Source organism: Oncorhynchus masou, chromosome 11 (genome assembly GCF_036934945.1).
Source record: "Oncorhynchus masou masou isolate Uvic2021 chromosome 11, UVic_Omas_1.1, whole genome shotgun sequence".
Lineage (NCBI taxonomy): Eukaryota > Metazoa > Chordata > Actinopteri > Salmoniformes > Salmonidae > Oncorhynchus > Oncorhynchus masou.
The window spans coordinates 60,127,972-60,239,258 of NC_088222.1; the positions used below are offsets into that span (position 1 = coordinate 60,127,972).

Genomic DNA, 111,287 nt, shown 5'->3' on the forward strand with positions numbered 1-111,287 from the left:
CATGATTCCACCTTGTTTATTAGTCCCCAATAGTCTTGAAAGAACCAACAGGGTCAGCGCTGTCCTCGCGGAACACGACTCGAGATAACGCAACCACAAAGTCAAAATCGAATATATAGTAAAAGTAATTGAAAGCAAAAATGAACTTTTTGGTGTAAATTTAAGGCTAACCGTTTGGTTAAGGTCAGGTTTAAAGAACATACATTGTAGAAATAGGCGGGGTTTATGACTTTGTGTCTGTGGTAACTCCTGACGACCGACTCGAGTGGATCCAATGAGATCACGCCGCGTTCTGGGCCCTATGGCAAGCAGGTGGGAGGGAAAGGCAAAAAATCAAGAAATCTTTATTAGAGTGCCTACGAAGAGGTGTTTAGTTAATAGATCAAGCCAACAGTAAGAAGTATCACCTAAAATAATACAGTTTAGCTTGCTGCAAGTAAAGGCGTGCGCTTTCATTTTGTTTATATTGTTGTTTAAAGAACTGAACTGCTGGAGTGGAGAAGGTAAGGTTCTGCTCTGTCAGCAAGGTGCCTAGCTAGTTAAGTAATTGTTTTTCCATTATATTCTAATGGCCAGCAAATACTGTTGCTCATGGGGTCCATTGACGCAGTCCTAGCTACCGGTTATTTGCTAACATAGTCTCTCATTTCAAATGAAATGGTTGAGGGATTTTAAAGGTGCATTTTTAGTTCACTGTGTTTCTAAAAAGCATTATTTGTATTGTAGGAAGCTACCTGACGGAACCCGTTTACAGAACCCAAGACTTCTCTTTGTTTTTGAATGAATGGTCAAGGCATCACCTGCGCTGGGCGTCCATGGCATTCATACTGTACGCCAGTGCTCCATGATGGGGCTAGAAGTTTCCACGATCATGTATTTGAATATGAATAACTACATGCTGTATAGCCATTGGCTTGCTGATTGCCTATTGTTTTCTACTTGATATAGACATTAGCTAGCCTAAATCTATTATTTCGCGAAACGTGCCCTAGTCCGTAGATAGAAAAATAATTGCCTCACGGTTTCATCATGCTTCCTGACTTGTCATCAGCACTTGAATTAAGTCACAGAACATCCACTTACCTGAACAGTGTTAGAAAAGTACCCCAAATCATACTTGAGTCATTTTCTATTAAGTTATCTTTACTTATACTCCAGTGAAAGTCACCCAGTGATATACTACTTGAGTGAAAGTCAAAGTATTTTGTTTAAAATATACTTTACTTGGAAAGTTAATGTAATTGCTGCAATGTACTTAAGTATCAAGTTAAAGTAGCAAAAATCGTTTCAAATTACTTATATTAAGCAAAGCAGATGGCCACTTAATATTTATTTACTGATAGCCAGAGGCAGGCTCTCACTCAGACCTAATTTACTTACGAAGCATGTGTTTTTTTGTGTGTCTGCCAGATCAGAGGCAGTAGGGATGACCAGGGACGTTCTCTTGACAAGTGTGTGAATTACACTATTTCTGTCCTGCTAAACATTCAAAATGTAACTAGTAGTTTTGGGTGTCAGGGAAAATTTATGGAGTAAAAATTACACTGTTCTTCAGGAATGTAGTGAAGTAAAAGTTGTCAAATATTAATAGTGAAGTACAGATATTTAAAAAAAAAACTACCTAAGTAGTACTTTAAGCATTTTTACTGAAGTTCTTTACACCACTGCCTGAATGCACCTGGACAGTGAAGGTGGCATATATAGATTTTTTTTTTTATCACCTTTATTTAACCAGGTAGTCTTGTTGAGAACAAGTTCTCATTTACAACTGCGACCTGGCCAAGATAAAGCATAGCAGTGTGAACAGACAACAGTTACACATGGAGTAAACAATAAACGAGTCAATAACGCTGTAGGAAAAAAATAGTCTATATACATTGTGTGCAAAAGGCATGAGGAGGTAGGCGAATAATACAATTTAGCAGATTAACACTGGAGTGATAAATGATCAGATGATCATGTGCAAGTAGAGATAATGGTGTGCAAAAGAGCAGAAAAGTAAATAAATAAAAGCAGTATGGGGATGAGGTAGGTAAATTGGGTGGGCAATTTACAGATGGACTACGTACAGCTGCAGCGATCGGTTAGCTGCTCAGATAGCAGATGTTTAAAGTTTGTGAGGGAAATAAATGTTGTCCCCAACTAGAGTTTGGAATTCTGAAGTCTGAATAATGGTTACAGGCTGACTACACAGCTCGTGTGAGTTGCAAAACATATTTGGACATTTATATTCAATTATTGCACCCTCACTGCTCGCGCACGCCAACGAGCGTCTGTATTGCCACGGTCTAAAATAGAAGTCGGTGCTATTTGTGATGAGGATCGCACTGCAAGTCCTGCCTCTCCCATCTCCTCATTGGTTTATAGATGCAGGTACTCACGTGCCAGCTCCTCATTGGTTATACCCACTTGGGTGACTGAAAGACGAACGAGGTCAGTGGCAGTAATGCACCTATTTTATGAAAGTTGCCAATCGCAATATAAAGTCCAGAGAAGAGAAGGCTTGGAAGGAGGAGAGATGACTAGAAATGATGCCTTTTGACCGTTTTATGTGTGGATTAATTAGAGGACCTTGTGCATTTCAGGTAAAATAACAACTCAATGTTTATATTCCCGGGACAAATTAGGAATTGCAATCTGGGAGACGGATTTACATAGGAACAATAGAGCCTGGGACCTAATTTTAAAAATTCAGCTTTTTTTTTTTGCCTGCCATATCAATTCTGTTATAGTCTGAGACATTATTTTAAGTTTTAGAAACTGGGCCTGAGTAACAGGCAGTTAACTTTGGGCACGTCAGTCAGGCGGAAATTCACGAAATTAGACCCTATCCCTAACAAGTTTTAATGCTTTTTGACCAGTTCCCAAATTAACGTAATTGGTTCAGTTTGTTTTGGTATTTTAACCTGCGTGTCGTGATCGCGTTTGGTGTGGGGGGGGACAAAATACATTTATGCGCGATGGCGCACGCATGCAGCCGGTTTGGTTTCGTGCTGAAGAAGAATGGCAGAGCATTATCTAAGTATTCTTGTGGACTTCCTACATCTTACATGGTATGAAAGGTTTTGTATAGGTGAAAGCAATGTGGTGTATGACCACCAGGCTTTGGCTTTCACCGCTCCTCCTGTTCAACAGTGCAGGTAACGGAATGGACACACAAGAACAGGAGCCATCTTTGAGATGTTCCTTTTACCTTACTTGCTGCTCTAGAGCAGTGGTTCCCAAACTGTGCGACACTAGGTTTTTTTTGGAGCTCAACACTGCTTTCAAGTTGTAATAGTAGAATTCACAAGGTGCTATTTTCAAAATTGGGTAGTGCATCAGTGTTCCTCTTCTCATGCCAGTCATTGCATACCGTAGAGCTATTTATTAGCTCAACTAGCCCATGTGAGTCAATGTTTTTTAGCAATGTTTTTTTGTTGGAATGTTTGAGTCACTCAAATATCACATAAATAAAGGCATGACAATGTGTAGAACTGCAGGGAATAAGCTTTAAACTTGCTAAATGTTCTCTCTGCCAACAAGAGGGGTGTGAACAATGTGTCACGTACAGGACTTGTGCCCATAGAAAGATATAAAGACATGGTGTGCAGTGGGGTGTTGTGTGATGTTCCCCAATTCTGGAAGGGGGGCCTGAGTGGAAACACTCTAGAGCAGGGTTTCCCCAAAATCAGTCTTAGGGCCCCCCTGGGTGCACTGATTCAAAGCTTGATGAGTTGGTTATTTAATCAGCTGTGTAGTGCAAAAACAAAATGTACTACCGGGGGATGTGTTCACTCTATTTCCTTTCTGAAACATTACTTTTTACTATTTGCTGATATGCATTGTATAGAGAAATTGATGTTCTTGTGCATTTGTTTTTTTTAAGCACCTGCCAAATTGATATTTGATCCCCCAAAAATACTTCTAAAACAAATGACAACATTTGTAGCTAATGGATTTGTACAGGATAACAAAACCGAGTCGAGGATAATGAATCTTTGAGGTCTCAAAATATTGAACCAATTATTTCTTCAGCACACTTACCATGTCACTAGGAAGGCTGCTGTTAGCATTTGAATATCTGTTTTTGTTCTGCTTTGTGTGTACAGGTCACCATGAGGAGGAAGCTGACTTTATGGGCTTGCTTCTGTCTCGTCTTGGCTCTGCTGCCTTCACAAACAGGTACTAACACCACGTGGTTATTCCATCCAAGACACCTGCCCGCATCAAGCACCGGCAGATTCGCTTAACACCAAATTCAAATTTCAACGTAAATCTGAATGCCTCCATTTTGAGTGCGAGAAGGAAATGGACACGTGCAAAGGTTATAGTTAATCTGTCACATTACTATGATGCATTGTCTTTATTTGTACCTATTTCCACATGAATTTACTGATGCACGGATGAACATTGACTAAGTTCGATGTCAACTGATGCAAAAGACTGATTAAGCACTCACATTGCCACCATACCACTGTAGCCAGTGAGAAATCATTGAAGCAAATCACCTTTAGTATTGTCTCACTTAGTCTGTAATAGAGGTCGACCGATTATGATTTTTAAATACCGATTAATTGGATGATTTTTTTTTTTTTTTTTGCAATGACAATTACAACAATATTGAATGAAAACTTAATTTAACTTAATATAATACATCAATAAAATCAATTTATCCTCAAATAAATAATGAAGCATGTTTAATTTGGTTTAAATCATGCAAAAACAGTGTTGGAGAAGAAAGTGGAATATGTGCCATGTAAGAAAGCTAACGTTTCAGTTCCTTGTTCAGAGTATGAGAACATATGAAAGCTGGTGGTTCCTTTTAACATGAGTCTTCAATATTCCCAGGTAAGAAGTTTCAGGTTGTAGTTATAGGAATTATAGGACTATTTCTCTCTATACCATTTGTATTTCATATACCTTTTGACTATTGGATGTTCTTATAGGCACTTAAGTATTTCCAGTGTAACAGTATCGCTTCCGTCCCTCTCCTCGCTCCTACCTGGGCTCGAACCAGGAACACATTGACAACAGCCACCCTCAAAGCAGCGTTACGCATGCAGAGCAAGGGGAACAACTACTAGAAGGCTCAGAGCGAGTGACGTTTGAAACGCTATTAGCGCGCACCCCGCTAGTTAGCCATTTCACATCACATCGTCACACCAGCCTAATCTCGGGAGTTGATAGGCTTGAATTCATAAACAGCAGAGCTGCTGGCAAAACACACAAAAGTGCTGTTTGAATGAATGCTTATGAGCCTGCTGGTGCCTACCACCACTCAGTCAGACTGCTCTATCAAATCATACACTTAATTATAACATAACACACAGAAATATGAGCCTTAGGTCATTCATATGGTAGAATCAGGAAACTATAATCTCAACAAAATATTATTTCAGTGAAATAGTTCGCAGCTCGGGAAATTAGTTCGCAATGAGCCAAGGGCCCAAACTGTTGCATATTCCTGACTCAGCGTGCAATGAACGCAAGAGAAGTGACACAATTTCATCTGGTTAATATTGCCAGCTAACCTGGATTTGTTTTTAGCTAAATATGCAGGTTTAAAAATATATACTTCAGTGTATTGATTTTAAGGCATTGATGTTTATGGTTAGGTACACGTTGGAGCAACGACAGTCCTTTTTCACGAATGCGCACTGCATCGATTATATGCAACGCAGGACACGCTAGATAAACTAGTAATATCATCAAAGATGTGTAGTTAACTAGTGATTATGATTAAGTTTAATGCTAGCTAGTAACTTACCTTGGCTTCTAACTGCATTCACGTAACAGGCGGGCTCCTCATGAGGCAGTTGGTTAGAGCGTTGGACTAGTTAACCTTAAGGTTGCAAGATTGAATCCCTGAGCTGACAAGGTAAAAAGCTGTCGTTCTGCCCCTGAACAAGGCAGTTAACCCACCGTTCCTAGGCCGTCGTTGAAAATAAGAATGTTTTCTTTAACTGACTTTCCTAGTTAAATAAAAATTAAATAAAGGTGTAAAAAATTGTTATGAGAACTTGAAATCGGCCCTAATTCCGATTAATCGGTCGACCTCTAGTCTGTACTCATCACTTTGTTATTACAAAAGTACAGGTAATGGAATAATCATACCCATTATTTTGTCCATACAGCCTCTGTTGCAGTCATGTCAGTTGACCTGGGCAGTGAGTGGATGAAGGTAGCGATAGTAAAACCTGGCGTGCCAATGGAGATTGCTCTAAACAAGTGAGTATTGCTATTTTCATTCTCTAGCCATGTCATCGCAATGGGTTTAGGACTTTGTGCTTTTAGACCAAAATCCCTCTTCTATTTCATGTTTGATAAGTATTCATGTGTGAGTACGCTAGCTGTTCTTTAGTGTTTACAATGCATGTTAACATGGCAATACCTAAATGGGCTCGTGTTGAATAGTGAACGAAAATTGGCTGAACTAAGGGTCAGTTTATGATAAAGATTATTTTTAAACATTCTCAAAGCTTTAACTTGTTTCAAATAGTCTGTCTTATCCTTTGTTGCACAGGGAGTCCAGGAGGAAAACACCAATAGCTGTGTGTTTAAAAGAAAACGAGAGACTTTTTGGAGACAGTGCATTGGGAGTGGTAAGGCACTTTGTCATAGATGACCTACCAGGTCACATGTTTTAAAATGTCTATCATACAGTTAGTGCTCTGTACTCCCCCATGTGAATCAATGACTTTCATGAATTAATATCTACACTGACATTGATTTGTTTTTCTTTCTCCCGCAGTCTGTGAAGAACCCCAAATTTGTCTATAGGCATCTTCAGAGCCTCCTTGGCAAGAAGCATGACAACCCACAGGTGGCGGTCTATCAGAAACGCTTCCCCGAGCACCATCTGGTGACAGATGAGAGTCGGGGCACAGTTCTCTTTAGCAACTCGGAGTAAGTCGTTTTTGATTTCATCTCATTGGTTCCCTTTTCCTTTGTTTAGCAGGAGATGATTGAGTGATTTGTTGACGAGTACTAATAATACGGACTTCTATGGACGATATGGGGAAAAATGCTGACCCATTAACTTATTGTTTGTCAGTGTACAATGTTCCTTTGTGTACTGCCCAAATAGCACATTTTAAACCGCCTGTGACAATGTCTTTGATCCAGTATGTCCTATGCTGTAGTTGTGGATAAGAGTGATTGGTTTTGGGGCCTCGTTTCTCTAAGGCATTGTGGCACAGCGGTCTAAGGCACTGCATTGCAGTGCTGGAGGCGTCACTACAGATCCAGGTTCGATCCCAGGCTGTGTCGCAGCCGGCCGCCATGAGGCGGCGCACAATTGGCCCAGCGTCCAGGTTAGGGGTGGGTTTGGCTGCCTGGGATGTCCTTGTCCCATCACGCTCTAGCGACGCCTTGTGGCGGCTTGGTAAATACATGCTGACTTCAGTCACCAGCTGTACGGCGCTTCCTCTGACACATTGGTGCGGCTGGCTTCCGGGTTAAGCAAGCAGTGTCAAGAAGCAGTGCCGCTTGGTTGGGTCGTGTTTGGGAGGATGCATGGCTCTCAACCTTCGCCTCTCCCGAGTCTGTACAGGAGTTGTGGTGATGGGACAAGACAAACTGGATATCATGAAATTGGGGTGGAGAAAGGGGTTACAAAAAGTAATATATATTTTATAAAAATATGAAAAGTGCTTGGCTGTAATGTCTACTGTTTTTCTGCAGAGAAATGCAGTACTCTCCAGAGGAGCTCCTGGGCATGGTTTTGAACTATTCACGTGGACTTGCTCAGGACTTTGCAGGTTTGTCTGTTCACTAGTAGTACGGGGGAAAGGTTTTCTCTCAACATTGTTGCGCAATTATTTTGAAGCCCCCGTTGAATTTATTTTACTCTCGCTTACAGAGCAGCCCATCAAAGATGCAGTGATCACCGTCCCAGTCTTTTTCAATCAGGCAGAGCGCAGAGCAGTCCTGCAGGCCGCACAGATGGCAGGTGTTAAAGTCCTTCGGCTCATCAACGACAACACGGCGGTGGCACTCAACTACGGCGTCTTCAGGAGAAAAGACATCAACAGCACAGCACAGGTGCGCTAACTAGGCTGCTTTTACAAGCGTTTTTTTAACTAGGTTCAGTCTTTTTGAGTTGTGCTTCATAAGTTGTTTCGTGGGTCAGAAAAGGTTGCTTTGTGTAACCCTAGACTTATATTCCCGTTGTCTCTCGCTACAGAACATAATGTTCTATGACATGGGTTCAGGCAGCACAACGGCAACCATCGTCACATACCAGACAGTCAAAACCGACGAGTCGGGTTCCCAGCCTCAGCTCCAGATACGAGGAGTGGGGTGAGACAAAAGGACCTGTATACACACACACACTGCAACACAGGATGTTGGGGAAAGCACACGCCTTGCACTCTGCTCTAATCATTATGAAATAAGGGCTAGTTTTGTTTTCATTCCATATACAGTGAGCGCCAAATGTATTGGGACAGTGATTAAAAAAATACGTTTTGGCTCTCTACTCATGCACTTTGGAACGATAGAATGAGTATGAGGTTAAGGTGCGGACTGTCCACTTGAATTTCAGGCTTTTCATCCATATCGGGTGAACTGTTTCGAAATCACAACACTTTTTGTACGTAGTCCCCCCTTTTTAGGGGACCAAAGGAATTGGGACTAATTCCGCTGTGTAGTTAAGTATTTGCTCTCATATTCATGGTACGCTATGACCACATCAAGTTTGACTCGACATTTGTTGGATGCATTTACTGTTTGTTTAGATTGTTTCAGATTATTTTGTGACCAATAGAAATTAATTGTAAATAATGTATTGTCATTTTATTGTAACTAAGAATGTTTCGAAACACTTCGACGTTCATGTGGATGCTACCATGATTACGGATAATACTGAATGCGTTGAATATTATTACAAAAATATTATTGCTGAATATACCCTCATATTAAAGCTTAGTCTGCACTTTAACTGCATAGTCATTGAATCTTTTCAAAACAATGTGTCACTGTCCCAATTCTTTCGGAGCTCACTAAGTATTTATATTTTCAATGTCTTATTGTGGATCGATGACAAGCACATTTCTCAAATGTTCCTAACCTAACAATGTTCTGTCTTTGACCAGGTTTGACCGCTCTCTGGGGGGCTTTGAGATGGAGCTGCGGCTGCAGGACCACCTGGCCAAGCTATTCAACGAGCAGAAGAAGACAAAGAAGGACGTGAGGGAGAACCACCGGGCCATGGCCAAGCTCCTCAAGGAGGCCCAGAGACTCAAGACTGTGCTGAGCGCTAATGCCGAATTCATGGCACAGGTGACGGGACCTTCGCTAACCCCAGTCTTACACCATTCTCCTTACCTTTGCTGCAGTTTAGAGTAGTTACCAGTTACTCCCATGTCACCCATAGTGTTCTACTGTAGATGTGTAACCTTGTAAATTAATTACACAGGTGAAGCTATCGCATTGCTTCTTTATCCCTCCATTCCCTGTCACTTCCAGTCTTGCACTGTTCTGCTTATTTAGAGAAATATGGTATTTCTTTGGTAACGTTTCTTGTGTATTGATGTTCTGTCAGGTGTGTGTTAGATCTGAAAGTAAGCACCCATTCATTTGGGGAAACGTTTTTAGCTGCACTTTTACAGTTACCCATATTGTTCTACTGTAGATGTGTATTACAGTACATGGAAACCAAATATACTCGCACTCTCTTTGTTGTTCAGGTGGAAGGGCTGCTGGATGACATCGATTTCAAGGCCAAGGTGACCCGTGTGGAGTTTGAGACCCTGTGTGCTGACCTTTTTGAGAGAGTGCCTGGCCCTGTACAGGATGCCCTCAGCTCTGCAGAGATGTCCCTGGTGAGTCACCGCAGCGTGTGTGCATTCATTAGGCACCAAATGGACTTAATCAGGAAGGGACTCCCTGGATTTGTCCAATAACTAGATTTTTGGTTTTCTATTGAAAACCTTAAAACATTTCCCATTGAGTGCCTTAATGAACATGACACTTGTTTGCCCATTGATATTTTAGTAAAGCAGTGGCCAACTTTATTTTACATTTTGGGGAGACTTGGGACTTTTTATGCACAAACGACAGACAAAAGCATCAAAAGTCACCGGGAAAACCAGCATTATCAAAAAGAAAACTAAAGGATATTTGTTCTGAAGTGTCTTTGATCTGAGATGACAGATTGGGAGACAGATTTTTTTTTTGCCCCTTAATTTTGGCACTGAAGTCTCTATATATACTTCCATTCATGTTTTTTCAACTGGTACCGGGGGACCTTCAGGCGAGTCTTGTGAGGCCTGTGGGCGTCCTAGAGCAAAACAACCAACGTGTTTGAGTCTCACCTTTGCAAAGAGGGCTCATATTAGTGTGTAGCCCAAACTGTTTTGACGCTACAGACCGAACTTGGCAGATCGGCTGTACTGACATCAGACGAGTCCCAAGATGCTTGTGGGGGTCGACGAGAAAGTCTTAACTTTCCATAGAGGGGTCATAATATACCGAACAAAAATATAAACGCAACTATTTAGTTAGTTCATATAAGGAAATCAGTCAATTGAAATAAATGTATTGGGCCCTATTCTGTGGATTTCTCATGACTATTTCTCATGACTAGGAATACAGATATGCATCTGTTTGTCAGACCCCCACCCCCCCCCAACAAAAGTCTGTACATGGTGTGACCATTTGCCTCATGCAGTGCGACACATCTCCTTCGTGTAGAGTTGATCAGGCTCTTGATTGTGGCCTGTAGATGCTGGATATTGGCGGGAACTGGATATAAACACATTTTTGCACCACATTTGAGAGAAATAAGCTTTGTGTGGCACAATTTTGGGATCTTTTTTATGTCAGCTCATGAAATATGCGACCAATGCTTTACATATTTTTCAGTAGTTTGTAGGCCAACCCGTTTGGACGCCACAGACTATTTTGTAAGACTGATTTGCAGGGTGTCTCGTGGTCTGACACACTGCAGAGGTGTAAATCCGACAGGCAGATGTGGTGGATTGAGACGCTTCCAATGCAAAACAAAAACATATCTTGCTTGGACATTGACCTTACGGGGTTAAACGTGACATGTTTGACCTTACGGGGTTAAACGTGACATGTTTGACCTTACGGGGTTAAACGTGACATGTTTCAGCATGTCAAGCCTTCAGAGCTACAGAGATTGAACCAACACATGTTTGTTTATTTGCAAGTACTGTAAGTATATCTTCCAACATTGTTTTCCAACAGGATGAGATCGAGCAGGTGATCCTTGTGGGTGGCTCCACCCGAGTGCCTAAGGTGCAAGAAGTGCTGCTCAAAGCCGTTGGGAAGTATGTCCACAGTTTCACTTGACACTGTCAATACTTGGGGCTCTACACTACATGATGGACATATTGTCCAGGGTTTTGGCTGCAAGATGTCATATTCACAACAAACCTCCCTAGACAATGGAACACAATAGAATAGAGTAGGTGCTTTACCTGAAAGTGTCAGGTAGTATCTACTAGAGTGATGGTATGTAACTCACATGTTGGAAATGCTCCATCTGGGATGAAATGGCTTAAAGGGATAGTTGGACCCAAAATCAAACTGTGCCAGGTGTTTTTGGACCTGAAAAATGGAAATTAGACTAAGGTGTACACCATTTGTTGTGAAGATCAGCTAGATATTAATATGAAATTGGCCAATCTTCCCTTAAATTTGGGCACTGAGCAAATTGCAGGTCTGAGCGTGAACTTGAAAGTTGTGAAAATTCTGTGCAACTTCCGGCTGTGCCTATTTTAAGTTGCCGAGTAGACTACGATGGCTTTTTGATCATAATGTATTAGGCATACAGGGCCTTGTAAAATGATTCAGTATTTCCTATGTTTGTTGCATTACAACCTGTAATTGATTTATTTGGATTTCATGGAATGGACATACACAAAATAGTCAAATGGTGAAGTGGGGGAAAAATTTTACTCGTTTACAAAAATTCTACAAAATGAAAAGAGTTGTGCATATGTATTCACCCCCTTTGCTATGAATCCCCCTAAATAAGAGCTGGTGAAACCAATTACCTTCAGAAGTCACATTAGTTTGCCCACAGGTGGACTTTAAGTGTCACATGATCTGAGTATGTGTATATATGCATGTATGCACCTGTTCTGAAAAGCCATAGAGTCTGGGGCACCATGAAGACCAAGGAGCTGTCCAAACCTTGTCAGGGACTAAGTAGTGAAGTACAGATCAAACTTTGAATGTCCCACATTAAATGAAAAGAAAATGGCACCGCAACAAACCTGCCAAGAGAGGGCCTACCACCAAACTCAGACCAGGCAAGGAGGGAATTACTCAGAGGCAACAAAGAGACCATGAAGGAGCTGCAAAGCTCCACAGCGGAGATTGGAGTATCTGTCCGTAGGACCACTTTAAGCCGTACACTCCACAGAGCTGGGCTTTATGGAAAAATGGCCAGAAAAAGCCGTTGCTTAAAGAAAATAATTAGCAAACACATTTGGTTTTGCCAAAAGGCATATAGGAGACTCCCCAAATATATGGAAGAAGGTACTCTGGTCAGATGAGACTAAAATGGAGCTTTTTTTGTTCAAGGAAATTAACACACCCTGAGAACACCATCTTTTTCATTGGCAGGGACTGGGAAACTGTTCAGAATTGAAGGAATGATGGATGTCGCTAAATACAGGGAAATTCTTGAGGGAAACCTGTTTCTGTCTCCCAGAGATTTGAGAATGGGACAGAGATTCTCCTTCCAGTAGGACAATGATCCTAAGCATACTGCTTAAGCAAAACGTGAGTGTGTTAAGGGGAAATGCATTTAAATGTCTTGGAATGGCCTAGTCAAAGCCCAGACCTCAATCCAATTGAATATATGTGGTATGACTTAACCATTGCTGTACACCAGCGGAACCCATCCAACTTGAAGGAGCTGTAGCAGTTTTGCCTTGAAGAACGGGCAAAATCCCAGTGGCTAGATGTGCCAAGCTTATAGACATACCCCAAGAGTCTTGCAGCGGTAATTGCTGCAAAAGGTGGCTCTACAAAGTATTTACTTGGGGGGGGGGGGGGGGTGAATTTTCTCTTTTTAATTTTTTTTTTTCTAGTTTGTTCGAAACTTGTTCGTTTCAGAAAATAAAATATTTATTTTATTTTTCAAAGTGGCAGGCATGATGTGTAAATCAAACGATACAAACTCCCCCACAATCCAGTTTAATGCCAGGTTATAAGGCAACAAAATAGGAAAAATGCCAAGGGGGGAGGGGGGGGGGTGAACTCTTTCACAAGCCACTGGACCAGAGGGGCCTGCCATAAAACAATGGTGAAAATGCATCCCATAACATTTTAACATGGAAATAGCTTATCTATCATTCAGCCTACAGTAGCAGCCAATGTGTAGTGGTCAATGTAGGTCTACATTCCATGAGACTTATGAAAGAAACATGCAGGGATTGACATTGACCTGTTATCTAGTCCTTCAAACAAGGTTACTGAATGTGTGGTTGCAAGAAACCACTTTACGTTATTGTTCCCGAACCATTTATTATAATGAATCAGACAAATGATGCTAACATCTGCCTATTGGCTACTTGGCTTAGTCAAGCCAACCTCAATACAACAGACCCTTTTTTTAAGCCCAAAAATAGCTCTATACCGGACTTGCTTTTCAACGATGTCTAGAAATGTACATGTTTTGTGCTCTTGTATGAAGCAATGACACCCCTATTGCTGACTAGAAATTAGCTTTTAACTGGGCTAATAATTCACTAACTAGCGAAGGATATTAATAAAATGTGCACACGTGGCTACATGCAGATCTTGCTTTGATCTCAAAACAAGCACATCTAAGCCTGTAAACAGTCCACTTCAAAAAAAATCACAGATCTGTATATGACAATGGTCTATTTGCATATAGGCCTACTGCAGCTCTGATTGGTTATGCTGCACCGGTCTGTGTAGAGTACGGGCGCAATAGCATCCTACTCCAACGCGGTCTGCCTACAGAAAAATCTCTTATAATTTTTGTTACATTATGTTGCATTGAAAGTGGCTATTGCTTTGATCAAAATTGCCACAGTAAAGGGAAATGATAGTTAACACCAACTGGTTAAACTCTAGAAAGTTGAGTGAAGTTGTCTCGTGCACCTCTCCGTTCTGCGGTCGTCCCGGGGAGCTGCACGGCCGTCTCACCGCAGCTTCAAGTGAACTTTGGTTGAGGCATGTAGTTTCATATACAAACCATTTGACTACTTTTGAGGTCTGAAAAAGTATCTGGCCAACCTTGTTTCTGAAGTGATATTTCACTTTGACCTGACTGTGTGTAGAGAGGAGCTAGGGAAGAACCTCAACGCAGATGAGGCTGCAGCCATGGGGGCTGTGTACCAGGCCGCTGCCCTCAGCAAGGCCTTCAAAGTCCAACCTTTCCTGGTTAGAGAGGCAACCGTTTTCCCCATTCAGGTAACACAGCCCATTCTTTAACATTGAAACCCACCCCTTAAAAAATAAATTAACAATTGAATTGCCTCAATCCAAAATGAAAGTAAAAGCTCAGCACCATACAACTGCATGTCATATGGTGCTCATCTTTTACATTTATTTTGGATTGTAGCATACAGCTGTGTTTGTTTCTCTCACTCTCCAGGTGGAGTTCACAAGTGAGATGGAGGAGGATGGTTCCAGGATCCTGAAGCACAGCACGCATATTCTGTTCCAGAGGATGGCCCCCTACCCCCAGAGCAAGGTCTTCACCTTCAACCACACTGACGACTTTGCCTTCAACATCAACTACGGCGATCTCAGTTTCCTGGGCCAGGAAGACCTCAGGTGAACACCACCCAAAATAAAGTTGGATTTAATTGGTCGGAATTTAGGTCCGGTTTCCTGGAGACAGATTAAGCCTAGGCATGGACTAAAGCATGCTGAATGGATGTTATTACGATCTCTTTTAGTCGGAATTTGGACTAATCTTCCACGAGTCCTCAAACATTAAAATACAACTTATAATAAGATCACATTTTCACATACAACACACTGTAACAGACATAACACTGACATATTGACCAGATAAAGTCTGAAATTATAGTTTGATTCCTTCATCTACCATAGTCCTGCACAACCTTCCAATTTAAGTGGTTCTAAAGTATTGTTTGAATTTATATTGGAAGGTTTCTGGTTTGCTCAGAAGTTATTCCATTTCTTTATGGCTCTAAATCATAATGTTCTTTTGTCTTCTGTCTGGACAAAACATAGCTGGTGGACAATCTATTCCTAGTATTTACTGAAAGTCTGTCTCTTACCAACTGAATACTGTTGTGAATAGAGTTTGGCTGTTTTTTAAATTGTGTACATTGTGAAATAAAATAAGCATGTTTTTTTAATCATCTTGATTGATGACCAACAACTCATTGAGCATGACTACAACAGAAGAACCATATCTCCACCTTTTAAACAATCCTTGTTGCTCTGTTCTGTGCGATCTGCAGCCTCCTAATGTCACTTGCTGATGCATGTCCCCAGACCACAGAACAGTAGGTCACCTGACTACCAATTAATGCTTGGGTTGTTTGCTAAAGAACATTTCCCGGTAAATATTTGGCTATACTTCTGATCATGCATGCAGTTTGAATATATTTTTTTACATGAGTTTGAAAACCATGATAAGCAGTTGTCCTGCTGCACCCGTAGTAGTTTGGTTTCTGACACTTCCTCAATTTGTGGTTCCCCCCAATACTTGTATCCCATGCTTTGTTGGCCTTTTGCTGGTGGAACAGACCAACATAACCTTGGTTTTCCTGGTGTTCAAAACAAGTTTGTTCTGGGAAACCCACTCCATTATTTCCTGGATCTACTTGTAGAGCCTGCTGTACCCGTTGAACCAGTTGTCTTGCTGTATAAATTGTAAGATCATCTGCAAATATAGTAGCTTGAGTTTCAGATAAGACAAAAGGAAAGTTATGTGTGTGTGTAAAGTGGCACAATGGAGAATACATTGTTTGTTTTGTTTTTAGCCTAGGATTTGATTGTCTGTGTCCAGGAAATCGGCCCATAGATTTACCCCACTCTGTGAGCCAACGCGGCTAAACGGCAAGGTCTGAAAAGGTTTTATGTAGACCCCCTGGAAAATTGAGGATATGCTATAGCGGCCATTTATTTTAGGGCTATAGACACCAGGGGGACAAATAAAGCTGTTTTGAATTTAATTTACATTTAAGTCATTTAGCAGACGCTCTTATCCAGAGCGACTTACAAATTGGTGAATTCACCTTCTGACATCCAGTGGAACAGCCACTTTACAATAGTGCATCTAAATCATTAAGGGGGGGGTGAGAAGGATTACTTATCCTATCCTAGGTATTCCTTGAAGAGGTGGGGTTTCAGGTGTCTCCGGAAGGTGGTGATTGACTCCGCTGTCCTGGCGTCGTGAGGGAGTTTGTTCCACCATTGGGGGGCCAGAGCAGCGAACAGTTTTGACTGGGCTGAGCGGGAACTGTACTTCCTCAATGGTAGGGAGGCGAGCAGGCCAGAGGTGGATGAACGCAGTGCCCTTGCTTGGGTGTAGGGCCTGATCAGAGCCTGGAGGTACTGCGGTGCCGTTCCCCTCACAGCTCCGTAGGCAAGCACCATGGTCTTGTAGCGGATGCGAGCTTCAACTGGTAGCCAGTGGAGAGAGCGGAGGAGCGGGGTGACGTGAGAGAACTTGGGAAGGTTGAACACCAGACGGGCTGCGGCGTTCTGGATGAGTTGTAGGGGTTTAATGGCACAGGCAGGGAGCCCAGCCAACAGCGAGTTGCAGTAATCCAGACGGGAGATGACAAGTGCCTGGATTAGGACCTGCGCCGCTTCCTGTGTGAGGCAGGGTCGTACTCTGCGGATGTTGTAGAGCATGAACCTACAGGAACGGGCCACCGCCATGATGTTGGTTGAGAACGACAGGGTGTTGTCCAGGATCACGCCAAGGTTCTTAGCGCTCTGGGAGGAGGACACAATGGAGTTGTCAACCGTGATGGCGAGATCATGGAACGGGCAGTCCTTCCCCGGGAGGAAGAGCAGCTCCGTCTTGCCGAGGTTCAGCTTGAGGTGGTGTTCCGTCATCCACACTGATATGTCTGCCAGACATGCAGAGATGCGATTCGCCACCTGGTCGTCAGAAGGGGAAAGGAGAAGATTAATTGTGTGTCGTCTGCATAGCAATGATAGGAGAGACCATGTGAGGTTATGACAGAGCCAAGTGACTTGGTGTATAGCGAGAATAGGAGAGGGCCTAGAACAGAGCCCTGGGGGACACCAGTGGTGAGAGCGCGTGGCGAGGAGACAGATTCTCGCCACGCCACCTGGTAGGAGCGACCTGTCAGGTAGGACGCAATCCAAGCGTGGGCCGCGCCGGAGATGCCCAACTCGGAGAGGGTGGAGAGGAGGATCTGATGGTTCACAGTATCGAAGGCAGCCGATAGGTCTAGAAGGATGAGAGCAGAGGAGAGTTAGCTTTAGCAGTGCGGAGCGCCTCCGTGATACAGAGAAGAGCAGTCTCAGTTGAATGACTAGTCTTGAAACCTGACTGATTTGGATCAAGAAGGTTATTCTGAGAGAGATAGCGGGAGAGCTGGCCAAGGACGGCACGTTCAAGAGTTTTGGAGAGAAAAGAAAGAAGGGATACTGGTCTGTAGTTGTTGACATCGGAGGGATCGAGTGTAGGTTTTTTCAGAAGGGGTGCAACTCTCGCTCTCTTGAAGACGGAAGGGACGTAGCCAGCGGTCAGGGATGAGTTGATGAGCGAGGTGAGGTAAGGGAGAAGGTCTCCGGAAATGGTCTGGAGAAGAGAGGAGGGGATAGGGTCAAGCGGGCAGGTTGTTGGGCGGCCAGCCGTCACAAGAAGCGAGATTTAATCTGGAGAGAGGGGAGAAAGAGGTCAGAGCACAGGGTAGGGCAGTGTGAGCAGAACCAGCGGTGTCGTTTGACTTAGCAAACGAGGATCGGATGTCGTCGACCTTCTTTTCAAAATGGTTGACGTAGTCATCTGCAGAGAGGGAGGAGGGGGGAGGGGGAGGAGGATTCAGGAGGGAGGAGAAGGTGGCAAAGAGCTTCCTAGGGTTAGAGGCAGATGCTTGGAATTTAGAGTGGTAGAAAGTGGCTTTAGCAGCAGAGACAGAGGAGGAAAATGTAGAGAGGAGGGAGTGAAAGGATGCCAGGTCCGCAGGGAGGCGAGTTTTCCTCCATTTCCGCTCGGCTGCCCGGAGCTCTGTTCTGTGAGCTCGCAATGAGTCATCGAGCCACGGAGCGGGAGGGGAGGACCGAGCCGGCCTGGAGGATAGGGGACATAGAGAGTCAAAGGATGCAGAAAGGGAAGAGAGGAGGGTTGAGGAGGCAGAATCAGGAGATAGGTTGGAGAAGGTATGAGCAGAGGGAAGAGATGATAGGATGGAAGAGGAGAGAGTAGCGGGGGGAGAGAGAGCGAAGGTTGGGACGGCGCGATACCATCCGAGTAGGGGCAGTGTGGGAAGTGTTGGATGAGAGCGAGAGGGAAAAGGATACAAGGTAGTGGTCGGAGACTTGGAGGGGAGTTGCAATGAGGTTAGTGGAAGAACAGCATCTAGTAAAGATGAGGTCGAGCGTATTGCCTGCCTTGTGAGTAGGGGGAAGGTGAGAGGGTGAGGTCAAAAGAGGAGAGGAGTGGAAAGAAGGAGGCAGAGAGGAATGAGTCAAAGGTAGACGTGGGGAGGTTAAAGTCGCCCAGGACTGTGAGAGGTGAGCCGTCCTCAGGAAAGGAGCTTATCAAGGCATCAAGCTCATTGATGAACTCTCCGAGGAAACCTGGAGGGCGATAAATGATAAGGATGTTAAGCTTGAAAGGGCTGGTAACTGTGACAGCATGGAATTCAAAGGAGGCGATAGACAGATGGGTAAGGGGAGAGAGAGAGAATGACCACTTGGGAGAGATGAGGATCCCGGTGCCACCACCCCGCTGACCAGAAGCTCTCGGGGTGTGCGAGAACACGTGGGCGGACGAAGAGAGAGCAGTAGGAGTAGCAGTGTTATCTGTGGTGATCCATGTTTCCGTCAGTGCCAAGAAGTCGAGGGACTGGAGGGAGGCATAGGCTGAGATGAACTCTGCCTTGTTGGCCGCAGATCGGCAGTTCCAGAGGCTACCGGAGACCTGGAACTCCACGTGGGTCGTGCGCGCTGGGACCACCAGATTAGGGTGGCCGCGGCCACGCGGTGTGGAGCGTTTGTATGGTCTGTGCAGAGAGGAGAGAACAGGGATAGATAGACACATAGTTGACAGGCTACAGAAGAGGCTACGCTAATGCAAAGGAGATTGGAATGACAAGTGGACTACACGTCTCGAATGTTCAGAAAGTTAAGCTTACGTAGCAAGAATCTTATTGACTAAAATGATTGAAATGATACAGTACTGCTGGAGTAGGCTAGCTGGTAGTGGCTGCGATGTTGACACTACACTAATCAAGTCGTTCCGTCGAGTGTAATAGTTTCTACAGTGCTGCTATTCGGGGCTAGCTGGCTAGCTACGTTAAAAGAACGACAATAGCTGGCCAGCTAACCTAGAAAATCGCTCTAGACTACACAATTGTCTTAGATACAAAGACGGCTATGTAGCTGGCTAGCTACGATCAAACAAATCAAACCGTTGTACTGTAATGAAGTGAAATGAAAATGTGATACTACCTGTGGAGCGAAGTGACTTACAGCTAACTTACCTGTTGCATTAACATTCAATTATCATCAGATGCATTAACTTGGAGGGGTCTGATTTTAATTGTAAATAAAGTGTCATTTCTTTCTTCCACCAGTGTCTTTGGCTCTCTCAACCTGACCACAGTGCAGCTGTCTGGGGTGGGCAGCAGCTTCCAGAAGCACACAGATGCTGAGTACAAAGGCATCAATGCCAGCTTCAACATGAACGAGAGTGGAGTGCTCCTCCTTGACCGGGTCAGTACCATGTAATTACTTATCGAATGTGAATTATATGAACTCTATGGTCAGTGCAATCCTCTGCTTATGGAGCTCCTCTCTGGAAGTACAACGAAACCTCAAATGCAAAACACATCAGGCTTTTTACACTTTCAAGATGGTTGCAAAATACATCCAAATAATATTTTATATTTACATTAAGATTTGATGCAAATTTTCTTTTTAAATGTAAATCTACATTCTCATCGCGTTTGCATCTGAGGTTTGTAAATGCCTTAATCTATCCACATAAACCCAATTAAAATTGGCTTGGTTTGAAGTTATTTTGAGTTGATTTCGACACTATTGAACTCTGTTTTGGGGTAATCGACATTGACCTATCGCTTGAACTAAGTTGCTTTCTTCAGGTGGTGTCTGTCTTTGAGACCGTTGTGGAGGAGGAGTCTACTCTGACAAGTAGGTTTTATGTTAACATCGTAATCATTTGACATCTGATCACTCCTTTAGTCAGAATCATAGTAGAGGTGGGCGACAGACAAAATTGCCTGAATTGATGCAAGAACTACGTTTATAATTTAAAAAGTGATGCACATTAATGTTATCTTTTAAAATATTGTTACTAGTTTGGTTGTATGAAAAAGGAAACCGCACACTGCTCTTGATAGTATCACTTTTTTTTTTTTTTTAAGCTTACGTATCGGCCTCAGTTCTGACGAAGGCCGTGCGACCGATATGTAAGCTTATTAAAGCTCAGTGATGCTATCAAGAGCAATGTGCGGTTTCCTTTTTCATTCATCAACTGTTGCCATGAACCTGCAAAAAGTTTGCTTAGATATGCGAGTGCCTTTTGCGTTACTAGTTTGGTTGTAGCCATCAATTGTCAAATTAACAATCTCCCATATTAGCATACTTATTTAATTTCAAGCTTCACATTTCTCTAGTATAGGCCATGAATTAATGAACTATATCAGCAAAATGCCTGCGATAAGGATCTGTATGGTAATGTCGATAATTTTCAGGTTATTGTCCCAGCTCTAAATCAGTCTCTTCCATGTCTTAATTCTGTCTCTTTTGACCTGTCAGAACTGGGAAATACAATTTCCAGCCTGTTTGGAGGGGGATCCTCAGAACCCAACACAAATGTGACTGAACCAGTTCAGGTAACCCTCTACTAAGTTACCGTTCTAATGTAACAAGCACCAGAGTTCCTCCTTAACACTAGTTCATGACTGTCTAACTCTCTCTGCCGCTCCCCTATTGTCTCAATCCAGGATGAGGAGAAGGTTCATCCGGAGTCTGTGAAGGATCAAGAGGAGGCTGCGCCCCAGGAAGAGAAGCAGGAGCCTGGGGAGGAACAGCAGCAGGAGGAGATGGCCCCAACCCACGAGAAGACTGAGGGAGTAGACAGTAAGGCTGACCTTCAGGTAAGAGCTTGGCTCAGTTGGCTCAGTTGGATTCCACATAAATGCCTGGGATGTCGCTGGGCCTAGCTCAGTTCTCCTAGTTCCACATTGTGGAATGTTTAGATGGAAATATGTAGAACAAAAATGCCTCTGGCATGTTTAAGGAATCCGGACAGCTCTATTTGTGACATTTATTTGTGACATTTCTAACCGCAACATTCCACAATGTTTGCCTTCTAAACGTGGCCCTGGTTTGTTTAGCTCAGCCCTGGGGTGTATTCAGTCATTTTGTGTTTAATGAACTTTCCAAAATGTTAACAATGTTGAATGGAATGTTTGGTAAGAGAATGTTGTCGAGTGGGGGGGGGGGGTATATACTAACCTCACATGAATGAGTTTTAACTCATTCTCTGTTTGAATTCAACATTAAATAACTCATTACTGTAATGTAAATGAGGCTCTCTTGAATAAACCAAGATTCCATGAACTATTAAATATTTTATTTTCCTGAACAGGATGAAAAGGAGGGAGCCAAATCTGGAGAAGAGGAGAAAACGACAGAGGAAGCGGCAAAGACTGAGGCCGAGAACACAGCCAAGCATCAGAAGAAAAACGAGATCTATGAGGATGTCACAGTGGAGCTCCAAGTGAAAGACATCCTTAACCCTCATTTAGAAGCCATCACCTCCTCAAACAAGAAGTGTGTTGCTCTTTCCTTATGACATTTTAGTTGGGCTCAAATGTGCAGGGTGGGGAAGTTGAAAATACATTTTTCAAACTGTAATAATGCTGATATTGATGTAGCGTTGTGACTTGTCAAACACCTAGTGACTTCAGAGGCTTTGAATCTGTTGGTGTAATGGCTAAGTTGTTTGACAGACTCATAGACCGAGGTTTGAGTCCCGGCTACCTCCAAATTCGCGGCGATAATGTTTGTTTTCTTCCCGTAAGGCTCCAAGACCTGACTGATAGAGACCTGAAGAAACAGGAGAGGGAGAAGACACTGAACAGCCTTGAGGCATTCCTTTTTGATACCCAGGTTTGAACAGTACCTTTACAACATCAGTATATTCTGTCTGGCGCTCTCACACGTGTGTGTGTAAAGCCTTCTCTCCCCCCCTCCATTAGGACAAAATGTACCAGGAGGAGTACCAGGCAGTGGTGTTGGAGGAAGAGAAGGAAACCATCTTGGCCAAGCTGAGTCAAGTGTCGACCTGGTTGGACGAGGATGGCTACTCTGCGTCCACCAAGGAGTTGCGGGAGAAGCTGCAGTATCTCAGAAAGCTGTGCAGGACCATGTTCTTCCGTGTGGAAGAGCGCAGGAAGTGGCCTGGCCACCTGGCCACCCTGGAGAGCAAGCTCAACCACTCCAGCTTCTTCCTCAGGTGGGTCAAAGCAGCTCTGTTAGAGCTCTAGGATCGGCTTCCCCTTCACCATTCATAACCTGGAATGGAAAATGGAAAAACTGACCCAAGATCTGTTTATTTACCCTTATTTTACCAGGTCATTTTTATTTATTTAACTAGGAAAGTCAGTTAAGAACATTCTTATTTTATATTGACGGCCTACCCTGGCCAAACCCTCCCCTTACCCGGACGATGCTGGGCAAATTGTGCTCTGCTCAATCACGGCCGGTTGTGATACAGCCCCGGATCGAACCAGGGTCTGTAGTGACGCCTCTAGCACTGTGGTGCAGTGCCATGCCTGAAAACAATCTTTTACAGCAATGACCTGGGGAGGAGATGAATTAACAAATTGGAAGCTGGGGTTGATTAGGTGGCCATAATGGTGTAAGGGCCAGATTGGGGAATTTGGGATCTCTTTCCTTTGACCAGAGGAAAGAGGGACCCCTACTGGTCCTGTAACACTACTTTCGGCAGCATCTGGTTTCCCATCCAGCGACCGGCCAGGACAGACCCTGATTAGCTTCAGAGTTTAACATTTTAGAGGTGAATCATGAGATGTACAATGCATCCATTTGACATGGGTCTTCTGTGGTTTTTCCTTAAGGAGCTCCAAACTTGTCCCAGAGGATGACCGAAGCTTCACTGACGTGGAGCTGAAGACGTTGGAAAAAATCATCAACGAGACCTCTGTGTGTAATAATGTTTAATAATGTCCTATTTGTTTTACTCAGCGCATTTGTCAATTATATTATTTGGATTGGCCATTATTACTCAAATTTGAGATGTGGTTCAAAACAATCTATATGGAAGAGATTCACTTTGAGTGCCATCGTTTGTAATCTTTGATTATTTTTCATTTTAACTGCCAATACCTCCCCTTCTTCCACAGACGTGGAAGAACAACACAGTAGCTGAACAGGAGAAGAGATCTCCCACGGAGTGGCCTGTGCTGCTGTCCAAAGACATAGAGTCCAAGTGTGCTTTGCTGGACCGCGAGGTCAACTACTTGCTGAACAAGCCCAAGGCTGCCAAGGCCGCCAAGCCCAATAACAACAACACCACAGAGAGCAGCAGCAGCAAGGCCAGCAGCAGCAAGGCCAGCAGCAGCAAAATGGAAGAGAAAGTCATACTTCCCAAGGAGGAGACCAAAGACGAAGGTGGGAAAGCGGGGAAAACCAACACATTTCTGTTATGGAACATGTGCTTTATATATAGAGGTCATGTTCAGTAGGGCACACCGTAGCAAAACATTTTGAAACTAATTTGAGTGTATGGACTGTAGGTAGTCCCTCCCTGTTTAAGTACATTTCCTTCCGTTAGCTACAGTGCCTTGCGAAAGTATTCGGCCCCCTTGAACTTTGCGACCTTTTGCCACATTTCAGGCTTCAAACATAAAGATATAAAACTGTATTTTTTTGTGAAGAATCAACAACAAGTGGGACACAATCTTGAAGTGGAACGGAATTTATTGGATATTTCAAACTTTTTTAACAAATCAAAAACTGAAAAATTGGGCGTGCAAAATTATTCAGCCCCTTTACTTTCAGTGCATCAAACTCTCTCCAGAAGTTCAGTGAGGATCTCTGAATGATCCAATGTTGACCTAAATGACTAATGATGATAAATGCAATCCACCTGTGTGTAATCAAGTCTCTGTATAAATGCACCTGCACTGTGATAGTCTCAGAGGTCCGTTAAAAGCGCAGAGAGCATCATGAAGAACAAGGAACACACCAGGCAGGTCCGAGATACTGTTGTGAAGAAGTTTAAAGCCGGATTTGGATACAAAAAGATTTCCCAAGCTTTAAACATCCCAAGGAGCACTGTGCAAGTGATTATATTGAAATGGAAGGAGTATCAGACCACTGCAAATCTACCAAGACCTGGCCGTCCCTCTAAACTTTCAGCTCATACAAGGAGAAGACTGATCAGAGATGCAGCCAAGAGGCCCATGATCACTCTGGATGAACTGCAGAGATCTACAGCTGAGGTGGGAGACTCTGTCCATAGGACAACAATCAGTCGTACATTGCACAAATCTGGCCTTAATGGAAGAGTTTCAAGAAGAAAGCCATTTCTTAAAGATATCCATAAAAAGTGTTGTTTAAAGTTTGCCACAAGCCACCTGGGAGACACACCAAACATGTGGAAGAAGGTGCTCTGGTCAGATGAAACCAAAATTGAACTTTTTGGCAACAATGCAAAACGTTATGTTTGGCGTAAAAGCAACACAGCTCATCACAATGAACACACCATCCCCACTGTCAAACATGGTGGTGGCAGCATCATGGTTTGGGCCTGCTTTTCTTCAGAAGGGACAGGGAAGATGGTTGGAGCCAAATACAGGACCATTCTGGAAGAAAACCTGATGGAGTCTGCAAAAGACCTGAGACTGGGACGGAGACAATGATCCAAAACATAAAGCAAAATCTACAATGGAATGGTTCAAAAATAAACATATCCAGGTGTTAGAATGGCCAAGTCAAAGCCCAGACCTGAATCCAATCGAGAATCTGTGGAAAGAACTGAAAACTGCTGTTCACAAATGCTCTCCATCCAACCTCACTGAGCTCGAGCTGTTTTGCAAGAAGGAATGGGAAAAAATTTCAGTCTCTCGATGTGCAAAACTGACAGACATACCCCAAGCGACTTACAGCTGTAATGGCAGCAAAAGGTGGCGCTACAAAGTATTAACTTAAGGGGGCTGAATAATTTTGCACGCCCAATTTTTCAGTTTTTGATTTGTTAAAGTTTGAAATATCCAATAAATGTCGTTCCACTTCATGATTGTGTCCCACTTGTTGTTGATTCTTCACAAAAAAATAGTTTTATATCTTTATGTTTGAAGCCTGAAATGTGGCAAAAGGTCTCAAAGTTTAAGGGGGCCGAATACTTTCGCAAGGCACTGTATGTAATGAAGGGGGTTCCTCAGCTGTAATTCATGTCATTTGTCATTTGCAAAGGAAGTGCTTTTGCAGACTTATTCATATGACGTGTGATATCTTATCAATGATCCCTTAGACAAATGTAATCATAGTCCACTTTTCATTGGCAACATTTGTTTTCATTCAAGAGGGCACTGAGGAGGTGCAGCAAGAGGAACCGCCCATCAAAGAGCCCACTGGACAGAACACAGACTCACTCAGCCAATCACAGCCTACAGATAAAACTGCAAGTACAGGTGCGTCTGTCATAGAATGTATGTAATATGGTCATGTTCAGTTTGGCACACCGTAGCAAAAGGATATGGAGCATTTATTGGACAAATCCAGGTAGTCCCTCCCTGTTTGACCATTTTTCTTCTGTTTGGTACGTAATTAAGGGGGTTCCTCAGCAATGAGTTTCATCTGTAATGAATGTCATTTCCAAAGGAAGTGTTTTTGCAGACTTGTTCACATGACATGGGAACTTGTCAATGATCCCTTTTAAACAATTCTAATCACCGATCAGTGTTCTTTTCATTGGCAACATTTGTTTTCATTCAAGAGGGCACTGAGGAGGTGCAGCAAGAGGAACCGCCCATCAAAGAGCCCACTGGACAGAACACAGACTCACTCAGCCAATCACAGCCTACAGATAAAACTACAAGAACAGGTACGTCTGTCATAGGAACAGTGTCTGCCATAGAAACTACCTTTTTGTGTGTGTGAATTGGCACCCAGTTGCCTTTACAATTTGTTGCTACATAAGTGGGCATCTAATGGAAAAGAATTGGACATAGCATTCAAGCTAGAGCAACTGTCTGCAACTATGAAAAGGAAGGGCATTTTAGTTGTCCTTTAGTCTTTATTTTGGTTTTATACCTGGTCATATTTGTAATACTGTGCTGCTATATATTTGAGTATAATATTGTATTCCTCCCATTTTTCAGAACCAACAGAGAAAAACCAGTTAGACCACAAAGGGGATGAGTTATAACAGCTGGAACAAGATTTCATTGTATTTGTTGACTGTTTAATTGTTTCCTACATATTTTGGGTTTTTTGTTTTTCCAGCCTTTTATTTTGAAAACCGTGAAGTCATTGGATCAGCTCAGACTTCTTGAACTGTCTTATTCCCACTACCTACCTCTCGTTCTCACTTTCTGTTCACCTTCATCCCCCTCTGCGGCCAAACATCTTTCCCCTCTTACTGACATGAGCATGGACCGCTGACTAAGCCTAGAATAACCAGCGAATGAACTGACACGACTTCACGTTTGTATTCTACCATCCTGCCCTACAGGTTTAGGCATACTTTCCCACATGCAAACAACTACACGGACAACTGTATATTTGCCCTGCATTGAACAAAGAAGTGTTTAGTTTTGGTAGGACGAATGATAACAGGACTCAATGTTTCCTCCACTGGAACTCTGTTGCATTGCATCGTTTGTCGCTTTCTGGGATCAGGAAGGGTAGTTGTGATTTGACCTCTCAAGCAGGCTTGTTTTCACGTAGCAAGTCTTGCTTTTATTTTATTTTTTGTGGGTTTGCACTGGTTGTTGAGAAATATATCAAATGGGCTGGAGCTAATGTATGCTCCTCTTGGGAAATAGAATGGGTTTTAGTTGTATTTGAATATTGAATGCCTTTACCTTGTCTTGTGGCACATAAACAATCTGTGATTGTGTGTGTATACAATATCCTACAAAAGGGGAATTGATTTGTCATCCAAATATTACTGATGACCAGTCGTTAAATGTGTTCATAAGTGTGTATCTATTTCATGCTTTTCAGAACCTTCTCGCCATGGTCTTCTGACAATTCATCAATGAATTAGCTTGAGGGAAACATTTTTTCACTGAAGTACATCTATCTTGATTTCTAGTTTCTCTAAATTGTACTCCAATACATAAAGTTAAATAAACTTCAATTACCAAGGTGTAATTTTGGGCTTGCCATTGGTTGTGTTCAGTAGGTGAAAAAATGAAATGGCATTGATTATCGTTTTGTTACGCTGTGCCCTACTGAACACAACCCTGGTCTTTGAATGGCTGCAAGTATGAATTTGAGGGCTGCTCAACTGTTGCACTGACTGAAGAAGAATAAGTAGATATTATTATATTATCCACGTCTCAAGCTGCTTGAATCTCTACCAGAGGAGTGTGGTTCCTGTTCTTTGCATTACCTCAGATGGTTTGAGGGGGAATAAACTAATTGGATTGGGGGATGCCAATGCTTTTGTTTCGAAACTGTTAATAGTATTTTTTTAAATATGGTGATGAACAGTGGAATTTTTTTTTTTCTCAATCCGTGTCTAAAAATAAGATGTGTATTTGAAGACTCGCGTCGTCTAACAAATACAATGTACCGTTGTAGCTCTGGGCTACTGGGCTAGGGTTGATTCTGTAACTCAAATGGTTTCATTGCGTTTCAATTCCAGATTGGTCTGTGTGAATGTGTGACTGACCGACTTGAAGAGCAGCAGGACAGATTATGAAGAAAAATTTACCATTTCTATTTGTATAAAAGATGTCATGCGTTTGAGTATGGTCTTATACACTTGTATCTGTAAAGACTGGGACATTTAAGGAAAAGACAACTATAACATTTAAATATGATTTGATGGACCGCATCAAAAAGGAGCCCTTGAGACCCTAAAACACGTCGTCATTTTGAATTGTGACATTTGGTTATATTGCATAGTATCCATTGACACTTGTCCCTAAACAAAGAGAACCCTTAATTCCAATAACAATACCAGACTTTCATTCCTTAAAGGAAATAAACTATTTTAAACATGCAGTGCTATATGTGTAGGTTACACAGATATATTCACATGGAAAAGTGTTTATTTCAGCCTGAAATTTGCCAGTCATCTTTTGGACTTAAACCTTCCTACCTCAAGGGCTAGTAGCCTAGATGTGTTGAGACCAGCCAGCCATGTCCCGAAACTGAAATCCTTGCCCATGTGCTATTTCCTTGAATAAGCTGTGTGGATGAAAGCAATATAGTCAACTGGTATGCTAATTTATTGCCAGATTGTACTGACCCACCTAGTCCTTTAGGTCAGTGAGCATAAAAACTAGGACTTAGGGAAAGAAACCACGTATCCAACAACTGTCACTTGTGTAGAGTGTCGTCTTCGACATGGTCCTTGGCTCAACGATCCAGTATGACATAAAGGCTACCATAGAGATACAGAGTGCACCAATGACCCCTGCTGCTATGGCAACCTCCTGCACAGATTCATGTTTTCCGCGACTGCAGGTTCAGATAAATTTGTTTTTCGACACAACTTCAGTAATATTATATCCGTTGAAATTAAAATATGAAGTACTCAATATTGGGAAAAGGTTGCAGTGTCTATTTACAGCATGCATTGCCATCAAAGTATTCATACACCTTGACTTAATCCACATTTTGTGTTACAGCCTGAATTAAAAATGGACCATCTACACTAGAAGGACCTTGGTCAGGGAGGTGGCCAAGAACAAAATGACCACTCTGGCAGAACTAAATTGTTCCTTGGCTGAGATGGGAGAACCAGTCAGAAGGACAACAGTCTCTACAGCACTTCACTAATCCAGGCTTTATGGGGGAGTGCCCAGAAGGAAGCCACTCCTGGGAAAAGGGCACATGACAGCAGGTGAAAGACTGATGCATAAGATTCTGTTGTCTGGTTAGACAAATTTAACTCCTTGGCCAGAATGCAAAGTGCTATGGAGAAAAAAAAACAGGTACAGCTCATCACCTGTCTAACACCATCCCTACCATGAGGCATGGGTGTGGGCAGCATGCTTTGGGGATGCTTTTCAGCAGCAGGGACTGGGAGACTGGTTAGGTTAGAGGGAACAATGAAGGGATGCAAACACAGGCAGATCCTTGATGAGAACCTGCTTCAGAGTGCAAACGACCTTAGACTAGAGCAAAGGTTTGCGTTCCAACTGGACAATGACCCGAAGCATACAGCCAAAGCAACGCTGGAATGGCTTCAGAACAAAAATATGAAAGTCCTTGACTTGAATCCCATTGAAAATCTGTGGAAAGACTTGAAGATTGCTGTCCACCACCGCTCCCTATCTAAATTAACAAAACTTGAGAAAATCTGCAAGGAAGAATGAGAGAAAATCCCCAAATCCAGATGTGCAAAGCTGATACAGACAACCAAGATGACTAAAAGCTGTAATCGCCGCCAAAGGTGTTTATACAAAGTATTGACTAGGGTGTAAATACGTATAAATGAGATGTCTGTATTTAATTTTCAATACATTTGAAAAAGCTTTCAAACATGTTTTTACTTTGTCGTTATGAGGTATTGTGTGTAGATGGGTGAGGGGGGAAAGATCTATTTAATTCATTTTGAATTCCGGCTGTAACACAACAAAATGTAGAGTGTCAAGGAGTGTGAATACTTTCTGAAGGCACTCAATTTAATGTATAATACTGTATGTGCATTTCATGTAGATATCAATGATTATGATTTAAAAAAAGATGATTACCTTCAGATAAGATTCTGACAGGATCACCTGCGTAAAAAAACAAGGAAATTCTGTGTTCATAACATCAAAACCCCCTTAACCAAAAAGGCTTTACTGGTATATGAACGTGCAGTAAGTAAAAGTGATCCATAAATTGTTACTGTGTCGGCAATATTTTGCTGATGGGCCATTGAATGCTGATGCGAATGATGATCATGAATGATCAGTGGTTTTTGCACTTGGGTGCGGATGGGTCCGAAGCTGACTGTGGCTGTGTTGGTCATAGCCGTGTACTGGACCTCCCGCCTCCTTCTTGAGCAGATGATGTTGTCTGTTCAGTTCTGGGAAGAATAGGGGTGGTTGGAACAGCTTCCTTACACAAGGTCATAGGCTGTAACTAGCATCATATACAGTGCCTTTGGAAAGTATTCAGACCCTTTGACCTTTTCCACATTTTCCACAAGTTAAAGCCCTTTCTAAAATGTTTTTATTTTAAATGTTCCTCATCAATCTACACACAATACCCGATAATGACAAAGCAAAAACAAGTTCTTATAAATGTTTGCAAATTTATTTTAAAAAATGTAACTTTTACATAAGTATTCAGACCCTTTGCTATAACACTTGAAATTGAGCTCAGGTGCATCCTGTGTCCATTGATCATCCTTGAGATGTTTCTTCAACTTGGTGTCCACCTGTGGTAAATTCAATTGATTGGACATGATTTGGAAAGGCAGACACCTGTCTATGTAAGGTCCCACAGTTGATGTCAGAGTAAAAATCAAGCCATGAGGTCGAAGGAATTGTCCATATAGCTCGAAGACAGGAATTTGTCGAGGAACAGATCTGGGGAAGGGTACCAAAACATTTCTGCCAAATCGAAGGTCCAGAAGAACATAATGGCCTCCATCATTCTTAAATGGAAGAACTTTGGAACCACCAAGACTCTTCCTAGAGCTGGCCGCCCGGCCAAACTGAGCAATCAAAACAGTTTTTGCTTTGTCATTGTGACGTATTGTGGGTAGATAGATGAGGAGAAAAAAAACAATTTAATCCATTTCAAAATAAGTCTGTGGAAAAGGTCAAGGAAGCAGCAACTGACATGGAGCAGGGAGGTGCAGACAGTCCTCTCGCAGATTCTGGTGGAGCAGTGCAGGTGGTAGGTGGACAGCGTCCTGTTCTTGTGCTTGACAAAGTGGAAGACCTCGAACGAGAAACGAGCTTCCTGCTGTTGCCCGTTCACACCCAACACTGTCTGGCCGTTCCGGTTACACCTGAGAGAAGCAATGCGGTAAGTAATGTCAAGTAAGAAACGATGTGATCAATAACTTGATAATGAATCAATAACTAATGTAGCTGCAGCTGAGCTTCTAATCTATTCCTCATCTTCAACGCAACAGGCAACAGTTTCCAATTACAGTTCATATAAGGAAATCTGTCAATTGAAATAAATTCATTAGGACTGAATCTATGGATGTGACAACTGGAAATACAGATCAATCAAATTTTATTGATAACATGCAGAATATGTACATTAAATATATGGATGAGCAATGGCCGTGCGGCATAGGCAAGATGCAGTAGATGGTATAAAATACAGTATATACATATGGGATGAGTAATGTATGCTATGTATAAAAGTGGCGTTATTTAAAGTGACTAGTGATACCATTATTAAATCCATGTATTAAATATATTAAAGTGGCCAGAGATTTGAGTATGTTGGCAGCAGCCGCTCTGTTAGTGAAGACTGTTTAACAGTCTGATGGCCTTGAGAGAGAAGCTTTTTTCAGTCTCTCGGTCCCTGATTTGATGCACCTGTACTGACCTCGCCTTCTGGGTGCTAGCGGGGTGAACAGGCAGTGGCTCGGGTGGTTGTTGTCCTTGATGATCTTTTTGGCCTTCCTGTGAAATCGGGTGGTGTAGGTGTCCTGGAGGGCAGCTCGTTTTCCCCCTGTGATGCATTGTGCAGACCGCACCACCCTCTGGAGAGCCTTGCGGTTGTGGGCGTAGCAATTGCTGTACCAGGCTGTGATACAGCCAGACCGGATGCTCTCGATTGTGCATTTGTAAAAGTTTGAGTGTTTTCGGTGACAGGCCAAATTTCTTCAGAATCAGAACAAGACGGGGAGGACTGTCATTTGAATAGAGTTTAATGAAATGATGAACATTCTTACCAGAAATACTTGAGGAAATCTGGATGTAAAGGGAGGGAATAATAAGTCAAATGTTGCATGCACCTGTTATTCCCTCCACATCTATTTGGAAACTGCTATAGTTGTGCTAAGGGGAGCAGTTGAAATTTACACAGTTGTTACCCGGAGGAAAATGGGGGAGGGCAATGTTTTTTTTTTAAATTTCAATCAGGGGTAGGGTATAGTTTTTAGTCGGTTTTTTTGTCCAGTGTAGGGTCATGTCCTTTGTAATTGATTAAATGTCATATCGCTTAGGGTTAGAGAATTAGTTGCTTATCATGATATCTCGGTGTGCTTGATGATGCCCCTCATCCCTGATTCTCTGATGGGCTCGCAATATCATGTACATCTAGTGTGGTCTCAATCAAATGACCCATAGCCTATTCTATAGGCTATAGGCCTAGGCTATACGAAGAGCATGCTCGGAGAAGCACAGGTCAAAGGTACAGTATACAGTGCCTTGCGAAAGTATTCGGCCCCCTTGAACTTTGCGACCTTTTGCCACATTTCAGGCTTCAAACATAAAGATATAAAACTGTATTTTTTTGTGAAGAATCAACAACAAGTGGGACACAATCTTGAAGTGGAACGGAATTTATTGGATATTTCAAACTTTTTTAACAAATCAAAAACTGAAAAATTGGGCGTGCAAAATTATTCAGCCCCTTTACTTTCAGTGCATCAAACTCTCTCCAGAAGTTCAGTGAGGATCTCTGAATGATCCAATGTTGACCTAAATGACTAATGATGATAAATGCAATCCACCTGTGTGTAATCAAGTCTCTGTATAAATGCACCTGCACTGTGATAGTCTCAGAGGTCCGTTAAAAGCGCAGAGAGCATCATGAAGAACAAGGAACACACCAGGCAGGTCCGAGATACTGTTGTGAAGAAGTTTAAAGCCGGATTTGGATACAAAAAGATTTCCCAAGCTTTAAACATCCCAAGGAGCACTGTGCAAGTGATTATATTGAAATGGAAGGAGTATCAGACCACTGCAAATCTACCAAGACCTGGCCGTCCCTCTAAACTTTCAGCTCATACAAGGAGAAGACTGATCAGAGATGCAGCCAAGAGGCCCATGATCACTCTGGATGAACTGCAGAGATCTACAGCTGAGGTGGGAGACTCTGTCCATAGGACAACAATCAGTCGTATATTGCACAAATCTGGCCTTTATGGAAGAGTGGCAAGAAGAAAGCCATTTCTTAAAGATATCCATAAAAAGTGTTGTTTAAAGTTTGCCACAAGCCACCTGGGAGACACACCAAACATGTGGAAGAAGGTGCTCTGGTCAGATGAAACCAAAATTGAACTTTTTGCCAACAATGCAAAATGTTATGTTTGGCGTAAAAGCAACACAGCTTATCACCCTGAACACAACATACCCACTGTCAAACATGGTGGTGGCAGCATCATGGTTTGTGCCTGCTTTTCTTCAGCAGGGACAGGGAATATGGTTAAAATTGATGGGAAGATGGATGGAGCCAAATACAGGACCATTCTGGAAGAAAACCAGATGGAGTCTGCAAAAGACCTGAGACTGGGACGGAGATTTGTCTTCCAACAAGACAATAATCCAAAACATAAAGCAAAATCTACAATGGAATGGTTCAAAAATGAACATATCCAGGTGTTAGAATGGCCAAGTCAAAGTCCAGACCTGAATCCAATCGAGAATCTGTGGAAAGAACTGAAAAATGCTATTCACAAATGCTCTCCATCCAACCTCACTGAGCTCGAGCTGTTTTGCAAGGAGGAATGGGAAAAAATTTCAGTCTCTCGATGTGCAAAACTGATAGAGACATACCCCAAGCGACTTACAGCTGTAATCGCAGCAAAAGGTGGCGCTACAAAGTATTAACTTAAGGGGGCTGAATAATTTTGCACGCCCAATTTTTCAGTTTTTGATTTGTTAAAAAAGTTTGAAATATCCAATAAATGTCGTTCCACTTCATGATTGTGTCCCACTTGTTGTTGAATCTTCACAAAAAAATACAGTTTTATATCTTTATGTTTGAAGCCTGAAATGTGGCAAAAGGTCGCAAAGTTCAAGGGGGCCGAATACTTTCGCAAGGCACTGTATTTCTAAGAAAATGTACTTCCTGAGTTTTTGTGTTGCTGGGATGGTTGATGTAAAACTAAGCTACACTGCATTACACACTGATGGGTAGGTGTTCCTAATCAGGAGCCCCTGCCTGCCCTGCTCTTGCTGACATAAACCCTTTTGTGCTGCCTAAATGTTTCCTTTCAAATGGTATCAAGAATATGCAGATCCTTGCTTCAGGTCCTGAGCTACAGGCAGTTAGATTTGGGTGTCATTTTAGGCCCAACATTTTTTAAAGGGGCGGATCCATGAGAGTTTGTACGTAAGCATTTTACGGTAAGGTCTACACCTGTTGTTTTCAGCACGTGACAAATACAGTTTGATTTTAAATGTAATAATTAATTGCAAAGTCCTTCTTTGCCATGCAAATGAACTGAGTCCCCCAAAAACAGTACCACTGCATTTCAGCCCTGCCACAAAGACCAGCTGACATGTCAGTGATTCTCTTGTTAACACAGGTGTGAGTGTTGATGAGGACAAATCTAGAGATCACTCTGTCATGCTGATTGAGTTTGAATAACTGACTGGAAGCTTCAAAGGGAGGGCGGTGCTTGGAATCATTGTTCTTCCTCTGTATACCATGGTTACCTGCAAGGAAAATCATGCCGTCATCATTACTTTGCACAAAAAGGGCTTCACAGGCAAGGATATTGCTGCCAGTAAGATTGCACCTAAATCAACCATTTATTGGATCATCAAGAACTTCAAGGAGAGCGGTTCAATTGTTGTGAAGAAGGCTGCAGGGTGCCCAAGAAAGTCCAGCAAGCGCCAGGACCGTCTCCTAAAGTTGATTCAGCTGCGGGATCGGTGCACCACCACTACAGAGCTTGCTCAGGAATTGCAGCAGGCAGATGTGAGTGCATCTGCATGCACAGTGAGGCGAAGACTTTTGGAGGATGGCCTGGTGTCAAGAAGGGCAGCAAAGAATCCACTTCTCTCCAGGAAAAACATCAGGGACAGACTGATATTCTGCAAAAGGTACAGGGATTGGACTGCTGAGGACTGTGGTAAAGTCATTTTTTCTGATGAATCCCCTTTCCGATTGTTTGGGGCATCCGGAAAAAATATTTTCCGGAGAAGACAAGGTGAGCGCTACCATCAGTCCTGTGTCATGCCAATAGTAAAGCATACTGAGACCATTCATGTGTGGGGTTGCTTCTCAGCCAAGGGAGTGGGCTCACTCACAATTTTGCCTAAGAACACAGCCATGAATAAAGAATGGTACCAACACATCCTCCGAATGTAACTTCTCCCAACCATCCAGGAACAGTTTGGTGACGAACAATGCCTTTTCCAGCATGATGGAGCACCTTGCCAGAAGGCAAAAGTGATAAGTGGCTCGGGAACAAAACATAGATATTTTGGGTTCATGGCTGGGAAACTCCCCAGACCTTAATCCCATTGAGAACTTGGGTGGACAAACAAAATCCCACAAATTCTGACAAACTGCAAGCATGGATTATGCAAGAATGGGATGCCATCAGTCAGGATGTGGCCCAGAAGTTAATTGACAGCATGCCAGGGTGGATTGCAAAAGTCTTGAAAAAGAAGGGTCAACACTGCAAATATAGACTCTTCGCATCAACTTCAGCAGACTTTGTGAAAAATTATTATTTGTGTCATTCTCAACTTTTGGCCATGACTGTATATATTTTTATATTTATATAGTTTTAAATGTTAGGATTATTTATTTGTGTTGTTCCAAATGTCTGAATAAAAATGACAGTTAGTGCAGAACGGTGCTTTTTTGTGTTGTTGGGGGGGGGGCTGAAAGGGGGGGTTCGCACAGGGAGCCATACAAGCTAGAACCGTCACTGCTCCAGCCTTTGGGAATCTCGCGCCACGCTCAAGTCAAATTGGGCACGCTCCGCTCCTCGCTCCACTCACTTACTGTGAATAGAACACGACACGTTATACGCCTCTCTTCTATATATAATATCGCAATGCAGAGCTATGTGGAGAGCGGCGCTCTTGCTATTGGACCCTTGAATGGTGTAGTTCATCACCATTGGTTAAACCGTTTCCATCCTATCCGTCCAATCATAGGGACACTTGAGGTATATTAGTACAATAATCCTCAACTGCATTACGTAAAGGCAGACAGAAAATTCGCTGTATAGCTGTGTTGGTATTTGGATTGATAGGTGACAATAGAATAATTAACATGTCTGGTAGAGGCAAAACTGGAGGAAAGGCCAGAGCGAAGGCAAAGTCCCGTTCATCCCGCGCCGGCCTTCAGTTCCCCGTAGGACGTGTCCACAGGTTACTGCGCAAAGGCAACTATGCCGAGCGTGTCGGTGCCGGAGCTCCTGTCTATTTGGCTGCTGTGCTGGAATACCTAACGGCTGAGATCCTCGAGTTGGCTGGCAACGCTGCAAGGGATAATAAGAAAACCAGGATCATCCCTCGCCACCTTCAGCTGGCTGTCCGCAACGACGAGGAACTCAACAAGCTTTTAGGTGGTGTCACCATCGCGCAAGGAGGAGTATTGCCTAACATTCAGGCGGTCCTCCTACCCAAGAAGACTGAAAAACCAGCAAAGAGCAAGTAACCAGCTCGATACAGATCACAAAACAAAACCCGAGCTCCGTTAAGAGACACCCACTTCTGTATAAAGAGCCTCATTTTCAAATTAATGACAGCGCAACCCGATACTGGATGCTTGCAGAAGGACAATGCTTCAGGTTATTGGTTTCCACGATGCGCAGGCACCGTCATTGGACTATTCATATACATGTATGGACATTTTCTTAGATCATAAACCACATTTGACACGGTCTCTTGGATATGAGCTATAAATGGTGGTTCATTTGAGGGTGGGGTGAATAACGCAGAGATCTCATTGTTTTTATTTAGTAGTGCTGTATCAACACATTTTGTGCTAAAACAAAGTGATGTCATGTCTATTTGACAGAAATTGTTGATTTCAATAAATGTTCTGTACTGATACTGGGAACGCGCACAAACGTCATCACCAGTCTGTTGTTTTCACAATCCGGGAACTTTCCATCAGGGAGCTCATGAACAAAGGACACAGCGCATTGAAATGAATTTAGAATTGGTTCTTTGAAGATCTATGGGCAATTATGCAGTGCAGTGTTTTATTATAGATAAGGTACACAAACAAAAGCCGACAATCATTTGTATACAGCAGCCAGTGTATATTCTTTATTTATTCCCATTGAACAGTACACATCAAGATAAATGAAGGCCAATTCAACCGGTCTATTCCACTGAATCAGAATCACATTAATTAACAACCAGATGCAAAAACACTTTCAATTGCATGATTATATTAGTGCATTTCTCAACAAAAAAATGCATACTTTACTCAAATTATAAACATTGATTGCTTTATTTGAAATAAGATCTCACTTTTCAACCATATTGTGCTCAAATATCAAAACTGCAAGACATCTGTCCTTGTGAACTTCAGTGAGGGCAAATGTCTCAAATTAATTTCCAAACAATGCATTGTTTATGTAAGATCAACCCTTCTGCTGCAGAAGTCCTTACTTCTGATAGCCCTCTGTCTTCATGTCATTCAGACCAAGGTCTTCGTTCTGCTCAAAGGTCCTGGTATACTTCTCAGTTGTCATCTCTGGGTCTGGGTCAGGCGCATAGATGTTCTGCAGACAAACATGAGACATACATTCTAATTCATTACTTTCAGACAGTACATCAATGAACAAATGTATCCAGTGGGAGGAGACTTCGTGTTTGAACCTTAAAGGGATAGTCCTGGATTTGGGCAATGAGGCCCTTTATCTACTTCCTTCGAAGCAGATGTGGATACCATCTGTCCAGTATGAAGACCGTTTCTAACTAGCATTAGCGCAATGACTGGAAGTCTATAGGCACAGCATGCTAGCTGTTCCTGTAGACATTCAGTGCTAACACAAGTCAGCATTGGATTGTGAAACATCTTACTTCCTTCATCCTGGATGCATTGCCAAAACCCCAAATTATCCCTTTAAAGGCCTGAGAAAGAGAAGTGCCCTAGTACCTGGAGATAGCTGTTCCCTGCAGGGTCATCGAGAACAATGTGAACATCCATGTCTCCCGCCATGATCTACAGTATTTTTCAAAAGAAGAGGCATTTTAAAGTCCCACTCCAGCCTCCATTTCACTTTTAGATACAGTTTCAGACTGTTCTGCATTTAACTACTTTATAGTCTAGCCAAACATACTTAGATACAGCATATATACCCTAATGAGCAGTTCACTCAAGTTTGATCAATCAAATGTGAAATTCTTGCATGAGATTTTTTGAAGTCGAAATAAAATATCTGCAGGGCAGGTAGCCTAGCGATTAAGAGCGTTGGTCTAGTAACTGAAAGGTCACTGGTTCAAATCCCGAGCTGACTAAATCTGTTGATATGCCCTTGAGCAAGGCACTTAACCCTAATTGCAGTATAAGTGTGTCTGCTAAATTACTCAAATGTACAAAAAATGTCAGTTATTTGATGATTGAGGGCCAGAATACACTTACTGTATAAAAGTGAATAAATGCCTCCTATTTACAAACTATAAAAACTAGTTTCCCAATCCATGAAATGTCCAAAAAGACCCATTTACATGGTAGTTACAATGCATTTACAGTGTAGATACACATTGTTTGTATTTACAACTGTTATGCCAATAGGTAACATTCCGTTTCAAAAAATTGCAATGATCTCAAAATGGAAAAAAATGGATGGAATGGATCTTAAACAACAATTACAGAGTGAGACAATACACCAATGAGTTCACCTGAGTAAGTTACGATAATCAAATGAAAATAAATGTAAAAACATTTAATTCCACACATCACTAACAGTTGTAAGTACACTCAAGCTATAGATGTAAAGTGTAACCAAAACTAGATCCAGACAAAACAGTAGTGATAGACTTATTCAATAATTTTATGCCTCTAACCTTGTCAATCTTCTGGCCAAAAAGCTTAAGTTTCTCTGTTCGATCTGAAGTGGAGCTGTCTCCACAAGTGAAGGGATTTTTAGAAACAATCTGGAGGAAAACAAAGTGGAGGAGAAACATGAATTAAAAATAACAAGTCCACAGTGAAAGAACGCAGACCAGGGGTGCACAACTCAAATCCTTGAAGCAGGCCTGCTGGTTTTGGTTTCTACATAGAAGTTAACTAATAAATGAATGTAAATGATTGGCCACACCTGGCTTCACAGGTCTAAATCAGTCACTAATTAAAAAGGTGAAGATGAAATCAGCAGACACAGCATCCCTCACAGACTGGAGTTGTGTACCAGTGCCTTAGAATTACAGCACAGAAGCCTTGGCAAAAGTATCCACCAAGCCAAAAGTGCACCTCGTGCAGAGCCAGTGGACTAGAGCGAACACAAGCAGCATTAAAACATATACAACTCTCCAGTGGAGACTGGAGTTCAATCCCTGTGATCACCGTTAATAATGCATCTTCCCTTCATCCAGTTCCCCCTCTAATTCTCAACCGATTGAATAAAGCATTAAAAGGGTTTACCAGATCTTTGATGTCTTTGAGGAGTCCCTCCAAGGTGGTGAATTTGCCACCGACAGCCGCCATCCCCAACTCAAATTCCAGCTCAGGTATGAGGATGCTACACGTCTCCGACTGCACAAACAACCCCAACATGACAAAACTGGCATGGTTGAGTCAACCCCAACATGAAAACTGGCATGGTTGAGTCAACCCCAACATGACAAAACTGGCATGGTTGAGTCAACCCCAACATGACAAAACTGGCATGGTTGAGTCAACCCCAACATGATTCAGGAATAGGATTGCTCTCCTGTGAAAAAGGTCCATGTTCCTCTTTGTATGCTTTACTCGAGGACCACAATGGAAACAAGTCCTTTGACTTTATGTTTATATCCTCCAGTTATGGGTGTATGTCAGGGTTCCCCAACTGGCGAGCCAAATTTGGGCCAAGGGGGTCTAAATAAAAAAAAACATGTTTTTTATTGTTGTAAATAAGACTGGAAAAACACCAGCAAATCAGCTCCAAGTGACTTACATTTTGAAATCTGTTCCAGAGTATTCCCCTGCATAATAGAGCGATACTGTATATGTGATCGTATACAAATGTAAAGCAAGGTTTGACATTGTTTTTTTTGTCAAATATATCTGTTTGGGTTTCTTACGGTTAATTTTTTGCCAACAAATTATTTCTAATTATGTTCTGTCCCCCTGACCATCCACTCAAGAAAAGAAGTGGCCAGTGGCTGAATCTAGTCGATAGTCCCTGGTGTATGTATTGTTGCTGAATCTAGTCGATAGTCCCTGGTGTATGTATTGTTGCTGAATCTAGTCGATAGTCCCTGGTGTATGTATTGTTGCTGAATCTAGTCGATAGTCCCTGGTGTGTATTGTTGCTGAATTGTCGATAGTCCCTGGTGTATGTATTGTTGCTGAATCTAGTCGATAGTCCCTGGTGTATGTATTGTTGCTGAATCTAGTCGATAGTCCCTGGTGTATGTATTGTTGCTGAATCTAGTCGATAGTCCCTGGTGTATGTATTGTTGCTGAATCTAGTCGATAGTCCCTGGTGTATGTATTGTTGCTGAATCTAGTCGATAGTCCCTGGTGTATGTATTGTTGCTGAATCTAGTCGATAGTCCCTGGTGTATGTATTGTTGCTGAATCTAGTCGATAGTCCCTGGTGTATGTATTGTTGCTGAATCTAGTCGATAGTCCCTGGTGTATGTATTGTTGCTGAATCTAGTCGATAGTCCCTGGTGTATGTATTGTTGCTGAATCTAGTCGATAGTCCCTGGTGTATGTATTGTTGCTGAATCTAGTCGATAGTCCCTGGTGTATGTATTGTTGCTGAATCTAGTCGATAGTCCCTGGTGTATGTATTGTTGCTGAATCTAGTCGATAGTCCCTGGTGTATGTATTGTTGCTGAATCTAGTCGATAGTCCCTGGTGTATGTATTGTTGCTGAATCTAGTCGATAGTCCCTGGTGTATGTATTGTTGCTGAATCTAGTCGATAGTCCCTGGTGTATGTATTGTTGCTGAATCTAGTCGATAGTCCCTGGTGTATGTATTGTTCTGAATCTAGTCGATAGTCCCTGGTGTATGTATTGTTGCTGAATCTAGTCGATAGTCCCTGGTGTATGTATTGTTGCTGAATCTAGTCGATAGTCCCTGGTGTATGTATTGTTGCTGAATCTAGTCGATAGTCCCTGGTGTATGTATTGTTGCTGAATCTAGTCGATAGTCCCTGGTGTATGTATTGTTGCTGAATCTAGTCGATAGTCCCTGGTGTATGTATTGTTGCTGAATCTAGTCGATAGTCCCTGGTGTATGTATTGTTGCTGAATCTAGTCGATAGTCCCTGGTGTATGTATTGTTGCTGAATCTAGTCGATAGTCCCTGGTGTATGTATTGTTGCTGAATCTAGTCGATAGTCCCTGGTGTATGTATTGTTGCTGAATCTAGTCGATAGTCCCTGGTGTATGTATTGTTGCTGAATCTAGTCGATAGTCCCTGGTGTATGTATTGTTGCTGAATCTAGTCGATAGTCCCTGGTGTATGTATTGTTGCTGAATCTAGTCGATAGTCCCTGGTGTATGTATTGTTGCTGAATCTAGTCGATAGTCCCTGGTGTATGTATTGTTGCTGAATCTAGTCGATAGTCCCTGGTGTATGTATTGTTGCTGAATCTCGATAGTCCCTGGTGTATGTATTGTTGCTGAATCTAGTCGATAGTCCCTGGTGTATGTATTGTTGCTGAATCTAGTCGATAGTCCCTGGTGTATGTATTGTTGCTGAATCTAGTCGATAGTCCCTGGTGTATGTATTGTTGCTGAATCTAGTCGATAGTCCCTGGTGTATGTATTGTTGCTGAATCTAGTCGATAGTCCCTGTATGTATTGTTGCTGAATCTAGTCGATAGTCCCTGGTGTATGTATTGTTGCTGAATCTAGTCGATAGTCCCTGGTGTATGTATTGTTGCTGAATCTAGTCGATAGTCCCTGGTGTATGTATTGTTGCTGAATCTAGTCGATAGTCCCTGGTGTATGTATTGTTGCTGAATCTAGTCGATAGTCCCTGGTGTATGTATTGTTGCTGAAATCTATAGACCCTGGTGTATGTATTGTTGCTGAATCTAGTCGATAGTCCCTGGTGTATGTATTGTTGCTGAATCTAGTCGATAGTCCCTGGTGTATGTATTGTTGCTGAATCTAGTCGATAGTCCCTGGTGTATGTATTGTTGCTGAATCTAGTCGATAGTCCCTGGTGTATGTATTGTTGCTGAATCTAGTCGATAGTCCCTGGTGTATGTATTGTTGCTGAATCTAGTCGATAGTCCCTGGTGTATGTATTGTTGCTGAATCTAGTCGATAGTCCCTGGTGTATGTATTGTTGCTGAAATCGATAGTCCCTGGTGTATGTATTGTTGCTGAATCTAGTCGATAGTCCCTGGTGTATGTATTGTTGCTGAATCTAGTCGATAGTCCCTGGTGTATGTATTGTTGCTGAATCTAGTCGATAGTCCCTGTGTATGTATGTGAATTGTTAGTCCCTGGTGTATGTATTGTTGCTGAATCTAGTCGATAGTCCCTGTATTGTGTATGTATTGTTGCTGAATCTAGTCGATAGTCCTGGTGTATGTATTGTTGCTGAATCTATGATAGTCCCTGGTGTATGTATTGTTGCTGAATCTAGTCGATAGTCCCTGGTGTATGTATTGTTGCTGAATCTAGTCGATAGTCCCTGGTGTATGTATTGTTGCTGAATCTAGTCGATAGTCCCTGGTGTATGTATTGTTGCTGAATCTAGTCGATAGTCCCTGGTGTATGTATTGTTGCTGAATCTAGTCGATAGTCCCTGGTGTATGTATTGTTGCTGAATCTAGTCGATAGTCCCTGGTGTATGTATTGTTGCTGAATCTAGTGTAGTCCCTGGTGTATGTTGCTGAATCTAGTCGATAGTCCCTGGTGTATGTATTGTTGCTGAATCTAGTCGATAGTCCCTGGTGTATGTATTGTTGCTGAATCTGTCGATAGTCCCTATGTATGTATTGTTGCTGAATCTAGTCGATAGTCCCTGGTGTATGTATTGTTGCTGAATCTAGTCGATAGTCCCTGGTGTATGTATTGTTGCTGAATCTAGTCGATAGTCCCTGGTGTATGTATTGTTGCTGAATATTGTTGCTGAATCGATCGATAGTCCCTGGTGTATGTATTGTTGCTGAATCTAGTCGATAGTCCCTGGTGTATGTATTGTTGCTGAATCTAGTCGATAGTCCCTGGTGTATGTATTGTTGCTGAATCTAGTCGATAGTCCCTGGTGTATGTATTGTTGCTGAATAGTCCCTGGTGTATGTATTGTTGCTGAATCTAGTCGATAGTCCCTGGTGTATGTATTGTTGCTGAATCTAGTCGATAGTCCCTGGTGTATGTATTGTTGCTGAATCTAGTCGATAGTCCCTGGTGTATGTATTGTTGCTGAATCTAGTCGATAGTCCCTGGTGTATGTATTGTTGCTGAATCTAGTCGATAGTCCCTGGTGTATGTATTGTTGCTGAATCTAGTCGATAGTCCCTGGTGTATGTATTGTTGCTGAATCTAGTCGATAGTCCCTGGTGTATGTATTGTTGCTGAATCTAGTCGATAGTCCCTGGTGTATGTATTGTTGCTGAAATCTAGTCCCTGGTGTATGTATTGTTCTGAATCCTGGTGTATGTATTGTTGCTGAATCTAGTCGATAGTCCCTGGTGTATGTATTGTTGCTGAATCTAGTCGATAGTCCCTGGTGTATGTATTGTTGCTGAATCTAGTCGATAGTCCCTGGTGTATGTATTGTTGCTGAATCTAGTCGATAGTCCCTGGTGTATGTATTGTTGCTGAATCTAGTCGATAGTCCCTGGTGTATGTATTGTTGCTGAATCTAGTCGATAGTCCCTGGTGTATGTATTGTTGCTGAATCTAGTCGATAGTCCCTGGTGTATGTATTGTTGCTGAATCTAGTCGATAGTCCCTGGTGTATGTATTGTTGCTGAAAGTCGATAGTCCCTGGTGTATGTATTGTTGCTGAATCTAGTCGATAGTCCCTGGTGTATGTATTGTTGCTGAATCTAGTCGATAGTCCCTGGTGTATGTATTGTTGCTGAATCTAGTCGATAGTCCCTGGTGTATGTATTGTTGCTGAATCTAGTCGATAGTCCCTGGTGTATGTATTGTTGCTGAATCTAGTCGATAGTCCCTGGTGTATGTATTGTTGCTGAATCTAGTCGATAGTCCCTGGTGTATGTATTGTTGCTGGTCGATAGTCCCTGGTGTATGTATTGTTGCTGAATCTAGTCGATAGTCCCTGGTGTATGTATTGTTGCTGAATCTAGTCGATAGTCCCTGGTGTATGTATTGTTGCTGAATCTAGTCGATAGTCCCTGGTGTATGTATTGTTGCTGAATCTAGTCGATAGTCCCTGGTGTATGTATTGTTGCTGAATCTAGTCGATAGTCCCTGGTGTATGTATTGTTGCTGAATCTAGTCGATAGTCCCTGGTGTATGTATTGTTGCTGAATCTAGTCGATAGTCCCTGGTGTATGTATTGTTGCTGAATCTAGTCGATAGTCCCTGGTGTATGTATTGTTGCTGAATCTGAAGTCCCTGGTGTATGTATTGTTGCTGAATCTAGTCGATAGTCCCTGGTGTATGTATTGTTGCTGAATCTAGTCGATAGTCCCTGGTGTATGTATTGTTGCTGAATCTGAATCGATAGTCCCTGGTGTATGTATTGTTGCTGAATCTAGTCGATAGTCCCTGGTGTATGTATTGTTGCTGAATCTAGTCGATAGTCCCTGTTGTGTATGTATTGTTGCTGCTGTATTGTTGAATCCCTGGTGTATGTATTGTTGCTGAATAGTCCCTGGTGTATGTATTGTTGCTGAATCTAGTCGATAGTCCCTGGTGTATGTATTGTTGCTGAATCTGATAGTCCCTGGTGTATGTATTGTTGCTGAATCTAGTCGATAGTCCCTGGTGTATGTATTGTTGCTGAATCTAGTCGATAGTCCCTGGTGTATGTATTGTTGCTGAATCTAGTCCCTGGTGTATGTATTGTTGCTGAATCCCTGGTGTATGTATTGTTGCTGAATCTAGTCGATAGTCCCTGGTGTATGTATTGTTGCTGAATCTAGTCGATAGTCCCTGGTGTATGTATTGTTGCTGAATCTGAATCTGGTGTATGTATTGTTGCTGAAGTCGATAGTCCCTGGTGTATGTATTGTTGCTGAATCTAGTCGATAGTCCCTGGTGTATGTATTGTTGCTGAATCTAGTCGATAGTCCCTGGTGTATGTATTGTTGCTGAATCTAGTCGATAGTCCCTGGTGTATGTATTGTTGCTGAATCTAGTCGATAGTCCCTGGTGTATGTATTGTTGCTGAATCTAGTCGATAGTCCCTGGTGTATGTATTGTTGCTGAATCTAGTCGATAGTCCCTGGTGTATGTATTGTTGCTGAATCTAGTCGATAGTCCCTGGTGTATGTATTGTTGCTGAATCTAGTCGATAGTCCCTGTTGCTGTATGTATTGTTGCTGAATCTAGTCGATAGTCCCTGGTGTATGTATTGTTGCTGAATCTAGTCGATAGTCCCTGGTGTATGTATTGTTGCTGAATCTAGTCGATAGTCCCTGGTGTATGTATTGTTGCTGAATCTAGTCGATATTGTTGCTGTCCCTGGTGTATGTATTGTTGCTGAATCTAGTCGATAGTCCCTGGTGTATGTATTGTTGCTGAATCTAGTCGATAGTCCCTGGTGTATGTATTGTTGCTGAATCTAGTCGATAGTCCCTGGTGTATGTATTGTTGCTGGTGTAGTCCCTGGTGTATGTATTGTTGCTGAATCTAGTCGATAGTCCCTGGTGTATGTATTGTTGCTGAATCTAGTCGATAGTCCCTGGTGTATGTATTGTTGCTGAATCTAGTCGATAGTCCCTGGTGTATGTATTGTTGCTGAATCTAGTCGATAGTCCCTGGTGTATGTATTGTTGCTGAATCTAGTCGATAGTCCCTGGTGTATGTATTGTTGCTGAATCTAGTCGATAGTCCCTGGTGTATGTATTGTTGCTGAATCTAGTCGATAGTCCCTGGTGTATGTATTGTTGCTGAATCGATAGTCCCTGGTGTATGTATTGTTGCTGAATCTAGTCGATAGTCCCTGGTGTATGTATTGTTGCTGAATCTAGTCGATAGTCCCTGGTGTATGTATTGTTGCTGAATCTAGTCGATAGTCCCCCTGGTGTATGTATTGTTGCTGAATCTAGTCGATAGTCCCTGGTGTATGTATTGTTGCTGAATCTAGTCGATAGTCCCTGGTGTATGTATTGTTGCTGAAATCTAGTCCCTGGTGTATGTATTGTTGCTGAATCCCTGGTGTATGTATTGTTGCTGAATCTAGTCGATAGTCCCTGGTGTATGTATTGTTGCTGAATCTAGATAGTCCCTGGTGTATGTATTGTTGCTGAAGTCCCTGGTGTATGTATTGTTGCTGAATCTAGTCGATAGTCCCTGGTGTATGTATTGTTGCTGAATCTAGTCGATAGTCCCTGGTGTATGTATTGTTGCTGAATCTGAAGTCTATTGTTGCTGAATCTAGTCCCTGGTGTATGTATTGTTGCTGAATCTAGTCGATAGTCCCTGGTGTATGTATTGTTGCTGAATCTAGTCGATAGTCCCTGGTGTATGTATTGTTGCTGAATCTAGTCGATAGTCCCTGGTGTATGTATTGTTGCTGAATCTAGTCGATAGTCCCTGGTGTATGTATTGTTGCTGAATCTAGTCGATAGTCCCTGGTGTATGTATTGTTGCTGAATCTAGTCGATAGTGGTGTATGTATTGTTGCTGAATCTAGTCGATAGTCCCTGGTGTATGTATTGTTGCTGAATCTAGTCGATAGTCCCTGGTGTATGTATTGTTGCTGAATCTAGTCGATAGTCCCTGGTGTATGTATTGTTGCTGAATCTAGTCGATAGTCCCTGGTGTATGTATTGTTGCTGAATCTGGTGTATGTATTGTTGCTGAATCTAGTCCCTGGTGTATGTATTGTTGCTGAATCTAGTCGATAGTCCCTGGTGTATGTATTGTTGCTGAATCTAGTCGATAGTCCCTGGTGTATGTATTGTTGCTGAATCTAGTCGATAGTCCCTGGTGTATGTATTGTTGCTGAATCTAGTCGATAGTCCCTGGTGTATGTATTGTTGCTGAATCTAGTCGATAGTCCCTGGTGTATGTATTGTTGCTGAATCTAGTCGATAGTCCCTGGTGTATGTATTGTTGCTGAATCTAGTCGATAGTCCCTGGTGTATGTATTGTTGCTGAATCTAGTCGATAGTCCCTGGTGTATGTATTGTTGCTGAATCTAGTCGATAGTCCCTGGTGTATGTATTGTTGCTGAATCTAGTCGATAGTCCCTGGTGTATGTATTGTTGCTGAATCTAGTCGATAGTCCCTGGTGTATGTATTGTTGCTGAATCTAGTCGATAGTCCCTGGTGTATGTATTGTTGCTGAATCTAGTCGATAGTCCCTGGTGTATGTATTGTTGCTGAATCTAGTCGATAGTCCCTGGTGTATGTATTGTTGCTGAATCTAGTCGATAGTCCCTGGTGTATGTATTGTTGCTGAATCTAGTCGATAGTCCCTGGTGTATGTATTGTTGCTGAATCTAGTCGATAGTCCCTGGTGTATGTATTGTTGCTGAATCTAGTCGATAGTCCCTGGTGTATGTATTGTTGCTGAATCTAGTCGATAGTCCCTGGTGTATGTATTGTTGCTGAATCTGTAGTCGATAGTCCCTGGTGTGTATTGTTGCTGAATCTAGTCGATAGTCCCTGGTGTATGTATTGTTGCTGAATCTGTCGATAGTCCCTGGTGTATGTATTGTTGCTGAATCTAGTCGATAGTCCCTGGTGTATGTATTGTTGCTGAATCTAGTCGATAGTCCCTGGTGTATGTATTGTTGCTGAATCTAGTCGATAGTCCCTGGTGTATGTATTGTTGCTGAATCTAGTCGATAGTCCCTGTCCCTGGTGTATGTATTGTTGCTGAATCTAGTCGATAGTCCCTGGTGTATGTATTGTTGCTGAATCTAGTCGATAGTCCCTGGTGTATGTATTGTTGTTGAATCTGAATCTGTAGTCGATAGTCCCTGGTGTATGTATTGTTGCTGAATCTAGTCGATAGTCCCTGGTGTATGTATTGTTGCTGAATCTAGTCGATAGTCCCTGGTGTATGTATTGTTGCTGAATCTAGTCGATAGTCCCTGGTGTATGTATTGTTGCTGAATCTAGTCGATAGTCCCTGGTGTATGTATTGTTGCTGAATCTAGTCGATAGTCCCTGGTGTATGTATTGTTGCTGAATCTAGTCGATAGTCCCTGGTGTATGTATTGTTGCTGAATCTAGTCGATAGTCCCTGGTGTATGTATTGTTGCTGAATCTAGTCGATAGTCCCTGGTGTATGTATTGTTGCTGAATCTAGTCGATAGTCCCTGGTGTATGTATTGTTGCTGAATCTAGTCGATAGTCCCTGGTGTATGTATTGTTGCTGAATCTAGTCGATAGTCCCTGGTGTATGTATTGTTGCTGAATCTAGTCGATAGTCCCTGGTGTATGTATTGTTGCTGAATCTAGTCGATAGTCCCTGGTGTATGTATTGTTGCTGAATCTAGTCGATAGTCCCTGGTGTATGTATTGTTGCTGAATCTAGTCGATAGTCCCTGAATCTAGTCGATAGTCCCTGGTGTATGTATTGTTGCTGAATCTAGTCGATAGTCCCTGGTGTATGTATTGTTGCTGAATCTAGTCGATAGTCCCTGGTGTATGTATTGTTGCTGAATCTAGTCGATAGTCCCTGGTGTATGTATTGTTGCTGAATCTAGTCGATAGTCCCTGGTGTATGTATTGTTGCTGAATCTAGTCGATAGTCCCTGGTGTATGTATTGTTGCTGAATCTAGTCGATAGTCCCTGGTGTATGTATTGTTGCTGAATCTAGTCGATAGTCCCTGGTGTATGTATTGTTGCTGAATCTAGTCGATAGTCCCTGGTGTATGTATTGTTGCTGAATCTAGTCGATAGTCCCTGGTGTATGTATTGTTGCTGAATCTAGTCGATAGTCCCTGGTGTATGTATTGTTGCTGAATCTAGTCGATAGTCCCTGGTGTATGTATTGTTGCTGAATCTAGTCGATAGTCCCTGGTGTATGTATTGTTGCTGAATCTAGTCGATAGTCCCTGGTGTATGTATTGTTGCTGAATCTAGTCGATAGTCCCTGGTGTATGTATTGTTGCTGAATCTAGTCGATAGTCCCTGGTGTATGTATTGTTGCTGAATCTCTAGTCCCTGGTGTATGTATTGTTGCTGAATCCTCGGTAGTCCCTGGTGTATGTATTGTTGCTGAATCTAGTCGATAGTCCCTGGTGTATGTATTGTTGCTGAATCTAGTCGATAGTCCCTGGTGTATGTATTGTTGCTGAATCTAGTCGATAGTCCCTGGTGTATGTATTGTTGCTGAATCTAGTCGATAGTCCCTGGTGTATGTATTGTTGCTGAATCTAGTCGATAGTCCCTGGTGTATGTATTGTTGCTGAATCTAGTCGATAGTCCCTGGTGTATGTATTGTTGCTGAATCTAGTCGATAGTCCCTGGTGTATGTATTGTTGCTGAATCTAGTCGATAGTCCCTGGTGTATGTATTGTTGCTGAATCTAGTCGATAGTCCCTGGTGTATGTATTGTTGCTGAATCTGAATCTAGTCGATAGTCCCTGGTGTATGTATTGTTGCTGAATCTAGTCGATAGTCCCTGGTGTATGTATTGTTGCTGAATCTAGTCGATAGTCCCTGGTGTATGTATTGTTGCTGAATCTAGTCGATAGTCCCTGGTGTATGTATTGTTGCTGAATCTAGTCGATAGTCCCTGGTGTATGTATTGTTGCTGAAATCGATAGTCTGGTGTATGTAGTCCCTCGATAGTCCCTGGTGTATGTATTGTTGCTGAATCTAGTCGATAGTCCCTGGTGTATGTATTGTTGCTGAATCTAGTCGATAGTCCCTGGTGTATGTATTGTTGCTGAATCTAGTCGATAGTCCGTGGTGTATGTATTGTTGCTGAATGTAGTCGATAGTCCCTGGTGTATGTATTGTTGCTGAATCTAGTCGATAGTCCCTGGTGTATGTATTGTTGCTGAATCTAGTCGATAGTCCCTGGTGTATGTATTGTTGCTGAATCTAGTCGATAGTCCCTGGTGTATGTATTGTTGCTGAATCTAGTCGATAGTCCCTGGTGTATGTATTGTTGCTGAATCTAGTCGATAGTCCCTGGTGTATGTATTGTTGCTGAATCTATTGTTGCTGTCGATAGTCCCTGGTGTATGTATTGTTGCTGAATCTAGTCGATAGTCCCTGGTGTATGTATTGTTGCTGAATCTAGTCGATAGTCCCTGGTGTATGTATTGTTGCTGAATCTAGTCGATAGTCCCTGGTGTATGTATTGTTGCTGAATCTAGTCGATAGTCCCTGGTGTATGTATTGTTGCTGAATCTAGTCGATAGTCCCTGGTGTATGTATTGTTGCTGAATCTCGATAGTCCCTGGTGATGTATTGTCCCTGGTGTAGTCCCTGGTGTATTGTTGCTGAATCTAGTCGATAGTCCCTGGTGTATGTATTGTTGCTGAATCTAGTCGATAGTCCCTGGTGTATGTATTGTTGCTGAATCTAGTCGATAGTCCCTGGTGTATGTATTGTTGCTGAATCTAGTCGATAGTCCCTGGTGTATGTATTGTTGCTGAATCTAGTCGATAGTCCCTGGTGTATGTATTGTTGCTGAATCTAGTCGATAGTCCCTGGTGTATGTATTGTTGCTGAATCTAGTCGATAGTCCCTGGTGTATGTATTGTTGCTGAATCTAGTCGATAGTCCCTGGTGTATGTATTGTTGCTGAATCTAGTCGATAGTCCCTGGTGTATGTATTGTTGCTGAATCTAGTCGATAGTCCCTGGTGTATGTATTGTTGCTGAATCTAGTCGATAGTCCCTGGTGTATGTATTGTTGCTGAATCTAGTCGATAGTCCCTGGTGTATGTATTGTTGCTGAATCTAGTCGATAGTCCCTGGTGTATGTATTGTTGCTGAATCTAGTCGATAGTCCCTGGTGTATGTATTGTTGCTGAATCTAGTGCTGAATCTAGTCGATAGTCCCTAGTCCCTGGTGTATGTATTGTTGCTGAATCTAGTCGATAGTCCCTGGTGTATGTATTGTTGCTGAATCTAGTCGATAGTCCCTGGTGTATGTATTGTTGCTGAATCTAGTCGATAGTCCCTGGTGTATGTATTGTTGCTGAATCTAGTCGATAGTCCCCTGAATCTCGATAGTCCCTGGTGTATGTATTGTTGCTGAATCTAGTCGATAGTCCCTGGTGTATGTATTGTTGCTGAATCTAGTCGATAGTCCCTGGTGTATGTATTGTTGCTGAATCTAGTCGATAGTCCCTGGTGTATGTATTGTATTTGCTGAATCTAGTCGATAGTCCCTGGTGTATGTATTGTTGCTGAATCTAGTCGATAGTCCCTGGTGTATGTATTGTTGCTGAATCTAGTCGATAGTCCCTGGTGTATGTATTGTTGCTGAATCTAGTCGATAGTCCCTGGTGTATGTATTGTTGCTGAATCTAGTCGATAGTCCCTGGTGTATGTATTGTTGCTGAATCTAGTCGATAGTCCCTGGTGTATGTATTGTTGCTGAATCTAGTCGATAGTCCCTGGTGTATGTATTGTTGCTGAATCTAGTCGATAGTCCCTGGTGTATGTATTGTTGCTGAATCTGGTGTATGTATTGTTGCTGAATCTAGTCGATAGTCCCTGGTGTATGTATTGTTGCTGAATCTAGTCGATAGTCCCTGGTGTATGTATTGTTGCTGAATCTAGTCGATAGTCCCTGGTGTATGTATTGTTGCTGAATCTAGTCGATAGTCCCTGGTGTATGTATTGTTGCTGAATCTAGTCGATAGTCCCTGGTGTATGTATTGTTGCTGAATCTAGTCGATAGTCCCTGGTGTATGTATTGTTGCTGAATCTAGTCGATAGTCCCTGGTGTATGTATTGTTGCTGAATCTAGTCGATAGTCCCTGGTGTATGTATTGTTGCTGAATCTAGTCGATAGTCCCTGGTGTATGTATTGTTGTTGAATCTAGTGAATCTGTTGCTGAATCGATAGTCCCTGGTGTATGTATTGTTGCTGAATCTAGTCGATAGTCCCTGGTGTATGTATTGTTGCTGAATCTAGTCGATAGTCCCTGGTGTATGTATTGTTGCTGAATCTAGTCGATAGTCCCTGGTGTATGTATTGTTGCTGAATCTAGTCGATAGTCCCTGGTGTATGTATTGTTGCTGAAATCGATAGTCCCTGGTGTATGTATTGTTGCTGAATCTAGTCGATAGTCCCTGGTGTATGTATTGTTGCTGAATCTAGTCGATAGTCCCTGGTGTATGTATTGTTGCTGAATCTAGTCGATAGTCCCTGGTGTATGTATTGTTGCTGAATCTAGTCGATAGTCCCTGGTGTATGTATTGTTGCTGAATCTAGTCGATAGTCCCTGGTGTATGTATTGTTGCTGAATCTAGTCGATAGTCCCTGGTGTATGTATTGTTGCTGAATCTAGTCGATAGTCCCTGGTGTATGTATTGTTGCTGAATCTGTATGTATATGTATTGTTGCTGAATCTAGTCGATAGTCCCTGGTGTATGTATTGTTGCTGAATCTAGTCGATAGTCCCTGGTGTATGTATTGTTTGCTGAATCTATTGTTGCTGAATCTAGTCGATAGTCCCTGGTGTATGTATTGTTGCTGAATCTAGTCGATAGTCCCTGGTGTATGTATTGTTGCTGAAATCGATAGTCCCTGGTGTATGTATTGTTCTGAATCCTGGTGTATGTATTGTTGCTGAATCTAGTCGATAGTCCCTGTATGTATTGTTGCTGAATCTAGTCGATAGTCCCTGGTGTATGTATTGTTGCTGAATCTAGTCGATAGTCCCTGGTGTATGTATTGTTGCTGAATCTAGTCGATAGTCCCTGGTATGTATGTATTGTTGCTGAATCTAGTCGATAGTCCCTGGTGTATGTATTGTTGCTGAATCTAGTCGATAGTCCCTGGTGTATGTATTGTTGCTGAATCTAGTCGATAGTCCCTGGTGTATGTATTGTTGCTGAATCTAGTCCCTGGTGTATGTATTGTTGCTGAATCCGATAGTCCCTGGTGTATGTATTGTTGCTGAATCTAGTCGATAGTCCCTGGTGTATGTATTGTTGCTGAATCTAGTCGATAGTCCCTGGTGTATGTATTGTTGCTGAATCTAGTCGATAGTCCTGGTGTATGTATTGTTGCTGAATCTAGTCGATAGTCCCTGGTGTATGTATTGTTGCTGAATCTAGTCGATAGTCCCTGGTGTATGTATTGTTGCTGAATCTAGTCGATAGTCCCTGGTGTATGTATTGTTGCTGAATCTAGTCGATAGTCCCTGGTGTATGTATTGTTGCTGAATCTAGTCGATAGTCCCTGGTGTATGTATTGTTGCTGAATCTAGTCGATAGTCCCTGGTGTATGTATTGTTGCTGAATCTAGTCGATAGTCCCTGGTGCCATGTATTGTTGCTGAATCTAGTCGATAGTCCCTGGTGTATGTATTGTTGCTGAATCTAGTCGATAGTCCCTGGTGTATGTATTGTTGCTGAATCTAGTCGATAGTCCCTGGTGTATGTATTGTTGCTGAATCTAGTCGATAGTCCCTGGTGTATGTATTGTTGCTGAATCTAGTCGATAGTCCCTGGTGTATGTATTGTTGCTGAATCTAGTCGATAGTCCCTGGTGTATGTATTGTTGCTGAATCTGATAGTCCCTGGTGTATGTATTGTTGCTGAATCTAGTCGATAGTCCCTGGTGTATGTATTGTTGCTGAATCTAGTCGATAGTCCCTGGTGTATGTATTGTTGCTGAATCTAGTCGATAGTCCCTGGTGTATGTATTGTTGCTGAATCTAGTGAAGTCCCTGGTGTATGTATTGTCTGCTGAATCTAGTCGATAGTCCCTGGTGTATGTATTGTTGCTGAATCTAGTCGATAGTCCCTGGTGTATGTATTGTTGCTGAATCTGTCGATAGTCCCTGGTGTATGTATTGTTGCTGAATCTAGTCGATAGTCCCTGGTGTATGTATTGTTGCTGAATCTAGTCGATAGTCCCTGGTGTATGCTGAATCTGTCGATAGTCCCTGAATTGTTCTGAAGTCGATAGTCCCTGGTGTATGTATTGTTGCTGAATCTAGTCGATAGTCCCTGGTGTATGTATTGTTTGAATTGCTGTCCCTGGTGTATGTATCTGAATCTAGTCGATAGTCCCTGGTGTATGTATTGTTGCTGAAATAGTCCCTGGTGTATGTATTGTTGCTGAATCTAGTCGATAGTCCCTGGTGTATGTATTGTTGCTGAATCTAGTCGATAGTCCCTGGTGTATGTATTGTTGCTGAATCTAGTCGATAGTCCCTGGTGTATGTATTGTTGCTGAATCTAGTCGATAGTCCCTGGTGTATGTATTGTTGCTGAATCTAGTCGATAGTCCCTGGTGTATGTATTGTTGCTGAATCTAGTCGATAGTCCCTGGTGTATGTATTGTTGCTGAATCTAGTCGATAGTCCCTGGTGTATGTATTGTTGCTGAAGTCCCTGGTGTATGTATTGTTGCTGAGTCGATAGTCCCTGGTGTATGTATTGTTGCTGAATCTAGTCGATAGTCCCTGGTGTATGTATTGTTGCTGAATCTAGTCGATAGTCCCTGGTGTATGTATTGTTGCTGAATCTAGTCGATAGTCCCTGGTGTATGTATTGTTGCTGAATCTAGTCGATAGTCCCTGGTGTATGTATTGTTGCTGAATCTAGTCGATAGTCCCTGGTGTATGTATTGTTGCTGAATCCCTGATAGTCCCTGGTGTATGTATTGTTGCTGAATCTAGTCGATAGTCCCTGGTGTATGTATTGTTGCTGAATCTAGTCGATAGTCCCTGGTGTATGTATTGTTGCTGAATCTAGTCGATAGTCCCTGGTGTATGTATTGTTGCTGAATCTAGTCGATAGTCCCTGGTGTATGTATTGTTGCTGAATCTAGTCGATAGTCCCTGGTGTATGTATTGTTGCTGAATCTAGTCGATAGTCCCTGGTGTATGTATTGTTGCTGAATCTAGTCGATAGTCCCTGGTGTATGTATTGTTGCTGAATCTAGTCGATAGTCCCTGGTGTATGTATTGTTGCTGAATCTAGTCGATAGTCCCTGGTGTATGTATTGTTGCTGAATCTAGTCGATAGTCCCTGGTGTATGTATTGTTGCTGAATCTAGTCGATAGTCCCTGGTGTATGTATTGTTGCTGAATCTAGTCGATAGTCCCTGGTGTATGTATTGTTGCTGAATCTAGTCGATAGTCCCTGGTGTATGTGAATCTGTTGTCCCTGGTGAATCTGAATCGATAGTCCCTGGTGTATGTATTGTTGCTGAATCTAGTCGATAGTCCCTGGTGTATGTATTGTTGCTGAATCTAGTCGATAGTCCCTGGTGTATGTATTGTTGCTGAATCTAGTCGATAGTCCCTGGTGTATGTATTGTTGCTGAATCTAGTCGATAGTCCCTGGTGTATGTATTGTTGCTGAATCTAGTCGATAGTCCCTGGTGTATGTATTGTTGCTGAATCTAGTCGATAGTCCCTGGTGTATGTATTGTTGCTGAATCTAGTCGATAGTCCCTGGTGTATGTATTGTTGCTGAATCTAGTCGATAGTCCCTGGTGTATGTATTGTTGCTGAATCTAGTCGATAGTCCCTGGTGTATGTATTGTTGCTGAATCTAGTCGATAGTCCCTGGTGTATGTATTGTTGCTGAATCTTAGTCCCTGAATTGTTGCTGAATCTAGTCGATAGTCCCTGGTGTATGTATTGTTGCTGAATCTAGTCGATAGTCCCTGGTGTATGTATTGTTGCTGAATCTAGTCGATAGTCCCTGTATTGTTGCTGTATGTATTGTTGCTGAATCTAGTCGATAGTCCCTGGTGTATGTATTGTTGCTGAATCTAGTCGATAGTCCCTGTGTGTATGTATTGTTGCTGAATCTAGTCGATAGTCCCTGGTGTATGTATTGTTGCTGAATCTAGTCGATAGTCCCTGGTGTATGTATTGTTGCTGAATCTGATAGTCCCTATTGTTGCTGAATCTAGTCGATAGTCCCTGGTGTATGTATTGTTGCTGAATCTAGTCGATAGTCCCTGGTGTATGTATTGTTGCTGAATCTAGTCGATAGTCCCTGGTGTATGTATTGTTGCTGAATCTAGTCGATAGTCCCTGGTGTATGTATTGTTGCTGAATCTAGTCGATAGTCCCTGGTGTATGTATTGTTGCTGAATCTAGTCGATAGTCCCTGGTGTATGTATTGTTGCTGAATCTAGTCGATAGTCCCTGGTGTATGTATTGTTGCTGAATCTAGTCGATAGTCCCGTATGTATTGTTGCTGAATCTAGTCCCTGGTGTATGTATTGTTGCTGAATCTAGTCGATAGTCCCTGGTGTATGTATTGTTGCTGAATCTAGTCGATAGTCCCTGGTGTATGTATTGTTGCTGAATCTAGTCGATAGTCCCTGGTGTATGTATTGTTGCTGAATCTAGTCGATAGTCCCTGGTGTATGTATTGTTGCTGAATCTAGTCGATAGTCCCTGGTGTATGTATTGTTGCTGAATCTAGTCGATAGTCCCTGGTGTATGTATTGTTGCTGAATCTAGTCGATAGTCCCTGGTGTATGTATTGTTGCTGAATCTATAGTCCCTGGTGTATGTATTGTTGCTGAATCTAGTCGATAGTCCCTGGTGTATGTATTGTTGCTGAATCTAGTCGATAGTCCCTGGTGTATGTATTGTTGCTGAATCTAGTCGATAGTCCCTGGTGTATGTATTGTTGCTGAATCTAGTCCCTGGTGTATGTATTGTTGCTGAATCTAGTCGATAGTCCCTGGTGTATGTATTGTTGCTGAATCTAGTCGATAGTCCCTGGTGTATGTATTGTTGCTGAATCTAGTCGATAGTCCCTGGTGTATGTATTGTTGCTGAATCTAGTCGATAGTCCCTGGTGTATGTATTGTTGCTGAATCTAGTCGATAGTCCCTGGTGTATGTATTGTTGCTGAATCTAGTCGATAGTCCCTGGTGTATGTATTGTTGCTGAATCTAGTCGATAGTCCCTGGTGTATGTATTGTTGCTGAATCTAGTCGATAGTCCCTGGTGTATGTATTGTTGCTGAATCTAGTCGATAGTCCCTGGTGTATGTATTGTTGCTGAATCTAGTCGATAGTCCCTGGTGTATGTATCCCTGGTGTATGTATTGTTGCTGAATCTAGTCGATAGTCCCTGGTGTATGTATTGTTGCTGAATCTAGTCGATAGTCCCTGGTGTATGTATTGTTGCTGAATCTAGTCGATAGTCCCTGGTGTATGTATTGTTGCTGAATCTAGTCGATAGTCCCTGGTGTATGTATTGTTGCTGAATCTAGTCGATAGTCCCTGGTGTATGTATTGTTGCTGAATCTAGTCGATAGTCCCTGGTGTATGTATTGTTGCTGAATCTAGTCGATAGTCCCTGGTGTATGTATTGTTGCTGAATCTAGTCGATAGTCCCTGGTGTATGTATTGTTGCTGAATCTAGTCGATAGTCCCTGGTGTATGTATTGTTGCTGAATCTAGTCGATAGTCCCTGGTGTATGTATTGTTGCTGAATCTAGTCGATAGTCCCTGGTGTATGTATTGTTGCTGAATCTAGTCGATAGTCCCTGGTGTATGTATTGTTGCTGAATCTAGTCGATAGTCCCTGGTGTATGTATTGTTGCTGAAATCTAGTCTGGTGTATGTAGAATCCCTGGTGTATGTATTGTTGCTGAATCGATAGTCCCTGGTGTATGTATTGTTGCTGAAGTCGATAGTCCCTGGTGTATGTATTGTTGCTGAATCTAGTCGATAGTCCCTGGTGTATGTATTGTTGCTGAATCTAGTCGATAGTCCCTGGTGTATGTATTGTTGCTGAATCTAGTCGATAGTCCCTGGTGTATGTATTGTTGCTGAATCTAGTCGATAGTCCCTGGTGTATGTATTGTTGCTGAATCTAGTCGATAGTCCCTGGTGTATGTATTGTTGCTGAATCTAGTCGATAGTCCCTGGTGTATGTATTGTTGCTGAATCTAGTCGATAGTCCCTGGTGTATGTATTGTTGCTGAATCTAGTCGATAGTCCCTGGTGTATGTATTGTTGCTGAATCTAGTCGATAGTCCCTGGTGTATGTATTGTTGCTGAATCTAGTCGATAGTCCCTGGTGTATGTATTGTTGCTGAATCTAGTCGATAGTCCCTGGTGTATGTATTGTTGCTGAATCTAGTCGATAGTCCCTGGTGTATGTATTGTTGCTGAATCTAGTCGATAGTCCCTGGTGTATGTATTGTTGCTGAATCTAGTCGATAGTCCCTGGTGTATGTATTGTTGCTGAATCTAGTCGATAGTCCCTGGTGTATGTATTGTTGCTGAATCTAGTCGATAGTCCCTGGTGTATGTATTGTTGCTGAATCTAGTCGATAGTCCCTGGTGATGTATTGTTGCTGAATCTAGTCGATAGTCCCTGGTGTATGTATTGTTGCTGAATCTAGTCGATAGTCCCTGGTGTATGTATTGTTGCTGAATCTAGTCGATAGTCCTGGTGTATGTATTGTTGCTGGTGTATGTATTGTTGCTGAATCTAGTCGATAGTCCCTGGTGTATGTATTGTTGCTGAATCTAGTCGATAGTCCCTGGTGTATGTATTGTTGCTGAATCTAGTCGATAGTCCCTGGTGTATATTGTTGCTGAATCTAGTCGATAGTCCCTGGTGTATGTATTGTTGCTGAATCTAGTCGATAGTCCCTGGTGTATGTATTGTTGCTGAATCTAGTCGATAGTCCCTGGTGTATGTATTGTTGCTGAATCTAGTCGATAGTCCCTGGTGTATGTATTGTTTGAATCTGAAGTCCCTGGTGTATGTATTGTTGCTGAATAGTCCCTGGTGTATGTATTGTTGCTGAATCTAGTCGATAGTCCCTGGTGTATGTATTGTTGCTGAATCTAGTCGATAGTCCCTGGTGTATGTATTGTTGCTGAATCTAGTCGATAGTCCCTGGTGTATGTATTGTTGCTGAATCTAGTCGATAGTCCCTGGTGTATGTATTGTTGCTGAATCTAGTCGATCTGGTGTATGTCCCTAGTCGATAGTCCCTGGTGTATGTATTGTTGCTGAATCTAGTCGATAGTCCCTGGTGTATGTATTGTTGCTGAATCTAGTCGATAGTCCCTGGTGTATGTATTGTTGCTGAATCTAGTCGATAGTCCCTGGTGTATGTATTGTTGCTGAATCTAGTCGATAGTCCCTGGTGTATGTATTGTTGCTGAATCTAGTCGATAGTCCCTGGTGTATGTATTGTTGCTGAATCTAGTCGATAGTCCCTGGTGTATGTATTGTTGCTGAATCTAGTCGATAGTCCCTGGTGTATGTATTGTTGCTGAATCTGTCGATAGTCCCTATGTATTGTTGCTGAATCTAGTCGATAGTCCCTGGTGTATGTATTGTTGCTGAATCTCGAAGTCCCTGGTGTATGTATTGTTGCTGTCGATAGTCCCTGGTGTATGTATTGTTGCTGAATCTAGTCGATAGTCCCTGGTGTATGTATTGTTGCTGAATCTAGTCGATAGTCCCTGGTGTATGTATTGTTGCTGAATCTAGTCGATAGTCCCTGGTGTATGTATTGTTGCTGAATCTAGTCGATAGTCCCTGGTGTATGTATTGTTGCTGGTGATAGTCCCTGGTGTATGTATTGTTGCTGAATCTAGTCGATAGTCCCTGGTGTATGTATTGTTGCTGAATCTAGTCGATAGTCCCTGGTGTATGTATTGTTGCTGAATCTAGTCGATAGTCCCTGGTGTATGTATTGTTGCTGAATCTAGTCGATAGTCCCTGGTGTATGTATTGTTGCTGAATCTAGTCGATAGTCCCTGGTGTATGTATTGTTGTGTATGTATTGTTGCTGAATCTAGTCGATAGTCCCTGGTGTATGTATTGTTGCTGAATCTAGTCGATAGTCCCTGGTGTATGTATTGTTGCTGAATCTAGTCGATAGTCCCTGGTGTATGTATTGTTGCTGAATCTAGTCGATAGTCCCTGGTGTATGTATTGTTGCTGAATCTAGTCGAAGTCCCTATTGTATGTATTGTTGCTGAATCTAGTCGATAGTCCCTGGTGTATGTATTGTTGCTGAATCTAGTCGATAGTCCCTGGTGTATGTATTGTTGCTGAATCTAGTCGATAGTCCCTGGTGTATGTATTGTTGCTGAATCTAGTCGATAGTCCCTGGTGTATGTATTGTTGCTGAATCTAGTCGATAGTCCCTGGTGTATGTATTGTTGCTGAATCTAGTCGATAGTCCCTGGTGTATGTATTGTTGCTGAATCTAGTCGATAGTCCCTGGTGTATGTATTGTTGCTGAATCTAGTCGATAGTCCCTGGTGTATGTATTGTTGCTGAATCTAGTCGATAGTCCCTGGTGTATGTATTGTTGCTGAATCTAGTCGATAGTCCCTGGTGTATGTATTGTTGCTGAATCTAGTCCCTGGTGTATGTATTGTTGCTGAATCTAGTCGATAGTCCCTGGTGTATGTATTGTTGCTGAATCTAGTCGATAGTCCCTGGTGTATGTATTGTTGCTGAATCTAGTCGATAGTCCCTGGTGTATGTATTGTTGCTGAATCTAGTCGATAGTCCCTGGTGTATGTATTGTTGCTGAATCTAGTCGTATGTATTGTGCTGAATCTAGTCGATAGTCCCCTGGTGTATGTATTGTTGCTGAATCTAGTCGATAGTCCCTGGTGTATGTATTGTTGCTGAATCTAGTCGATAGTCCCTGGTGTATGTATTGTTGCTGAATCTAGTCGATAGTCCCTGGTGTATGTATTGTTGCTGAATCTAGTCGATAGTCCCTGGTGTATGTATTGTTGCTGAATCTAGTCGATAGTCCCTGGTGTATTGTTGCTGAATCTAGTCGATGTGTATGTGTTGTTGCTGAATCTAGTCGATAGTCCCTGGTGTATGTATTGTTGCTGAATCTAGTCGATAGTCCCTGGTGTATGTATTGTTGCTGAATCTAGTCGATAGTCCCTGGTGTATGTATTGTTGCTGAATCTAGTCGATAGTCCCTGGTGTATGTATTGTTGCTGAATCTAGTCGATAGTCCCTGGTGTATGTATTGTTGCTGAATCTATTGTTGCTGTCGATAGTCCCTGGTGTATGTATTGTTGCTGAATCTAGTCGATAGTCCCTGGTGTATGTATTGTTGCTGAATCTAGTCGATAGTCCCTGGTGTATGTATTGTTGCTGAATCTAGTCGATAGTCCCTGGTGTATGTATTGTTGCTGAATCTAGTCGATAGTCCCTGGTGTATGTATTGTTGCTGAATCTAGTCGATAGTCCCTGGTGTATGTATTGTTGCTGAATCTAGTCGATAGTCCCTGGTGTATGTATTGTTGCTGAATCTAGTCGATAGTCCCTGGTGTATGTATTGTTGCTGAATCTAGTCGATAGTCCCTGGTGTATGTATTGTTGCTGAATCTAGTCGATAGTCCCTGGTGTATGTATTGTTGCTGAATCTAGTCGATAGTCCCTGGTGTATGTATTGTTGCTGAATCTAGTCGATAGTCCCTGGTGTATGTATTGTTGCTGAATCTAGTCGATAGTCCCTGGTGTATGTATTGTTGCTGAATCTAGTCGATAGTCCCTGGTGTATGTATTGTTGCTGAATCTAGTCGATAGTCCCTGGTGTATGTATTGTTGCTGAATCTAGTCGATAGTCCCTGGTGTATGTATTGTTGCTGAATCTAGTCGATAGTCCCTGGTGTATGTATTGTTGCTGAATCTAGTCGATAGTCCCTGGTGTATGTATTGTTGCTGAATCTAGTCGATAGTCCCTGGTGTATGTATTGTTGCTGAATCTAGTCGATAGTCCCTGGTGTATGTATTGTTGCTGAATCTAGTCCCTGGTGTATGTATTGTTGCTGAATCTAGTCGATAGTCCCTGGTGTATGTATTGTTGCTGAATCTAGTCGATAGTCCCTGGTGTATGTATTGTTGCTGAATCTAGTCGATAGTCCCTGGTGTATGTATTGTTGCTGAATCTAGTCGATAGTCCCTGGTGTATGTATTGTTGCTGAATCTAGTCGATAGTCCCTGGTGTATGTATTGTTGCTGAATCTAGTCGATAGTCCCTGGTGTATGTATTGTTGCTGAATCTAGTCGATAGTCCCTGGTGTATGTATTGTTGCTGAATCTAGTCGATAGTCCCTGGTGTATGTATTGTTGCTGAATCTAGTCGATAGTCCCTGGTGTATGTATTGTTGCTGAATCTAGTCGATAGTCCCTGGTGTATGTATTGTTGCTGAATCTAGTCGATAGTCCCTGGTGTATGTATTGTTGCTGAATCTAGTCGATAGTCCCTGGTGTATGTATTGTTGCTGAATCTAGTCGATAGTCCCTGGTGTATGTATTGTTGCTGAATCTAGTCGATAGTCCCTGGTGTATGTATTGTTGCTGAATCTAGTCGATAGTCCCTGGTGTATGTATTGTTGCTGAATCTAGTCGATAGTCCCTGGTGTATGTATTGTTGCTGAATCTAGTCGATAGTCCCTGGTGTATGTATTGTTGCTGAATCTAGTCTGATAGTCCCTGGTGTATGTATTGCTGAATCTGAAGTCTGGTGATAGTCCCTGGTGTATGTATTGTTGCTGAATCTAGATAGTCCCTGGTGTATGTATTGTTGCTGAATCTAGTCGATAGTCCCTGGTGTATGTATTGTTGCTGAATCTGGTGTATGTATTGTTGCTGAATCTAGTCGATAGTCCCTGGTGTATGTATTGTTGCTGAATCTAGTCGATAGTGTATGTATTGTTGCCTGGTGTATGTATTGTTGCTGAATCTAGTCGATAGTCCCTGGTGTATGTATTGTTGCTGAATCTGAAGTCTGGTGTATGTATTGTTGCTGAATCTAGTCGATAGTCCCTGGTGTATGTATTGTTGCTGAATCTAGTCGATAGTCCCTGGTGTATGTATTGTTGCTGAATCTAGTCGATAGTCCCTGGTGTATGTATTGTTGCTGAATCTAGTCGATAGTCCCTGGTGTATGTATTGTTGCTGAATCTAGTCGATAGTCCCTGGTGTATGTATTGTTGCTGAATCTAGTCGATAGTCCCTGGTGTATGTATTGTTGCTGAATCTAGTCGATAGTCCCTGGTGTATGTATTGTTGCTGAATCTAGTCGATAGTCCCTGGTGTATGTATTGTTGCTGAATCTAGTCGATAGTCCCTGGTGTATGTATTGTTGCTGAATCTAGTCGATAGTGTATGTATTGTTGCTGAATCCGATAGTCCCTGGTGTATGTATTGTTGCTGAATCTAGTCGTATAGTCCTGGTGTATGTATTGTTGCTGAATCTAGTCGATAGTCCCTGGTGTATGTATTGTTGCTGAATCTAGTCGATAGTCCCTGGTGTATGTATTGTTGCTGAATCTGTCGATGTCCCTGGTGAATTGTTGCTGAATCTAGTCGATAGTCCCTGGTGTATGTATTGTTGCTGAATCTAGTCGATAGTCCCTGGTGTATGTATTGTTGCTGAAATCTAGTCCCTGGTGTATGTATTGTTGCTGAATCCGATAGTCCCTGGTGTATGTATTGTTGCTGAATCTAGTCGATAGTCCCTGGTGTATGTATTGTTGCTGAATCTAGTCGATAGTCCCTGGTGTATGTATTGTTGCTGAATCTAGTCGATAGTCCCTGGTGTATGTATTGTTGCTGAATCTAGTCGATAGTCCCTGGTGTATGTATTGTTGCTGAATTGTCGATAGTCCCTGAATCTAGTCCCTGGTGTATAGAATCCCTGGTGTATGTATTGTTGCTGAATCTAGTCGATAGTCCCTGGTGTATGTATTGTTGCTGAATCTAGTCGATAGTCCCTGGTGTATGTATTGTTGCTGAATCTAGTCGATAGTCCCTGGTGTATGTATTGTTGCTGAATCTAGTCGATAGTCCCTGGTGTATGTATGTTTGCTGAATCTAGTCGATAGTCCCTGGTGTATGTATTGTTGCTGAATCTAGTCGATAGTCCCTGGTGTATGTATTGTTGCTGAATCTAGTCGATAGTCCCTGGTGTATGTATTGTTGCTGAATCTAGTCGATAGTCCCTGGTGTATGTATTGTTGCTGAATCTAGTCGATAGTCCCTGGTGTATGTATTGTTGCTGAATCTAGTCGATAGTCCCTGGTGTATGTATTGTTGCTGAATCTAGTCGATAGTCCCTGGTGTATGTATTGTTGCTGAATCTAGTCGATAGTCCCTGGTGTATGTATTGTTGCTGAATCTAGTCGATAGTCCCTGGTGTATGTATTGTTGCTGAATCTAGTCGATAGTCCCTGGTGTATGTATTGTTGCTGAATCTAGTCGATAGTCCCTGGTGTATGTATTGTTGCTGAATCTAGTCGATAGTCCCTGGTGTATGTATTGTTGCTGAATCTAGTCGATAGTCCCTGGTGTATGTATTGTTGCTGAATCTAGTCGATAGTCCCTGGTGTATGTATTGTTGCTGAATCTAGTCGATAGTCCCTGTGTATGTATTGTTGTGAATTGTTAGTCCCTGGTGTATGTATTGTTGCTGAATCTAGTCGATAGTCCCTGGTGTATGTATTGTTGCTGAATCTAGTCGATAGTCCCTGGTGTATGTATTGTTGCTGAATCTAGTCGATAGTCCCTGGTATGTATTGTTGCTGAATCTGTCGATGTCCCTGGTGTATGTATTGTTGCTGAATCTAGTCGATAGTCCCTGGTGTATGTATTGTTGCTGAATCTAGTCGATAGTCCCTGGTGTATGTATTGTTGCTGAATCTAGTCGATAGTCCCTGGTGTATGTATTGTTGCTGAATCTAGTCGATAGTCCCTGGTGTATGTATTGTTGCTGAATCTAGTCGATAGTCCCTGGTGTATGTATTGTTGCTGCTGAATCTATGTATTGTTGCTGAATCTAGTCCCTGGTGTATGTATTGTTGCTGAATCTAGTCGATAGTCCCTGGTGTATGTATTGTTGCTGAATCTAGTCGATAGTCCCTGGTGTATGTATTGTTGCTGAATCTAGTCGATAGTCCCTGGTGTATGTATTGTTGCTGAATCTAGTCGATAGTCCCTGGTGTATGTATTGTTGCTGAATCTAGTCGATAGTCCCTGGTGTATGTATTGTTGCTGAATCTAGTCGATAGTCCCTGGTGTATGTATTGTTGCTGAATCTAGTCGATAGTCCCTGGTGTATGTATTGTTGCTGAATCTAGTCGATAGTCCCTGGTGTATGTATTGTTGCTGAATCTAGTCGATAGTCCCTGGTGTATGTATTGTTGCTGAATCTAGTCGATAGTCCCTGGTGTATGTATTGTTGCTGAAATCTAGTCTGGTGTATAGTCCCTGGTGTATGTATTGTTGCTGAATCTAGTCGATAGTCCCTGGTGTATGTATTGTTGCTGAATCTAGTCGATAGTCCCTGGTGTATGTATTGTTGCTGAATCTAGTCGATAGTCCCTGGTGTATGTATTGTTGCTGAATCTAGTCGATAGTCCCTGGTGTATGTATTGTTGCTGAATCTAGTCGATAGTCCCTGGTGTATGTATTGTTGCTGAATCTAGTCGATAGTCCCTGGTGTATGTATTGTTGCTGAATCTAGTCGATAGTCCCTGGTGTATGTATTGTTGCTGAATCTAGTCGATAGTCCCTGGTGTATGTATTGTTGCTGGTGAATCTGAAGTCGATAGTCCCTGGTGTATGTATTGTTGCTGAATCTAGTCGATAGTCCCTGGTGTATGTATTGTTGCTGAATCTAGTCGATAGTCCCTGGTGTATGTATTGTTGCTGAATCTAGTCCGATAGTCCCTGGTGTATGTATTGTTGCTGAATCTAGTCGATAGTCCCTGGTGTATGTATTGTTGCTGAATCTAGTCGATAGTCCCTGGTGTATGTATTGTTGCTGAATCTAGTCGATAGTCCCTGGTGTATGTATTGTTGCTGAATCTAGTCGATAGTCCCTGGTGTATGTATTGTTGCTGAATCTAGTCGATAGTCCCTGGTGTATGTATTGTTGCTGAATCTAGTCGATAGTCCCTGGTGTATGTATTGTTGCTGAATCTAGTCGATAGTCCCTGGTGTATGTATTGTTGCTGAATCTAGTCGATAGTCCCTGGTGTATGTATTGTTGCTGAATCTAGTCGATAGTCCCTGGTGTATGTATTGTATTGTTGCTGAATCTAGTCGATAGTCCCTGGTGTATGTATTGTTGCTGAATCTAGTCGATAGTCCCTGGTGTATGTATTGTTGCTGTGTATGTATTGTTGCTGAATCTAGTCGATAGTCCCTGGTGTATGTATTGTTGCTGAATCTAGTCGATAGTCCCTGGTGTATGTATTGTTGCTGAATCTAGTCGATAGTCCCTGGTGTATGTATTGTTGCTGAATCTAGTCGATAGTCCCTGGTGTATGTATTGTTGCTGTATCTAGTCGATAGTCCCTGGTGTATGTATTGTTGCTGAATCTAGTCGATAGTCCCTGGTGTATGTATTGTTGCTGTATCTAGTCGATAGTCCCTGGTGTATGTATTGTTGCTGAATCTAGTCGATAGTCCCTGGTGTATGTATTGTTGCTGAATCTAGTTGATAATCCCTGGTGTATGTATTGTTTGGCATGACAATGGCAGCAACGGAGTTGGAAAAAACACAAACAGACCTGAGACCAAGTTAATGCAATGACACAAAAGGAAACTAGTGAATGCCAGATAAACAGGCAGTACAATGGAGGGGGCTACCTTGAGAAGATCTCTGGACATGTCAGACACATCAGTGAGGTGAAGGGTTATCTTTGTGCCCAGCTCTTCTGTGGCTCCACCAGATTTCACCTTAACCACAGAATAGATAGTCATGCATTCATATTAGCAAATTTGCAATCTATGAATATGCCTTGAAAATAAAAATGTGCCTGACAATGAATTAATGATTTAAAAAAAAAAAAAAAAAAAGAGGAAATTTACTTCGTTGGTTCGATGTCCACAGTCATCACAGTTTGTTGCCATGATAATGACTTCTTTGAAATGGGGGATTTCTGAGTTATTGTAAAGGAGGATACCTACACCTTACAAATTGAAACTTTATACTGGGGACCAGTGGTGTAGTGGTAAAAATAGATGGTAAACACTGATCACCATTCGCATTGATTAAAGTAACGGTCCCTATACTTTCAATGTATTTTTCTACAAAAGGAGAAGAACACTTGCGCAAAATGAAAAAGGTGTGTAAATGGCTTTTGAGTGAACTAGAGTTGTCACGATACCTACATTTTGACTTCAATACCGCTACCAGGTTAAGCATCATGATACTCAATACCGAAATGATACCACATTAAAAAAAGGGTATTAGCTAGTCACAAAATAAACATTGAACCAAAATATTGATAAACAGTAGAAAGCCAAAATATATTCTATATTTAATTTCCTTAAAAAAATCATATTAAATAACAGAAGAATATCTTGCATTTTCATTATGCAAAACCATATTAGATTCTGAGCATACAAAATATTAAATGTGTAAAATAGTTTTGATATGTCATTTGGGACCGAAACCTCCCTTTTTCTGCACTGCTTTTATAACACCGTTTGCTTAGTTGTTTCAGTGTGCTGGCCCTCATCTGCTTTATAAGCAAAGAATTCCCCTAGTTCGCTTCTGGAGCCAGTTTTGTAAGCGAGCTGTGGACACAGAGGTATGATTTTATTGAGTTAGTAGCCATGCTGTCGGCATGGTCACTCGCCTCTTGTTTGCTTCTCAAAAGTGGCTTGCGCTCTGGCAGCTGCATTCGCAAGCACAGGTAGCCTGGCTAGCTTGGAAAGACGGCGCCGGAAGAAATGGTAGACGTTTTACGGGCGCCCAACCAATTGTGCTAATTGCGGGTTTTTCTTCTTCACGTTATTTGTAACTTATTTTGTACATAATGTTTCTGCCACCGTATCTTATGGCAAAAAAATGCTTCTGAATATCAGGACAGCAATCACTCACCTCGGATTAGACTAAGAGCTTCTGGATATCAGGACAGCGATCACTCACCTCGGATTAGACTAAGAGCTTCTGGACATCAGGACAGCGATCACTCACCTCGGATTAGACAAAGAGCTTCTGGACATCAGGACAGCGATCACTCACCTCGGATTAGACTAAGAGCTTCTGGATATAAGGACAGCGATCACTCACCTCGGATTAGACAAAGAGCTTCTGGACATCAGGACAGCGATCACTCACCTCGGATTAGACTAAGAGCTTCTGGATATCAGGACAGCGATCACTCACCTCGGATTAGACTAAGACCTTCTGGATATCAGGACAGCGATCACTCACCTCGGATTAGACTAAGAGCTTCTGGATATCAGGACAGCGATCACTCACCTCGGATTAGACTAAGAGCTTCTGGATATCAGGACAGCGATCACTCACCTCGGATTAGACTAAGAGCTTCTGGATATCAGGACAGCGATCACTCACCTCGGATTAGACTAAGAGCTTCTGGACATCAGGACAGCGATCACTCACCTCGGATTAGACTAAGACCTTCTGGATATCAGGACAGCGATCACTCACCTCGGATTAGACTAAGATTTTTTCTTCAACAAGCAGGACGCACAGAATTTGCTTCAGACACCCAACAAAGCCAAAATCCATATCATTGGCAAGAGAAAGACGCAGGTCGAGGACACAGGGCGGGGTGCCTCGTAAGGATCCGCTGACGGTCAGGGCAGATTTCCAACAATATTATTTGCCAACGTACAATCATTGGACAATAAATTAGACATGGTAGGATATTCGTGATCGTACCAACGGGACATCAAAAACGAATATCTTCTGTTTCACCGAATCAGGGCTGAATGACGACATAGAAAACATTCAGCTGGCGGGATATACGCTGCATCAGCTCGATAGAACAGCACACTCCGGTAAGACAAGGGGGGGGGGGTCTGTGTATACTTGCAAACAGGAAACCACTCACCCTGAGGTGGTGCGCCTACTGGCCGGGGATTTAATGCAAACATAAATCAGTTTCACTTAATTTCTATCAGCATGTTAAATGCGCAACCAAAGGGGAAAAAAACAATTCTAGATCACATTTACTCCACACAGACGTGTACAAAGCTCTCCCTCGCCCTCCATTTGGCAAATCTGGCCATAATTCTATCCTCCTGATTCCTGCTTACAAGCAAAAATTAAAAGCAGGAAGCACCAGTGACTCGGTCTATTAAAAAAGTGGTCAGATGAAGCAGATGCTAAACTACAGGACTGTTTTGCTAGCACATACTGGAATAAGTTCATGGATTCTTCCGATGGCATTGAGTACACCACATCAGTCACTGGCTTTATCAATAAGTGGACGAGGACGTCGTCCCCACAGTGACTGTTTGTACATACACCAAACAGAAGCCATGGATTACAGGCAACAGTCTAACTGAGCTAAAGAGTAGAGCTGCCGCTTTTAAGGTGCGGTACTCGAACCTCAGAAGCTTATAAGAAATCCTGCTATCACCGCCAACAAACCATCAAATAGGCAAAGCGTCAATACAGGACTAAGATTGAAATCGTACTACACCGGCTCCGACGCTCGTCAGATGTGACAGGGCCTACAAACTATTACTGACTACAAAGGGAAGCACAGCCGCGAGCTGCCCAGTGACAAGCTAAATCACTTCTATGCTCGCTTCAAGGTAAGCAACACTGAGGCATGCATGAGAGCATCAGCTGTTCCGAACGACTGTGTGATCAAGCTGTCCGTAGTCTTCGTGAGTAAGACCTTTAAACATTCACAAGGTCGCTGGGCCAGACGGATTACCAGGACGTGTACTCCGGGCATGTGCTGACCAACTGGCAACTTTTCACTGACATTTTCAACATGCCCCTGATAGTCTGTAATACCAACATATTTCAAGCAGACCACCATAGTCCCTGTGCCCAAGAACACAAAGGTAACTTGCCTAAATAACTACAGACCCGTAGTGCTCACGTCCGTAGCAAGGAAGTACTTTGAAAAAGGCTGGTAATGGCTCACATTAACACCATTATCACAGAAACCCAAGACCCTCTCCAATTTGCATTCCGCCCAAACAGATGATGCAATCTCTATTGCACTCCACACTGCCCTTTCCCACATGGACAAAAGGAACCCCTACGTGAGAACACTATTCATTCTATGGGGGTGCCACAGGGTTCAATTCTCAGGCTGACTCTTCTCTGTATACATCAACGATGTCGCTCCTGCGGCTGGTGATTCTCTGATCCACCTCTACGCAGACGAAAGGTGAAATAAAAAGCTCAGCATTCAACACCATAGTGCCCTCAAAGCTCATCACTAAGATAAGGATCATGGGACTAAACACCTCCCTCTGCAATTGGAACCCGGACTTCCTGACAGGCCGCCCCCAGGTGGTGAGGGTAGGCAGCAACATCTGCCATGCTGATCCTCAACACCGAAGCCCCTCAGGGGTGCGTGCCCAGTCCCCTTCTGTACTCCCTGTTTACCCACGACTCCAACACCATCATTAAGTTTGCAACAGTGGTAGGCCTGATCACCGACAAGACAGCCTATAGGGAGGAGGTCAGAGACCTGGCTGGGTGGTGCCAGAAGAACAACTTATCCCTCAACAGAATCAAGACAAAGGAGATGATTGTGGACTACAGGAAAAGGAGGACTGAGCAAGCCCCCATTCTCATCAACGGGGCTGTAGTGGAGCAGGTTGAGAGGTGCAAGTTCCTTGGTGTCCACATTAACAAACTATCATTGTCCAAACACACCAAGACAATCATGAAGGCATGACAAAACCTATTCCCCCTCAGGAGAGAAAAGATTTGGCATGGGTCCTTAGATCCTCAAAAGGTTCAACAGCTGCACCACCTCCTGACTGATTGCATCACTGCATGGTATGGCAACTGCTCGGCCTCAAGGCACTACAGAGGGTAGTGCGTATGGCCCAGTACATCACTGGGGCCTAAGCTACCTGCCATTCAGGACCTCTATACCAGGCAGTGTCAGCGGAAGGCCCTGAAAAGTGTCAAAGACTCCAGCCACCCCAGTCAGACTGTTCTCTCTGCTACTGCATGGCAAGTAGTACCGGAGCGCCAAGTCTAGGACCAAAAGGCTTTTCAACAGCTTTTACCCCCAAGCCATAAGACTCCTGAACAGGTGATCAAAACGGCTACCTGGACTATTTGCATTGTGTCCCGCCACCCCCTCTTTTAAGCTGCTGCTACTCTCCTTTTATAATCTATGCATAGTCACCTTAACTACATGTACATATTACCTCAATTAGCCTGACTAACCGGTGCCCCGCACATTGACTCTGTGCCGGTACCACCTGTATATAGCCTCGCTACTGTCATTTTCAATAATTAATTGATTTGACTACTGTCCCCTTGAAGATTCACACAAATTACTAGACAGACTCGATCCTCTCAATCCGTATAAGACGTGAGGCACATTTGACAGAAGTACCGAAAGAAACAATTCTCATACCAAACAGTTTTTCATGTTCTAGTAGTCAAAGGTACAGAAGTTTCAGTGTAGCGTGCAACACTAGCGTTAACCCTCCACTACACCACTGCTAGGGACAACCAAAGAGACTGGAAAGGATACGGACAAGCTTCATGTTTGTCGAGGCTGGAGCATTGCACTCTGGACAGTTCGTATTAAATGTCAACACCTGAGGGAGAAATTAGATATATTAAATTAAATTGAGGAAATTGAGGAAAAACTCAACCTAAATTGAGGCATAAAGTCTGGAAATCACACCTCATTTCTCATACTGTCAATGTCATTAATGGGCTTTTCCTCTTCTTCCTCGTCTTCAGCCTGAATCAAAAAACAAAACAAAAAATGTAAGTCGCATTATTCTTATGCTCGATTAAAGTTTATTGGTGAACATGGGCCAAATTACAAAATGGCATCTGCAGTCTTGTTTTCTTCTACCCTGTGAGGATTCCTCACGCATTGGCACAAGACATGAGGACAGCAACCGAGGCACTGCCTTTCTAACACATATGTCCCCTTACAGGAGTAGTGATGTGTCAAGTCAAACTACTCGCCTTTATTCCTAACTGGGCGTCCTGTTGCAGAGTTCTTGTGTAGTTGCAGACTGAGAGAGCCTCATCCTTCTGCGGAGCAAAGGGGTTCTCCACAAAACTGTTCCCAGATGGATCATCAATGACCTACAATAACACACATACTCATGTATCTTAAACAGAAGATCATTCTATAAGAAATCCAGAGTAAAGAAAGAACATTGTACTTTTATTAAACCTGTGCCTTGATTGTATTGCTAGAAATGTTTAATTGCATGTAACTTCAATCTTGTACACAGATGAGAGGCTTGAGCGATTGGACATACCAGTGTGAATCCACTTTCACCTTCTTTCAACTTCTTCAATTTATCAATGAATTCACTGATTTTCACAGCAACTTCTGGTGCAGTTTCCTTCAAGCAGAAACATGATTTAGTCAACAACACGCAGTAAAGTACACTACTGTTCAAAAGTTCGGGGTCACTTAGAAATGTCCTCGTCTTTGAAAAGCAATTTTTGTCCATTAAAATAACATCAAATTATTAGACATTGTTAATGTTGTAAAATACTATTGTAGCTGGAAACAGTTGATTTTTTAAAATGGAATATCTACATAGGTGTACAGAGGCCCATTATTATTATCAGCCACCATCACTCCTGTGTTCCAATGGCATGTTGTTTTAGCTAATTGATCATTGGAAAACCCTTTTGCAATTATGTTAGCATAGAAAACTGTTGTTCTGATTAAAGAAACAAAAACGGGCCTTTGGACTAGTTGAGTATCTGGAGGATCTCAGCATTTTTTGGGTTCGATTACAGGCTCAAAATGGCCAGAAACAAATAACTTTCTTCTGAAACTCGTCAGTCTATTCTTGTTCTGAGAAATGAAGGCTATTCCATGTGAGAAATTGCCAAGAAACTGAAGATCTCGTACAACGCTGTGTACTTCTCCCTTCACAGAACAGCGCAAACTGGCTCTAACCAGAATAGAAAGAGTGGGAGGCCCCGGTGTAAGAGGACAAGTACATTAGAGTGTCTAGTTTGAGAAACAGACGGATATAGTCCTCAACTGGCAGCTTCCTTAAATAGTACCCGCAAAACACCAGTCTCAACAGTGAAGGCGGCACTCAGGGATCCTTGCCTTCTAGGCATAGTTGCAAAGAAAGACCCATCTTAGACTGGCCAATAAAAAGAAAAAAGATTGGAAAAAGAACAGACACTCAGAGGAACTCTGCCTAGAAGGCCAGCATCCCAGAGTCACCTCTTCACTGTTGACATTGAGAATTATGTTTTGCGGGTACTATTTAATGAAGCTGCCAGTTGAGGACTTGAGGCGTCCGTTTCTCAAACCAGACCCTAATGTACCTTTCCTCTTGCTCAGTTGTGCACCGGGGCCTCCCACTCTGTCTTTTCTGGTTTAAGCCAGTTTGCACTGTTAGCCTTTTAAAATGATACACTTGGATTAGCTAACACAACGTGCCATTGGAACACAGGAGTGATAGTTGCTGATAATGGGCCTCTGTACGCCCATGTAGATATTCCATTAAAAATATGCTGTTTCCAGCTACAATAGTCATTTTCAACATTAACAATGTCTACACTGTATTTCTGATCATATTGATGTTATTTTAATGGACAGACGTGCTTTTCTTTCAAAAACAAGGATATTTCTAAGTGACCCCAAACTCATGAACGGTAGTGTACGTATGGCATTTAGTAAAATCAAAGTAAACAAAGCTTATACATTTCTTAGTGGCTGGTCTTGCTCCAACCCTGCAACTGCACGGTCTAAGAGGCCTTCGATGGTAGAGAGTGCTAGGGAGCAAGAGGAAAAGTTAATGGCTACTGTACAACTGTTCTTCATCTCCTAAGCGCATGAAGATTCATTTACTACAACAGTTGGATTAATTAAGTCAAGTTTAGCCTACAACACTGTGCTGCCTTCGGAAAATACCTGTATAATAGGGATATGCAACTTTCTCTTTCCAGACAAGATGGGTTTTTAGTTTGAAACGATTCAGTGGAATTTGGTTTGATTAGAGGAACGAACCGATGCAAATTTTGTTGCATAAACACATTCATTTTCCAATTTTAAAATCCGATGCTGATGGAGCTCAGCTCTGTGCTGGATCTGTGTGTGTGTGTGTGTGTGTGTGTGTGTGTGTGTGTGTGTGTATTATGTACTGTCTAGGTCTTTGGTTTATGTAGGCACCTGAGAGAAGCCATTAGGGAACCTGGGCAACTACCAGAAAAATTGTTAGCGCTAATAGTCTTATCAATATTTATCTTAGCTAGTTTTCTATGACATAGCCAATGAATATATAGCACAACTTTGGATTTCACCCCCCTCTCAAATGGTTTAGACCGTTTGGAAGTTGACAGACTTCGAGTGACCTTTTCTTCTCAGATTAGACCATGCAGCGTGCAATGTTCCCTCTCCCCCTGGGACTGCAAGGGGAGCGCCGTACTCAGATTGCATGGTGTGCTTTTTCCGTAAAGTTCTTTTGAAATCTGACACAACGGTTGCATTAAGGAGAAGTGGATCTGTAATTCCATGTATAACACTTGTATCTTATCAATGTTTATTAGGAGTATTTCTGTAAATTGATGTGGCCCTCTGCAAAATCACCGGATGTTTTGGAAGCAAAACATTACTGAACATAACGCACTAATGTAAACAGATTTTTAGATATAAATATGAACTTCATCGAACCAAACATACAGTACATCACAAAAGTGAGTACACCCCTCACATTTTTGTAAAGATTTGAGTATATATATTTTCATGTGACAACACTGAAGAAAGGACATTTTCACTTCAGGGTGTACTCACTTTTGTTGCCAGCGGTTTACACATTAATGGCTGTGTTGAGTTAGAGGGGACAGCAAATTTACACTGTTATACAAGCTGTACACACTACTTTACATTGTAGCAAAGTGTCATTTCTTCAGTGTTGTCACTTGTGATATACTGTATATGTATTGCTTAACATGAAGTCCTATAAGTGTCACCTGATGAAGATCAAAGGTTAGTGATTCTCTCTGCTTTGTGACTCCTCTCTTTGCCTGGAAAAATTACTGTTTTTCTGTGACTAGGTACTGACCTAAATCGTTTGGTGTGCTTTTGTCGTAAAGCCTTTTAGAAAATCAGACACTGTGGTGGGATTAACAACAAGTATATCTTTAAAATGGTGTAAAATACTTGTGTGTTTGAGGAACTTTAATTATGAGATTTGTTTGAATTTGGCGCCCTGCATTTTTACTGGCTGTCATATCGATCGTGTTAGTGGGATTTCAGCCCTACAAAGTTAACCAATCAGAGCTGCAGTATCCCTATACGCAAATAAACCATTGTTTTTTGGACTTCTTATGAATGTAGGCCTACATTGAACACCACACATTGAAATAGAACCGCTATCATTCAGCCAATGTTCAAATTTGATGGGATGCATTTTGTCCTTTAAAAAAAATAAAAAGTATTAAATGGTAGGCCACTGATCAATTGGCGACTGTTACAACAATCTTAAACGGGTACAGCCTCAGTGTTCACAGTAGAATTTTGACAACATTGAAGTGTGCGCAACTGACCTGAAATTTGCTCAGTGCCGAAAAAATGGAGGCAACATTGAATGCCGGTAGCAAAAGTGATTGCTGTCCTCATGAAATTGCTTACATAAAAATGACCATATATACTGATTGCTTCAAGCAAAACTACCAAAACAATTGCTTATGGTGAACCGGAACAATCAAAATAAAATACAATGTAAGCCCCGATCAGCATGTAGGCTACAGTATAGCCAGATGAGTTGTCTCTCCAGGGGTAGCATAGGCTACTTTTATTCCGGTAAAACACAATTTTTACAGTACATTTGATTTAAAAAATGACATAGCAAATGACATTGGTTGTCGGCAAATGACGTTGGCTGTCACTCAACTAATTAAGCACAAGCCATATAACATATATTTGAATGGTGAAGGTGATGCACACATGTGCCAGATCAGAAAAAAACCTACCCTTCGTTGGTCAGCACACAAAGCTGCGCAGTTTGACTAGGCTACTGATATTGCCTGGGGTTGTTATGCGTGCAAAATTACTTGGAGATCAATGACTATCAACATGATTACATGCTTAGTTCCACACTGAAGGAGAGGATGCAGTTGTCACAAAATTAGGTATTTTCGGAAGGTAGAAAGTAATTGGAGCCAATTGTTTTAGTGAATCAGATTTTGAACCGACTTTGCCCGATGCATGCTACAATTGGATCGTTTTGGATGCCCAGACTGACGCACTCATATCTTAAACATTTGAACAGCGGACCAATACATATTGGTGAATTGTTACATTCCTATTGTATAAACAAAAAGGATAAATGATTCTAGTAATATAGCTAAGAGGAATCTCAACAGTAAAATACAGTTATTGGATGAACAGACAAGGAAATTCTCTAGATCTCAGACCAAGCTAGCAATTCTAAGGCCGACAACAGGTGACCCTAATTTCTGGAATCAGTGGTAACCTGACAGTGGTACGCATGTATGCCTGAAAAGTGAAAATTGTTATCCAAATCAACAAAAAGTTGAGGGAGTACTTACAGCCCTTTTGTGTGTATGGGGGTATTTCAAAATCCAGTTCAGGGATTCTGGTGGTTGCACTGTCTGCTTTGACAACTTCTCGATTCATATCCTACAAAACACGATAACAAAACAGACTAAATATACAATAAAAGATCAAATAAAGTTAGCCAACTAAGAAAACAGTATGAATCTATATAAAATCAACAGTGTGCTGCATCTAGCCTGGTTCTAAGTGAACCCTCTTGGGTTCTCATGGGAAACATTGACGACGGCACAAACAATATGTACAACAGTCCCGACAATCTGTCTAAACGTTAACAATTTTCACTTGTGATAGTTTTAGATATAACATTCCAAAGTCTTCCTATCATCAATAAATAATTGTCGAAAAACAAAGGTAAAATTAATCTAAACCTTATTTTCTTTTTTTACACGAAACCCACACAGCCATACTGTTGAACGTTTTTTCCATTACAGCACCAGTGATTATGTTAATATTGGCTCTAGTGTTATTTTTGGAGGAATTGTGTGTGTCACAGAGTGACAATACTTGTGATGAACAGAATCAACCACCTCTGCATTATCACCATCGTTGCTTTGTGAGGTGTTAACAGTGGAAGGGGTTAACTTCTTTGGGACAGGGGGGGCAGTATTGAGTAGCTTGGATAAAAAGATTCCCAGAGTAAACTGCCCGCTAATCAGGCCTAAAAGCTAGAATATGCATATAATTAGTAGATTTGGATAAACACTTTGAAGTTTCTAAAACTGTTTGAATGATGTCTAACAGAACTCATATGGCAGGCAAAAACCTGAGAAAAAAAATCCAACCAGGAAGTGGGAAATCTGAGGTTTGTAGTTTTAAGTCATTGCCAATCAAATAGTGTCTATGGGGTCATATTGCACTTCCTAAGGCTTCCACTAGATGTCAAGTCTTTAGAACCTTGTTTGAAGGGCGAGAAAATGAGAGCTGTTTCAACCAGGTGTCTGGCATGAGCTGATCACGCATGCTCCCGTGAGAGGTAGCAGCATTCCATTGTATTTCTTTTTTTTCAATTTAAAGTTAAGTTCTCTTGTTTTTCTATCAACCAACAAAACACATTCCACATTCACAGATGTGACAGGCTTAAAAAAAAATGTTTAAAGTCAAAATATAATAGTACATTTGAAAAAATTAAAATAAAATTAAAATTAAAGATAGTCAAATAAAAACACTTTCTTAATCTATTTTCCTTCCTCTATCTATATATCTATCTTTCTATATATATCTATCTATCTATCCAGGTCGCAATTGTAAATGAGAACTTGTTCTCAACTTGCCGACCTGGTTAAATAAAGGTGAAATAGATTTTTATTTATCTATACACACACACACACACACACACACACACGTACTCAAAAAGAAATTTAAAAAAAACAAAAAAACATAACACTTGCAGCAGCACTATCAAGGTTCTTATCAGCTATTTCTAGCATTCGCTGAGACGACGGGCCAATAATTCGTTTTTAGGTTTTACAGTACCTTACACAACATGTATCTGCGCATTTCCCTAGTCACCCTGTTCACTCTGTCCAGTTTGAAATATAGTTGAGTAGTGGAGACCAGAGTCTATCAAACTTGGGCTGTCTCTTAAGTGAGCTTTTCAAGAGGGAGAAAGTCAACAATCTGGTCAATCCACATTTTAAATGTAGGAGGGGTATTAGAGGCCCACAATAGAAGAATTACATTTCTTAGCAAAGTATGTAATAGTCATAAGCTAATTTTCTGTCAGGATCAAGAACAAAGTCCTGCTGGGCATTAAGATAGATACACGGGGTCATATCAAACTGTACCTCTAGTATTTTCTGTGCAGCAGTATGTATAGATTTGCCAGATTCTGGCATCTCCCTACAGCCCCAACAAGTAGAGCAGGGGGGACAGCGAGCACCCTTGTCTTGTGCCCCGTTCCAGAGGGAATCTGTCAGAGTTCAGTCCATTAGTAGTCACCATGGCATTTGGATGAGAGTATAGTGATTTGATCCATTTAATAACATTTGGGCCCATATTGAACTTTTCTAAGACTGAAAACAGAAAGCTCCACTCCATCCTGTCAAACGCCTTCTCAGCATCCAGTGAAGCCAGCAGGACAGGGGTCTTCTGTGCGTTGACTTGATCAATAATATCAAAAAGACAGTGAATGTTATCAGAAGAGCATATCTCTAATAAATCCAGTTTGGTCCGGTTTTATTATTTTGGGAAGAAGAGTTTAGTCTTTTGGCGAGCAATTTGGTAATTATTTTATAGTCGAAATCCAACAAGCTTATGGGCCGGAAGGACGAGCAGGATAGGGTGTTCTTGTCCTTTTTTAGCAACACTGTAATGCGGGCTATGTGCATTGAGTCTGAGGACTCCGTTTTTGCAAAAATCCTCCAGCATTGGCATGAAGATAGGGCGGAGCTGGGGCCAAAAAGCTTTGTAGAACTCTCTGGTGACTCCATCTGGGCCTGGGGACTTATTAGGTGGCATGGAGGTAATTGCCTCCAGGATCTCCTCAGGAGTGAAGGGGGAGTTGAGATCTTCTTGGTCGGTCTCTGATAGTTTAGGTAGCAAGATTCTCTCTAGGAAAGAGTGGAGTTCTGCCTCCGTGTGTTCTCTCAGAGGTGTATAGTTTGCAGTAAAAATCATGAAAAGTTAAGTTTATCTTTTTTGGGTCATATGTGACCTCGTCCTCTGCTGTTCGGATAGCCATGATTGTACGCTCTGACTGCTCCTTTTTTAATTGGTAAGCAAGCAGTCTACTGGGCCTATTGCTATACTCAAGGCATTTGTTTAGTAAAAAAATACCCCTTTTTTAATCTCCCAAGTGTAGTCCAAATTCAGTTTGGCTTTGGCTGCTTTAAGATGACTCCAGGAGGTGCTGTCTGGGGATTGTTTATGTATTCTTTCACAGCATTCCAGCTCCCTCTCAAGATCTAGCCTGGGTGCTTCCATTGCTTTTTTCTTAGAGGAAGCATATGCAATTAGATGGCCTCTTAGCGTGGCTTTAGCAGCGTCCCACATTGTGACCAGAGAAACAAGAGAATCTTTGTTGTCTTGTGTGTAGTTGTCTATCCATGTAGTTACCAATGTATGGAACACTTCATTTGATAGCATGGAGGTGTTGAATTTCCAGCTCTTTGACCTCGGGATGTTTTTGCAGAGGTCAAAGCGGAGGTGGACAAAGGCATGATCTGAAAGTGCTATGGGTCCGATTGTACATGTAGCTGAATTTATGAAACTCTTTGGGATAAAAATGTAATCTATCCTGGAGTAGGTGTTATGGACATTAGAGTAGTAAGTATAGTCCATAGATGAGCTATTAGACTCTCTCCAGATATCTATCAGTCCCATCTCTTTAGTAAGAGAGTTCAACATCTTTGCAGATCTAGGATTTGTGGTGGGGACTTGAGATGATTTGTCTAGGGTTGGGTTAAGGGTACAATTAAAGTCTCCGGCCACCACGCCAAAGGAGACAATGCTCATTGAACAGGGTTATCATTTTTGACGTGAAGGCAGGAGTATGTGTTAGGGGCATATATGTTTAATATAGTAATTGGTTGACAATATAGTGACCCAGTTATCAAAATAAATCTCCCCTCCGGATCAGATATGTTTTTGTCAATTATGAATGGAACATTTTTTATGGATAAGTATGGCTGTGCCTCTACTGTTTGATTTGAAAGATGAGAAATACACCTGTCCCACCCAAGCTCTGCGGAGTTTGGCATGTTCAGCATCACAGAGGTGTGTCTCTTGTAATAGCGCGATGTCTGCTTTTTCCTTTTTTTAGAGCACATAGTATCTTTTTCCGTTTTATTGCATGCCCTAGACCATGGCAGTTCCATGTCAATAGATTTAAGGTACTAGTCATCGAACAGTAATCGAACTTTAGTGCAAGTCATCGCTGGGTAAAAGTGGATAGTAGTTACAGCTGCGTTCACACAAAAGGAAAATAAATGGTGTACATAAAATAATAATCTCTGAACACCCCAGCCGAGTTCCCAAACAACTCGACACATCCCGTTGGATCTATTACCCCCCCGCTCAGTCTCAATTCTGTGTTCTGAAAAAAAAAAAAAAAACTGGGAACAGTTAGCAACGCACAAGTCTCCCTCTCCCCACCAAAGAAATGCCTCATCCTTTCCACCCCGCATTGAGTAAATGACACAGTTGCCATCGTCCAGACCACAGTAAAAGAGGGGAGAAAAATAAAATCAATTGCCCAGCCTACAAATACCTCCTCCAAGGGACATAGGGAACCCCAAGTAGCAACAATAGCAACAAATAAAACAGGGAAATAAAAGTAGGTTGAAATATTAGTAGGCCAAGGTTAGGCTATACAGCCCATCCCTCTCAGTTAAAGGAAAATAAATATAAATTGGACGGGCTATAATGACATTTAGGGGGTGGGTCTCTGGATATCGGCTATATGTTGTCTTACCTCCTTTAGTAATGGCATTAATCGCATTTAGTCATTGGTCTGTTTCTCATTGACCAGGATTGTCTTTCAAAAAATGTTTTGCCTCTTCGGGAGTTTTGAAGTGTCGCAAGGCTCCTTGGTGAAGAATCCTGAGCTCGTTTGGGTATTTGAATCCCCTGAAGATGCCTCGGTCAATTGAGTATTTCTTCACTTCGTCAAACTCTCGGCGCATTCCAGCTGACAGGTCCTGGTGTAAAGCGAGTTTGGCGTTTCCCACTGTGATGGCGTTGTTTTTCGCCGCCTGTAGGACTCGTTCCTTGTCGGTGAATCTCAGGAAACGTATGGTGATTGGGCGTGGTGGTTGTCTGGCTGCTGGTGTGGGCCTCAGTGCTCGGGAAGCTCTCTCTCTCTCTCTCGAGTTCTATGGGCCTGTCGGTGGACAGGTGGAGCCACTCGGGAAGTTTGTCTTGCAGGTAGCGGATCAGTGGCATGTTTCCCGCTTCTTTTTCGCCCAGATTGAATAGAACACAATTATTCCTTCATCCCCGTTTTCCAGGTCCTCCGTTTTCTCTTCCAGATGCTCAATTTTCTTTTTAGCATATGCTATTGTTTCCATGGCATCGGTCAATAAGTTTTCCATGGATAGGATTCGCTCCTCTGCCTCGTCCAGGCGCCCCGCGTTTATGGTTCTCTTGTTGTTATCAGGCAAAGCATTTTCCAGGATTGTCACCTTGCCCCCTATCGCACTGAGCTGAGAGTTAATGGCATCTAATTTGGTGTTTAGTTCTGTACATTGGGATCTCAACTCAGAAAGGATGTCTTCGACAGAGTGCGAGGTTGGCATTCGTTGTGCCTTGGGGGGGGGGGGCTCTCTTGCTCCTGGCTAATGGCGCTAGTTTTTTCTGAAGCTAGCTTCTTCTTGGAGGCTTTTTCCATCGCTTTTTCCATCCATACTCGAGTCCGGGTAAAAATGTCACCTGTAGTGTCGCCTTTTGTAGCCGCCATGACTTTTTCTTACTAAAGCTAAATGAGTTTGAACTTGGAGTGGAGGTAAGATTAGGAATTGGAAACTACTTGTGCAGAGCTCCTAGTTCATGCGGCCATCTCGTTCAAGGCTCACGTGATCCCCCCCCATTGCATTTCTAAAGACAAAGGAATTCTCCAGTTGGAACATTATTGAAGATTTATGTTATAAACATAAAGACCGATTCTACACATTGACATGTTTCTACGGACTAACGGAAATGTTTGACTTTTCGTCTGGACCTACTGATCGCGACTCATGCCATGTGGATTTGTGAACTAAATGCGAACAACAAGGAGGTATGACAAATTATGGACTTTATCAAACAAAAACTATTGTGGAACTGGGATTCATGGGAGTGCATTCTGATGAAGATCAAAGGTAAAAGTGAATATTTATATTGCTATTTCTGACTTCACAACATGGCGGGTATCTGTACGGCTTGTTTTTGTGTCTCAGCACTGTACTCATTATTGCATGGTGTGCTTTTTCTGTAAAGTTTTGGAAATCTGACACAGCAGTTGCATTATGGAGAAATGGATCTAAAATTCCATGCATAACACTTATCTTTTATCAATGTTTTGAGTATTTCTGTAAATTGATGTGGCTCTCTGCAAAATCACCGGATGTTTTGGAACTACTGAACATAACGCGGCAATGTAAACAGAATTTTGGATATAAATATGAACTTTATCAAACAAAACACACATGTAGTGTGTAACATGAAGTCCTATGAGTGTCATCTGATGAAGGTCAAAGGTTAGTGATTAATTCTCTCTGCTTTTTGACTCCTCTTTGGCTGGAAAAATGGCTGTTTTTCCATGACTAGGTGCAGACCTAACAATCGTTTGGTGTGCTTTCGTAGTAAAGCCTTATTGAAATCGGACACTGTGGCTGGATTTACAACAAGTTTATCTTAAATGGTGTAAAATACTTGTGTGTGAGGAATTATGGGATTTCTGGTGTTTTGAATTGGGCGCCCTGCAATTTCACTGGCTGTTTGTGAGGTGGGACGCTACTGTCCCACATATCCCAGAGAAGTTTTAAGAGTTAGCCATTGTTATGTAAATACAAGCTGAAAAGTACCAGTGGCCTCACCTTGGCCCCAAGTCAGAGCAGGTCCAGAGGACATCGCCCAGTAAGAGGAGGTGAAAACAAAAAAGCCTCAGACTTGTGTTAAAACACTTGAGTAGGCCTAAATCCTCAATTTTTCTAGCATCTCTAAACACCTGTGTGTAAAGGAAGGAGGAAGCCAGAAAAAAATACTAAATCAACTGCAACTGTGTGTAACAGTGTATGTATATTTTGTATTTGTAAAATTATTTTGATGTGATATTAAAAGTGAAGCCGTTCTAGAAGCACGTCTATGAACAAAATTGTATATCTATTTGAGGTTAGATTGAGTATCAGGCTGTTTCAGCTGCCAGAGCCAGTTTACCTCTGAACATAATGGTTTATTTCTCATGTTTTTCTTATTATTATTTAACTCTACAACATTGGGAAAGAGCTTGTAAGTATTTCACTGTATGGGCTACCTCCACCTGTTGTATTTGGTGCATTTGATCTTGGACAGTAAAGGAATAGGCTAGCCCACACTCCTTAACAGCTCATCTTGAGCTAGCCTAGTCGCAGATCTGTTTCTCCTCTTGCCAATGCCAACTCCATTAAATGTTTGGCATGACAATGAGTGACATGACAGCTAGCACAGACAGGCAATCAGGTTAGCTAGTATTCCCAATTGTTGCTAGCCACCCACATATTCATAGAAAAAAAACGTCCCTTGTTGGTCACAAATGTCAAATAAAATTGTGAATTTACTCTGCGGGTTGCGTTGGCCCTAGAGGGTCAAAATTCTTGCCAATATATCAACAGGAAAGTATTAAACAGACTTCAAAAAAAGGGTCTCTGTGTGGCAAATAAGATTTCTTTGCTCGTGACCAAAAGCATATGCACAAGACGCAAGTACATGCACACATACTAACAGAAATCTTGCAGGTGTTTATGGTTTTGCACAAGTGCCAAGTGATTGACATTTCAACAGCAGTACCAGTGCTCTAAAATGTTGGGTAATAATACTTTCCTATAGATATTGTCTCAAATTATTTCTACTTACTGAAGGACCAACCTCACAGACAACCAGTAGAGTAAATTGGTGTAATTTTAAACATTCTGGCTTGTAAGGAAACTTACCAAGTTTTGTTTCAGACTGTATACCAAGAATTGGTATCACAGGCTGATTTTAGGCAAGCCGACAAGCCACATCTTAAAGCCTACCACATGTCAGTGGTTAAGCATATGCCTGGGAAAGGAACTGCATCCTAGCTAGATTACACAGGACAAAGTTGTTTTAAACGATTTTTGGTATATTATCAAAATAAATCCCAGCACATTTTTTAGACTCATTCAGCAGATTTTCACTGATTAATTAGAAAACTACTTTTAAACATTCCATTTTTATTCCTAAAACAACTTAAACGATGCTGTCGCTGTTTCCTCTTGACAAGTGAAAATAAGGAATCCGGTACAGAATACAAATATTCCAAAACATGCATCCTGTTTGCAACACAGAACTAAAGTAATATTGCCAAAAATGTGTCAAAGCAATTCATTTTTTGTCCTGAATAAAAAGTGTTATATTTGGGCAAAATCCAAAACACATTACTGAGTACCACTCTCCATATTTTCAAGCATAGTGGTGGCTGCATCATGTTAAGGGTACGCTTGTCATCGTTAATGACTGGGGAGTTTTTCCAGGATAAAAATAAACCGAATAGAGCTAAGCAGTCATATTCCTAGAGGAAAACCTTGTTCAGTTTGCTTTCCACCAGACTCTATATGAATTCACCTTTCAGAAGGACAATAACCTAAAACAAGGCCAAATCTACACTGGAGTTGTTTACCAAGACAACAATGATTGTTCCTGAGTGGCCCAGTTTTGACTTAAATGTGTCATTATGGGGTATTGTGTGTAGATGGCTGAGAAATTATTCAATCAATTTTGAATTCAGGTTGTAACAACAAAATGTGGAATAAGCCAAGAGGTATGAATACTTTGAAGGCATTGTATATTTCACTAGTTTAACCATTTTTTTTTTTGTATGTTTTAATGCAAAATGTTACTGGCCCTAGAAAGAGTTTCCATACATAACTAGCTGATTGTAACGGGCTAATGTAATGCTCCATTAGCTGTTACAAGATAGACAAATTCTGTTCTACACCAAACAGTACCGATCATGTAACGGCTAAAATGGAGCATCACTGTAGCCCATTACAATCTGCTCGCTACTTCCCATATATAGTGAGTGACCGTGTAGCTAGTTCGTTAATTTCCCCTCCCTAGTTAGATAGGCTACCTGTTTTGACTTGACATTGAGTGTGTAGGTGATGCCTTGATCCTGTATGCGACCAGCTGATTGGATTTCAGTGTTTGACCAACTGCAGTTGGGGCAGGTGAAAGAACTGACGATAATTTCTTTGAAGAAAGGAATCTTCGTAAGAAGAATACGTGTCATTCCCTACAAAGAGTGAGAGAAAACATGTTGGATGACAGTCAATCATACAGAATTAGACAATTCAATGTTTACTTAACTGGTCTGTGTTAGCTAGCTCGTTAACGTTACCTAGCTAGCTACTTACATTTTGGTAACAATTCATGCACAGACTCTCGATTTCGGTGGGTTGACTGTCTTCATCATCCGCATTGATCTCCTTGAAAACACTACCGCCACGGACATTTTCCTCTGCGATGACGGACATTATTTCACTTCACGAGAGTTGTCGATAACAAATTAACTGTTATTTTGTATAGGCCGTCCACTGTTTCTGGAACTTTCTATTACAACCGAAGGTGCGGTTCAAAACGCACGTTTCAACTCTGCGTTTCTCCTTGTCCCAGAAATAAACGTGAAATACATCTACTTCTTTGGTGGAAAATGTCACATGTTATGCGCGCATGCGTCAATGAATGTTTCGTCATTTTGCAGGAAGTGGCCTTGTTAGTTATTTAAAGTGTCTAAACGGGATCCTTAGAACGTCCCATTTTTTTAATGTTATTTACTTATTTAACCTTTCTTTAACTAGGCAAGTCAGTTGACATCAAATTCTTATTTACAATTGACACCCTACCCAGTCAAATTTGCGCTGCCCTATGGCAGCGCAAAAAACTCACGAGTTTGGGGAGTTTCTCCCATTCTTCTCTGCAGATCTGCTCAGGCTCTGTCGGGTTGGATGGACGCCTTGCACTGAGATGCAGTGCCTTAGCCCGCTGCACCACTCGGGATCCCATACTGTAATGGTCAGGGATTGTTCAGAAAGTCGTTTTATTCATTGAATTGTTTGTGTCAATTTAAGAAGAATATGAATAATGAGCAAAAATGTAGCGCAATGGTCATCAAGCCAAAAACGCCATAAAAGGCCCCAGACAGAAGTAAATTAATTCACAAATATAATTTTATATATATCTTGAATGACCACTTTTTTTCACGAATGTAATGATATAATCGTCAAGCACGTTCAAAAGATTAGGGGACATGACCCGGAAGTGAAGATGTCATCACGAAAGATGGGGATTCAATTAAGACGTTTCACTCAGGCTGTTAACCCTTTTTTTTTTTTTTACTTCTGTCTGCTTAACGGGGTGGCTGTCCCATAGGCACCAATGTGATAGCAGCTGGGTCTGGTCTGCTTAGTTAATTGATTCGATATGAACCAGTAAGAATAATCGAGTAGGATGTCTCACTTGCTTCTGACGTCTCTTTCACAGAGAATATCCCATATAAATAGTTAGAGGACACATTGTATCTGTCCCATGATGGTGTCTGTGAGAACATGGACAGTGCCATTGAGGCCATCTCAATTTTGAACAGAACCCTTGGATGGAATTAGGAGATCCTTAACCCATAGGGAGTTCCACCCAGTTGACTACTTAACAATTGTGAAAGTCCTCAATTGTGCTGCCCATGCGAAAGTAAACTTTTTGGCACTAGAGTCCTCTAGCTCTATGGTATATCAAGAACTAGGGAAAATACGTTTTGCGTAACCTGATACCCCAGGTCGGCAGATTATACACATTTTAGGCCTTTTGAAGGCCCTCGGATCAAATCTCCCACTTAGTCTTAAATTAGCTGACCACTATCTAAACGTGTTACCAAAATCAAACTACTGGCCCCATTGATTCTGTTAGGCAGTCTCACTCAGATATATTCAAAACATTTCTCTCCAACCTATGGCAAAATGTGTAGAATGCAGGTAATTAGTAATACAATTGCAAAATCCTCTGCCCCTTGGCAAAATTGAAGCAAATTTGCTTTAAAACTGAAACATTCTCTCCACCCCATGACAAAATGTGGAGAATTGCACGACATTACCTCTAAAAATGTCTCTCCAGTAGCAAGAGGAAGTCCACTAAAATGTTTTGCTTGCAATATGGGGGAGAGTGAGGTATGGAAGTGGGTCTGTGGCATGGAGGTTTGGTCTGTACCAAACCTCCATGCCAAAACTTGACTTATTTCTGGCAGACCTCAAACAAGAATATAACGAAATGGTCTACTCACTGCATCTTTATTTAATGGAAACTGTTCATATGGTAAACTAAACAAAGCAGTTATTTTGTGAGAGTTGGGCCTCAAAACATTGTCAGTGGGTCAGAGTGTTAGCTACGATATATGAGACTTCGATGAGTCACCGGATTCCATTATCAGGCACTAGTAGGAATGTGCCTTGCACAAATTTGACTTATGCGCACTCTTATTTAGATAATTCCCCTCACAAAAAATAAAATAACTGTCCTTCTCAATCTGTGTATAAGGGAAGCCTGCTTAATTTCCCTTCATTGAATTGAGGAATTGGGTGTGAAAACACATTTTTAAAAAAAGTCAAGGCCAATGGCAAATAATTTATTCTCCAGGACTCAAAATGTAGACAAACTTTTGTTCCTTAAAATCTCAGTCTTGGACAGTGTACATCTTCAAGTATCTAAAACATACATAGCAGCTATTATCAGTTCAAATTACTGACCAGCCTTGGCTTTACAGATTGGGCCACTGGGGTTATGTGCTTTGTGTATACAGGGTAATGACATTGGGTTTAATCGACTTCCTCAATGGTGGGGCCTGAGGATCCACCACCTCCAGGAGCAGCACCGGCACCGCCAGCACCTGGGAAGCCTCCAGGCATTCCTCCGGGCATACCGCCTGTCATCCCACCGGCACTCTGGTACAGCTTGGTGATGATGGGGTTGCACACCTTCTCCAGCTCCTGTTGCTGGTGCTCATACTCTTCCTTCTCCGCAGTCTGAAACAAAGACACAGGTTAAGATTAATTGATTTCCCTTCTTGACACGTTATGGTAATAACTTGGTTTTAAAATAATGGGCACATCAATATACTGTACCTGGTTCTTATCCAGCCAGGCAATGATCTCGTTGCACTTGTCCAGAATCTTGGTCTTGTCCTCGTCGCTGATCTTGCCCTGCAGTTTCTCATCCTCCACGGTGGATTTCATGTTGAAAGAGTATGACTCTAGTGAGTTCTTAGACGAGACCTTGTCACGCTGCACATCATCCTCACACTTGTACTTCTCAGCCTCCTGGACCATGCGCTCAATGTCCTCCTTACTCAGGCGACCTGGTTAGACATTTTTTGAAGGGTTAAGTATCATACACTATCCAAGTGTGCATATTGTAATCAAATTTCACTTTGGTCACATATGCTGTTGTTTACCTTTGTCGTTGGTGATGGTGATCTTATTCTCCTTGCCGGTGCTCTTATCAACGGCAGAGACATTGAGGATGCCATTAGCGTCAATGTCAAAGGTGACCTCAATCTGAGGAACACCGCGAGGTGCAGGAGGGATTCCAGTCAGCTCAAACTTGCCCAACAGGTTGTTGTCCTTGGTCATGGCCCTCTCACCCTCATACACCTGGAGGATACAGTCAATATTAGCAAAACATACATGTCTTCAAATGAGAAGTACATTTCACTAAAAGCCGCTCAAGACATCCAAGGAATGTAGTGGGCAATCTGTCTGTCAACCGCTGGTGGAAACTACAAATAGCTGAGTGAATGAGGAAACATTGCCCTGAAATGGACATTTCTTGCAGGCCCCCGCTGACCTGAATGAGCACACCAGGCTGGTTGTCTGAGTAGGTGGTGAAGGTCTGGGTCTGCTTGGTTGGGATGGTGGTATTACGTTTGATCAGGACGGTCATGACACCTCCGGCGGTCTCAATACCCAGGGACAGGGGTGTGACGTCCAGCAAAAGCAGGTCCTGGACATTCTCAGACTTGTCACCTGAGAGTATGGCTGCCTGGACAGCTGAAAATGAGAATGGGAGGTTAGACACATGGAAAAACATGACTGTAGACGCACTGTGCCATTGTCGCTCAGACATCCAAGGAAGGATTTGGGCCATCTTTGGTCTTTCAACCTCTGGTGGAAACTACGAATGGCAGGAGTAAACTTCATCACAGCGAAACTATTGATTTAAGGCTCATTATAGAAGCCCATTGGCCACAGAGCAAACAAGATGATCAGTGATTCACCTGCGCCATAGGCCACAGCTTCGTCGGGGTTGATGCTTTTGTTGAGCTCTTTGCCGTTGAAGAAATCTTGGAGCAGTTTCTGGATCTTGGGGATACGAGTGGAGCCTCCGACCAGGACGATGTCGTGTACCTGGGCTTTGTCCATCTTGGCGTCGCGGAGGGATTTCTCCACTGGGTCAAGGGTGCCACGGAAAAGGTCTGCATTGAGCTCCTCAAAGCGAGCCCTGGTGATGGAGGTGTAGAAGTCGATTCCCTCGTACAAAGAGTCGATCTCGATGCTGGCCTGGGTGCTGGAGGACAGGGTGCGCTTTGCCCTCTCACATGCGGTGCGGAGACGGCGAACAGCCCTCTTGTTGTCGCTGATGTCTTTCTTGTACTTGCGCTTGAACTCCGCGATGAAGTGGTTGACCATGCGGTTGTCAAAGTCTTCTCCACCCAGATGAGTGTCTCCAGCAGTGGACTTTACCTCAAAGATGCCATCCTCGATGGTCAGGATGGACACGTCAAAGGTCCCGCCACCCAGATCAAAGATAAGGACATTCCTTTCAGCACCGACCTGAAACAGAAGAGAAAATTCAGTATTTGCACACAAACTACAAACCAAATGACAAATGGCTATGCATTCCAGGGCTAGGGTCAATTAAAACTGAAATTTAACACAAAAAAAGGAATCTATTTTCATTGATTTCTCAAAAAAACTGAGTAGAATCTATTTATTTCAAAAGTTATTCAATTGAGTTTAAAACATTTTTTTTTAAGTGGTAATTGTTTAAATCACTTCCTGAATTAACCGCCATCAAAATCGACCCTAGCTGGTGTATTCACTCCGACATCCAGGAAGGTGTTGGGCCATCTTTGGTTTTACAACCTCTGGTGGAAACTATGAATGGCAGGCATAAACTTAACCATAGGGACAAACTAGATTTAATGTGCTATCAACTAATTGAAATGAACAAATGATCTTTAAAGGATCATTACAATTTCAATAAAACACAACTAGACCTTAACCTCTAAAAGAAATGAGTCTCACCTTCTTGTCCAAGCCATAAGCAATAGCGGCAGCAGTTGGCTCATTGATGATTCGCAAAACGTTCAGACCAGAGATTGTTCCAGCATCTTTGGTTGCTTGGCGCTGAGAGTCATTGAAGTAAGCTGGAACTGTTACAACCGCGTTTGATACAGTCTACAAAGAAAGATGGGTGGGAATGAATAGACTGTCAATAATACCCTGAAATAGACTGAACCCACCACAATTTCAAAGTGGAACATTTTTGGATGAGATCAATTTGACGTCAACCTTTTCACCCACTCAAAAAGGACAGCCAGAAGTTTGAATTCCAAATGTGTTATCACTATGCTTTCAACCATCTAACCATGTGTAAGGTCTTAAAGCCTAACCAAATTGCAACAAAAACAGTGTCTAATTTCTGGTTAAGTTGTCTTCCAAATGTGTCATCACTGCACATTCAACCATTTAAAAAGTTCAAATGGGAATAAAATGTGCTTCATATAATGGCACTGGCAGGACACTGACATTCCGCGTCTTGCAGGAAATCAGGCAAAGCGAGCAGTATGGCTGGTGGCATTGTCATGCTGGAGGGTCTGGTCAGGATGAGCCTGCAGGAAGGGTACCACATGAAGGAGGATGTCTTCCCTGTAATGCACAGCATTGGGATTGCCTGCAATGACAAGCTCAGCCCGGGTGATGCCGTGACACACCGCCCCAGACTATGACGGACCCTCCACCTCAATCTATCCCGCTCCAGAGTACAGGCATCAGTGTAACGCTCATTCTTTCAATGATAACCGCGAATCCGACCATCACCCCTGGTGAGACAAAACCGCGGCTCGTCAGTGAAGAGCACTTTTTGCCAGTCCGGTCTGATCCAGCAACGGTGGATTTGTGCCCATAGGTGACGTTGTTGCCGGTGATGTCTGGTGAGGTCCAGCCTCTCTCAGCCTATTGCGGACAGTCTGAGCACTGATGAGGGATTGTGCGTTCCAGGTGTAACTCGGGCAGTTGCCATCCTGTACCTGTCCCGCAGGTGTGATGTTCGGATGTACCGGTCCTGTGCAGATGTTACGTGGTCTGCCACTGCGAGGATGATCAGCTGTCCATCCTGTAGCGCCGTCGTCTCACAGAACGGACATTGCCATTTATTGCCCTGGCCACATATGCAGTCCTCATGCCTCCTTGCGGCATGCCTAAAGGACTTTCACGCAGATGAGCAGGGACCCTGGGCATCTCCCTCCCCAGCGTCAGTAGAAAGGCCTCTCAGTTTTCATAACTGTGACCTTAATTGCCTACTGTCTGTACGCTGATAGTGTCTTAAACGATTAATAAACATGCACCTGTGGAATGGTCATTATGGTTCATTGACCAAGCATGGGAAACAGTGTTTAAACCCTTTACAATGAAGTTATGATTTTTAATAATTATCTTTGAAAGGCAGAGTCCTGAAAAAGGGACATTTATTTTTTTGCTGAGATATATACACACACATACACAGTTACATATCAGCATATTCTTTAAGAGATATCATTAGCACAATACTACGCTAGGGTTGGCTAGACAAACTTCAGTAGTTCCCTTCATAACTTGTTCTCAATCAAGGTTAACTGGGAGCATGATTTCAGCACTTATTTCCATCAAAACTCATGACGCGCTCGTCCTTCTGCAGAAGACACATGGTGAGCAATATGTTCAGAACGTCGAATTGCAATAAAATCAGTATCGAATCGCAATGCATATAGAACTGAGAGTCAATACATATTGTATCAGCACTTACGCATTGTGATAATATTGTAATGCGAGGTCCCTGGCAATTGCCAGCCCTAATATGTATTGTCTATTTTTTTGTTGAACCCTGGGTTGAATTTAAAATCAGTAGCAGTTGATGACTTTGCAAATGCTATATAGGCCTAAATAGTACACATATTATTAATGAAAGTATGGTTACGTTACATTTCATTTGCTTTGTTAAATCTACCGTTTAGAATGACTTGGACAGCAACAGTACATCCATTTAGTTAAGGGATCTCCAAAACTCACGATAGCACATTAGTAGTAATTGTCTGTGACAATTATCAAAGTGTTGCTTGGTTAAAACCCTAGATGGGAGACCAAATGGATAGCTGTAGATAGATTAACTCGCCAGTAGGAGGTGCTGCCCAGCCTGTTTTTTTTCTGATTGTGAATAAAATGTAGAAAATCTGAGATTGTTTCAAATCCAATTTTATTGATCACATACATGTTATTGTAGCGTAAAATGCCAGAGTTAAAAATAATAATCCTGGCTGTATGTAATAACAATTCTGGTCTAACGTAAGAAATAAACAAATTATACTGCAAAGTTGCCTAGGGGCTAGAAGCATGGCTGCCCTCTCTACCGGCGCCATTTTCTCAAAGGTACAAATGCAACATATTTTATACAAGGTTTGTCTATTTGAAAATTGGTTACCATAATCCTGTGGTTGAAATTTCACCATCAAAACAGTTGATGACTTAAAACATTGGATTTGAAGTTTCCACATCACAATACATTGACAAATTACATCGAAACAATGTTGATTCAACCAGTTTGTGCCCAGTGGGAAACGCATTTTTAAACTCACCTTCCCGAGGTAGGCCTCTGCAATCTCCTTCATCTTGACCAACACCATGGAGGAGATTTCCTCAGGGTAGAAGCTCTTGGTCTCGCCTTTGTATTCAACCTCCACTTTGGGGCGTCCGCTGTCACTGATGACGTTGAAAGGCCAGTGCTTCATGTCGGATTGAACCACGGTATCCTCAAACCTTCTGCCAATCAAACGCTTAGCATCTGGAATACACAAATAAAAGTCTTAATGATTGCATTATAGACATACTCCAATCATACCAACTGACCTTTGGTTTCTCACTCAGACATCCAAGGAAGATACTAGAACCATGTTTGGTTATAAAACCTCTAGTGGAAACAACAAATGTCAAGAATCAACTGAATCTAAGTGAACCAAGTTATATCGTCAAATTTAACCATCATTAAAAACGCACACCTTCAATGACATCTAGCAGAATAAACTTACCAAAAACTGTGTTGCAGGGGTTCATGGCAACCTGATTCTTGGCAGCATCACCGATGAGCCTCTCAGAGTCAGTGAAAGCAACGTAGCTTGGCGTGGTCCTGTTGCCCTGGTCGTTGGCAATGATTTCAACCTTGCCATGCTGGAACACACCCACGCAGGAGTAGGTGGTCCCGAGATCGATGCCAACCGCTGTTCCCTTAGACATGGTTACTGTGACAAGAGATAAATAAATATGTAATGCTGAGAAGTCTAATCAATAGGTGGCAGTCATGATCACTCAAGGTAAAATATGAGACTTGGACTGTGGATTATGAGTCAAAGATCATAGAGCAACTTCCTATGTGGGGAAATACGCTGACTCATTCAATTCCTAAGAATGGTGACTAATCCTGTTCGAGGAAAAGTAATAGGCATTCAGTGTCATACCTGCCCTGGCATTGGATGGGCCAGACAGACATCTTAGGCAGGGCAAAAGGCATATGCATGGTGCCCTGCTATGCTGAATCCCAATTCACCCACTTCGCCTCCCCATCTGCGCGTTCACCGCCGCCATTTGCACAAGCGTCCCAAAGTTGAGGGAGTGAAAATTATCGAGGGTGTAGGGGCTAATTAGACACTCAGTTGGCCAATTCGAGCAGAGGCAGCAAGGCTGCGTGCCTCAGTGCTATCCCGACAGGCACTGCAATATATTTGGAGTTTCATAAAAAAGAACTGAGAGACGTGCCTAATTATGTCGCGTGCATTTGTTCATGTCTGATCTCGAGACATGACACATGTAACTGATGAATGATGCTCCCGAGTGGCGCAGTGGTCTAAGACACTGCATCTCAGTGCATGTAGTATCACTGCAGTACCTGGTTTGAATCCAGGCTGCATCACATCCAGCCGTGATTGGGAGTCCCATAGGGCGGTGCACAATTGGCCCAGCGTCGTTCGGGTTTGGCCGGGTAGGTCGTCATTGTAAATAAGGATTTGTAATTAACTGATTTATCTAGTTAAATAAAATATTAAATACTTCCCAAATTAAATGTTCCTGGGGTTTATAGCTTGTAAAATGACGGCAGGATTTGTTCATTTGAATTTCATGCTGGTTTTATTATTGAAAAGTGGAACATTAACTGTATCATTCAAGTCAGGATTGTGTGGGTTTCTTGATCCAATCGCCACTCGTTGGAAGTCACCCTCAGTTTCATCAGCCACACCTTCCGAGCGAGGGGGTGGTTTGGGATTCCCAACGGACCATTGTAAAGGCTAGGCAACCGTTAGCCTATTCATAGATACTAACTACCGTTAGCGCCGATTGGTGAAGGCATCTTCTACCTGGAGGACTTTTGTTAAGAGTCCTGACGCTTGCTCTAAACATGAACATACGTCAATTGCGGAAAATATATTTCATATCAGCAATAATTTTCATAAAACAAATGACTTCCATATTGTTTTTGTAATTACTACAACTTCATAGGCTGTGTTCCCACACAGCCAGATCTCCATGGTACAGCGATTGTTTACGGAAGACAGACGACACACAGCTATTTAACCACCTAGCATGCTCAAACACCTGTGTATATGGGTAACTGGGAGGAAGTGTAGCGGAAGTGTAGTTCGTCTGCTGGAGGATATATTATTTTTCGCTGATATGAAAGGAGGACCATCCGTTTAAAAAAAATAACTTTCACAAGCGATGATTGACTTTCCTAAACGTTAAAACACAGCATCGGCATTGTACTTCACAAGTGGCCAGTAGCTGGCGCCGAAAACCCTATGGAGAGAAAGGTTTGCGAGAGCTCCACTACTGCAGTTCCATGGAGGAATTCTCCATGTAGCATGAGGTTCATATAATTGTGATGGATATTACTCTTCCAACTGCCAATGGCGTACAAGCCCGAAGGTAAAGACTGTGTGTAATGGCGCACGTATAGGGCTCCATTTAATAGAAAAACTTCACAATACCGGTGAACACAACACCATTCAGCCTACTATTATTATCTGTTACCCAGGTTGGCATAGTTCGTCAACGCGATTAATCTAGGATGATCCCTGACCATCTGGGAAGGGGGAGGCAAGTACTTTACACCCTCCCCAACCCGGCTCCTGAAGGACAACGCTGAGTGCTGCAGTACAGCTGGCTCCGCAGCCAAGCGCATTAAAATTGCGGCCATTTCACTGGTAGGCTATGACATTGTCTACAGACTAATCTGGCATCAAAGGCTGTCGTCTCGTAGAATTGTTGAATAGACCTACAGTGAACATAACATTAACATAAATGACCTTAATCGACAAATAAGTATATTACATCTAATAAGGACACACTGATACCGAAGCGAATATATAAACAATTGTAGGAAAAATACATCACGTTACATATGCCTATAACTGGCAATGACGTAGGCTATAACAGATTAAAATATGTTTCCTTTTATTACCTGAATGTGATGAAGGCAATTCTGTATGAAAACTGTTCAGTCTCCGCTACCCGATGAATGAGAAAAGAAGATGCCGGCGAAAGCGTTCATGTATCTTCAGGATAACTTGTGAACCAATCAGCTTCCAAGAACTCCTCTCTCACCTGTCTGTAAAATTCTGCACTTCTAGTACGTTCTAGCAGTCAAAATGATCTACAATCAGAATTTAACCACTATTGTTCAATGCGGAATGCGTTATATGGCCACATGTAAGGAATCAACCAGCACTAGGATCAGTTGTAAAAAAAAATATGCCCCTCAACGCATTGATTGGTTGAAATCTAGCTCGTGTGTTGCATAAATCACTTGAAAAAAGACGAAGGTCGGTTGAGGATGATAGAATCCCGGAAATAGCAAGAGAATATTCCAGAGCTGTCCTAATCAATTTACTGGCACGGTGTCAAAATAGTCTGACCCACTGAACTGTAGGCCTATATATAAATAGCAAATTTGAGTCCCTGAAATTGAGTTTGAACTGTGCATTTATTGAATAAAATCAAAATAACATCAATACTAAAATGTTTGAGGAAGGAAATATAACAATATGCAGGTTACCACTGACCCAGGTTTATTCCACAAAAGCAATGTATTAAAAAAATGAACAAATATAATGTAAATGGCAGATATAGGATACATTTTTGAAAGATCAACAACATATTTCTTTGTTTTACATGGGTGGATTTTTCGTTTGTCAAATTTTGGAAACTTTTTAATAATAAATTACGTTTCCCAGTTAGCAAAATTACGCATTTTAGGCATATTTTCCAGACATGGACATCCTATGCATTTTTGGTGCTGAATCATAGGTGCCTTTTCCACATGTCAAAATATGTATTTTGAGGACGTTGAAATATAAGTGCATTTTAGAGTTAGTCCGGACCGAATCAAAAATCTACGTCCTTGGACGTTGAAACCAAGGCCAGTCCAGACTGCACCAAAAAAAGACAGCTGGTCTGGACAGCACCAAAAAAAAGATGTCCAAAAGACGTCGCCATCGGCAAACGCTTAATGGGATGTCACAGCCCCAGTTTCTGTAAGAAATCCATAACCTAATATGTAAACATAGGGCGATAGTGAGCAATTGACAGTGAGCTGTGAGCAAAATAACTAGGCGGGAAGTTGACAAAGGCTTATTAATAGGCATAAATAAATTATGTTTCTATGGTTGCAGTCCTCAAAGAATGAATTGCATTGAATCAAAATAATTAGATCCAATGATTTACCGCCTGTAGGAAGGAGTTCAGACATTTTAATTCTAAATGCCTACTGCTTACAATATCAACATTTTCCTAAAAAAAATGTCTCTGCAGGACAAAGTTTGTCCCGACTTTCAAGAATGCCGGAATTGCTTTGCCTTGCTTTTCTGGTTGGCTGAATGTAAGTTTCACAATCCAATTATTTTAGGAGTGCAAATTTCATCATGGCATGGACTTTGCTGATACGTTGGCACGTGAATTATTAGAATATGGCAAATATTAGTAAATTCTTGCATTCTACCAATGCTGGTTTTCGTGGGCTACCCGATACATGAAAGATAGGTGGAAAGGCATACCGGCTTTTTTTGCCTAAATGGGTAATGGAAACACTTTTAAAATTGTATTTAACCTTTATTTAACTAGGCAAGTCAGTTAAGAAAAAAATATTATTTTACAATGACGATCAACCCAGACCAAACCCTCCCCTAACCAGAGACTCTGGGTTCGCGCCCAGGCACTGTCGTAACCAGCCGCGACCGGGAGGTCCGTGGGGCGATGCACAATTGGCCTAGCGTCGTCCGGGTTAGGGACGGTTTGGCCGGTAGGGATATCCATGTCTCATTGCGCACCAGCAACTCCTGTGGCGGGCTGGGCACAGTGCACGCTAACCAAGGTTGCCAGGTGCACGGTGTTTCCTCCGACACATTGGTGCAGCTGGCTTCCGGGTTGGATGCGCGCTGTGTTAAGAAGCAGTGCGGCTTGTTTGGGTTGTGTATCGGAGGACGCATGACTTTCAACCTTCTTCTCTCCTGAGCCCGTATGGGAGTTGTAGCGATGAGACAAGATGGTAGCTACTAACAATTGGATACCACAAAATTGGGGAGAAAATAAGAAATAAAAAATAAAAACAATATAGTTTATTATAAAATGGGTTGTTTGGATCCTGGATGCTAGCTAATTGGTTGATAGCAGGGAGTTATAGTGCCACAATCCCCACATTCTCAGGGTAATGCTCGTTAACAGTTCCATTAGATGTATCAATGCGCATCCACTGTCCCACAGCCCAGCCTGTCAATTTATGAACTTAATCCCCCCTGGAAAAAAAATGTCTAGACAATATTTCCCCATGCTAATAGACTGGTTGGTTGTTTAGCAACAAAACTGAAGTGTACACAACTATGGGGTAGATGGGGTTGGCTTAGACTGTGGACAACATGTGAACTATAATTAGTCTCCAAATGTTTATTGAAAACATAAATACATTTGCAAAAAGAGCACATGTTGTCTCTCAAATACATCGTTACAGTTGTTAATGAGCTGGCTAGCGAATTTGAGCCATAATAGTATAGACATGACATCAGTCAAAACACCTCAAAACAAGACCTGGTATTAATAAGAAGCTACAATGAAACGAGCCACCTACGATTCCCCACAAGGCTGCTTCTTGTCATTGTTGCTAGCTATCTGACCAGAATCATAACAATGCACACCTTCCGGCCAAGTCGATGCTTGCACATCATTTTCGTAACATTTACAGCCAACCCATCTATAGAATAGCATTTGGTTTGCAACAGTTGGGGTTTGTCTAAAACAGGTGTAGGCAACTACACTGAACAAAAGTGCATTCGGAAAATATTCAGACCCCTTGACTTTTTCCTAATTTTATTACATTACAGCCTTATTCTAAAATGGATCAAATGAAGTAAAACAGAAATACCTTATTTACATAAGTATTCAGACCCTTTGCTATACAACTTGATTGGAGTCACCTGTGATAAATTCAATTGATTGGACATTATTTGGAAAGGCACACACCTGTCCCACAGTTGACAGTGCATGTCAGAGCAAAAACCAAGCCATTAGGTCAAAGGAATTGTCCATAGAGCTCCGAGACAGGATTGTGTCGAGGAACAGATCTGGGGAAATTTCTACAGTATTGAATTGTCCCCAAGAACACAGTGGCCTCTTTCATTCTTAAATGGAAGAAGTTTGGAACCACCAAGACTCTTCCTAGAGCAGGCCGCCTAGCCAAACTGAGCAATCGGGGGAGAAGGGCCTTGGTCAAGGTGACCAAGAACCCAATGGTCATTCTGACAGAGCTCCAGAGTTCTGTGAGTGCCCTTGGGGACAGGCCAAATTTCTTCACCATCCCGAGGTTGAAGAATCACTGTCATGCCTTCTTCACTATGGTGTCCTTGTGATTAGACCATTTCAGCTTCTCTGAGATGTGTACCCCAAGGAATTTTAAGTTATTGACCATCTCCATGGCTCTCACATGCTGGTTTTCTATCTTGAAATGTTGTGCGTCCATTGAACATACACATCTACATTTGGAATCAGATGTGTCCGTGTGTGTGTGTGGTGATGACAAAGTGTATAGTATTGGGCTTCAACATCAAGTTCAGACAGCACAACACTATAGTGGGCAGATCTTAGTGAATCAGCATAAGTTACTAGTGGGTGAGGCATATCCAGCCAATCGCTCAGACGAGCTCCAGGTAGCTGTTTTTGAGGTCCGGATTAGCGTTCCACTCCTCGAAAGTGGCAGCTCTAGCCTGTAGCTCAGTACAGATGTTGCCTGTAATCCATGGGATCCATGGGATATGTACGTAAGGTCACTGTGGGGAAGACATCGTCGAAGCACTTATTAATGAAGTCAGTGACTGATGTGGTAAACTCCTTGATGCCATCAGATGAATAATGGCACATATTCCAGTCTGTGCTAGCGAAACAGTCCTGTAGCTTAGCAACTGCTTCAACATATCACTTTTGTGTTGAGCGTGTCAATGGTACTTCCTGTTTGAGATTTTGCTTGTAAGCAAAACACCAGTCTCAACGTCAACAGTGAAGAGGCGACTCCGGAATTCTGGCCTTCTAGGCAGAGTTGCAAAGAAAAAGCCATATCTCATACTGGCCAATAAAAAGAAAATATTAAGATCGGCAAAAAAACATAGACACGAGAGAGAGGAACTCTGCCTAGAAGGCCAGCATCCCGGAATCGCCTCTTCACTGTTGACGTTGAGACTGGTGTTTTGCGGTTATTATTAGGACTTGTGAGGCGTCTGTTTATCCAACCAGACTTGTCAAATGTACTTGTCCTCTTGCTCAGTTGTGCACTGGGGCCTCCCACTCTTCTTTCTATTCTGGTTAGAGCCAGTTTGCACTGTTCTGTGAAGGGAGTAGTACACAGCGTAGTATGAGATCTTCAGTTTCTTGACAATTTCTCGCATGGAAAGCCTCCATTTCTCAGAACAAGAATAGACTGACGAGTTTCATTTTGAGCCTGTAATCGAACCCACAGATGCTAACGCTCCAGATACCCCACTAGCCTAAAGAAGGCCAGTTTTATTGCTTCTTTAATAGGCACAACAGTTTTCAGCTGTACTAACATAATTGCAAAAGGGTTTTCCAATGATCAATTAGCCTTTTAAAATTATAAACTTGGATTAGTGTAAGGGGTGTGTACTGTCGGCAGAGAAGTCAGGCGCAGGAGAGCAAAAACTGTGTTACAACAGCACAGTTTAATAATAAAAACTTCTGCGGAAGTTGTGACAGTACCCCCCCATGATGCGGCTCCAGCAACGCACCGACACCGGCCTCGGGGACGACCAGAAGGGCGAAGCGCGGGGCGATCCGGACGAAGACGGTGGAACTCCTGCAGCATTGAAGGGTCCAACACGTCCTCGACCGGAACCCATCACCTTTCTTCTGGACTGTACCCCTCACACTCCACAAGATACTGAAGGCCCCTCGCCCTTCTTTCGAAAACAAGGATATTTCTATGTGACCCCAATTCTTAGATATAGAACAAAAAGTCTTCACGACTGGGTCGCATCTCTGGCAACCTTACCAATAGAATGAACGATCAGCTGGCTTGGGTAGCAACCCCAGATTTGTGTTGGGACATTATTTTGTGGAAGGATGAAATAACATTTTAATTTAAATATGTCAATCATTATTTGAATAAGTTGGTAACCCGTTGTACAAAAGTAACACTACTCCCCCCCCCATTTGAATTGATGAAATAGGTTGGTCAAAGGTTGACATGCAGTTGAAATGATAATGCCCTCAAATCCAGTGTTTGGAGGATATATTGGCACGGTTTTCTGGCCCTTGACTAACTAACAGCTGTGCCAATATATCCTCCGAACACTGGCTTCTTGGGCCTAATCACTAAAATGAAAACACACCGCAGTAGGATATCTATTTTCAATGCAAACTTTCAAAACGTCTACAAAATATATCACTGGAGAAGTTAATAGAAACATAGCTAGTGTCACATGGTAATGGTGGCTCTGCATGTCAACCTTTGACCAAGCAATTTCATCAATTCAAATGGGGGGGTTGTGTTACTCTTATACAGTATAACGGGTTACCAACATATTCAAATAGGGGGGTGTTACCATATGATTGTGATATAACCAATTAGATCCCAGCAACTACATTTCTGATTAGTCAGGAGACAATACAAAAACAAATGAAAATAATTTAATTAATTTTTAATTTCATTTTAAGCCAGCCTGACTGGGTGGTCAATGTTCAATCAGATAAAATAAAATGTGTAGTTTTATTGGTCACATACACATATTTAGCAGATGTTATTGCTGGTGTAAAAAGATGCTTGTGGAGCCATAAGTAGAGCTGTCTGTCGGTGCCATCTTGATCAATCTAGCAGGCACCCTGCCCAGCCAGGTACTGCCGTGGCTTCGCCTCTAAGTTTGTGTCATAAACATTTCAATTTTCTGCTAGTTTCGCGCTAGGGCGGGGCTATTGTGAAACACCTCAGTTAGCAATTTCAGCTTGTAAAAACTGTCCCTCTGGCATCTTCTACCCCTTGCACCAGGTTCAGCAATTTACCTGTCTAATACACAGTTCAGACGCCGAATTTATGGCGAGTTGAACTGAATAGAAATTGATAGCGGGCTGGCATGGTTAAGATTTAAGAGCTTTGCTTGACATATCGATTTCATACAACCGCTCAACACTGCAGCAGACTTCATCGTAGGGTCGAATTCAGGCGTGACAGCGACCTCTCACAGAAGTCCTCCACCTACATAACCGAGGCCATGATTGTGCTTCTGTTATGGGTGTGGTAGAGAAGCAACCTTTATTTGCATGCAATTAACATACTGTATATTAACATACAGTGCCTTCAAAAAGTATTCACACCCCTTGACTATTCCACATTTCGTTGTGTTACAGCCTGAATTTAAAATGGATTACATTTAGATTTTTGGATCACTGGCCTACACATAATAACCCATAATGTCAAAGTGGAATGATGTTTTTCAACATTTTTGTAAATCAATTTAAAATGAAAATCTGAAATGTCTTGAGTCAATAGCTTTTCAACTCTTGCATTTTGTTATGGCTAAATAAGCTCAGGAGTTTGCTGAGACAAGTCACATAATACGTAGCATGGACTCACTCTGTGTGCAATAATAGTATTTAACATGATGAATGACTACCTCATCTCTGTACCCCACACATACAATTATCTGTAAGGTCCCTCAGTCCAGCAGTACATTTCAAACACAGATTCAACCACAAAGACCAGGCATATTTTCCAATGCCTCGCAAAGAAGGTCAAATATTCCTATATGGGTAAGAATAACAAAAGCAGACAATGAATATCCCTTTGAGCATGGTGAAGTTATTAATTAGACAAACAAAGAGGTGTAATGGGTTCGCAATAAAAATATGTCGCATCAAGCTCACCTCAATTTTTTTTTTTTTTACTGCATCAGGGATAGCGTACACAGACTTTTAGGCTTTACAGCCTTCTTCAGTGTGTAGGTACAATTTTCTTTAATTCAAAACAGCATTTGTAAACCTGTCATGGTTCCACCTGCCACCAGAGGGCGGCAGAGACTGTCCTAGAGACATTAATGACAGTCAGGTGTGTCCTATTTACTAATTATGATTTCCCTGTAAAAAGAAGTGTTTTCTGTTGTTAATCATTACCTTTAAGCATATTCATTCCCTTATCAATCCACCCTTAATGACTAAATAATACACACTAATACATCCACCGTCATATGGAATCAAAAATGTTACACAAAATCAAACAAAACGAATACATGTATTTACATCAGATTCTTATCATCGACTGCTCTAGGCCTATATCCAATTATTACTCTTCTTTTTAGGATTTTTATTATAATCTTCATTAAAGGAACAGTCTGTCTAAACATTGAAGATAGTCTCATCTAACATTGGCTCCTCGTGGTTAAAAGAAACAGAGCCATCTCCTAGGCCTGGACGCCTGTATTTGTCATCCCACTGGTCGGAGCTTGGAATCGGTCCATATCTCACCATCTGTCGGGTCATCGATCTCTCTAGAGTTCTGGTGATTTAAACCTCTCACACATGGGACCCAACAGCATCCACACAACACCAACACACTCATACAGGTGAAAGCAGCCCACAATACAGTACTTACGATATTTTTCCATTTCCCAAACATGCTATTGAACCACCCTGTCAGGGAAGTATCCACCCCAGAGTTCTCTGCTAACTCATGAGCTAATTTGGTCAAACCTGCCAGGGCCTTGGTCACTGATCCGTCTGGAGCTGTGTTATTAAAAGATAAACGTACGGCAATGAACCCCAATCATTCTACATACCCCGCTCTTTTCTGCCAATAACATATCGAGAGTCAGTCTATTTTACCAGGTCATGAGGGAGGTGGCGGATAATTGTTCAGAGAAGTTAAGAATTTTCTCCTGTACTTCCAAACCTAAGTCAGTCACATTAACGATTAACTTTCAGCCATTAAAATCTCGGTGCCATTCTTGTATCTATAACACTGGTACTCATCAGGAGTTAAAGTGAACCGAGGTGGATTGGCCGAGTACTTCAATCTGGCCAACCCAATCCCTGTAAAGTTATTTGCTTTCCTAGGGATTGTTTTAATGTTTACCTTCTTGATCTTCTTTGACTCCTTATTCTGCAAGTCACTCATCAGTGTATTATATAGTTTATCTTTTACTTCTTATCAATGACAACGGCGTCATATAATTAGTACCGGAAGGTGGTGGATCTGGATGTATCAGAAAGGTTACCAAGACTATGATGCAGCTCAGAGTTCCTAGTCTTCCCAAAAACCGCCAACCCTCTCCTGCCCTTAGTCGGTCTGCTAGGTACCGCCCCTTACTCACGCCTCTAGGAGCACACACAGTGATGAAAGGTCGGGATAGGGAATCTTCGTTAAGGAGGTGACCCCTGGACCCTGTTGGTACTCGGTTCTTCTCCTAACTCTGTGTGTGAGCAGCAGTGCTTGTATGTGTACATGCCCTTTTGCAGTGGGTAACGTGGACCCAAGTGACTCTCTCAGCTATTCTAATGGCAAAGCTGGTTATTTAACAGAACCTGGTATGGGCCTTACCAACGGGGCTGCTTCCAGTCTTTTCTCCTCAGGGACTGGATCCACACCCGGTCTCCTGGTTGGATTGAGTGAATCACCTTCTCCTGTAATTCACCTCTTGGACATACGGGTTTGGTTAACAAACAGTCTTCTCATGTGTTCTGCTAGTATATCTTCAACTTCTATGTCTACCTGTCCTTTTCTGGTCCCTAACTCTGGCATCTTATTTGTTCTACCTGATTACTTAAAATGTCATCCGTTATTTAAAGAAATAGATCCTAGTAAACCAACTCTAGGGATAATATCTTGACCTAATATTTTAGCTACCTTAATCGTGTCCGCCAAGTAAGTTCAGAACGCTTCTACCCATTTGCTGTACTTATCTATTATTGTTAAACACCCCTTCTTCCCTTCACTTCGGGAATAGTTCAATGAAGTCCATTTCCAAATGTTGGAATGGATATTCTACAATTTTTATTTTTTTAAGTAGTTATCTTCTAGGCCACTAAGTCTTTCCTAACCTGCAGTGTTTCCTAACCTGCTCTACCACATGGTGTTTCCTAACCTGCTCTACCACCTGGTGTTTCCTAACCTGCTCTACAATGCTTTCTCCCTGTTGGCACATGGCTCTGCCCATGTGTCAATATTGCTGCATATCTAAACAATGACTTAGGTAAGATTAGTAAATTATCCTTATGTCTGACATTATCTTGTAGGATCTCCCCTTTCATTTTCCACATGTCTAATTCTCCCTGGGGCGTTTGTTCTTGGCTATCCTGTAACAATTCTCTGTCAAGTGTCTTATCTACTTTTAAGATTTATCTGTGCTGCTTTGTATGGTTTTAAATGCATATGTGTTGTCTGTGTAAATAGTAACCTTTCTCTCCTTTCTTATTTCGCAGGCTCTAGTCAATGCTACTATTTCGGCCCGTTGTGCAGAATAATTTCTAGGCAATGGTTCAGTGTCTAACACATTCGTTCCTGAAACCAACTAAGTTTTCTCTTTTAGTTAGGGTAACAACTACTTTCAACAAAATCATCATATCTTTTCCTAGCGAATTTACTAAACATACACTTAAAATAAAATACCTGCCTGCCCTGCTAACTTGTCATATTTTTAAAACAAATGGAGCAGAAAGTCTTTCCACAAATGAATATCCTAAAGCTAAGTGAACCAAATTCTCTTCCTCTTTTATTCTTATTCTGTCTTTTCTGTCTGTCACGGTATTATTTATGTCCCCCATTTCTCGGGAGAGCCTTACACTCTGCCATCTAATCCTGTTTATAATTGAACTATGCTGGTCTCCACTCAGTAATTGTTATCTACCCATTCTGTGTCCCTTCTATCTTCTCTCCTCATGCTACTCCCAAACCATCACGGTCTTAGCAGTGCAGGGGAGGGCTTCTCCGTCTGCCCTTCCTTCTATCTGTCTGTCGCTCTTTCTTATAACAGTCAGTATCAAATATGGGTTCTGTTTCCAAATATTGACTAAATGTCTCACTGTCTCCCTGTCTGCAATGATGGATTTTTAGAAAAATCCACGTCTATGGTAGTAATCTCTAAGATTATTACCTAGTTGATAAAGTTTATCTCGATACTCTCAATGATCCAGAATCACCACAGATGTCATATTTCCCTGTCTTCTTGGCTTAGAATATGTCCTAAATACTTAACATACGTCTACCATTATTAAAACTTATTCTTACTAACTTTATAACCTTATTCAACAACAAAATATAATAATACTATTATATCAATTTCACAGCCTTGTTGTGTTAAATGTATTACACTGCATACAACAACAGCTGACTACCTAAGGGAAAATAAAACTTTTCTAGATTTCTAGATTACTAAACATTACTTAAGCCAAAATAGTGGGAGTTTCAAAATAACCTTAGTCAAAGGCTATTCCCTTTCTTCTTCTCATTGGTTCAAATTACAAATATGTCAAAGAACTATAAACTCTTATCATAATTATCAATTACACAAATTACTTTAAAATCAGTATTACAAATGACCTTAAATTCATTATCCAAATGGCCCTCCCATGAGGCTGATCAGACCACAAAGGAAAGCCATTATAGAGGTCAAAAGTCATACCACCCCTTCAAAGAAATGTTTCTTACTATATTAGACAAATTAAAGAAAAACTGTCAAACATTTTCTACATGTTGTATCCCAGGTTCCCAGAACATTCCTTTATCAAAAGAATTCACGTGTTTAATTAAAACTCAGAAAATAAAACTTCTAAAATTCCATGTGTGTGTGTACCCCTTTAAGATATCGTGGTTCTCGGAAAAATGGAAAACTCCTCAAACCCAAAGGAATTAGAACATACCAATCCAAACATAGTATTTTTTTTTTAAATATCAACTAATAGTAATACACTATTTGTTGCGTGTGGGTATTTGCAACCTCAAGGTTAAAAACAACAAACATTTCCAGGTTTCTTCAATTTGGTAGAAATATGCCTCTATCTCACTCACTCCCTCCAAGATTACAACCCCAGAAAACATTCCAAAGAGAGACAATGAAGCACTCCTTTTCCCAGAAAAAAAACACAACCACTTGGTCAGCATTTCATTATACTACATCAATTCAGAAACCCAAACATTGACTACAAACAAAAAACCTAATAATAATAATAATTGCATTGTACTCCGTCCAATCATTAGTTTTAAACTTCCTCAATGGTTATATGTACTTAATTGAACATTCGCTACCCTTGGATACAATACTGTACATCAAATCTATGAAATTCCCCTAATTTACATATTACTTGACTAATTTGGCCCAAGCTTGCTTTACAACATTAAAACTCATTGTCTGTCTTCAAACAGGCTCTCAAAGTGCTTGATAGGGATCCCCTGCCATTAGACACACACAACTGTGATTAATGTGCACTGACCCTGTAAAATAAAATTAACTCATAATCAGAAACTATCACAAAACTTTTACGATTCAACTATTCAGACCTGAATCCCTTACAGCCAAATATAGCCCAGCGAGCACAACTAACACGCCTATTCTTACCAGTAGGCGAAAATATAACCCCTACTCAAACAACGTTCTGCCTTACCTGTATCGTAAGAGTAAAACCAAACTTTTCAACTTTCTCTTCTCTTTCGGCTTCACACTTATGAAATGTCCAAGATTTAAAAGTAACATGTAAATCGCCAAAACATACTTCAGTCAACCCTTTAGAATAAAAACATTTCGGTGGACACAACTATATCGCCATACCTAAATCTAATGCAGATAGGTAAACTGTCTCTTCTGTGATTCAGTTATTTAAATACGACTCCTATTCTCAATACACACTTGCCTTCTTACCTTCTTTTTTCCGGGTTTCAGACAGCCAGGTATCTAACCCTCGACCCTCTGTTTCCCTTGACTATCTACACATGTCCTATGTATCTACTTTATCATTCATTCAAATTTTTCTACATCTAGACGTCTCTAAAAGTCGTACTTCTTTCTCCATTTTGGGCATTAGATGTACCTCTCATGCCCGGTTAATTCTTGTACCTCCTTTGAGGATTTACCACCCATGTTATTCAATTACCTTTCCTTCTTATTCTGCTTCTTCTCACGATCTATGTTTATGTGCTTTTTACCTTCTATGTGTGTGTGCTTTCTACCATTATTATCCTTAACCTATGTTGATAAATACCTCCCGTTAATCTTTCCTAGAATTTTAGAATCATTATTTGTATGAATCCTGATATATTATTTAGATCCCACAGTTCTACTTATTCCTTGTTGTTCCTTGTGACTTTTGACTGATCAATATATCTATCTCACACGCAAATAATTATCTTCTTATTCTATGTGTGTGCTTTTAAAACTCTGATCTCTTCTCACAATCTATGTGTCTCACAATTGATCTGTATGTATGTCCCTCCTATGTGTGTGCTTTTTCCTTTCTTGAAACTTTATCTATAGAGCTGTCTTTCGATCGACATTAGGTCTCAGACGTATACAACTTATAACCCAGGGTTTGTAAAGTCCTAGTTAACAGCCTATTTTTTTGTTGTTCCTTGTGATTTTGACACGTTAATATCTCGTACCTCACCCCGCTATATTAGGCTTCCCTTCTTCAATGGATAATCAGACCTAGATGGGCGCCTCCTAAAGATCTGACCATCCCCTCCTAAGCGTATTTAGACAGGCGACCTATATTAATATAATTATGCCTCCTCTCTCATAATTCTATTATTATATTTCACCTTTCAACCAATTTTACATTTAAGGTCTCAACATTTAGCTAGTTTATATTGGTAGTGGCCCCCTCCTCCTATTTGAATTTATACCCGATTCCTATCTTCCATATGCACAGAATACCTGGTTCCCTTTAAAACAATTTTCTCCACACAAAATTCTAAAGACAGGTCACCAGATATAAACTCCTCCGGATATTTTAGCGTCTAACACCCAGAATACATTAAACAGAAAACAGGAATCCGGCTTCGGACGACCAAGCTGTCACGAGAATTTTCAATCACAATGATAATAACTAACAATCAAACTTTGCCCAATCCCCAAGATTTGTAAGACCCTGGGTTTAATAATAATTCGGCAAAGACTCAGCTTATGCAAAAGGTTAGTTTATTCACGAGAGCGCTCTAAATTCAAGAATGCAAACACAGTCTTTATAACACACACACAAACAAGTTCAAATCTTAAGCCTTGCTCAGACAGTCAGTGTTTTTCCACTACACAGTTACATTGTTTCTTTAATCTGCAACATGTTTCATAATCTTCTGCAAGCCTAATAGTTTCTCCACTCCACAGGTGGGGTCAGAATGTCCTATAAGGAACACAGTAGTAAAACTTGTCTGTCGATAGCTCCTCTTATCATTTGTTTCACACTTGCAGCCTGCTTACATACGAACAAGGAGCAAAAGGTCCTTGTTCTAATTCTGACTAAAACTACACCCATCATCAGATTATAGTTTTATGATTCTAATAAATTTCATACAATTATATGGTTTCAGAGTGGAATATTTTATTCTGTCTGGTGTTCGAGCTACAGTCCTCCTCATTCCACACCGATCGGACCATGCTCGCCTACATAATTTCTCTACTCTCGGGCAAGGCCCTGGTGTGGGCAACGGCGGTGTGGTAACAGCAGCCACCATCCTGCAGCTCCATATAAGCCTTCACTACCGAGCTGCAACGAGACTTTGACCACCCTGTCGGTGGAAGGGAAGTGGCCAGCCGACTGTTCAACATCCGCCAATGGGCCAGACTAGTGGCTGGCTTCGCCATTGACTTCCGCACCCTCACGGCCGAGAGTGAGTGGAATACAGAGGCACTGATCACCGCTTTCCACCAGGGGTTGTCTAACTTCATCAAAGATGAACTGGCCTCTCGGGAACTGGGAGAGGACCTCGAGTCCCTGATAACGCTGGCAATCAGGATTGACAACTGTCTCCGAGAACGTGTGAGACAGCGATTTTTTTGACACCATCCTGGTTTCCTCAGCACCCCAAGCCCCCCAAACCAAGCATTGAGGAGCCCATGCAGCTGGGATGCACACGTCTGAGACCACAGGAGCGTGACACGGGCATGCACAAAGGCTGCTGCCTCTACTGCGGAGGTCTCTGTCATCTCCATGCTACATGCCCACAGCTGACGGGAAACGCCAGGGCTCACCAGGACAAGGGGAGATCCTGACGAGCTGTGCAGTTACCCCCCGGCTACCCTGTCACCGTCTGTCACTATCCGCAACCCTCCACTGGGACAACCGTCAGCACCAGATTCAAGCCTTCGTGGACTCTGGGCCGCAGATCATTTAATTGATGAAGACTTCGCCAGAGAATTACAAATCACCTGCGTGAAATGTCCCATCACCCTGCAGATTCAAGCCCTCGATGGATGCTCTGGCCAGGTGGAATATCAGACCAATCCCATTCTACTGCAGGTTGATGTGAAACACTCAGGCGCTTAGTTTTCTTTTGATCACAGCTCCCAAGAACCTCCTTATACTAGA

General features: G+C 42.0%; 3 protein-coding genes, 1 non-coding gene and 1 pseudogene across 9 annotated transcripts; 2 read left to right on the forward strand and 3 right to left on the reverse strand.

Moving 5' to 3' along the window:
- Nucleotides 1-278: 278 nt before the first annotated feature.
- Nucleotides 279-31,550, forward strand: LOC135548920 (hypoxia up-regulated protein 1-like). 6 transcript variants are annotated; one of them, XM_064979013.1, is made up of 26 exons: nt 279-503; nt 727-873; nt 4,092-4,164; nt 6,117-6,210; nt 6,506-6,584; nt 6,734-6,888; nt 7,666-7,742; nt 7,844-8,025; nt 8,168-8,283; nt 9,078-9,264; nt 9,672-9,806; nt 11,197-11,279; nt 14,271-14,403; nt 14,588-14,769; nt 19,752-19,890; nt 20,280-20,328; nt 20,956-21,032; nt 21,144-21,296; nt 21,791-21,975; nt 22,227-22,314; nt 22,404-22,660; nt 23,286-23,370; nt 23,571-23,838; nt 25,755-25,862; nt 26,168-26,275; nt 29,037-31,550. In XM_064979013.1, exons 2-26 carry the CDS (start codon nt 781-783, stop codon nt 29,039-29,041), a joined length of 3,111 nt encoding a protein of 1,036 aa, XP_064835085.1. In that variant the 5' UTR covers nt 279-503; nt 727-780; the 3' UTR covers nt 29,042-31,550. The 6 variants fall into 6 exon arrangements, with proteins under 6 accessions (XP_064835085.1, XP_064835084.1, XP_064835086.1 ...); XM_064979012.1 differs by lacking the exon at nt 29,037-31,550 and adding an exon at nt 26,553-27,854 and having other exon boundaries at nt 280-503; XM_064979014.1 differs by lacking the exon at nt 29,037-31,550 and adding an exon at nt 26,553-27,854 and having other exon boundaries at nt 280-503; nt 727-829.
- A 4,905-nt stretch (nt 31,551-36,455) lies between these two features.
- On the forward strand, nt 36,456-37,341 carry LOC135548922 (histone H2A). Its single transcript, XM_064979019.1, has one exon. It carries the CDS (start codon nt 36,550-36,552, stop codon nt 36,934-36,936), a length of 387 nt encoding a protein of 128 aa, XP_064835091.1. The 5' UTR covers nt 36,456-36,549; the 3' UTR covers nt 36,937-37,341.
- A 176-nt stretch (nt 37,342-37,517) lies between these two features.
- On the reverse strand, nt 37,518-86,628 carry LOC135548921 (zinc finger protein ZPR1-like). Its single transcript, XM_064979018.1, has 14 exons — nt 86,298-86,628; nt 86,015-86,176; nt 77,220-77,310; nt 74,371-74,441; nt 72,953-73,039; nt 72,651-72,773; nt 72,358-72,417; nt 72,202-72,268; nt 67,571-67,641; nt 67,349-67,438; nt 39,880-39,990; nt 39,303-39,392; nt 38,392-38,457; nt 37,518-38,014 (listed from the first exon to the last, which is right to left on the reverse strand). Exons 1-14 carry the CDS (start codon nt 86,415-86,417, stop codon nt 37,898-37,900), a joined length of 1,326 nt encoding a protein of 441 aa, XP_064835090.1. The 5' UTR covers nt 86,418-86,628; the 3' UTR covers nt 37,518-37,897.
- Nucleotides 86,629-88,541: 1,913 nt separating this feature from the next.
- On the reverse strand, nt 88,542-96,789 carry LOC135548923 (heat shock cognate 70 kDa protein-like; annotated as a pseudogene).
- LOC135548955 (small nucleolar RNA SNORD14) lies at nt 90,040-90,133 on the reverse strand. The gene has a single exon (XR_010456906.1). It is a non-coding gene; the product is annotated as a small nucleolar RNA SNORD14 (small nucleolar RNA).
- Nucleotides 96,790-111,287: the final 14,498 nt, after the last annotated feature.

What these genes read in the sequence shown, in the direction of transcription:
- LOC135548920 (XM_064979012.1), top strand. Translation starts at nt 781, where the DNA reads ATGAATGGTCAAGGCATCACCTGCGCTGGGCGTCCATGGCATTCATAC. An exon ending in GCTCTGCAGAGATGTCCCTG is followed by an intron (nt 9,807 to 11,196) that starts GTGAGTCACCGC and finishes GTTTTCCAACAG; the next exon opens with GATGAGATCGAGCAGGTGAT. An exon ending in CAACCGTTTTCCCCATTCAG is followed by an intron (nt 14,404 to 14,587) that starts GTAACACAGCCC and finishes CTCACTCTCCAG; the next exon opens with GTGGAGTTCACAAGTGAGAT.
- LOC135548922 (XM_064979019.1), top strand. Translation starts at nt 36,550, where the DNA reads ATGTCTGGTAGAGGCAAAACTGGAGGAAAGGCCAGAGCGAAGGCAAAG.
- LOC135548921 (XM_064979018.1), bottom strand. Translation starts at nt 86,417, where the DNA reads ATGTCCGTCATCGCAGAGGAAAATGTCCGTGGCGGTAGTGTTTTCAAG. An exon ending in CCCATACACACAAAAGGGCT is followed by an intron (nt 74,442 to 77,219) that starts GTAAGTACTCCC and finishes CTTGCTCCCTAG; the next exon opens with CACTCTCTACCATCGAAGGC. An exon ending in ACGCCCAGTTAGGAATAAAG is followed by an intron (nt 72,418 to 72,650) that starts GCGAGTAGTTTG and finishes TTTTTGATTCAG; the next exon opens with GCTGAAGACGAGGAAGAAGA.